This window comes from Chlamydotis macqueenii, chromosome 3 (genome assembly GCF_036417535.1).
Source record: "Chlamydotis macqueenii isolate bChlMac1 chromosome 3, bChlMac1.mat, whole genome shotgun sequence".
Lineage (NCBI taxonomy): Eukaryota > Metazoa > Chordata > Aves > Otidiformes > Otididae > Chlamydotis > Chlamydotis macqueenii.
In genome coordinates, this window is record NC_141558.1 from 127,498,033 (window position 1) to 127,609,175 (window position 111,143).

General features: G+C 52.7%; 5 protein-coding genes and 3 pseudogenes across 5 annotated transcripts; 6 read left to right on the forward strand and 2 right to left on the reverse strand.

Moving 5' to 3' along the window:
* The window catches only part of LOC147601523 (fibrinogen-like protein 1-like protein pseudogene), a 2,567-nt pseudogene extending 1,879 nt beyond the window's left edge, over positions 1-688 (reverse strand).
* Positions 689-15,977: 15,289 nt separating this feature from the next.
* On the forward strand, positions 15,978-22,968 carry LOC147601524 (coiled-coil domain-containing protein 183-like). Its single transcript, XM_086744691.1, has 16 exons — positions 15,978-15,998; positions 17,336-17,469; positions 18,021-18,319; positions 18,421-18,542; positions 18,702-18,779; positions 19,539-19,709; positions 19,840-19,944; positions 20,144-20,266; positions 20,646-20,774; positions 20,918-20,978; positions 21,068-21,168; positions 21,448-21,608; positions 21,948-22,107; positions 22,252-22,377; positions 22,626-22,722; positions 22,859-22,968. Exons 1-16 carry the CDS (start codon positions 15,978-15,980, stop codon positions 22,966-22,968), a joined length of 1,998 nt encoding a protein of 665 aa, XP_086600817.1.
* Positions 22,969-31,121: 8,153 nt separating this feature from the next.
* LOC147601525 (ubiquitin carboxyl-terminal hydrolase 42-like) lies at positions 31,122-33,100 on the forward strand. Its single transcript, XM_086743225.1, has 6 exons — positions 31,122-31,263; positions 31,710-31,820; positions 31,896-31,998; positions 32,147-32,214; positions 32,376-32,446; positions 33,014-33,100. The coding sequence occupies exons 1-6, from the start codon at positions 31,122-31,124 to the stop codon at positions 33,098-33,100; spliced, it is 582 nt and encodes a 193-aa protein (XP_086599351.1).
* Positions 33,101-49,782: 16,682 nt separating this feature from the next.
* Positions 49,783-51,631, forward strand: LOC147601526 (fibrinogen-like protein 1-like protein pseudogene; annotated as a pseudogene).
* Positions 51,632-54,990: 3,359 nt separating this feature from the next.
* On the reverse strand, positions 54,991-57,567 carry LOC147601527 (fibrinogen-like protein 1-like protein). The gene is made up of 2 exons (XM_086745041.1): positions 57,370-57,567; positions 54,991-56,418 (listed from the first exon to the last, which is right to left on the reverse strand). The coding sequence occupies exons 1-2, from the start codon at positions 57,470-57,472 to the stop codon at positions 55,790-55,792; spliced, it is 732 nt and encodes a 243-aa protein (XP_086601167.1). The 5' UTR covers positions 57,473-57,567; the 3' UTR covers positions 54,991-55,789.
* Positions 57,568-72,853: 15,286 nt separating this feature from the next.
* On the forward strand, positions 72,854-79,844 carry LOC147601528 (coiled-coil domain-containing protein 183-like). Its single transcript, XM_086744692.1, has 16 exons — positions 72,854-72,874; positions 74,212-74,345; positions 74,897-75,195; positions 75,297-75,418; positions 75,578-75,655; positions 76,415-76,579; positions 76,716-76,820; positions 77,020-77,142; positions 77,522-77,650; positions 77,794-77,854; positions 77,944-78,044; positions 78,324-78,484; positions 78,824-78,983; positions 79,128-79,253; positions 79,502-79,598; positions 79,735-79,844. The coding sequence occupies exons 1-16, from the start codon at positions 72,854-72,856 to the stop codon at positions 79,842-79,844; spliced, it is 1,992 nt and encodes a 663-aa protein (XP_086600818.1).
* Positions 79,845-87,998: 8,154 nt separating this feature from the next.
* On the forward strand, positions 87,999-89,977 carry LOC147601529 (ubiquitin carboxyl-terminal hydrolase 42-like). Its single transcript, XM_086743222.1, has 6 exons — positions 87,999-88,140; positions 88,587-88,697; positions 88,773-88,875; positions 89,024-89,091; positions 89,253-89,323; positions 89,891-89,977. Exons 1-6 carry the CDS (start codon positions 87,999-88,001, stop codon positions 89,975-89,977), a joined length of 582 nt encoding a protein of 193 aa, XP_086599348.1.
* A 17,851-nt stretch (positions 89,978-107,828) lies between these two features.
* Positions 107,829-108,495, forward strand: LOC147601530 (fibrinogen-like protein 1-like protein pseudogene; annotated as a pseudogene).
* The last annotated feature ends 2,648 nt before the right edge of the window (positions 108,496-111,143 follow it).

Below are 111,143 nucleotides of genomic sequence, written 5' to 3' on the forward strand. Positions count from 1 at the left end.
GCATGCACAAGTGCAGCACTGCAATCTGCATGAGGTACACCTCCTCACATCCACCATCCTCAGTCCTGGAGCGGGGCCAGGGCTAGGGACAGCGTAGGGCCCTTCCCCACCCGGAGTTGGCTGCACATGAGTGCGCAGCACTGGGTCCCCCCTGTGCTGGCAGGTGTGGTCTCCCCATGCCTTCAGCTTGCTTGCTGCAGGACCTCCCACTGCGGTAAGGTCATCCTGACAGGTGGGCAGAGCTCCTCTCCACAGCTGAGCAAAGACTGGGGTTGATGTTGCCTCTCCCCAGCGTGCCTGCCTGTATACACTATGGAGGTGGTTTTTGGATCTGAGGCATGATGACACACCCTCTCCCAAGTGTCGCTTTACCAAGCCTCCACTGGCCCAGAGCATGGGCTGGGGCTGCTCACTAGCCAGGGCTGACCCAGACCGAGGAACTGAAGGGGGTTGGTGAGAGTACTGCGATGCCCATGGGATGCTACATACTGGTTTTCTTCAGAGCACTTGCCGAAGTGTTGGAGGGAGATTTCTTGAAGATGTTTAGGGTTTGTACACGCATGGAGTGGCCTGGGGCAGCCAAGACCAGCATGCAAGCAAGGAGTAGGAGGCACTGGGCTGCTAGAAAGGGAAAAGATGGAGAAAAGATGAAATGTGACCCTCCCTCCCGAGAGACGGGAAATCCCATGGCTCCAGCATTGCACAGTGTAACACGACCATGTGAGATGCAGGAGTGCACCAAGCATGCTGAGCAGCATCAGACTGGTCCATGGAAGCTGGAAAGCTTGCCAAAAGGCTTCAACTCTTTTGCCCTAGGGATAGAGAACCTTGCCTTTTCCCCTTGATTAGCTCCTGAAAAGTCACGCATGAGATAATTTTGGGTGGAGTGCCACTACCCTCCACAGTGCGCAAAGACCAGTGCACAGAGCCTCTCCCTACGGCTGGGCTGCCCCACCTGTGCTCCTCCCGTTGCTAGCAAGGAGCGCCCGCTTCCCAGCCCCGTACTCACCCACGGTGTTCAGAGAGGGATGCCCTCAGGAGCACAGAGCTGTGGAGTGGCAGGTCTCACAGAGGCATTTGTAGAGTTCCCTGCTGTGGGCGGGGTGAGTGGATCCTAACCCCCCGCTCCCGGCTTTCTTCCTTCTGGAGGAGGAAACTGGGCTGGCTTTCCTCTGTGCCCTTAGAAAACACCAGCTGAGATGAAGGTGCCTGTGGCTCTAGATGCATAGTTTTCTGAGCTGCAAAGAAAATAACTCCTGTGCCAGCAAAATTTCTTTGAATGGTCTCTTCTGTGAGTGCTTAGCTGCTTGGATTGAATTTCCCCTGGAAACAGCATATTTGGGACCTTTGAAGAGTGCAGCTCAGTAAATAAACACTTGAATGCCAGTCACCAGCCAGTGTGGAAAGCAAACACTGGGGATGTCCCCGCCTCACACCATTACAGCAGGGTGCTGCCAGGTCAACTGCTTCTTGTCTAATGTGCTTGTGAGAAGCCCAGCCTAGCTCTTGGTGGGGAAGTTAGAGCAGTCTTGAGACTCCCAGAGAGACTGACTGTTGTGGGACAATATTTGGAGTGGCTAGTTTTTTCTAGACTGCATGACAGCAGGCAGGTGGTCCCCATCTGGGGGAAGCAGAAGAGGTCTCTGTTCCACATTCCCGATCTGCAAGGATGCAGCTGAATGGGTCTGCTGACAGTGGCTAAAAGGTTTCTGTAGGCCAGTTGAGATAGCTGTGGTCTCTGGGACACTGGGTTTGGGAGACTGGCCATGCAGGATGGATGGCTGCAGAGTAGAGCAAGTGTCTGCCCAGGAACGGAACTAAACTGGGTAGATGTTGGATACCTGGAGTACCAGGGGCACTTAGTGAACAATCCAGACCAAATGGAATTGTTATGTTTGTGAGCAGCAGGCCTCAAGGACATCACTGAAGCCGCTTGTGAGAAAGTACTGAAGCTGCCTGTAAGAAAGTACTGAAGCCACCTGTGAGAAAATAATGAGGCCGCCTGTGAGAAAGTAATGAAGCTTCCTGTGAGAAAGTAAACGAAGCAACCTTGAGAAGAAGGAAAACAGCTGGCATACGTGACTGGGGGCTGAACGTGAAGCAGGGTGCAGGTGGAGAGGGCCGTGCGCGTGAACATAGAGACTTAACGAATCATATTTTAGCTAGGAGCGCGTGCATGATATAGTTAACCAATTAGTAGAGAGCTTGCGCATGATACGGAATTAGAAGGGCTATATTAACCGGGATGTATCAACAATAAATTGGCATTTGCTTGATCATATTGGTCGTCAGCAGTGTCCGTTACTTCCGCGTCAACAGGTGGCGCCCGAACAGGGACCCTCAGATCGGCGTTGGTCATCCCGACGGAACCGAAATAGGAAAAGAAGAGGGGGCGGAAGCCGGTCGAAGGCGAGTGCTGCCCCGGCACTCGGGAAGTCGCTATAGCGCAAAAAGGTACAAAAGGTACGGAGGGAATCTCGTCTTGGCCAGGCGAGCGGCCGGGGAGGAGATGGGGTCCACACTGACCAAAGAGGAGTCAGCAGTGGTTAAGCTCCTCCAACATATGCTCTCTATGAGAGGACTGAGTTATGACTCGGCCGTCCTAGAAGCTTTGCTGCAGTGGGCAAAGAAAAGGGAATTAATCTCCACAGTTGATGATGCTTTTGAACTCCCGACATGGGAGAAGATAGGAAAAGAGCTGTGGGATGAAAAAAGTAAAGGATCAAAGGAGGCGAGCAAACTCTCCACCGTGTGGAGGCTAATTAACGAAACATTGATAAGCATGAAAGCCGAACGTTCAGTTGCCACATCTGCTTTTGTGGCCTTAACTCCAGCCGGCAGGTCCACCTCCGCTACTAGCATGCCGTTCTCGGGTTTAACGAGCCCTGCCGCCGCCCCGGCTCGTGCTGAGGGTGGGGGGGTTCGAGTCCCAGCAAGGACTGCAGGAGCTGCAGCCACAGCCCCTATAACTATAGATATACAAGCACCAGAAGGAAAAACTGCCGAAAGCCTTTCACCATCAGATGTACCACCACCAGGCACCCCGCCACACTGCGCCAGTGCAGGCTCAGAGTCACGAGCCTTTTCGCCGGCGCCAGCAGCTCCGGTTTATCCCCCGTTACCACCTTCTTCCCTGCCACCACGGCATGAGGAAGAGGGGGATGAACATTCATCCGGCTTGAAGGATGCACAGCTGCAAGAGACACTAAAAAGGCTAGAAGCCCTAGAGGTTCGCCTAGAAGCGTCGCTGGGAAACTTGTCAACTCCTTCGCCTGTGCCACATCGAGACCTGTCAGCATCCAACCTATTCGTTCCGAACGGAGCATCGGGTGAGATCAGTCTTTTTGCACCTTTGCAAGGGACGCCGGCGGGAGGGGCCGGGGTTTTGAATCCGATAGTGCAGTGGAAAGAGGTGATTCGAGGTGCTTTGATAGAAGGAGAGCCTTTGCCCATGGCATTTCCAGTTGTGACCAATAATACTGGGAGAAGTGTGTGGCAAGCATTAGACTGGAAAATATTGAAGGAAGCTAAAAGTGCAGTTACTCAGTATGGGCTAAAATCATCATATACTCAATCTGTGTTGCAGCATATTTTTTTTTTGTCACAGTTTTTAACTCCTTATGATATTAGAATGATTGTCCAGATGCTTTTGCTACTGTCACAGCAGCTGCAGTTCTTTCAGTACTGGCAGGCTGCTTGTGATAGGGCACCTGCAACGCCTCGACAACAGGGTGATCCATTATTCGGGGTGCAAACTCAAATGCTGATGGGAGTGGGACCCTACACACGATCTGATTGGCAAGCGCAATTTGCTACCGAAGTGTTACAACTGGGCCAAGATTTGGCTTATAGAGCGCTTGCTAGGGTGTATGATGAAAAGTCCGGACCTGCCGTTACGTCAGTAAGGCAAGGTCCCACAGAACCATATGGGAAATGTATTGATCGGTTGCACACCGCAATTATGGCTCACCCTGATCTGGATGATGACATGAAAGCAAAGTTCTTAGATATGCTTGCCTTTAATAATGCTAACAAAAAAAAAAAAAAAAAAAAAAAAAAAAAAAAAGCCTAAGAGAGCCCTTAAGAGCCCTTAGTGTGCTGCCAAAAGGATCTAGTACAGGGCAACTGCTGGAAGCTGTCGAGCGAATGTTAGAACAAGAAAAGGCTCCGGTCATGGTTGCTGCTGTAGGTGCAGCCGTTAAACCGTTGATATCAATAAAGCAGTGCGTGATTAACTGTCTGTAACCCCCATTCCCTCTTCCCGCCCCCCATCCCTGTCCCGCTCAGGGGTCAGGGGAGGGAGGTGGAGATGGTGTTGGGCCTGGGAGGAGGGAGGGGTGGGGGGAGGTTGTCTTGTTCCTTTTTTCATTGTCCTGCTTTGGTTTTAGTGATGGTCTGTTTTTTGCCTGTAGCGGTGGCTTTAAGGATCCCTCCCTATTCTTGTCTTAAACCTCGGGTTTTAGTTTTCTTTCCTCCTATATGCCCGGGGCCACAGCCGCCGCCAGGCGCCCCCACCCCCCCGCCCCTGACGTGGTTAACAGATACTCCTGTCTGAGTCGAGCTTTGTATAAGTGGAAGGACCGTTCCCTCTTATAACATGGGGGAAGGGATACGCTCATGTCTTTACAGGAGCAGTAAACAAGTGGATCCCTGTCTGTCTCATCTGCGGGTATTTCAGAACATGTTTGATTGACCTGCCAGATACCGGTCGGACAGCAACTCTGTGTAAAACAGCAGCAACCACGAGTGCTGAGTGCTAAAACTACAAAAGATGGAACTTTTTGGGATCAGTAAAGATGGACTTCTGTCTATTTTTTAACTATTCAAGAACTAATGTTTCTAGAGGGGTAATGACTGTAAATGCTTTAAGATCTACACATTGCAACGACACAGCATGACGTAATCATGCGAGCACATATCAAAATCTAGACAGCATAAAAGACCTAAACGAAGCATACATAGCATTGAATCTGATTGCCAAGACAATACAGAGTTTTGGAAACTAAGTAAAATTATTGCTGCTTCAGTCTTTACACCTGGTGTGGCAAGTGCCTAGGCATTAACTATGCTAAATAAATTGGACTGTTGGCTTGCTAAGCAAATAAATACAACTGCATCGGCACTATTAACGCTGTTAACTGATGTAGATTCTATATACTATGCTACTTTATAAAACAGAATCGCTGTTAGCCTGCAGAGCACATATTTGACAGGCCTTGTTGTATGCACTGGCCATGCATGCAGCAACACCTAGTCAGTACTCTTTCACTGAATCTGCTGAGGGGATAAACAGAGGTGGCTCGGAGCGGAGGGGAGAGGACAGACCCAGAGCACACTTTATTTACAACAGGGGACGCCCTGAAGGTGCTGCGCCTGTCTCCCTTCTCTGCTCTGACCCGGCTGATAAACAGCCTCTTGCTCAGCGGTGTCTTTCGCATAGTTGGGTTAGTAACAGAATAGATCAGCAATAGATTTTTTTATTATTATTAGCACAAAATCATGACTGTCAGGATTTTGATGGGCTTTGCTGCATGAATCTGTCTGATCATTCGGAATCTATTCACAAAAGTATTCAAAACTTGCAAAAAGGAGTACAAAAACAGCAACAAAGTGATGGTTTTGATATTCAGAAATCTTTTGGTGACTTGATATAAGCTTGTTACTAATAGTTGTGGGATGCTTATTCATTCCTTTTATATATGTATTTTGATCTATATTCTGTGTCTTAAAATGTGTGCAGACTTTAACAGATAAAGCGTTGAAACAAGCCTCTTCTCATAAAAAAAGAAGGGGGAGATGTGGTATTTCGCTGAGCCAGTATGGTATCAGTGAAAGCACACCGACCTTGAGGGAGGAATGCAATCATGCTCTCAGGAAGAAAGCCATGGAATGAGAAGGGAAGCTTTAAGATACAAAACATTGTTAGCAGAATTTATGGCTTGTTTCAACAGAGGCCTGCAGAAAACTAGTCATTGCTCTTATAGATAAGTTACTGGAGTTGTTATATCTATAATAGTAGAAGAATGTTATAGTAGAAAATTACTAGAAGGTAGTGAAACTTAGCTTTGCTTCATAATCATGAATATGTATAACGTGTGATCAGTAATTTTATTAACTAAGCTTGTGTGTGGCATAATTGGGTGGTTGCTGTCCTTGGTTAAAATCGGAATTGTGATACTAGGCATCATACTAGGCATAATCATTAACATACCATGCTTGCAAAAAAATGATTAACAACTCAATACAGACAATCTGGCTAATAAAAAAAAAAAAAAAAAAAAAAAAAGGGGAGATTCAGTAGAGGCCTACATGAACCTAGTTGATATTGTAGTAAAATAAGGTCAGGAGTACCAAAAAGGGCCATAGGAGGACCATGTTATTTTGGAAAATTGATAGTGTTTGCTCCACCTATGAGAACATTACGGTATCATACGCGAGCAAGAAGATCGCTAAAAGTATTGACTCCCCATTGTGACGGCAATTTAACCCTGTTGGGTACAGCTGAGCGGATAGCATTATCTTTATTTGTTCCTTGGGCAGCAACTGCAAAAACTTTAGCTAACTTAAATAAATTAGCTTGTTGGGCACAAAAGCAAATGAATTTAACCTCTAGCATGTTATCAGGATTATTAGAAGACATGGATAGCATGCGTCATGATATTTTTGCAGAATCTAGCAGCCATTGATTTTTTGTTATTAGCGCATGGACATGAAGATTTTGAAGGTATGTGTTGCATGAATGTTTCTGATCACTCTAAGTCGATACGCTATCAGTTGGCAGAGTTATGATGCAACATGCATGCAATACAAGTGGAAAGCAGGTTAACAGACTGGTTGAAATCCTTGGGGGTCACAGGCTGGCTAAAAGATTTGATAGTTTATGGGTTGGTATTATTGACGGGTTTGCTGTTGACACTGATGATTTTGGGGTATATTTAAAAATGCTTTGTGAAAGCTATGGAACGTATGATGAAAGTGGGTCTGGATTGTTCAAAACAAAAAGGGGGATTTGTTGGATACCTGGAGTACCAGGGGCACTTAGTGAACAATCCAGACCGAATGGAATTGTTATGTTTGTGAGCAGCAGGCCTCAAGGACATCACTGAAGCCGCTTGTGAGAAAGTACTGAAGCTGCCTGTAAGAAAGTACTGAAGCCACCTGTGAGAAAATAATGAGGCCGCCTGTGAGAAAGTAATGAAGCTTCCTGTGAGAAAGTAAACGAAGCAACCTTGAGAAGAAGGAAAACAGCTGGCATACGTGACTGGGGGCTGAATGTGAAGCAGGGTGCAGGTGGAGAGGGCCGTGCGCGTGAACATAGAGACTTAACGAATCATATTTTAGCTAGGAGCGCGTGCATGATATAGTTAACCAATTAGTAGAGAGCTTGCGCATGATACGGAATTAGAAGGGCTATATTAACCGGGATGTATCAACAATAAATTGGCATTTGCTTGATCATATTGGTCGTCAGCAGTGTCCGTTACTTCCGCGTCAACAGGTAGATGCTAGGCAGCAACGGGGATCTGAGCATGTAGGGAGGGGAGTGGAGAGGTCTGAGCATGCACACAGGCGAAAACAGAAAGCTTGACCCTGTGTTCATAGGGAAGGAATGGGGGAGATATGAATGTGCACGGCGGGAAAGTGGAGGGGAACTGAGGGTGCCCAGAGGGACTGGAAGGGATCTGACGTTGGGAATCTTAGGAATGGAGTACCCACAGAAGGGACAAGTGGGACCTGAGTGTTGATGGAGGGCAACACTGGGAATCTGAGGGCACTTGTGGAAAAGAGAGATGTGAGTGTGCAGAGAGGGGAGAAGTCAGCACTAAGCAGGCACTGAAAGGAACAGAGGAAATCCGAGTATTCAAGAAGGGGAACAGAGGACATCTGGGTGCACACAGAGGGAAATGGAGGACACTTGAGTGTACAAGGAGGGGAATGGAGAAGCTATGAAACAGCTGGATAGGAATGGAGAGCATCTGAGAATGCTTGGAAGTGGACAGAATGAGTCTGAGGGGATCTAGAAGCACCCAGAAGGGAACAGAGGGAATCTGAAAGCATGGTTTGGATGTAAGGCACTCAGAAAGGATAGCGGGGACTGGGGGGTGCACAGAGGGGAGTGGAGGAGACCAGAGCATGCATGGGTGGGAACTGTGGGGTTCCAAGGCACAGGTAGGGAAGCAGAAAGGATCTACAAGCACTCAAAAGGGAATGGAAGGTAATCGAGGGTCCACAGAGGGGAACAGAGGAAGCATGAGCATAGAGAAGAATGGAGGGGACCACAGTACCATGTGGGAGAACAGAGTTGCATGGAGGGGATCTGGATGCATGTAGAATTGAATGAATGGTTTTGGTGTACCCTCTGATGCTCCCCAGGGTCTTTTATTTGCCCTCTGGTGCAATGCAGAGGCTTCCATTTGGTCTCTTGTCCCCTAAGAATCATTCCATTTACCTTTTGGTGCACCCAAAAGAAGGTGTATGTTCGGAGGGCTCTGATTTCCCTCCTGTACACCTCAGACTCCTCTGTTTGCATTCTGGTGCTGCCTAGAGCCCCCCATTTTCTTTGCAGTGCATCACAGTGTTCTACATTTGCTTTCCTTTTCATGCCAGAGCCCTCTGTATGCCCTCAGGTGCTCCCCAAGCCCTCACCTGCACTCTGTTTCCCTTTGCAAATCCTTGTCACCCCAGAGGCCCTGGGTGATGCTGAGTAGAAAGTCAGGATAAGACTCCAGTCTGGAGATAGTGACAGTCCATTCCTTGCTGGGGCCACAGACCAAGCCTGCCTGCAGAGATAGGGAAGGTCTGAGGTCAAGCCCAGTTCTGTCCCATCGGGGCAGAACTGGAGGAATGAGGCTTGGCACAGACATAGCTGCTGCACAGCTGCCATGTAGCCAAGAGTAAAGATGCAGCTTAAAAGCAACTCTCGAGGAGGAGTGGGCCGTCTCTTCTAGCTTTTTTCACAACAGTCCTTTTCAGTGAAGGAGCTAACTTTGGACATGGCCGGCTAAACTCCTTAACTCAGCAAACTATGCTCTGAGAAGGTGGAAACGACTCAAGGGCGCTGGCATTGGCCCACTCTCACAAGCAGTAACAGGGGAATCTCTGCAACAACCCAGGCAAAGTCCTGTGGTACGGGAAGCAATGCCTGATGGTTCCTAGGGCCAGCTCCTGCCTCAGGATCTAGGTCTTCCCTTCCAATAGGGAAGCACAAGGATCCCCAGTGCCAGGTAAAGACAGGTTTTACTTCCATAACTAGGGACAAAGGACAGTCTCTGGATGCCCAGGTATCGTGGTTACTCTAAGGTCTCTTGGGCTATGGCCCCACCATGCATTCTTCTCCCATCTGTAACAGTGACAGTGTCTGGGGTGGGTTGGGTAAGGGCCTGGGTGCTCTGGGCAAATGCAGAGGCCACAAACCTACAGGAGGCCCTTGATTCAACTATAGGATTGTTTTGGAGGGTGTGCTGATCCAGGAGGATGAGGGTAGGGTGTACTGACCTTAATAAATGTGGTCTGACCAGGCCCTCTTTGCTGCCATTGAGGTAAGATGTTTTCCGGCACTGGGGAAACAAGTGGTTTGCTGAGGCAGGTGGCAATGTGATGGCCTCTCTTGCCATCTCATTGGGATGTGATGGCAAGATGTGAAAGGACCTCTGGAGATCTCCTGGTCCAACACCCCCCTCAAGAAATATCAGTGACAGCAGGCCACCCAGGAAAGTGTCTGCTTGGGTTTTGAATATCCCCAAGGATGGAGACTCTAGCCCTGGGCAACCTATGCCAGTGTTTGGTCAGCCTCACAGTGAAAAAGTATTTTCTTGTGTTCAGATGGAACTGCCTATACATCAGTTTGTGGTCATTGCATCTTGTCCTGGCACTGGGCACCAACTGGAAAGAGCCCAGCTCGCACTTCTTTGTTCTGTCCCTTCAGGTATTTATACACACTGATAAGATCCCTCTCTGAGCCTTCTTTTCTCTAAGCTGAACAGTTCCAGCTCTCTCAGCCTTTCCACAAAGGAGAACTGCTCCAGTCCCTTCATCATCTTTGTGGCCCTTTGATGGACTCTGTCTAGCATATCCATGTCTCTCTTACACTGGTGAACCCAGAACTGGACTCCAGGTAAGGTCTCACCAGTGCTGAGCAGAGGGGAAGGCCTCCTTCAACCTGCTAGCAACACTACTCCTAGTGCAGTCCAGGGTGCTGCTGGCATTCTTTAGCATGACCGTACATTGCTGGCTGATGGTCAGTTTCTTGTCCACCAGGATCTCCATGTCCTTCTTCACAGACCTGCTTTGCAGCTGGATGGCCCCAGGGTTGACTCCAGGAGTATACCACTGGTGACTGGTGTCCAGCTGGACTTTATGCCACTGATCAGCACTCTCTGGGCCTGTCCATTCAGCTGTTTTTCAGTCCACCTCCCTGTTCACTTCTCTAATCCATATTTTGCCAGTTTGTCTGTTAGGAGGTTTTGGGAGACAGTGTCAAAAAGCTTACTAAAATCGAGGTGAACAATATCCACTGCTGTCCCCTTATCCATCATGCGAGTGTCATTGTAGAAGGCTAGCAGGTTACTTAAATACAACTTTCCCTTTGTAAATCTATGCTGACTAGTTCAGATCATCTTCTTGTCTTTCATGTGCTTGGAAATGGTTTCCAGGACTAGCTGCTTCATCACCTTCTGAGGATCAAGGTGAGGCAGACTAGCCTGTGGTTCCCTGGGTCCTCCTTCTTGCTCTTGAGTAACATTTACTTTCCTCCAGTCTTCAGACACTTCTCCCAGTGGCCAGGATCAATCAAAGATTATTGAAAGCGGCCTTCCAGTGACACTGGTCAACTCCCTCAGCATTTGCAGGTATATCCTGCCCATGGACTTCTGTATGTCCAGTTTGCTTAAGTATTCCCTAACCTGATCCTCTTCCAGCAAGAGTATGTGTTACTTGCTTCAGCCTTTCCCCTGATCTCTTGGGCTTGGGATTCCTGAAGACTGGTCTCCCCAGAAAAGCAGAAGTGAAGCCTTTTCCATGTCCTGTGTCACCAGGGCCTCTGAATGGAGATTCAGCAGCAGATTCACAGGAATTCCCATTTTCCATAGTATTCCTTTTGTTTATTTACTTGTAGAAATCTTTCTTGCTGCCCCTCACCTCTCTTGCCAGATGCCACTCCAGGCCAGCCTTGGCTTTCCCAGCCCCATCCCTGAATTGCTGGACAGCATCTCCTTATTCCAGCAGCCATCATACTCTGCTTCCATCTGGTGAACGCTTCCTTTATATGTGTAAGTTTACTCAGGAACTCCTTGCTCATCCACACAAGCTTTCTGCAACTTTTGCTTGATCTCTTGCTTGTTTGCAGAAAATATAAGAAAAGCATAATATAAACATATATAATAAAATCATGTCCCCTATCTCCATCTACTTTTTTGCTTTTGGGGTGAGAAGTGTGCTGGTGGTCCCCACTTCCATAGATTCCTCTGCTGGGGGTGGCAAGGTAGATGGTGCAGAGCATGGCAGATCACCTCTCAGGATGCTGGTACACACTCTGATGCACTGCCAGCCTCCTCTCCAAAGTGACAGCCAGGCCTAAGAGCTGCCGCAGTCTCTGGGGAGGGTCCACTCTAGCCATCTCATCACTGAGATTCTCAGTCAGCCCCAACCTGCAGCGGGCCAGAAGGGCTCATTCCCCTTTGGACAGTCTCAGGAACTGGATTTTGTGCTTGGCAGCTGATGGCTTCTGTGCTAGAGCTCCAGCCAGGCTGGTTGAGCTGCTGCTGTACAGCTGGGCCCTGCGCCAAACAGCTCGGAGCATACAATAATGAGTCAGGGTCCTGGAGGACAAGGTCACTGTGCTCTGTGTAGCAAATGACCATGTAGCAAGCCCTCCGCTGTGAGACTGCAGCAAACCAGCTCCCTCTCTGCCCTTGGCTGCTCCATGCTGTGCTGAGCCCCTCCAGCACTTGCCAGGGCCTGCCATGGAGAGGAGAAAAGAGCCCGAGAGGTCTGAGAGGAAGGGAGAGCCTATGCCCAGTGGTGGCATCTTTCTGTCACCCTCCTTTGCCAGCTGTGTATGCTCCTGTTATCAGCATTCAGGGTGGGAACAGCTTCATCCCCTTCCCTTTACTTCACACAGCCATCCACCTGAGGGAAACCTGTAACTGATTGCTTGGGACTGAATGCAACAGTGGGATATGGGACATCTTCGACTAGATCAGGTTGCTCAGAGCCTCATCCAACCTGGCCTTGAACAAGCTGTGTGGTGCTGTTGACACGCTGGAGGGGAGGGATTCCATCCAGAGGGACCCTGACAGGCTGCAGAGGTGGGCCCGTGCCAACCTCATGAAGTTCAACCAGGCCAAGTGCAAGGTCCTGCACCCGGGTCGTGGCAATCCCAGGCACAAATAGAGGCTGGGCAGAGAATGGATCGAGAGCAGCCCTGAGGAGAGGGACTTGGGAGTGATGGTGGACAAGAAGTCTAACATGAGCCGGCAATGTGTGCTTGCAGCCCAGAAGGCCAACCGCATCGTGGGCTGCATCAAAAGAAGCGTGGGCAGCAGGTTGAGGGAGGGGATTCTGGTGCTCTGCTCTGCTCTGGTGAGACCCCCCCCCCCTGCAGTGCTGCGTCCAGCTCTGGAGCCCCCAGCATCAGGAGGACGTGGAGCTGTTGGAGAGGGTCCAGAGGAGGCCACAAAGATGATCAGAGGGTTGGAGCAGCTCTGCTGTGAGGCCAGGCTGAGAAAGTTGGGGCTGTTCAGCCTGGAGAAGAGGAGGCTCTGGGGAGACCTTAGAGCAGCCTTCCAGTGCCTAAAGTCCTGGACAGGACAAGGGGTAATGGTTTCAAAATAGAGGGAGGTAGATTTAGATTGGATATTAGGAAATTTTTTTTTACAATGAAGGTTATAGAACACTGGAACAGGCTTCCCAGAGAGGTGGTGGAAGCCCCATCCCTGGAAACGTTCAAGGCCAGGCTGGATGAGGCTCTGAGCAACCTGATCTGGTTGGAGATGTCCCTGCTCCTTGCAGGGGGGTTGGACTAGATGACCTTTGAAGGTCCCTTCCAACCCTAACCATTCTATGATTCTATGATTCTATGATATAGGCGTACTCTGCATATACTGCGTTTGTTTTTCTGGTAGTTGTTTCTTTCTAACGTAAGTCTAGGTACATATTAAGGCCACACAGAGCACTGGAGACACTGTGATTTTTTTTTTCTTCAAGTAATCATATACCATTCTTCCTTTACTCTTTGGCCATTTTGTTACAGGCATAATGTCTAGAAAATCTCTAGCAATAGTTTATCCAAGTTACTGAATTGAAGTCAGCTGGGTTATAAAGTGGTATCAAAGTAAATATGTGATAAAATGCTTTTAGGCAAACAATCAGAGGAGAAAGTAACTTGGCATTTGGAGTGGCTATGACATCAGAAGGTATCTTTGATACATCAGTATCAAGAGAAAGCTTTCCTACAGGTAGCAGTCTGACCTTCCCTTAGTGCTAGCTGTTGAAATGCAGGGTGAGGAGCATCAAAACTATGTTTTGGACTGCTTATGTGCTGCGTGGTACCCAGTTATTCTGGACGCAACCCCATAGACTTCTATATGCAAGCCCAAGACCCCAGCTCTCTATCTCCAGCCTAATCCAGATTTTATCACTCTCTGGTTCTGTTTTCAGACTGTTCCCATTTGCACATGTCACCTCCAGCGCAAGAAAAGCAATTGCAGAAATGTTGGTCCTCAGGGATGGATCCAGGTGTCAAGCTCCCATAGTCTGAATCCAGGCATCGGGAATCCCCTGGGGGACCCTATTGTCCATATCTGTGGGGTGTCCGGAGGTCACTGAGATCTGGGATGCTCTGACATTGCCAGGTGGCCCTGGGAGGCAGAAGGAGGAATGAGAAAGAGGAGGAGAGAGGAGGAGACCCTTATATCCCCATCTTAGGAGGGGTGATCATGGGGCATCTAGGGGGACCAAGGGACAATTGATGGCTCCTGGGGGCAACTGATGGGTCTAAAGGTGAAAGTATGTGACCCTGGGGGAAAGTGGGGGCATCTGGGTCAATTGACTGTAACTGGGACCCTGAAAGGCACAGTGAGAGGTCTGGGGAAAAATGGGGAAAAGTGGCAGGGTCTTAGGGGAAATTAGGGAATCTGGGGGAAGCAAGGCAGCCTGGAGTTGTCCTGGATGCAAGGGAGGGGTCCTGGAATGGGCCAGAGGACAATGGGAGTCACAGGGGGAAATAGGAGGCCCTGTGAGTTTAGGAGTCCCGGCAGCCTACAGCTGCCCCTGGACACCTGGGTCCCGTCACATTTGTAGGGAATCTCAAGAGACTGAGGGTCCAGAGGGAGTTCTGGGAGCCCCTGGTCTGCAGGGGGCTCCAGAAGCATGGGGATTTTGAGGGTAAGGTTTACCATGTCAGGAAGACTCACACCAGCAGCAGGACGAGCGCCATGGAGCCAAGTGCCAACACCAGCCTCAGCCATGCTGTGTGGTGTGGGGCCATCCTGCTGTGGGGCAAGCACAGCGCAGCGCTGAACCGAGCCTGGAGTGCCAGCTCTGCTGCCACTCTGACACTGTGGGGACTCAGGCACCTTGGGGCGCTGTGCCCCAGGGACCGGATGTCCCTGCAGCACCTGCTCCAGCCACAGACCTCACTGCCCGCAGAGAAGCCAGGCATTGGGAGCTCCTCCTCCACTCCATCTGTCCACCATGGACACAGGTGTCCTGGCACCCCGCTTACACCCCCATGCACCCCTCTCCCATGGACCCAGGTGTCTGTGGTCCCACTCCACCCCACACTGCTCACTGACCCCAAGGCACTCAGGTGTCTGGGCCCACCGTTGAGGTAGAAGTACTTAAGAACCATGCGCTCAGAAGGGACCCCTCGGGGACAGGCAAGGATTTCCGAAGTAGGGTCCTGAAGGGTCAGACCAAGAGCTCCATCTGCAATCCCATGCAGCTCCTCAAACATTGACAGATCTTGTGTGTGCATCTGAGGCACAGAGGAACACATCAGTGCAGCCTGGTCCTCCGGGTACACGAAACAGCAGACGTGTGCATGCAAAGGCACCCGTGTCCTGCACATGCTCGTCATGTCCCCTCCATGCTTCTTGTCCCCTTTGCTCATGCAGGTGTTGGATACCTGGAGTACCAGGGGCACTTAGTGAACAATCCAGACCGAATGGAATTGTTATGTTTGTGAGCAGCAGGCCTCAAGGACATCACTGAAGCCGCTTGTGAGAAAGTAATGAAGCCGCCTGTAAGAAAGTACTGAAGCCACCTGTGAGAAAATAATGAGGCCGCCTGTGAGAAAGTAATGAAGCTTCCTGTGAGAAAGTAAACGAAGCAACCTTGAGAAGAAGGAAAACAGCTGGCATACGTGACTGGGGGCTGAATGTGAAGCAGGGTGCAGGTGGAGAGAGCCGTGCGTGTGAACATGGAGACTTAACGAATCATATTTTAGCTAGGAGCGCGTGCATGATATAGTTAACCAATTAGTAGAGAGCTTGCGTATGATACGGAATTAGAAGGGCTATATTAACCGGGATGTATCAACAATAAATTGGCATTTGCTTGATCATATTGGTCGTCAGCAGTGTCCGTTACTTCCGCGTCAACACGCAGGTGCATGCCCCTCATGTCCCACACATGCTCCTCATGCCCCATGTGTGTGCACACAGAGATGCACAAGCAGAGCATACAGAAAAGTCACTTCCTTCACAGACGCGTACACACAAGTGGACATGGATCTGCAAACACACAAGCGACCTGCCTCTTGCTTGTGTGCACCCTTCACATGCATGAGCATTTGCATGCATCCTGTGCATGTTTATACACATGCTACTTATAGCACACACACCTACTGTAGAAGCAATACCTGCATCTCTTGACAGTCCTCATGCCAAGTGCACAACTGTGTGCGTGCAGGCGGTGGGACCCATGCCCAATCCTCTCATGAATATCTACATACACTTTTGCACATGCATGTGCAACTCATGTCCTTAGCAAACATCCAGGTAATGGGCAGGTGGTGGGGGGTGTCGCAAAGGGTGCGTCGCAGTGCAGCGTAAGGGCTGGGGGGGTGCTGAGCCCAGCTTGGATGCCCATACCTGGGCAGTCCAAGAAAAACTGGCAGTCCATGGGATAGCGGGTCACACGCTGGAAGATGCAGGCACTGGCTGGTACCCAGGGAGGAAGAGACTTGGTGGTCCCAGGGGGATGTTAGATGTAGTAGGGGACAGGGTGTGGCAAGATAGAGGGATAGGCACTCACCACAGGGAGGGACGCACGTTGGAGCTGGTGGGGAGGCAGCAGCTTTAGACTGGGGATCATTGTGGATCCACATCCCTGTGATAAGCCGTAAGGGCTCAGCCTTTGTTCAGCCCAGAAGGGTTCCCTGGGGGCCCAGGCCCTAGGGTGGGCCAGGTTGGGGGTGCCCTAGGGTGTAGATGTCCAGAGTGGGGGGGCCTGTGACAGTCCCTTGAGTGGAGGTCCTGGGTGTTCCCCAGGGTGGGAGTTCTGAATGGGTGATAGCACTGGCCCTGTACCTTTCTACAGCTGGCTCACCTTCACCCAAATTAGAATCAGAGAACCCTAGAATAGTTTGGGTTGGAAGGGACCTTTAAAGGTCATCTCGTGCAACGCCCCCCGCCCCTGCAAGGAGCAGGGACACCTGCAACCAGATCAGGTTTAGGGTGTCTCTGCACACGCCTCGGCCCAGTCGTGCTGACGGGGTCGTCACCTTTGGGGAGGGATGTGTGCATCACCCCTTCCTCCGTCCCACTGCAGCCGCTCACCGCTCCTGCACCTGTTTGGATATTATTGAATACCAGACTAAAGTCCGAGAAGATTTACACGAAGCCCTAGTGTTTGAAGGGAAAAGACTTTTTATAGATGGCTCCTCTAAATATTTTAATGGAAAACACTGTAGTTAGCCGTTAGGGCTTCCCTTTATCGGGAAGAACCTGTTTGTGGATCTTGCTGAAAGTATAGCGGGAGAATTGGAGGTTACCAACTGTTGGGTTTGTGGGGGTCTTCTAATGAGTGAAGAATGGCCATGGAAAGGAATCAGTTCAGGTCCCCTCCAAATTCAAAGGTTTTCACGACACACTAGTCCAGACACACGCAGGGTCTAAGGGAGTGACTGTGAATTACTTGAACCTTCAAGCGCCTGTCATTCAGAACAACCAGCCATGCCTGTGTTTCTATATGCATTCATTCACAAAAGCAACCAACTAGTTTCAATATTTTCTTAACTGGTTGTTTCCTGGGCTGCATCCCCAGCAGCGTGGCCAGCAGGTCGAGGGAGGGGATTCTGCCCCTCTACTCTGCTCTGGTGAGACCCCCCCTGCAGTACTGCATCCAGCTCTGCAGCCCCCAGCATCGGAAGGACGTGGACCAGTTGGAGCGGTGTGAAGCGACAGGGGATGAACTGACCATCACCCCCATTCCCTGTTCTCCCCTGTGCCGCTCGGGGGGAGGAAGGAGGTAAAGTTAAGCCCGGGAAGAGGGAGGGGTGGGGAGGAAGTTTGTTCTCTGTCTCATTCTCCTGCTTTGGTTTTAATATTTTTCCCCGCGTTGAGTCTGTTTTGCCCATAACTGTGACTTTAAGGATCTCTCCCTGACCTTATCTCAAACCTCAAGCCTTTTCTCTTATATTATCTCTCCCTATTCCCTCGGAGGGTGGGGGGAGTGAGAGAGAGACTGCGTAGCTTGGTCCCGAACAGGGCTCAACTATGACGCTAAGGAAGTCCAGTTTCCAAAGCTACATATCTAGGTAGCAATAGACTCCTCTTGGCATTTGAAATAAGCTGGCAGATGGGAGGTGAGCGCTGGTAGTGTGTTTGGGGGTGTGTGTACACATATTGTCCCTGAAATTGCCCTCGCCCTGGTGGGGCTTGGAGGGCTCGCTCGTCTGGGCAGGTGCGACTGCCGTAGCCACGGTGACGGGAAACAGAACTGGGGTCCACGCTGCCCACTCTGCCTTTGTTACCTCAGAGAGCTCAGTGGCTGCTTCTGAATGAACCTGTTGCCTGCAGAAGCAGAGAGGAAGGGCTGTGGGTGTCAATGGCCAAGTGGGAGGCGACGGCTGAGCAGAAGGTGTGCGGCGTGAGGCAGTTGGAGGTGCCACAGCAACGGTTCCACGGCCACCGGGAGCTCAGCTCCGTCCGTGGTGACAGCCCGATGGCGACGTCTCCACGGGGCAGTGGAGCCGCAATGGCTGCCGCGCAGGTAGCCAGGTCGGAGGGCGAAGAGAGGAGTGCCGGTGCCGGGCAGGGCCGGAAAGCAAAGCCCAGCCAGCGTGTCCAGGAGCTGCGCGCCATCTTGGCCTTGCAAGGTGCTGCCCCTTCGGTTTGGCGGGCGTAGCCCAGGGTGAGTGGGGGCTCTTGGTGCGCCCATCGTCCTGCATGGTACCAACACCACCTTAATGTCCTGCAGAGCAAGGGAGGAAGTTTCTCACGCAGTCACGTGAGGAAAAGCTCAGTCAGAACAGAGAGCTGCTCCCCGGCCTGCGTGAGGTTTTGGAGGAGGACGCCCATGCCCTGGGCATTGCCCAGAAGGTACCGACAGGTCCCGTGTGCTGTGTCCCTGCCTGGTGCTGGTCCTGCAGAGCCAGCTCCTGCGCCGGTCCTCTCCGGGAGCAGACTTTGCAGGGCAGCAAGAGGACGTGACCATCCCCAGGCTGGCGGTGATATTCTCTGCCCCTCTCCTGCCCACAGCGCAACAAGCTCACCATCTCCGAGGCTTGCGGAGCGCAGAAGCACTTGGACGTTGCTTTGGCCAGGAAGACAGTGGAGGTAACAGCAGGGTCCGGTGGGCGTGGGCTGCTCGCAGAGGGTCGGGGCTCCGGGAGCGCTGGGAAGAACAGGGTGCACAGCGGAGGGACGTGGTCCTGGCACAAGGACAGCCCCACAGGGCTAGTGTGGTGCGACACAGGGTGTTCACGTCTGTTGCCATAGGTCCCTTTTCACCGTGGGAGCTATCCACACGTGTCCTCCTTTAGCCCCCTCAGCGGATGCTTTGCTCCAGCAGAGCTCCTCGCCTTCCCACTCTGTGTGTCCCCAGGGCTGCTCGAATTCCTGCGGGCTCCAGCTGCACCCCTGGGAGAGAGATGCCGTCTCTGCCCTCGGCTGCCTGTCCCAAGGGTATCACCTGGTCATAAGGCCATGGAAATAGAGGCGCCGGCCCCGCGGAGCTGCCTTTGCCCAGGGGCCTCTTGCAGGGACAGAGTGGCGCCACCGCTCTCTGCCAGCTTCTGCATCTAGGGCACTGGTTGATTTTCTTGACGCCCAGCCCCCGGTCTGCGTTACACGGAGTCCCTAAGCCCGACCCGCCGCTGCCGTCAGCAGATGCCCACCTCTCCCTTATCCCAGTCAGCCCCCCAGAGCAAACCGCTCCCAGATCCCGTCCTGCCAAGGGAGTGACAATGTCCCGGACCAACATCCCAGCGTCCCCGGCTCTACCTTGGGAGGAGTTTTCCAGGCAGGACCCTCTTCTCCCTCGGGTGTCCAGTGAGCCCTGTCTCCAGCCTGGCGGACTCTCGTGCGCCCATCCAGGTGGGCCAGGAGAAGGTCCGGGCCGAAATCTATGACCGAGCAAACGTGTGCAACATGCTGCTGTACCAGATGAGGCAGCGCAGCCAAGTGCTGGACGAGCTGCAGCAGAGGTGGCAGCGGCAGCTGCAGGCTGCCGCCAAGGATGAGAAGCGGCACCAGGCGCAGGGGCAGGTAGCCAGGACCCCTTCCCAGGGTGGCAGCACCCGGCGGGGGGCTCGAACCCAACCCCTCCGTTCCCCGGGTGGGCACTGGGCTCAGCACATGGAGTCATCCCGTGTCCCCCCACCCGTCTCTGCCCCAGGCAATTTGCCAGCTGGAGAACAACATTGAGAAAATGTTCACCGCAGTTCACACGGGACAGACGGTGACCGCCCTGTACTTGGCAGTGCGGGATGTCCTGAGAAAGGTGAGCTCCCCTTCCCTGGGCCATCGGCCCTCCCACTCCCCCTTGCAAAGGCAATGAGGTGCCCCAGGGGCTGCGCTGGTGGGATGTCCTCCTGGCTTGGTGAGGTCCTCCTGCACCCCTCCATCCCCTGTCACAGCGCCAGGGACCCCCAGGGCTCCGTGAGGTGACATGCTGTGGCTCCCTGTGTCCCCTGTCCCAGGAGCTGGCCCACCTGCCTCCGCAGCTGGACCTCCTGTGCGGGATGGCTGAGCTGTGCCACGGGGAGTTGGAAGACATGGAGCTCATAGCCTTGGATGCTCTCAAAGCTGCTGATGTAACCAAGGTGAGATGGGGCAGGGCATCTTGGGGCCCTCTCCCACCCTCCAGAACCCACAGACAGCAGCACGCGCCCGGGCTGGTGAGTCTTCCTGCAATAAAGAGCAAAAGAGACTGAGCTGGGCGTGCCCGCAGCAGCCAGGTGCCTCCATAGCTCCTCCCATGTCTTGCTCTTGGGCCGGGCCGCCCTGGGGTCAACCAGCCTGAAGCACCAGGCGTGGTGAAGGCAGCATGCTCCATCCTTCAGCCCTCCCCGCCCTCCTTCCACCCCAGTTTCCTACCCAGCCCATTTACACGGGGGGTCATTTTGGACGCTGGCCATCCCAGAAGCTTGGCAGGTCCATGCCAGCTTGGCAGCCACTTCTCCCTTCCCTGATGTGCTCCAGGAGGACATGGCCGAGATGAAAACCCGGTTTCTCGCAGAGAGAGACCACAGGTATCGCTCCCTGGCCACCCTGAAGGAGCACACCAAGAGGCTCTGGCTGAAGGAAGCAATGAAAAGGCACCAGAGAGCGGTGAGCTGGGGGCAGCCGGTGCAGGCAGGGCTGCGGGCAGATGGCAGGCATCAGTGCCAAGCCCCCCGTGGGTGTGGGGGCTGCAGGGCCAGCTCCCCCAGGGTGCTAGCAGCTCGGGGGGGTGACAATGAACATCCTTGCAGCACGGCACTGACGAGTTCACCGTGGACAACTCAACCCTGAACCCAGATGACCCACTGGTGGGTGAGTGCCTGGTGGGGTGCGGGGGGTGGGGGAGCGGGACGAGGGCGCAGCTGCCGGCATCCTTCTGTGCCGCTTTCCTCCCACCACAGGTGCCACACTGGAGGCCACCAAGTCCCGGCTGGGGCACGAGGCCTGGGTGACCGAGAAGATGGAGAAGGCCAAGGCTGCGGCGCAGTGCTCCTGCCTCTGGGTAACGTAAAAACCTGTCTCTGCTAGAGAACCCAGCGCTGCTCGAGCCCCGGGGAGCCAAGACCTCTCTGCTCTCCTTGTTTCATTGCAGGGTTATCTGCTCTGCTCTGTCCCTGGAGCCCCCCAAAGCCCCTCTTGTGCAGGCAGAGATGGAGCTGCCTTTCTCCACGCCACGAGGCTGAAGTTGTCCATGGAGCAGAAACCGCTCCGAGGCCATAGCTCAGATCCTGCACCCTGCAGGAGCACCCTGGGCTGAGTCCTCATGCTTTCCCCTGGCTAGGACATCCCCATCAGGCTCCTGGAACAGCAGAAGTCCTCGGTGGACATGGAGGCCTACCTGAAGGAGTGCAAGGAGAAGAAGCAGGCGCTGGAGCAGACGCTGAAAGAGCTGGAGCTCAAGCAGGCGGAGCTGAAGTTTGGCCAGCCCCCCGGCACAACCAGGTACTGCTGGCCTCGGCCCAGTCGTGCTGACGGGGTCGTCGCCTTTGGGGAGGGACGTGTGCATCACTCATTCCTCCGTCCCACTGCAGCCGCTCACCGCTCCTACACCGGGAGGTTTTCTGAGCAGGGTGCTCCCCCAACTCTGGTCCTGGCAGAGCAGCCAAAGCTGCTGCTGCGGCAGCAGGACCCTTGCTCCTTGCCTGGCGTGGGAAGTTGGGTTGCCAGCAGCATCTCTGCTCTGCAGTTGGAGCGGGGACAACCTGAGCAGCTTTTGCAGCAGGTTTAGGGTGTCTCTGCACACCTGTGCAGTTGTATGGATGTGAATGTGGTTGGCTCCAGGATACTGGAGGAGGAGCTGAGGATGAAGCTGCAGCGGGAAGAGGCCCGGCTGGAGCGAATGCGAGCCCAGATGCTGAGGAATCGGGAGCTCCTGCTGGAGTTTGAAAACGGCATTGACAACCTCTTTGTCCATCTGCATGGCATCACCATGCCCGGCCAGGTACCCACGTGGCCCTGGGGTGAGCACGACCCCGGCCGGTGCTCGGTGGTGCAACAGCACAGCGCAGTGACACTTGGGGCAGCCACCCTCACCCCAAGTGGTTCATTTTCCCCACCAAGGTTGTTGTTCTCTCTCTGACTCCAGGATGATTCTGTCAAGGCCAGGAGGGTGGAGGAGAAGCTCCAGCACTGTGAGCAGAAGCTGCAGTACCTGGTGCAGCGAGTGGCCGACCTGCCCACACACAGGCAAAGCCCTGACGAGGAGAACGAGGTGCGCCGGGACTCAGTCCTTGCTGTGGTCTTTGGGGACCCACACGGGGTTCTCCCGCATGGCCCATCCCAAGCCGTCCTCCCAGCTGGGAGGATGGAGGTGGCCCCAGGGAAGAGCCATGGAGCAGCTCAGCCCCAGGTGGCCCTGGGCACTGTGGGGCATCCCCCGCAGAGGGGCATGGAGGTGGGGTGCCCCTTGGGTTGTAACTCACCTCCCCGTCAGCAATTACCCCAGGATGTCTTTCACAGACTTTTGTGAAGGTCAGAAACATTCTGGAGCAAGCAACCGCAAACGATGCACAGAACCTGAAGGTTTGCTTGAAGGACATAGGCAGTAGCGTCCAAGGTAGGAGAGCACAGCGGGGACACGTCCCCCAGCGACTGTCGCAGCCCCTGCACGCTGGGATTTCTGAGTGTCTTTGCCTGTCTATCTCCCACTGTCCCAGCAGACCCCAACCGCTCCTCTCCGCTCTCTCCTCCAGACCCCTTTGATTTCGGTGACAAGGACCATGACCTTGTCCTCACGCGGGAAGACATCAAGAAGCAGGGGCTGCACGTGATCGAAAGCAAGAAGAAAAGCAGGAAGAAGTAGCGGTTGCGTCATGAGAGCCTTGGATGCCCGAGACCACCAGTTATACCCTTTTCCTGGCACGTTTAATAGAGCAGATCTTTTTCATTCCTCCCAAGCCTGCGGTAAAACTGGCACAGGGGGCCTAGGTCAGTTCTGTCTCCCGGGACGCATGGGGGTCAGAGCCTGAGGGGTGCTGAGCTGGGTTTGGAGGCAGCCCCATCCTCCTGTCCGTTGCCCAGCTGCTCTCCCCGCAGAGGTGGGGATGGGCTGGGGTGGGGACTGCTTTGCCGGCCAGAGCAAAGCTGAGGGCGAGCTGGCTTTCTCCCCCTTCGTCCTGTGGGGCCAGCACCTTCCTGCGACGTCTGCCCCCCAGGCAGCTCTGGGACACCCATGGGCTGGCGTGTGTTTGAGGCAGCTATGGGGCAACATGGGGCAGTGGCCAAGACCTGGACGGGTATCGGACCCGAGGGTGGGTGTTGTGGTGTCCGTGCATGGGAGGGGAAGGGCAGAGCCTGCCTTGGAACGGAGAGGGAAATCTGAGATGAAGCCCTTAGACTGGGGCTGCCTGACCTGTCATAGCGTCACTGAATCCTAGAATAGTTTGGGTTGGAAGGGACCTTTAAAGGTCATCTCGTGCAACACCTTCAACCAGATCAGGTTGCTCAGAGCGCTGTCCAGCCTGGCCTTGAATGTTTCCAGGGATGGGGGGGATCCACCACCTCTCTGGGCAACCTGGGCCAGCGTTTCACCACCCTCGTTGTAAAAAACGTCTTCCTTATATCCAGTCTAAATCAAACTTCCTTCTAGCTTAAAACCATTACCCCTTGTCCTGTCACAACAGGCCCTGGTAAAAAGTTTCTGCCCATCTTTCTTAGAAGCCCCCTTTAGGCACTGGAAGGCCACCAGAAGGTCTCTGCCGAGCCTCCTCTTCTCCAGGCTGAACAGCCCCAGCTCTCTCAGCCTGGCCTCACAGGAGAGGTGCTCCAGCCCTCTGATCATCTCTGTGGCTCCTCTGGACTCGTGCCAACAGGTCCGTGTTCTTGTGATGCTGGGGGCTCCAACATCAGTGGGAGGCGGTTGGCAAAACGCAGCCAGCGTGTCCAGGAGCTGCGCGCCATCTTGGCCTTGCAAGGTGCTGCCCCTTCGGTTTGGCGGGCGTAGCCCGGGGCGAGTGGGGGCTCTTGGTGCGCCCATCGTCCTGCATGGTACCAACACCACCTTAACGTCCTGCAGAGCAAGGGAGGAGGTTTCTCATGCAGTCACGTGAGGAAAAGCTCAGTCGGAGCAGAGGGCTGCTCCCCGGCCTGCGTGAGGTTTTGGAGGAGGATGCCCATGCCCTTGGCATTGCTCAGAAGGTACCAACAGGTCCCGCGTGCTGTTAGAGGCAGCGGGGCCGAGGGCCCGGCTCTCGCACGTGGGGAGGCGGGAGGGTGAGACCAAAAAGCCCACCAGTCAGGCTTAGGGGCCTGCAGGAAAGGATGCAAGAGTCAAGTCATTGGCCCCACCAATCACGCCTGTCGGGAGAGCAGCACACGGATGACTGCTGTGGTCTTTGGGGACCCACACGGGGTTCTCCTGCATGGCCCATCCTGGCCAAGATTCCCCTGCAGCCGGTGGTGATGAGCATGGTGGAGCAGGTTGTCCCCCTGCAGCCCATGGAGTTCCACGGAGGAGCAGAGATCCACCTGGAGCCCGTGGAGGACCCCACACCGGGGTGGGGTCCGTCAGCAACTGGCTGAGTGTGTGGAGTGTGTGGAGCTCCGCCTGGCGATGGAGGAGGAGCTGACAGAGAGCTTATGGGTCAAGATTAGATGATGGGGATGGACAGGGGACATTACGGTGGGGGTCTGTTACAGGCCGCCTGGCCAGGAGGACAGAGCATATAAAGTGCTCTATAGGCAGATAGGAGCAGCCTCACGGTCACAGGCCCTGGTCCTCATGGGGGACTTCAACCACCCTGACATCTGTTGGAGAGACAACACGGCAGGGCACAGGCAGTCCAGGAGGTTCCTGGAATGCGTGGATGACAACTTCCTCCTGCAGGCGATAGAGGAGCCGACAAGGAGGTGTGCCATGCTCGACCTTGCGCTCACCAACAGGGAGGGTGCTCACCAACAGGGAGGGTGCTCACCAACAGGGAGGGGCTGGTGGGGGATGTTAAAGTAAAGGACAGCCTTGGCTGCAGCCACCATGACATGGTGGAGTTCAAGATCCACGGGGCAGCAAGGAAAATACACGGCAAGCTCTCTGCCCTAGACTTCAGGAAGGCGGACTTCGGCCTCTTCAGGGACCTGATGGGCCAAGTGCCATGGGAGGTGGCCCTGGAGGGAAGAGGGGCCCAGGAAAGTTGGTCTATATTCAAGGAGCACCTCCTCCAAGCTCAGCAGAGGTGCATCCCGATGAAAAACAAGTCGGGCAAAAAGGCCAGGAGGCCGGTGTGGATGAGCAAGGAGCTCCTGGACCAACTGAAAGTAAAAAAGGAAGCCTATAGAGGGTGGAAGCGGGGACAGGTAGCCTGGGAGGACTACAAAGAGGCTGTGCGAGTGGCCAGGGATAAGGTAAGGAAGGCCAATGCCCTGGCAGAACTGAATCTGGCCAGGGGTATAAAATGCAACAAGAAGAGCTTTTATAGGTACATAGGGGACAAAAGAAAGTCCAGGGAAAATGTAGGCCCCCTCCAGAAGGGAACTGGTGTCCTGGTTACCCAGGACATGGAGAAGGCTGAGGTTCTCAATGACTTTTTTGCCTCAGTCTTCACCAACAAGAGTTCCTGTCCCACCGCCCAAGCTGTAGAAGGTGCAAGCAGGGACTGCGAGGATGAAGAACCGCCCATTGTACTCGAAGAGCAGGTTCGGGATCATCTGAGGAACCTAAAGGTGCACAAGTCCATGGGACCTGATGAGATCCATCCGCGGGTCCTGAGGGAACTGGCGGATGAAGTTGCCAAGCCACTGGCTATCATATTTGAGAAGTCGTGACGGTCTGGTGAGGTCCCCGATGACTGGAAGAGAGGGAACATAACCCCAATTTTTAAAAAGGGGAATAAGGAAGACCCAGGTAACTACGGGCCAGTCAGCCTCACCTCTGTGCCTGGCAAGGTCATGGAGCAGATTCTCCTGGAAACCATGCTAAGGCACATGGAGAGCCAGGAGGTGGTTGGTGACAGCCAACATGGCTTCACCAAGGGCAGATCGTGCCTGACCAATTTGGTGGCCTTCTATGACGGGGTGACGGCATCGGTGGACAAGGGACGAGCAACTGACATCATCTACCTGGACTCGTGCAAAGCTTTTGACACTGTCCTACACAACATCCTTCTCTCTCAACTAGAGAGACATGGGTCTGATGGACGGACCACTCGGTGGGTAAGGAGTTGGCTGGATGGCCACACTCAGAGAGTGGTGGTCAACGGCTCAATGTCCATGTGGAGACCGGTCACGAGTGGCGTCCCTCAGGGGTCCATGCTGGGCCCGGCCCTGTTCAACATCTTTGTTGGCGACATGGACAGTGGGATAGAGTGCACCCTCAACAAGTTCGCCGACGACACCAAGTTGTGTGGTGCTGTCGACACGCTGGAAGGGAGGGATGCCACCCAGAGGGACCTTGACAGGCTGGAGAGGTGGGCCCGTGCCAACCTCATGAAGTTCAACCAGGCCAAGTGCAAGGTCCTGCACCTGGGTCACGGCAATCCCAGGCACAAATACAGGCTGGGCGGGGAATGGATGGAGAGCAGCCCTGAGGAGACGGACTTGGGAGTGCTGGTGGATGAGAAGCTTAACATGAGCAGGCAATGCGCCCTTGCGGCCCAAAAGGCCAACAGCATCATGGGCTGCATCAAGAGGAGCGTGGCCAGCAGGTCGAGGGAGGTGATTCTCCCCCTCTACTCTGCCCTGGTGAGACCCCACCTGGAGTACTGTGTCCAGTTCTGGAGCCCCCAACACAAGAAGGACATGGACCAGTTGGGGAAGGTCCAGAGGAAGGCCACGAAGATGATAAAAGGGCTGGAGCACCTCTCTTATGAGGACAGGCTGAGAGAGTTGGGGCTGTTCAGCCTGCAGAAGAGGAGGCTCCGGGGAGACCTGATCGCGGTCTTCCAGTACCTCAAGGGGGCCTACAAGAAAGATGGGGAAAGGCTGTTTAGTAGGGCCTGTTGCGATAGGACGAGTGGTAATGGTTTTAAAATAGAGGGGGGTAGATTTAGATTAGAAATTAGGAAAAAATTTTTTACGATGCGAGTTATAGAACACTGGAACGGGTTGCCCAGAAAGGTGGTGGAGGCCCCATCCCTGGAAACGTTCAAGGCCAGGCTGGATGAGGCTCTGAGCAACCTGATCTAGTCAGGGATGTCCCTGCTCCTTTGCAGGGGGGTTGGACTAGATGACCTTTGAAGGTCCCTTCCAACCCTAACCATTCTATGATTCTATGATTCTATGACCGCAACCCCCATTCCCTCTTCCCCCCTGCGCTGCCCGGGGGGGGAAGGTGGTAGAGATAATGTTAGGCTTGGGAAGAGGGAGGAGTGGGGGAAGGTTATCTTGTTCTCTGTCTCATTATCCTGCTGTTTGTAGTAATAAATTAAGTTTTCCCCAAGTTGAGTCTCTTTGCCTGTAATGTTAACTTTAAGGATTTCTCCCTGTCCTTATCTCAAACCTCGAGCCGTTTTTCTTACATTATCTCCCTCTAGTCTCTTGGAGTGTGGGGGCAGTGAGAGAGACACTGAGCAGTCTGGTCCGGATCAGGCCTGAACTATGACACAAGCCTACACTTAACTAAGATTAATTCTTTGTTGATTTTAATGCTAAAAATTACACTGGCTTATAGATAAGAAGCATTCTAATGAAGAGGGAGTCCCTAAATGTTTAAAACACATGAGCGGTACAAAAAAGTATAGGTAACCAATCAATTATTTTATTGTGGTTATTACTTTGTAGAAAATGCCCCTTGTACTTCTAAGAGGCGTGCTGGCTGTGTTAGATACCTAGCACTCGCCACTGCCACTACAGATTGAAAAGAAATGAGTATCTCAACTCAGTATGTTGATTGGCTCTTGCATAGCGGGTAAAAGAACTTCTGCTTTGGGGAAAACTGATGGCATGAGGCACATCAGTTGTAAGAGAGAAGTCAAATCCACAATAAATTGTAAAAAGAGTGGGTTAATGAAGTGTAATGTTAAATGATACAGTCGTTTAACAAGATTCAATGGCAAGGTACACTGCATTATTTACTGCATATAGGACAAGGTCAGACAAAATTGTCAGGGAGATCTTGCCGTTTAGCGGTGCGTTTCAGAAAGGGCCCCTTACTTTCGAAACTCCTAGTCCCAGACTTTATCAACTGTTAATGTCTAAAAGACTACATATGCACAATGTAGTCTTTATCATCTTAGCAAACCTTTCAATGTTAGGCATCCTGTTAATCCTGTTGTGGCAAGAAATCGCTCAACTCCGAGGAGTAACCTTGAGAGGCATCCCTACTGTTGGCGTGCAGCTCACTCCGCTAGAAAAGAGCTCAATGATTCCTCGGATGCCCCTGATTGATAAAGTATGATTGACTTGCAGCTATAGTTGCATGTCAGCAAGATATCTGGGCCACTTTTCCACAGAGACCTTGGATACCATGTTCCCATCCGTCCCGGTCTCCAGCTTCAGCAGCATGCAGCCATCACAATCCCCACTGGTGTTTATGGCTTAAGTGGGCTGGGGAGCACACAGCCCTAAATTGTCATTCACAGAATGCCAGGTGTATTCCCCGAATCCTGTGTCCCCAGCCTCAGGGTCCTCAGTCATTATTATTGGGGTGGTGTTTTGGTTTTTTTTTGGCAGCCACAGGACTCCCTCCCTCTTTTCCAGGCAAAAGATGCCCTTACAGATGATGATGGTCTTGAAAGGCCTCTTCTTGTGGCTCCCAGTGGCTCTTGGTGAGTTTGCAGGAACAAATACCTGAGAGCAACACCCTAGCTGTCAGCTGTCATCTGGCCAGCTTTACTTGTTGGTTGATACGGCTGGAACTGTGGTGGTCCAAGTGCTTCCTGAGCATGTGCTTGACTGTAACTGGCTTTTGGACTACCAGGAAGATGGACAGTCCCCCAGGTCACGTTGCTGCTCTGGCTACTGGACCAAATGGCTTGCTTAGTGTGCAAGTCTCCAAGAAAAGGGCACGTGCATTTCTGAGCCTGAACTGGGGATTGCTGTACAGGGGGACTGGTGGAGAGGTACATCTCCTGACCTATGCAGCTCAGTGCTCACGGAAGCAGTGAGGGAAAATGGTGGGGCACCGAGTAAACCTCAAGATCATGGCTGTGCCGTCCCCTCAAGCCTGAGGTGATGCCTACCGATGACAAGATGACTCTGGGTGAGATGAACTGCAGGACCCTTACTGCCAGTGTGGATAGAGTGAGCAAAGGGACAGATAGAGGTGGGTAACTCTGGTGTTCCAGCCACCTCCTGCAAGGGAGTCTTGCTGACAGTGCTTGAATAAATTCTGTTGCTTCGCTTTTTAAACACTTAGAACAAACATCTAAATGCCTAATAAATTGTATGCTGCAACTGTAAGATACAGTTTAAGCAGTAAATTATAAAACTTTAACTTTTATAAGTTTTGATTTATTATTTAAAAAAGAGAGACCTAAGACATGCCCCATGTGATTTTACTTTAAGAAACAAAAAAAAATCCCCAGCACTACAATGGAAAGGCTACCAAAAAGACAGGCAAATTTGCTAATGCCTTTGACTGTATCGAAGCATGCAGAGGAACACACTTTTATGGTATCTCAACTCTTAAAAACGGAGAACCCAAAAACATGCACTACGACCAACCGTAGAAGATTTGCATGGGCTGCCATCAACTTTTTGGAGACTGTGCTGACTACGTGAGGTGCCCGGGCTGTGGTAGCTGCGTGGCCACTGTATGTCCCCATGCGCCTCCGTATGGCCCCGTGTCACAAAGAGGCAGTGATGCGGAACCCGCCTGGTGCTTGTGAGCTTGCCTGGCCACGCCTTGGTATCCCGGAAAGCAGGCCAGCAAAAGCTAGTTGGACTGAGCTGGCCTTCGGGATAGCTCGGCTCCTTCCTTTGCTACTTGTGTGGCTAGTCTTTTCCAACCGCTTATCGTTTACTGTCCGCTTCTCCTCAACTTCCATCCTCTTCCAAAGGCGATTATCATTTGACTTTCAGGACAGATAGGGGAGAAAAGCATAGGTTGGTCTAGACCTTCCAAGGTGCAGGCTGAGCTAGTACACCCTTATAGGCTGGCCAGATAAGCATATGGGGAGAGTTCCAGTTTGCTAATTGTTATTTCTTTACCGTATCCAAGGATAGTGAAGTGGGGGAGGGGACAGTGTAGTCTGAGGCATTGGGCTGATGACAAGAGGCCCATCCTGAGTGAAGCGGTAGGCAGGGAGAGAGAAAAGGAGCACAGCAAAGGCAGCTGTTAAAGTAATGGCCGAAAGCCGGCCCCTCCTGCGTACAAGGTGGGAAAGTGTGGGCTGGAGAACCAGAGGGCTCTGCTGCTAACCCTGGCAACAGGCAAGCAGCAGGTCCTCGTCAGAGAAGGTGACACGCAGTACAGTCTTTCAAAAGGGCCTTCATCACTGCTGTCAACTGGATTCCCATGACAGGGACAGTAGGGCTGTCAGCCTGTAGCTCTGCTGCAGTTCCAAGTACCACTGAAACACTTTTGATGGTGGTTGCTGTTCTGTGGGTTGCTGTTTTAAATCATTTTCCTGAGGTGCAATCATTTCTTTGCAACCAGGTGACGGGACTGGCGCTGATCTTCTCTTTCTGCAGCATGTCCTTTGTCCTCCAGAGCTTTCCCCTCTGTTCCTGAGAGGAGCGATGGCTGCAATGGGAAACGACTCCTGTGAGTAACAGCCTCACCCGCAGGCTTGGACTTTGTGAGTCCCCAAAGGCAACAGACGTAGCTGGTGCCCGATCCCTGAATGCTGATGTGCTGACCAGCCTAGCGTGAATTCTGGGGCATTTCCTGAGAGCAACCATGCTTCTGGGTTGGAGGTTCTAGCTGGTTGTCCTGCGTGCTCCTGTACAGAACTCGACTTTGACCATATGCTTTCGTGCAACAATATCGTCTCATCTCTTTTCAAATGTCATTTCCCTGCAGTTGTTGTGGAGGGAATGGCTCCTCCACAAAGAATCCTCTTTCCTCCGGAGAAGATTTGCATGGGCTGGCAGCAAAGACAGAGAGCTGGAGCAGGACTCAAGAACCTGGGCAATACATGCTTCCTGAACTCCGTCCTGCAGTGCCTGACGTACACACCCCCTCTGGCCAACTACCTGCTCTCTCGGGAGCACAGCCGGTTGTGTGAGTGCTTTTATGAACATCTCCTTGTAAATCTGTTGGGCACTTCCCAAGGAGTCCCACAATCTGGAAGCTGATGGAGGAGAAAAGCAGCCCCTTCTCTGGCCATCGCCCAACTTGGTGTTCTTTGGACACTCAAGCCTAGAAGCCACTTGTCGTATCTAGGTGTGTTCATCTTCAGAGAGCCACCTCTTCCTAGCCCTGGGTCTTGGTCCCTATCCCTGCAAGTTATACTCTCCTTGCTTATTGCACAGAAAACTTCTGTCAGTTTAGCATCCCTCTGCAGAACGTTTTCTACGCACGAAAATGTCCCGGGCTTGTTGGGACATTGGCACCCTGGGAGGAGAGGGGCGGAGACTCTTCTTGTAACTTCATGATCTCCGTTAGGTTTCCCATCGCTATGGACATTTTGCTAACCTGAGAAGCTTACTTCCGCCCTCCCTGTTCAGGTCACCAGCAAGGCTTCTGCGTGATGTGCAGAATGGAACAGCACGTTACCAACGTCTTGCATTCCTCAGACAGTGCCATCAGGCCTTTGGCACTCGTCAGTGTTCTCACAAGTAAGTAATTTCAGGTGCTTTGACATGTTTTCTTCCCTTCTTGTAGGACAGAACTACTAACTTCTTCTTTCTTAGGAATAGGAGAACACTTCAGGTTTGGAGTGCAGGAAGACGCCCACGAGTTCTTACACTGTACTGTCAATGCCATGCAGAGAGATTGTCTGACTGGAAGCAGCAAGTAAGCAGAAGCAAGTTACCTTTTCAGTGTTCATGAGCCCTTTGGACTCCTTGATGTCCTCCCATCAAGGAAAAGCTTACACCCAGTGCTTTCAGACAAAGCAAAACTCTTGGAGGAGATAACTGTCTGCCTTTCCATTTGTTCCCAGCTTGGACATCTCTTCTCAATCAACTACCATCATTCATCAAATATTTGGGGGCTTTCTGAGATCCAGAGGTACTTTCCCACAGCTATTGCTCTCCTTGCAATTGTCTGTGCCCTTCTGTCTGCCTGTGACAAACAGCTGATCATGTGACTGGCATAGCAGGTATGAAGAGTGCCTACCAACACGGTCAGTCGACCTCCTCTATCGCTGAGCGTTTTGTTTTGCCTTCCAGTCGCGTGCTTGAGCTGCAAAGCGGTTTCCAACTCGTACGAGGCCTTCCTGGATATGCCTTTGGCTATAGAAGTAAGAGGGTTTGTAACTGTGATTCAAGACGTTCCAAGGCCCCTGTAGCTTTCCAGAATCAAGGCAGTTGTCTTAAAAAACGTATACTGCAAACACAAGAGAGCTTGCTGGTGGGGGGGAAGCGGAATGGACGGTGTCCTTCTGGTGCGGCCATGGCAGTGGTCTCCCTGGAGGTGCTGGCTTTAAGCTGGACAAGCACGCATTGTCCTCGCTGCACCCTTGACACACTCTCATCCTTGTTCCCTTTGCCCTCCCTCAACACCCAGTCTGACTCCCAGGCTGATGGGTTGTGTTGTCTTCATTATTGATGACCCTGCACACCATCGGTAGCCGAACCGTGCGGTGCCTCAGAGAGGTAGCTCTTGATAGCCCTGGGAATCCCTGGGAATGGAGGAAAATGTGCATCACCATATCCTCCTTCTGCCACCTGCTGGACGCTGCTTGTGGGTTGACAGTGGGTCTCCTCAGCATCAGCTACCTGGCTCTCCTTGTCTGCTCCTAGTAAGTGTTTGGGCGAGGGCGCAAACACCTACCGCAGCTCAAGGCTCTCCTTTCTCACTCCTCCAGGCAGCCTCGTCTCTCATCGCAGCTCTGGAGGACTTTGTGAAACCCGAGCAGCTGGATGGTGAAAACTGCTTTAAATGTAGCCAGTAAGATGATTACTAACGACATAGTAATACTAGAGCCTACGAGAAGGTGCTCCATGTCATCGAGCATAAGTTATCTTTTCACATTGGTTAGATGCACGAGAATGAGACACGGACGGTTTTTAGTATGGCCTTATGGTACTGAATAGCCTTAAAATCACGTAAGGATGTGTGAGAAGATGTGAGAGCTTGTCTGGCCTTCTGGGGCGGAGAAAGGGTGCATTTCAGCAGCTGGCTCTGTGCTTGGTTTCAAGGTGTGACAAGATGGTTGCCGCCTCCAGGAGGTTTACAATCCATCGCGTGCCCAAGATTCTCACGGTGTGTCTGAAGAGGTTTGAAGCTTTCACCGGCAGGAAGATCAACAAGGTGTGTACGCAATTGGAGTGCAACCTTCTTTTCCTGGAGCAGGAGATCTCTCAAAGCAGCAGGCTCTTTCAGAAGCTCTCGTGTTCATGAGCCCCAAAGATGCATTTATACCCCTCTGGCCCCTGGTCTTGGAAGGCTATTTCATCTGGTATTTCAGGATCATTTGTGAGCCCTCTTTGTCCCTCCATAGTTTGTGGAGTATCCCGAGTACTTGGATCTTCGGCCGTACACATCTCAGACAGCTGGAGAACCACTCCTCTACTCCTTGTATGCTGTCCTGGTGCATAGCGGTGGCAGCTGCCATGTAGGACACTATTTCTGCTACACAAAGGTAAAGAGCGACTTCCTTCCTAGCAAGGGAAAAATGTGTCCTGGGGAAGACAAACTCTCATGCTAGTGTTACCGGCAGCCCAGGTTTTGGGGGAGAAGGTCTCCTTACCAGCTGGATTGGATTTGTTTTGACGTACTCTTGGTTCTATAGTTTTTCTGCCTGGGGTTTTGTGGGGAAGCCACCTGCAGATACCAATGCCTTCTTTGCAGGCCAGCAATGGGCTGTGGTACAAGATGGACGATGAGAATGTGGTTCTTCACAACATCAACACAGTTCTCAGGCAGCAAGCCTATTTACTGTTCTACGTCAGGTAATGACAAGCGTCAAACTGTGCTCACAATACGTTTCCTTTTCGTGGTGTTGCTCTTCTTCTTCACCTCATCTTCCTGAGTGTTTCTGTCATAGGAGACAAAGACTACCTGCATTGCTCAGTGCCGAGGTCTTGCTCTGACAGGGGCGGACCTGGTGGGAAGACCTCAATCAAATTTTTATTTGTAGTCTTGCTTATGTCTTCTCTTTGTCATAGAAACCACCCCAAGAAAATGACTGAACCCCGGAGGAGACTGTAAGAAAGGCCCTAAATGCAGATAAATTGTTTCCCTGCAGGTGCTCTGATTTGAAAATTGAAGAAAGGGCTTCTCCCTCACCGGCCCCATCACATGCCCGTTCCTTCCTCAGCCAATGGGCAGCCGGCAGCAAGCAGGCGGGACCTGTGGGACCCCAGGCTCTGCCTGGTAGGACTAAGGTACGTCTGAGGGAGGTGGGTCTGGGCACCAGATGGACACTGAGTTTCTTTCTGGGTCCTTGGCATTGCTCTCGTTGCCCTCCAACACTGCAACTTTCTTCCCAGTTGCAACGCTGCTCCCTCTCAAAGCATCCCGCCTAGATCCATCCCGTTTGTGCGCCTTTGGCCCTTCTGCCTTTGCAGCCCTCCAGGAGAGCTTTTGGGAGGCCCTTAGCTGTCCCCTCACACCCACTGTTCTGGTCCTCTCAGGAGGAAAAAGCAGGATATTTTCACTGCTCTCTTTGCAGGACATGGCGGTGGGCATGGAGGACTCTCCAGAGGACAGCAGCTCCTCCACAACAGCCAGCACCAGCCAGCTAAGCTGGGCAGCTGCACAGGAGGCATCTGCAGGCTGGCCATGCCCCCACCTGGCCACACAGGCTCAACATGGCCTCCTGGTCCATTGCCAGCCATGGGACCGTGTGCTGCACGCTGTGCAAGAAGACGGCAAGAAAGAGGAGCATGCTTTGAGCCCTTCTTCTTGCTGCCAGAGGAACAGGGCCAGGGAGAGGGCCTGGAGCAGATCACCGCAATGGGGCAGGGATCTCTACAGCAGGTTGCTGGTCAGCATGGACTACGAGCATTCAGCAGGGAGGAGGAGAAATAGTCCTCCTAGCCATCTCCGTGCTCGCAGGCATGACACAGCTCCAGGACTGTCCAACGGCAGCTTCCGGTTGGCCCCCATGGACGGTGTTGCTTGGGAGCAAACCCTGCCAATGCAGAGTCAGTGGGGCACATCCCTGCAGTGGGGCTATGATCTCCACAGCCGGTGTGTGGAGTGCAGAGACTACAACCCGTTAGTGAGCAGGAGGAAGAGGAAGTGGAGAACAAGTCCTCCACACTGTGCCCAGGCCCCAGGGGATGATATAGCACCAGGACCCTCCAAAGCCAGCTCGAAGTGGGCTCCTGCACCCAGGGCTGCCAAGGAGAGCACTCAGCTAAAGCAGAGAAGGTGGAGCAGATCCCTGCAGCGGGGCTATGATCTCCGCAGCCGGTTCGTGGAGCACACGGACTACCAGCCGTCAGCCAGGAGGAGGAGGAGCTGCACAACAAGTCCTCCCCATTGTCCCTGAACCTCAAGGGAGGATGCAGCTCCAGAGCCCTTCAACGCCAGCTCCAAGTCGGGTCCTGACCCCAGGGCTGCTCAGGAGCAAACTCAGCTGAGGCAAGAGAGAGTACAGCAGATCCCCGCGGCAGGGCTGTGATCTCCACAGCCACTTTGTGGACACTACGGACTATCCATGTTCCACTTTTGGGATCAACTTGCAAAAATAACACCCGTTTGGTACCAACAGGTAGAAAAGCAAAAGCCAGAATTAAAACCACTTGTTGGCATTGCGTATGTAATTTCTGAGGTGTTTTCTTCCCTGTAGCTTTTGTGGCAGTTGCTGGAAATACCCAGTGTGGGAGATTTATGTCTTGGGATCTGGAAAGCAGTGTGCTTGCCTGTGCCCATCTTGCAGTCTCTTCATTCTAAATATGGAATTCAAGTCAACCTCAGGGAAATGGGCTGGATGAGCCGACAGGGAGGGGGACTTGACACCGGATAAACGTCCAGGCCCAGAGGGTGCTGCTCAGCGGCACCAAGCGTAGCGTGAGGCCAGTAACTGGTGGTGTCAGCCAGGGATCGGTACTGGGTCTCATCAGCGTGCAGAAATTCTGCTCTGAGCCATGGAGGATGCAAGGCTGGCGATTCTGTGAAAGGGATGCCTAGAAGAGGATCCAGCCACCAATGCTGCCCCCCCTCAGGCGGCCATCGACAGCTCCAGCAGGAAGCTGCAGCCCGTGGAGAGGAGCCCAGGCCGCAGGAGGCTCCTGGAGGAGCTGCGGTCCGTTGTGTGAAGCATTTCAGTGGTGGTCCGAGTAGGGCCACTCTGGGCAATTACAAGCTGCACACAGCTGTGGGAACGCGACCTTGGAGAGGGGAGCTAGGAGGGTTGTTATCTCAGAGAGGGGAGCTAGGAAGGTAGTTCTTGAGCAGGATGTTGTATCCGGGAACAGCTGTTCGCCTTTCTACTACGTCGTTTTGTTTGGTTTTTTTTCCTCACCTCCCTTGAGGTGGTGTCAACAAAGTTCTGGCTTGTTTCTCAAGCCAAGTGGCAACCAAGGCAGGAGACTGTTGGCCCCTGCCCGGCCTGTGGCTCAGCTGCACCCAGCAGCCAGGAACGGTGGGGAAAGGGTCTGTGCTGCTCGTACCAGGGGTGCCCTGAACCGGTGCTACACTGGGGGTAACTGTTTTGGGCTGCTGATCAGAGCCTCCTCAGCTGCCTCTGGCCCAGCTCACCTTGCCTTCTCCTCAGCCTGCTTGGGCCTCTGCCCCTCGGGCCCCAGGCCGGCTGTAACTGACAGGCCACCCTCTGGCTCTGCTGATTGGCTCTGCTGTGGCCAATGGCACAGCTGTTGCCAGGCTGCCAGTGAGAGCCCGGGCCTCCCCTCACCAGCAGGAAGATCAGGGGATTCACAAAGTCCAAGCATGCGGGTGAGGCTGTTACTCACAGGAGTCATTTCCCATTGCAGCCATCGCTCCAGTTACGTCATGGTAAAAGTCGGCGTCGCTGTTGCGCCTCCCCGGTGGGCACAGAAGGGCCTCCCGGAGCTCCCCGGAGGTGGGGACGCATCTGTCTGTATTATAGGGTGAGCGGTGACTCGTCCGGAGGGCAGTGTCAACCAAGGGCTGTTAGACGGTGTGCGAGACCGAGGTGGCTGAGGCAGTGAAGGGGCGAAGCACGGTGGCTGTAGTAGCCGGCACTCTAGCGCTGGAAGGCTGGGGCAGTGGCAGACGGCCGAGGAGGCGTGCGGAGCGTGTCCACAGCTCCCCCAGCCCCCAAGAGCCTGATGATGTGGAGCGGGCGAGGCGGCGGCACTGCTGCCTGCTGGTTCTCCGTTTTCCCCCGTGTAAACCCCACGTGGGCGGCCAGCGGGGTGCAGGGTCTCCCGGCTTGCCGGGGTCTGGAGGGCTCGGTGAAGGGACTGCATAGCATGGGCCAAGGTGGTGGCACCTCGTCCCCAGTTTCCCTGGGGCATGTGTTTCCCCACGGGGCAGGGCGAAGACCGGTGGCCAGCAGCGCTTGATCGGCACTCGAACGCTGAAAAGTCCGGGGGGGCAAGGCCTGCTGTGGCTTCCCCCGGGCTCCCCGGCAAGGTCCCCTTCACGGGGACGGGCGGTGGTGGCGGCACCTCGCCCGCTTTTTTTTTTTTTTCCCTGTCACTCTGGCCTTAAGCTGGAAGCCCGCGAAGCAGGGCAGATCGAGACCAAACGCAGATGGCCCCGGCGGCATGTGGAGCCCGCCTGCAGCTTCCCCTCTAAGAGCCCAATGACGGTGCGGGCGAGGCGGCGTCACCTCGCTGTCTTTTTTGCTGGTGTGAGACAAGCCCGGGCAGCCCGTGGCATCTGGCCTGCCCCGGCTTTGCCAGTTGGCCCTGAGGGCTCGGCAATGGGACTGCGTAGCGCCGGCGGTGGGTGTCAGCTGGAAACCGGTCCTTTTGTTTTTCCGCTCATTTTCTGGCCTTAAGCTGCCCGCCGGACCCCGTGGCCAGCAGCCGCGGGCAGACGGGACGGCCGGGGAACATGGAGCCTGCCGCAGCTTCCCCCGGCCCAGGAGAAGCCTGGCGGCGGCACGGGCAAGAGGGGGGACGGTGCCTTGCCTTCCTTTTCCTCCGGCCCTAAGCTGGAGCCCGCCAAGCGGGAAAGAGGCACGGTGGTGGCCAGCAGTTAAATGCAGATGGACCCGGGGTGTCGAGCCTTCAGTGGCTTTCCCCATCTCCCCAATACCGGGCAATGGCACAGGTTTGAGACTCTGTGCCACCTGGTTTTCTGTGTGGTACTTTTTTTTCTTTTTTTCCCACCCCACACTTCTCACTTCTCATAATGCCAGGAAACAGATGATACAAAAAATTTGGAAGCAGTTATGACTTGTAAAAAATAAGCTATTCCATCTTCTCCAATGAACGGTGTTTGACCTTATTAAATACTGAAAAGCAAGAAAAAGATTATAGGTGGTGGTCTCTATTTATTACTCCCTCTTCTTTAGATAGAGAAGTAGCTGGAAACACTAAAGGAAATAAAGCTGGGGCTAGTAAATCCCTAAATCTTACAAATAAAAGAAGTTAAACAGAACAGGTAACACTACATTAGGACAAAAAGTACATCCTGCAGAATGATAGCATGCCACCTGCAGCAGCTAATCAAATCTAACTCTTCATGTTGTTTTTATTTTTCATCTCAAAGGCTGTCATTCTTCCCTGGGGTCTCAGCCTTCCAGGCCCGCCTTACACTCGGTGGCTCCTCCTTTTCTGCTGGCGTTGCAGCATCACGAACCGGGTGAGGATTCGTTACTGGAGTGGGGGAGGCCGTTTCCGTAACTGCAGAAAACGGAATGCCTGCTGTGTGTAAAGGGGCCGGTAGATTAGCCCGACTACAACAGTAAAAAAGTTGCGGTGCTGCTCTCCCAGCTCTTGCCGGGAGGGCAGAGATAAGGCGCGGCGCGGGGGAAAGGGGCGGCCCGCTGGGGCTGCTCGAGCAGAGGAGGCCGCTTTCCGGTACTGCGAGACCGCCCGGTTCCGAAGGGACGATAACGCCCAGGGAACCCAGCTGGCAGCCCCTCGGGGCTGCGGCTGTCCCGGGCCTGGCCCCCGGGCCCTGCTTGGGGTGTCCCCCGGAACCGCCGTCCGAGCGCAGCCCGGCCCCGCCGCTTCCGCTGCCGCCCGTCCGTGGCGGAAAGGGCCGTGTGCGGCGGAGCGCTTCCGGGGCGGCGGGGCCGGCGGGAGAAGCGGCGGCAGCATGACGACGCTCCGCGCCTTCACCTGCGACGACCTCTTCCGCTTCAACATGTGAGCGCCGCCCGCCCGCCTCTCCTCTCCTCTCCCCGCTCCCGCCCGGCCCCGGGGAACGCGCTGGCGGCTCCCCCTTCCCGCCGCCGCCCCCTCCCCTCTCCACCCCTCTCCCGGGGGAGCTCGGGGCGGCCCTCGGCCGGCGGGCGGGTCCCGGGCCCGTGGTGAGCGTCGCTCTCCGCCCCCCCGCAGCAACCTGGACCCGCTGACGGAGACCGTATCCTTCCCGCTGCCGCCGGGGAGGGGGCGCGGGGCCGCGGCGACAGCTTGCTCCTTAACCGAGCGCCGCAGTACGGGACACCCTTCTACCTGCAGTACCTGGCCCACTGGCCCGAGTATTTCATCGTCGCCGAGGCGCCCGGCGGGGAGCTGATGGGTTACAGTGAGTGCGGTGCGGTGCGGCGCCGGGCTGGCCGGCGCGGCCGTCCCGCGGCGTTGCGTGTTTGGGGGGGGATAGCGCGGGAGCTTTTCGTGCTCTTCGCGTTTTCCAAATAGCTGGCGGGGAAGAGGAGCCTTGTGTAGCATCTTCCCGCTTCATACGTGTCTGAGGGTGTCCACAGGCCTCGCAGCAGCAGTTTCTGGTTTGACGTGCCCAGCGCAGCAGGGACTGCGGTAACCTCCGCCCAGGGTCGTGCAGGTGAACGCGTGTGCGCCTTTCTGCCATCCTGGAACTGGGCCCCTGCACCCCGCGCTGGGCTCGCGCGCTGTCAGCCATCAGGGAGTACAGATGCTGGGCTGGGGTTTTGCATGGGCCTGCGAGGGAGAGCTCTGGGTCTGGATGTCAGTTGCTTCTTTGCCGTGGAATACTTGTGTTTCTCAGAAATTATTCCAAATAGAGCTGGTGGTCTGTTTATTCCTTCCAGCATTTGCTGTGCAGAAGGTTTCTCTGTACCCACCACATCAGTTGCTTATTAGCAGTGACTGGGATGTTTATGGGAGTCCCGTGTGGAAGTATGGAATACTCGAGTGAACTAACACTGGTTTGGCTCTGTGTAGAAAGGAGAGGAACTGTAAAGAAGCCCCCCAGAACAATGTCCCTCTTTTTTTATTTTCTTTTTTTTTTCCCCCTCCCTTAAACATACTGTGTTTGCAAGCCTTAGCTTTCTGCTGCCAGCTTGGCAAAATGTCCCAAGCTCTGTTCTCTCTTGGTCACCAAAAGTCTCCAGTAGTTGTCGGGATGGTGAATTAGCTTTGGGCCTCTAGCCCTCCGTTCCTCCGTTACTTTAGTCAGGTCTTGAATTCAGCTCAGGGAAAGACTCATGAGACTTGCTCAAAACTCGGATTTGGAAGTCATTCCTCAAACAATGAATTTGCAAAAAAAGTTTTGTTTTGTTTTGTTTGTTTTTTTTTTACACTGGTCAAGAGACCACTGTAATACTTGAGCAAAATGACATTTTTAATGGTTGCTGAATCGGAGCAATAACATAGAGATCCCTCTCTGAGCCTTTACCACTGTCATTGCAATGTTTGTTTCTACGCTGTTTGGTTCTTTTGTAAAGATGTACAGCTGTGGGTGGTGCATCATTCCAGAGGCGCTACCGCGCTGATGCTCTGTATGTTCACAGTCATGGGTAAAGCGGAAGGCTCTGTGGCTAGGGAAGAATGGCACAGACACGTTACTGCTCTCTCTGTTGCACCAGAATTTCGACGGCTGGGTTTGGCTGCTAAATTGATGGAACTACTGGAAGAAATTTCAGAAAAGTGAGTACTATGCTTATCTTTACATTTGTCTTTTAAAGTGATCTTTCTACAGATGCATGTCTGTGGCATAGATATTTGATTTGCATGAAACAGACCCAGAATTTTGCGTTGAGTAGTGTTCTGATTTGCTGAAATTCCCCATAGCTGGAGAACAAGAATTATGAATGTTGCTTGGTGGTTTAAAATCTCAGGGTTTCTCTGAAAGCTGCCTTGCTAGGATGAGTCGGAAGTAGCCTGAATTCCAATAGAGATACTATATAAAAGATCCTTTTCTTGGCAGGAAAAGAGCTTCACTAAGCATCAGCACTGTTTCCCACAGGGTCTCCAACATAGGTGTTCAGTAATCGTGGGCTTTGTGCAATTCCCTCAGGCACAAGCTTGGAGCAATTTTGTACGGCAGAGAGAATCTGAGCTTAGTTTTCATCTCGTGTGTGGTTACGTGTACCCGCACAAACTTTAATTTAGCGTCAAATGAACCCACAGGGAAATGTCCCCACCTCATGCTAATAGGGCAACAGCACTGTAGTTGGTAAAATCAGAAAATAGTATGATTTTCTGAAAAATCTGCCTTGTGAGGAGAAGGACTGTCTCCTGTTAGGCAACTGAATTTTGTGGCTGATTCCACTGCCCCACCTATGCACTTTGAAGGAGGTGCTCCTTAAGCCGATGCAATCTAAAATGTGGATTTTATAGAATCATAGAATGGTTAGGGTTGGAAGGGACCTTCAAAGGTCATCTAGTCCAACCCCCCTGCAAGGAGCAGGGACATCCCCAACCAGATCAGGTTGCTCAGAGCCTCATCCAGCCTGGCCTTGAACGCTTCCAGAGATGGGGCCTCCACCACCTTTCTGGGCAACCCGTTCCAGTGTTCTATAACTCGCATCGTAAAAAATTTTTTCCTAATTTCTAATCTAAATCTACCCCCCTCTATTTTAAAACCATTACCCCTTGTCCTATCGCAACAGGCCCTACTAAACAGCCTTTCCCCATCTTTCTTGTAGGCCCCCTTGAGGTACTGGAAGACCGCGATCAGGTCTCCCCGGAGCCTCCTCTTCTCCAGGCTGAACAGCCCCAACTCTCTCAGCCTGTCCTCATAAGAGAGGTGCTCCAGCTCTTTTATCATCTTCGTGGCCCTCCTTCCGACCTTCTCCAACTGGTCCATGTCCTTCTTATGTTGGGGGCTCCAGAACTGGACACAGTACTCCAGGTAGGGTCTCACCAGGGCAGAGTAGAGGGGGAGAATCACCTCCCTAGACCTGCTGGCCACACTTCTCTTGATGCAGCCCAGGATGCGGTTGGCCTTCTGGGCCGCAAGGGCGCATTGCCTGCTCATGTTAAGCTTCTCATCCACCAGCACTCCCAAGTCCTTCTCCTCAGGGCTGCTCTCAATCCATTCCCCACCCAGCCTGTATTTGTGCCTGGGATTGCCGTGACCCAGGTGCAGGACCTTGCACTTGGCCTGGTTGAACTTCATGAGGTTGGCACGGGCCCACCTCTGCAGCCTGTCAAGGTCCCTCTGGGTGGCATCCCTCCCTTCCAGCGTGTCGACAGCACCACACAACTTGGTGTCGTCGGCAAACTTGCTGAGGGTGCACTCTATCCCACTGTCCATGTCGCTGACAAAGATGTTGAACAGGGCCGGGCCCAGCACAGACCCCTGAGGGACGCCAGTCGTGACCGGTCTCCACATGGACATTGAGCCGTTGACCACCACTCTCTGAGTGTGGCCATCCAGCCAACTCCTTACCCACCGAGTGGTCCGTCCATCAGACCCATGTCTCTCTAGTTTAGAGAGAAGGATGTCGTGCGGGACAGTGTCATAAGCTTTGCACAAGTCCAGGTAGATGATGTCAGTTGCTCGTCCCTTGTCCACCGATGCCGTCACCCCGTCATAGAAGGCCACCAAATTGGTCAGGCACGATCTGCCCTTGGTGAAGCCATGTTGGCTGTCACCAACCACCTCCTGGCTCTCCATGTGCCTTAGCATGGTTTCCAGGAGAATCTGCTCCATGACCTTGCCAGGCACAGAGGTGAGGCTGACTGGCCTGTAGTTACCTGGGTCTTCCTTATTCCCCTTTTTAAAAATTGGGGTTATGTTCCCTCTCTTCCAGTCATCGGGGACCTCACCAGACCGCCACGACTTCTCAAATATGATGGCCAGTGGCTTGGCAACTTCATCCGCCAGTTCCCTCAGGACCCGCGGATGGATCTCATCAGGACCCATGGACTTGTGCACCTTTAGGTTCCTCAGATGATCCCGAACCTGCTCTTCGAGTACAATGGGCGGTTCTTCATCCTCGCAGTCCCTGCTTGCACCTTCTACAGCTTGGGCGGTGGGACAGGAACTCTTGTTGGTGAAGACTGAGGCAAAAAAGACATTGAGAACCTCAGCCTTCTCCATGTCCTGGGTAACCAGGACACCAGTTCCCTTCTGGAGGGGGCCTACATTTACCCTGGACTTTCTTTTGTCCCCTACGTACCTATAAAAGCTCTTCCTGTTACATTTTATACCCCTGGCCAGATTCAGTTCTGCCAGGGCATTGGCCTTCCTTACCTTATCCCTGGCCACTCGCGCAGCCTCTTTGTAGTCCTCCCAGGCTACCTGTCCCCGCTTCCACCCTCTATAGGCTTCCTTTTTTACTTTCAGTTGGTCCAGGAGCTCCTTGCTCATCCACACCGGCCTCCTGGCCTTTTTGCCCGACTTGTTTTTCATCGGGATGCACCTCTGCTGAGCTTGGAGGAGGTGCTCCTTGAATATGGACCAACTTTCCTGGGCCCCTCTTCCCTCCAGGGCCGCCTCCCATGGCACTTGGCCCATCAGGTCCCTGAAGAGGCCGAAGTCCGCCTTCCTGAAGTCTAGGGCAGAGAGCTTGCCGTGTATTTTCCTTGCTGCCCCGTGGATCTTGAACTCCACCATGTCATGGTGGCTGCAGCCAAGGCTGTCCTTTACTTTAACATCCCCCACCAGCCCCTCCCTGTTGGTGAGTACAAGTTCGAGCATGGCACCCCTCCTTGTCGGCTCCTCTATCGCCTGCAGGAGGAAGTTGTCATCCACGCATTCCAGGAACCTCCTGGACTGCCTGTGCCCTGCCGTGTTGTCTCTCCAACAGATGTCAGGGTGGTTGAAGTCCCCCATGAGGACCAGGGCCTGTGACCGTGAGGCTGCTCCTATCTGCCTATAGAGCACTTCGTCCGCTCTATCCTCCTGGCCAGGCGGCCTGGAACAGACCCCTACCGTGACGTCCCCTGTCCGTCCCCATCCTCTAATCTTGACCCATAAGCTCTCTGTCAGCTCCTCCTCCATCCCCAGGCGGAGCTCCACACACTCCAGCCGGTTGCTGACGTAGAGAGCGACACCCCCTCCTCGTCTCCCCTTCCTGTCCTTTCTAAAAAGCCTATACCCCTCCATGTTGACGCTCCAGTCGTATGTGTCATCCCACCACGTCTCCGTGATGCCAATGAGGTCGTAGCCCTGCTCGTGTGCAAGCATCTCCAGCTCTTCCTGTTTATTCCCCATGCTGCGTGCATTGGTATAGAGACACTTCAGCTGGGCCCCCGACAAAGCCGACTTGCTGGCTGGAGTGACAGGGGTGCTATTGGATCACAGTTTAGGTTTATTTGCACTTTTCTGTGATCCTTCCTCAGCTTCTGGACCCTCGGTGCTGGCACTGGCGCCATGCTGACAGCAGTGGGCTGGACTGTGCTCCCTCTTCCCCAGCAACACCAGTTTAAAGCCCTCCGGATGAGCCTGGCAATATATATATGTGTATATATATATGTACATATAAAAAAATTCTTATGCTAAAATTGAGATTTTTTTTTTTAAATAATTTCTTACAGATATGAGGCTTATGTGGGTGTTTAGCTTGTCCTGTTCTTCCTGTTCGTAATTCTGAACCTACTGGCTAGTGTAGAAGAATGGTCGTGTGACAAAAATAAAATGGGATTTGTGCCTATACAGGATTTGTTCCTCGGTAAAGGAGTGCGCCTGTTGTTATTGCAGCGTGAAAGATGTTTGATTAGCGCACCACGTGATCAGACCTGTCTTGGTCTGATCACGAGTTAGGGGCTATTATTCAGAAATACGTTAATGTACTATTCCTTACTGTGCTTTCTTGTTTTTCATTTTTTTCAAAGAAAGGGTGGATTTTTCGTGGATCTTTTTGTGAGAGTATCAAATCAGGTTGCAGTAAAAATGTATAAGCAACTAGGCTACAGCGTGTACCGTACGGTATTAGAGTACTACCCTGCTAGCAGTGGAGAGCCAGGTGAAGATGCTTATGGTAAGTACTTGTTCTGCCTCAAGCTGAATGGAAAGAGTCTCATGTCAAGGTTTCCTGGGCTTGCTTGTATGATTTTTTTTTTCTTTTTCCTTTTTTTTTTTTATGTGAAGCAAGTTCAGATAGTTGTTGATGAAGGGGATTTTGCATACTCCTTTAGATAGCTTTTCATACTGAAGATTACATCAGTTGCAAAACTTAACCTCGCAATTTACACATTTTGTAGCATCTGTGGCAAAATAAACTACAAAACAAGAATAAGTTAGTAAGTACAAAGACACTTATCCTGTAGGTAAGATGAAAATTAAAATGCAGTTTTTAATCTAATTTTTCTTTCTGAGGGGCCCACACCCAGTGGCTGGGCTTTTTGCTGATGTTACTTGGGGAAGGAATTACAGTGCTTTCCTCGTTTCTTCCCATAGCAGCGACTTGAAAGTTTGTTTTACTCAAATGTCTGACTACAAATTTAAAAGTGTCAGTGGTCAACAGTGGCAGAGAATTGGTTGGCCTTTTCAGCTTAAAAGCGAAGGAACATGGAAATTTAAGTATATTAACGTTAATTCTGTCAATAAAACTGAAGTACCAGCTGCTTCCTCTTTCTAGATCTTTCCTTAAAGTATTCTCCCCTCAGAGTTACACGACCATGCTGTGTATCTTTTCTGTTCTTGCACTGTTCATTTGATACGCAGGGGCTGCGGACAGACATCTACTGTTGCTGCAGACACCTTAAGTCACATTTTTGTCCCTTTAGCCTAGCATTTCCTTTCCATTTGGTTGAGTTTCATGCAGTGTTATATTCCAATTGATAATGTAGCCACTGAACATTAAGGTCATCAGACTATCAGAGTGCGTCCAGAGGAAGGCGACCAAGATTGTAAAAGATCTCGAGGGCAAGACTTACAGGGAGCAGCTGAGGTCACTTGCTTTGTTCAACTTGGAGAAGAGAAGGCTGAGGGGTGACCTCACTGCAGCCTACAACTCCCTCAAGGCGGGCAGCGGGGAGGGAAGGGCTGATCTCCATCTCTCTGGTGACCAGCGATAGGACACCAGGAAATGGAATAAAGCTGCATCGGGGGAAATTCACATTGGACATTAGGAAAAGACTGAGAGAGTGGTCAGTCACTGGAACGGGGTTCCCAGGGAAGTGGTCACGACACCACGCCCGTTAGAGTTGAAGGAGTGTCTGGACAATGTTCTTAGTCATATGGTTTAGTTTTAGGTAGTCCTGCAAGGAGCAGGCAGTTGGACTCGATGTTCTTTATGGGTCCCTTCCAACCTGAGATATTCTATGAAATCTTCTTGATTAAAAATGGTCTTATTGTAAGAGAAAATATGGCTTTGCACAATGACTGTCTTATTACAATAGCTTTTTTTTTTTTTTCTTTTGCCACAGATATGAGAAAAGCTCTTTCCAGAGATACGGAGAAGAAATCGATTATACCTCTGCCTCATCCCGTGAGACCAGAAGACATTGAGTAGCTGTAAGCTGTGATTCTCAGGCAACTCACTAAGAGCATCAGGTTCCTTCTCCCCCTAGCCCCCAAGAACTTATGGATAAGAAATCTTTGGGTTGATGTTTTTCACCATGGAATACCAGAAAGCAATACCGAGAAGCGTACTAATGCCACTTCTGTTGGTAATGTCTGCATACTGCTGCACTTTGCCCATTCTTTTTCCTCTCAAATATTGGACCGTGAGAGACTATTAAAATGGGATTACCTCGTGTATGATGTTTTCTTGTTTTTCCTTCAAACCAAAAATACCTGAGGTCAGTAATAATAAAAACTCTTTCTCTTGTTCATGACCAATGAAAGTAGCGTACAATACCCAAGAAGCACAGCAGGAAGAGGACCATGTAATAATACTTGCATAAAAGATAAACCTCTTATACACAATGTAGAAATGTCTTTCCCCCTTTCACGGCACAGGCGCAGTACTAAACGTGGTTCACTGTCGATTTGAAAAAGCCACACAACCAAGGTAGTCACGGCTTTCTGTCCACCCTGGACCAGGTTCAAGATCAATTCTGTGTTCTGGGTACCCATACACACCTTAACATGCTGCGTCCGCTGGAGTAATCTGCGGTAAAGGTTTCTTGTTTTCTCATACTCCTTTTGCTCAATTTCAAAGTCAATGTAGGATTTCCAAAGAACCTGCAAAAGAGAAGTCTCTCATTATGTTCACAGCATCTTCAAACAGCCCTATAACACTGAGATCACTGACATAATGCTTTTTTTTGTTTTCCCCTTGTTTTAATGGAGGAGCATGGATAAATGTGGAATTTGTAGCAATGAAATTCAGACATAAAAGTGTTGACTGTACAGATAGGATTAAGACTAAGTAATATCAAATCTTGTGCACATAATCCATTTAGCTTAGTCCTGTAAGCGTGTTTTATCGTGGGTTTTATAGTCCTGTGTACCCTGTCAAGAAAGACGGTAGCTTAGATGAGACACAGGCTAAGCCACTCTGGTAAGCAGTTCTGTTCAAGATGATAGACTGTTTACATTTTAATTAGCCACACTGTGTAATAAGTACTGTCGTTTTTTTTCCCAATTTTCTTCCATTCTTATATCCTGCTTTCCATCCCTTTTCCCTCTCACTTTCTGTCCAGTGTCCTGTCTCTCATCTTCTCTTACTCTGTCTGCTCCCCATCTGTATCCCATTCCCCATCACTATTCTGCTCTCTCCTTTCTCTCTTTTCTATCTTTTAAAAAAGTTTCCTGTGCCTTTATTTTCTTTTTTTTCACTTCCCCCATTCCTCTGTCTTGTGCCATGTCCCATTTCTGGGTCCATGGAAGTGACATTAGGAGTGACAGGTTGTCTGAAGCATGTCCCTCTGCCCATTTCTGTTTTCTGCATTCTCCGTCTCTTTGTCCCAATCTGCATCTCTCTCTGTTATCACGCAGTCCCTCTCCCCTGTTCTCTGTCCTACTTTTTCTCTCCATATGCCACATTCCCTGTCCCCATCTTTATTCTTCCTTCTTCCTCTCCTTTTTCTGTCCTTTTGTACTGCTCCCTAACCTTATTTCTTCCTTAATCTCAATGTCCTTTTCCCTGTACCTTTCTGTCTCTGCTTCTTAGTCCTCCTCCCTCGTCTTATTTCTATCTTTATAACCCTCTGTCCTGCTCGCCATCCCTCTCTCCCTCCATTCTTCTCTGCTGCTCCTTGCCCGTGTCTTTCTCTCCCCTCCCCAGTCATTATTTATCTCCCTCTGTCCTTGTCTCCCTCTTTGTCTCTGTCCCTCTCTACTGCTCTGTCCTGCTTGCTGCCCCTCTTTCTCTCATTCTGTCCCAGTGTCCTGCTCCCTGATCCTCTTTCCCACTGTTGCTGTATCCTTTTGTCTGTCCTCTCCTCACCCCTCACTCTGTTTCTCTCGTGCTCTCTCTTCCTTTTAAATTCTCTCTCTGTCCTGCTGCCCGTGCCATTGTTTCTTACAGCATCCCTCTGTCCTGCTCCTTGCCACTGTTGTTTTTCAGTTCCTCTCCTGTTGTGCTGCCCATCCCTGGTTTTAGTTCATCTCCATCTTGCTTCCTATTCTTATTTTTTTTCTGTCCTGCTCCCACTCGCTCTTTCTGCCTCTCCTCCTCTGTCCTTGCTGCTTCTTTGTCTGTCTCTGTCCTGCTGCCTTTTTTTTCTCACTGTGCATCTGTCCTTCTTCTTGTCTGTGTCTTTCTCTTGCCATCCCGTTCCTTGCCTCATGCATTCTCACAATGCCCCCCTGTCCAGCTGGCTGCCACTTTTCTCCTTTCTTCTGATGTCCTGTGCCCTGCTCCTCATTTTTGGCAGCCTCCACCTCTGCCTAGCAGCCCAGCCCAACAGGAGCCAGTCAACCGACCATGCGAGACGAACATAGCTCTGGAAACGGCTGCCGAGGCATTCCAGGGGCTGGGGGAGCGTTGGCTGCACCTCACTTCTGGGGCTGAATAAACACTCGCCGTGTCCTTTGACTTTCCGGCTGCGTTTCTGCTCCCTGTGCCCGGGGCCAGGGGCTGTGAAGAGCCCATGGGAGGAGGTGATGCAGTGTGGGGGTCAGGCGATGGCCCCCAGTTCCTGCCGGGCTCCAGCTGTGGGCTGGGGCTGGAGGAGCCCCAGGTGCGGGCAGTGAGGGTGATGGAGGCGGCCCCTCCCTGTAAAGGGGTGGGTGCTGCTGGAGGGGCTGGTGCTGCCCTGCCCCGGGTGGCCGTGGAGGGGCCAGTGCGAGCCATGGGAGGACTTACTGGCTGTGGACAGGAGCTGCTGCAGCGGGAAGCTGGAGAGGCTGGTGAAAGGTAAGGAAGAAAAAAACAAATGCCGTCTGACTGGTATCTGCCTCCTGCTGCAGCCCAGAGGGAGCCTCCCTCTCCAGGTGAGGAAGAATTCCTCTTCGTAGCCGGCGGCAGGCCAGACTGGCAACATGCACCGCAGGGTCTGTATGCAACCGAAAGCGCAGGACAGGCACGTGTGTGCGCGTGAGGCTGTGTGTCCTCAAAGCCTCCTACTGTAAGAGTGTAAGACGCCAGTCTGTTCTCTTAAGTGGATGACAGTGAAGTGACCAGAGGTACAGAGGAGGAAGGGAGGGTGGGGTGAGAGAGAGAGAGAGAAAAACTCATCCAAACCGTCAAATTCTCGCAGCAGATCTGAGAGCAGGAGAAGCAATGGGTCCTGGACCAGCAGCGTTGTTTCATCCCTCTTCTGCATCCTCATCCCTCCCTGCCTCTCCCTCTCTTTCTCTCACTGCTGTAGGTTTTTTTTTACTTCCCTATACCTCTCCCTCTCTCCTGCTACCTCTTTGCTTTATTTTTCTCTCTGCTGCCCATTTTTTTTCCATTTATCGGTCTGTCTTCCTATCACAATTTTCAAAATTTCTCCTCATCTGCCTTTTAGCCTTTCACAGTTCCCACCCCCCATCTCTCTATGTCCAGGTCCATGTCCCTGATTTTTCAGTTCCTCTCTCTCTGCCCTGTATCCTACATACACCTTTTCTTTCTTACATTAGATTAAGTTATTCCAGGTCCCTGTCCCTTTGTTTTAATTTCTTCCCTTTCTGTGCCATAGCCCACTTTTGTCTGTATCATTCTCTCTCTGTCTGGCTCCCTTGGTCCCTCCCCTTAGCTCTTTGAGGTTTTTTGGTATTTCTCCGCCCCCCCCCCCCCCAACAACCCCTGCCCTCCTGTCTCATGCCCTCACTCCCCCCTCCACCCCTGTTCTGCCTCCCTATATTCCACCCTGACCCCCATAACCCCCTCTGCCTGCAGACCCTGGGGTGATGCCTGCCCCCCACCACCTGACACCTCCCACCTGCTTCCCTGCACCTCACTCCCATCTCAGTTGTTTTAATTGATAATTTGCAATTGTTTTCAGTTTTATCACTTGTCTTTCTGGGGGTTTATTGTTCTCTATTTGTTATTTTTTTACTCTTTTCCTCACAAGTGGTGGTGGTGGTTTGTTTCCTTTTAATTATTAAACTGTTTTCATCTCAACCCATGAGTTTCCTCACTTCCACCCTTCTCATTCTCTCCCCCTCCCACAAGGGCAGGGGCAGAAGACCAGCCCCAGCGGGGTGTATGTCATCCAGCCAGCAAGGTCACCCCCCCGCGTGGTGTGGTGCGACATGGACACCGAAGGCAAGGGCTGGACTGTTGTCCAGAGGAACTCTCATGACACTGAGATCACGTGGAAGCAATCCTGGACTACATACAAGTATGGCTTCGGGAATGTGCAGGGCGATCACTGGCTGGGCACCGAGTATCTGCACCTGCTGACGCAGCAGGGCACCTACAAAATCCGCTTCATCGTGCGGAACAAGGCCAACGTCACCCATTACGCCGAGTACGACATCTTCAGGGTGGAGAGCGAGGATAGCGGGTACCCGCTGAGGCTGGGCAGGTTTTCTGGTGATGGGGATGACTATCTGACCAGCTATCACCCCAAGAAGGGGGGCATACATGACAACATGAAGTTCAGCACGACCGACAGGGACCAGGACCAGTACAGCGGGAACTGCGCCAACAGCTACGGGGGCTGGTGGTATGACCGGTGCCAGAATGTCCTGCTCAATGCCAAAAAACACATCGTTTGGCCAGGATTCTGTGATAATGGCGACTGCACGTCCTCCCTCATCCTGGTCAAACCCACAGATGTGTGCTGACCGTGCCACAGTGCCCAGCCTCCTGGCAGTTTGTGGGAGTGCTGCCGTCCCCAGCTCAGTGCCCTGTTCCCGTGCCTGCCAACAGCCCTGTGCCAGCCCTGCTGCATGTCCTGCACTGCCTGCGGCTCCCGCACCGTCACCAGCTGAACGACAGCAGCTCTGGGGCTCAGGAGCGATCGCCCAGAGCCCCCAGAACGCGGGTGACTTCACTCAGTGCTGCGGTGGTGCCTGGCACTGGGACACAGGCACTGGTTTGGGGTGGGCGCTCCCGCTCCTGTCCTGGGGAGGGGAGACAGTGCAAGTTCCTTCCCTGTGCGATTGGTGTGTCCCTGCTTTGCTCAGGCCCTGCTCCCTCCCCGGGCCCCATACGCCCCACAGCTCTGCTACCCATGGTGGGAGAAATCATCTGCAATAAACCCTGGAGCCAAACTTTGCTGCCTCATGTCTACCAGCCGTCGTGACACTGCACACACGCGCGGGAGCAGTTGAGGTTGAGGTGGTGGATCTAGGGGAAAGTAGGTGTATGATGCAGATCCTCTCCTAGGCAAGGAGACACGCCTGCTTAAAGGATGCCCCATCTCCCTGGCATGTGCAGAGCTCACCTCTCACAGGGCTGACATGGTGGCTTCTGGTTTCAAGATGGTTTGCTCAGCCAGCTGATTCTGCTCCCTGGCTGAGCTGGTGCAGAGCTGGCATAGAATCATAGAATCATAGAATGGTTAGGGTTGGAAGGGACCTTCAAAGGTCATCTAGTCCAACCCCCCTGCAAGGAACAGGGACATCCACAACTAGATCAGGTTGCTCCAACCTGGCCTTGAACTTTTCCAGGGATGGAGCTTCCACCACCTCTCTGGGAAACCTGTTCCAGTGTTCTATAACCCTCATTGTAAAAAATTTTTTCCTAATATCTAATCTAAATCTACCCCCCTCTGTTTTAAAACCATTTCTCCTTGTCCTATCGCAACAGGCCCTACTAAACAGCCTTTCCCTGTCTTTCTTGTAGGCCCCCTTGAGGTGCTGGAAGACCGCTATCAGGTCTCCCCGGAGCCTCCTCTTCTCCAGGCTGAACAGCCCCAACTCTCTCAGCCTGTCCTCATAAGAGAGGTGCTCCAGCCCTTTTATCATCTTTGTGGCCCTCCTCTGGACCTTCTCCAACTGGTCCACGTCCTTCTTGTGTTGGGGGCTCCAGAACTGGACACAGTACTCCAGGTAGGGTCTCACCAGGGCAGAGTAGAGGGGGAGAATCACCTCCCTAGACCTGCTGGCCATGCTTCTCTTGATGCAGCCCAGGATGCGGTTGGCCTTCTGGGCCACAAGAGCACATTGACTGCTCATGTTGAGCTTCTCGTCCACCAGCACTCCCAAGTCCTTCTCCTCAGGGCTGCTCTCAATCCATTCTCTGCTCAGCCTGTATTTGTGCCTGGGATTGCCATGACCCAGGTGCAGGACCTTGCACTTGGCCTGGTTGAACTTCATGAGGTTGGCACGGGCCCACCTCTGCAGCCTGTCAGGGTCCCTCTGGATGGCATCCCTCCCTTCCAGTGTGGAAGCATAGCATGCAGCGGTTCTGTGCTGCTTTTACTTTTTTTTTTTTTTTCCTGAAATATTTCAATGTTCCACAGCACTAGCCTGTACCGTGAGCTTTTCTCCCTTCAGTACGGTTGTTTGTTACAGCTGAGCACAGCTGTTGTACTTAATTCTGTCTGTGGTTTAATTCTTAGGTCTCTGGATGCAACATTGCTTCCAATGGCTTGTTTCAGCCACTGGGCACTGAACTGCGGCTGGAAGATTACGATTAGCCAACAGGGCCAGCAAAGCCCAGCGTTTTGCAAAATCCTTGCCCATAGTTTGCCCCTGTCCATTACTGGGTGGTTGGGGAAAGGGAAGAAACCACGGATTGAGGTGTGGAGAGGGTGGTGGGCTCCATGAGGGTGTGAGAGATGTGGGTCAGTCAGTCCCATAGTACTCTGCTGCACAGGGGGAATGTGGCTATGGATCTCCTTTGCAATGGAGGCAAGTTTCAACTTAGGATTCAAAAGAAGCCACGGTTCCTCTCCTCTTTTTTTTTTTTTGTAAGAAAACATGAGCTTGAGGAAGGCTTGTGGCTGTGAATCCTGAACAACTTGGGACTCTCAGGCCAAGATCTACAGCTGAGGTCCCAGGGCACCCTGCAGAGCTATAGCAGGGTTGCGCCGGCAGCCCTAACTGCCCTGGAGGCCTCTGTGGGCCTGCAGCCCTGATGCATGGGGAGATGAATGTATGAGGGTGCTGCTTGTTAAGAAAGGCTTCCCAGTTTGAGCTATGCAGCACATACAGATATCACCACACTGGAGCAAGCCTCTACAGACCCAAGCTGATCCAGGCCTCTTAAAATTCTGGGATCCCGGCCATGTCAGGCTGCCTCAGCTTTTAAACCTGCCCCAGATGTCCCTGTCATGCAGTGCTGTGTGGCTTTGCAGTGCTGTTGTCCCTTTCTTCCCTGTCCACTCTACCAGTTACCTTCCACGGCCTGGGCCAGCATTCACAAGGTTAACACGGCAGGGTGGTTGGCTCCAGGTCATGGCTGATAGGGCTGAACTGGGCTGATGCCTGCCTCCTACCCTCAGTGCTTGCTCTTGGCCATGTGGTACTGCATTCCCTTTTTGAAAGATGCTCACCTTGAAACACAACTATCTTCTTTAAGTGAAAGTTTTGTCTTTAATTCCTCATTTAAGCCTAATGAAAAATTTTCCCTTTGAAAGTCTTTTCTTACTGCACAGGAGCCTCAGGTCTGCTCCTGGCAAGAAACTGGCAGCAGTTACAAGAAGTTCCCAAGCAAATGAAGGATATTTAGGCATGTCTGTGAAGATTCTGAAAACAATTTTATTCTGCAGGATTGTTGTAGGTTAGCCCTGCTCTGGACCAAGCTACGCAGTCTCTCTCTCACTCCCCCCACCCTCCGAGAGACCGGGGGAGATGATATAAGAAAAAAGGCTTGAGGTTTGAGATAAGGTCAGGGAGAGATCCTTAAAGTTACCGTTATGGGCAAAACAGACTCGACTTGGGGAAAAATAGTCATTTATTTCTCAAACCAAAGCAGGAGAATGAGACAGAGAACAAGATAACCTCCCCCCACCCCCCCTCCCCGGGCTTAACATTATCTCTGCCACCTCCCCCCCCCCCGAATGGCACAGAGGGGGAAGAGGGAATGGGGGTTGCGGTCAGTCCATCACACGTTGTTTCACGCCGCTGCTTCATGGTCGGGGGAAGAACTCCTCACATTCCTCCCCTGCTCCTTCGTGGGGTCTCTCCCATGGGCCACAGTCCTCCGTGAAACTGCTCCGGCGTGGGTCATCTCTTCCACAGGGTGCAGTCTCTCCAGAACGGCTGCCCCAGTGGGGCCTCCATGGGCCACAGCCTCCTTCAGGCACCTGCCTGCTCCGGCATGGGGTCCTCCCCGGGCTGCAGGGGGACCTCTGCTCCTCCATGGGCCTCCCCGGGCTGCAGGGGCACAGCCGGCTCCACCATGTTCATCACCACAGGCTGCAGGGGAATTCTGGCCAGGAGCTGCATTACTGCTCCCCCTCCTTCTGCACTGACCTTAGCGTCTGCAGCCGTTCCTCTCACAAGAAATTCTTCTCAACAGGCTGGCAGACGCCTCTCAGAATCTCATTCACATCCCATCTTCTCTACTCTTTTTTTTCTGTTTTCCCCTTCTTAAATCTGTTATCGCAGAGGCGTTATCAGGGAACATTCTGCTACCAATCGGCTTGGCCTTGGCCAGCAGCGGGTCTGCCCTGGGCCCCGCTGAGTCCACTGGATAAAGGGGAAACAACTTCTAGAAGCTTCTTACAGAAGCTGCCACCGTAGCTCCCCTCACTGATTAAAACCAGGACATTCCACCCCTCACCTCTGTGAATTTGTGCATGTCTGTGCAGATTCTGAAAACAATTTTATTCTGCAGGCTAAAAGCAAAGCAAGAAGAGAATAAGACCTTGCTGGATCAGGAGGGTTTTAGGTTTCTGTGCAGTTTTCTCTCCAGATGGAAAATGTTTGGAAACTGCTGTGTTTGTATAAAGACTTGTTCTACTAATGATCCCTAAAAACCCACCACAGGTGAAAGGCTAGAGACAAAGCAGGGAGCTTTGCTACTTTTCAGGAGAAGAGGAAAAGAAAACAGGTCTTCATATACAGGAACAACTCGATTCACCCCCAGTCCCCCAGCCAGCAAAATGGGTCCCAGCAGGACACTGGTCTGGCCGTGTGCCTGGTGCAGACAGGAGAGGAAAGAGTACTAATGGTAGGGAGCTGGTTTGATGAGGATGGCAGAAGCTTTGCAGTTCCCGTTGCACAGGCTGCCCCACTTTATGGCCCCCTTGACGTTCAGCTGTACGGAATAACATGCCGAGTACCACCACTCGCCCCCAGAGCGGGAAGCGCAGTTCCCTCTATAAGTGTCCTGATCCCAATCTTTTGTGGAGAACTTCATGTTGTTGTGAATGTTCCTGGGATTGTCTGAGTCCATGGCATCCTCCGCTGTCCCCGAGTACGTTCCCAGCCTCAGCCGGTACCCGTGGGACTCATCTTCCACACTGAAGAGGTTGTAGTCTGCAAACTTTGTATTGTTTGCGGCATCCCAGATGACAAACCTGACCTGGTAGACTTTCTGCCTGGAGATCTGATGGATGTACTCAGTGCCCAGCCAGAAATCAGTGTGCACGTTCCCAAAGCCATACTTGTAGGTGCTCCAGGACTCAGCCCAGGTGATCTCCGTGCTCTGCCGGTTCCTCTGGATGACCGTCCAGCCCCCGTCTGTTGTGTTCATCTCGCAGTACACCACGATGGGGTGCAGGCCTGTGGGCTGGATGACGTAGACGCCACTGGGGCTGGCAGCAAGGACCTCACTGCAGTCCTTGGGCAAACCTGCAGTGGGAGAGAAGGTGATATAACAAAAGTCTGTGCAACAGGACAAGACCATGTTTCACCCTGTGGCAGGGAAGAGGGACATCTGGCCAGAGTACCTGGGGGATAATCAGCTGTCCCAGCCCAGAGAGGTGAGTGTGCTTGGCTGGAGGTGAGAGTAGGTTGGCCTCAGCCCTCTGTTCCATTTCCATATGGGACACCTAACAGGAGGCAGCCTCAGTGAAAGGCACCAGACCCACTGGGCTCTGCTGGTATCAGACCAGGAGACTAAGGACACTAGTGGGCTGTTCTGGGTCTCCTGAAAAGGGATTGTGTCGCTAAAACCGGGTCACGCTGAGGAGGAAGGTGAAGAGGACCTTGCCTCTGCCTGTGACTGAGGGAATGGGTGAAAAATGACCCCTTCAAGCACACAGATACCCTTACCAGTCTGCACAGTGCGTGCGCACACACACACACGCACATGCATGCACAAGTGCAGCACTGCAATCTGCATGAGGTACACCTCCTCACATCCACCATCCTCAGTCCTGGAGCGGGGCCAGGGCTAGGGACAGCGTAGGGCCCTTCCCCACCCGGAGTTGGCTGCACATGAGTGCGCAGCACTGGGTCCCCCCTGTGCTGGCAGGTGTGGTCTCCCCATGCCTTCAGCTTGCTTGCTGCAGGACCTCCCACTGCGGTAAGGTCATCCTGACAGGTGGGCAGAGCTCCTCTCCACAGCTGAGCAAAGACTGGGGTTGATGTTGCCTCTCCCCAGCGTGCCTGCCTGTATACACTATGGAGGTGGTTTTTGGATCTGAGGCATGATGACACACCCTCTCCCAAGTGTCGCTTTACCAAGCCTCCACTGGCCCAGAGCATGGGCTGGGGCTGCTCACTAGCCAGGGCTGACCCAGACCGAGGAACTGAAGGGGGTTGGTGAGAGTACTGCGATGCCCATGGGATGCTACATACTGGTTTTCTTCAGAGCACTTGCCGAAGTGTTGGAGGGAGATTTCTTGAAGATGTTTAGGGTTTGTACACGCATGGAGTGGCCTGGGGCAGCCAAGACCAGCATGCAAGCAAGGAGTAGGAGGCACTGGGCTGCTAGAAAGGGAAAAGATGGAGAAAAGATGAAATGTGACCCTCCCTCCCGAGAGACGGGAAATCCCATGGCTCCAGCATTGCACAGTGTAACACGACCATGTGAGATGCAGGAGTGCACCAAGCATGCTGAGCAGCATCAGACTGGTCCATGGAAGCTGGAAAGCTTGCCAAAAGGCTTCAACTCTTTTGCCCTAGGGATAGAGAACCTTGCCTTTTCCCCTTGATTAGCTCCTGAAAAGTCACGCATGAGATAATTTTGGGTGGAGTGCCACTACCCTCCACAGTGCGCAAAGACCAGTGCACAGAGCCTCTCCCTACGGCTGGGCTGCCCCACCTGTGCTCCTCCCGTTGCTAGCAAGGAGCGCCCGCTTCCCAGCCCCGTACTCACCCACGGTGTTCAGAGAGGGATGCCCTCAGGAGCACAGAGCTGTGGAGTGGCAGGTCTCACAGAGGCATTTGTAGAGTTCCCTGCTGTGGGCGGGGTGAGTGGATCCTAACCCCCCGCTCCCGGCTTTCTTCCTTCTGGAGGAGGAAACTGGGCTGGCTTTCCTCTGTGCCCTTAGAAAACACCAGCTGAGATGAAGGTGCCTGTGGCTCTAGATGCATAGTTTTCTGAGCTGCAAAGAAAATAACTCCTGTGCCAGCAAAATTTCTTTGAATGGTCTCTTCTGTGAGTGCTTAGCTGCTTGGATTGAATTTCCCCTGGAAACAGCATATTTGGGACCTTTGAAGAGTGCAGCTCAGTAAATAAACACTTGAATGCCAGTCACCAGCCAGTGTGGAAAGCAAACACTGGGGATGTCCCCGCCTCACACCATTACAGCAGGGTGCTGCCAGGTCAACTGCTTCTTGTCTAATGTGCTTGTGAGAAGCCCAGCCTAGCTCTTGGTGGGGAAGTTAGAGCAGTCTTGAGACTCCCAGAGAGACTGACTGTTGTGGGACAATATTTGGAGTGGCTAGTTTTTTCTAGACTGCATGACAGCAGGCAGGTGGTCCCCATCTGGGGGAAGCAGAAGAGGTCTCTGTTCCACATTCCCGATCTGCAAGGATGCAGCTGAATGGGTCTGCTGACAGTGGCTAAAAGGTTTCTGTAGGCCAGTTGAGATAGCTGTGGTCTCTGGGACACTGGGTTTGGGAGACTGGCCATGCAGGATGGATGGCTGCAGAGTAGAGCAAGTGTCTGCCCAGGAACGGAACTAAACTGGGTAGATGTTGGATACCTGGAGTACCAGGGGCACTTAGTGAACAATCCAGACCAAATGGAATTGTTATGTTTGTGAGCAGCAGGCCTCAAGGACATCACTGAAGCCGCTTGTGAGAAAGTACTGAAGCTGCCTGTAAGAAAGTACTGAAGCCACCTGTGAGAAAATAATGAGGCCGCCTGTGAGAAAGTAATGAAGCTTCCTGTGAGAAAGTAAACGAAGCAACCTTGAGAAGAAGGAAAACAGCTGGCATACGTGACTGGGGGCTGAACGTGAAGCAGGGTGCAGGTGGAGAGGGCCGTGCGCGTGAACATAGAGACTTAACGAATCATATTTTAGCTAGGAGCGCGTGCATGATATAGTTAACCAATTAGTAGAGAGCTTGCGCATGATACGGAATTAGAAGGGCTATATTAACCGGGATGTATCAACAATAAATTGGCATTTGCTTGATCATATTGGTCGTCAGCAGTGTCCGTTACTTCCGCGTCAACAGGTGGCGCCCGAACAGGGACCCTCAGATCGGCGTTGGTCATCCCGACGGAACCGAAATAGGAAAAGAAGAGGGGGCGGAAGCCGGTCGAAGGCGAGTGCTGCCCCGGCACTCGGGAAGTCGCTATAGCGCAAAAAGGTACAAAAGGTACGGAGGGAATCTCGTCTTGGCCAGGCGAGCGGCCGGGGAGGAGATGGGGTCCACACTGACCAAAGAGGAGTCAGCAGTGGTTAAGCTCCTCCAACATATGCTCTCTATGAGAGGACTGAGTTATGACTCAGCCGTCCTAGAAGCTTTGCTGCAGTGGGCAAAGAAAAGGGAATTAATCTCCACAGTTGATGATGCTTTTGAACTCCCGACATGGGAGAAGATAGGAAAAGAGCTGTGGGATGAAAAAAGTAAAGGATCAAAGGAGGCGAGCAAACTCTCCACCGTGTGGAGGCTAATTAACGAAACATTGATAAGCATGAAAGCCGAACGTTCAGTTGCCACATCTGCTTTTGTGGCCTTAACTCCAGCCGGCAGGTCCACCTCCGCTACTAGCATGCCGTTCTCGGGTTTAACGAGCCCTGCCGCCGCCCCGGCTCGTGCTGAGGGTGGGGGGGTTCGAGTCCCAGCAAGGACTGCAGGAGCTGCAGCCACAGCCCCTATAACTATAGATATACAAGCACCAGAAGGAAAAACTGCCGAAAGCCTTTCACCATCAGATGTACCACCACCAGGCACCCCGCCACACTGCGCCAGTGCAGGCTCAGAGTCACGAGCCTTTTCGCCGGCGCCAGCAGCTCCGGTTTATCCCCCGTTACCACCTTCTTCCCTGCCACCACGGCATGAGGAAGAGGGGGATGAACATTCATCCGGCTTGAAGGATGCACAGCTGCAAGAGACACTAAAAAGGCTAGAAGCCCTAGAGGTTCGCCTAGAAGCGTCGCTGGGAAACTTGTCAACTCCTTCGCCTGTGCCACATCGAGACCTGTCAGCATCCAACCTATTCGTTCCGAACGGAGCATCGGGTGAGATCAGTCTTTTTGCACCTTTGCAAGGGACGCCGGCGGGAGGGGCCGGGGTTTTGAATCCGATAGTGCAGTGGAAAGAGGTGATTCGAGGTGCTTTGATAGAAGGAGAGCCTTTGCCCATGGCATTTCCAGTTGTGACCAATAATACTGGGAGAAGTGTGTGGCAAGCATTAGACTGGAAAATATTGAAGGAAGCTAAAAGTGCAGTTACTCAGTATGGGCTAAAATCATCATATACTCAATCTGTGTTGCAGCATATTTTTTTTTGTCACAGTTTTTAACTCCTTATGATATTAGAATGATTGTCCAGATGCTTTTGCTACTGTCACAGCAGCTGCAGTTCTTTCAGTACTGGCAGGCTGCTTGTGATAGGGCACCTGCAACGCCTCGACAACAGGGTGATCCATTATTCGGGGTGCAAACTCAAATGCTGATGGGAGTGGGACCCTACACACGATCTGATTGGCAAGCGCAATTTGCTACCGAAGTGTTACAACTGGGCCAAGATTTGGCTTATAGAGCGCTTGCTAGGGTGTATGATGAAAAGTCCGGACCTGCCGTTACGTCAGTAAGGCAAGGTCCCACAGAACCATATGGGAAATGTATTGATCGGTTGCACACCGCAATTATGGCTCACCCTGATCTGGATGATGACATGAAAGCAAAGTTCTTAGATATGCTTGCCTTTAATAATGCTAACAAAAAAAAAAAAAAAAAAAAAAAAAAAAAAAGCCTAAGAGAGCCCTTAAGAGCCCTTAGTGTGCTGCCAAAAGGATCTAGTACAGGGCAACTGCTGGAAGCTGTCGAGCGAATGTTAGAACAAGAAAAGGCTCCGGTCATGGTTGCTGCTGTAGGTGCAGCCGTTAAACCGTTGATATCAATAAAGCAGTGCGTGATTAACTGTCTGTAACCCCCATTCCCTCTTCCCGCCCCCCATCCCTGTCCCGCTCAGGGGTCAGGGGAGGGAGGTGGAGATGGTGTTGGGCCTGGGAGGAGGGAGGGGTGGGGGGAGGTTGTCTTGTTCCTTTTTTCATTGTCCTGCTTTGGTTTTAGTGATGGTCTGTTTTTTGCCTGTAGCGGTGGCTTTAAGGATCCCTCCCTATTCTTGTCTTAAACCTCGGGTTTTAGTTTTCTTTCCTCCTATATGCCCGGGGCCACAGCCGCCGCCAGGCGCCCCCACCCCCCCGCCCCTGACGTGGTTAACAGATACTCCTGTCTGAGTCGAGCTTTGTATAAGTGGAAGGACCGTTCCCTCTTATAACATGGGGGAAGGGATACGCTCATGTCTTTACAGGAGCAGTAAACAAGTGGATCCCTGTCTGTCTCATCTGCGGGTATTTCAGAACATGTTTGATTGACCTGCCAGATACCGGTCGGACAGCAACTCTGTGTAAAACAGCAGCAACCACGAGTGCTGAGTGCTAAAACTACAAAAGATGGAACTTTTTGGGATCAGTAAAGATGGACTTCTGTCTATTTTTTAACTATTCAAGAACTAATGTTTCTAGAGGGGTAATGACTGTAAATGCTTTAAGATCTACACATTGCAACGACACAGCATGACGTAATCATGCGAGCACATATCAAAATCTAGACAGCATAAAAGACCTAAACGAAGCATACATAGCATTGAATCTGATTGCCAAGACAATACAGAGTTTTGGAAACTAAGTAAAATTATTGCTGCTTCAGTCTTTACACCTGGTGTGGCAAGTGCCTAGGCATTAACTATGCTAAATAAATTGGACTGTTGGCTTGCTAAGCAAATAAATACAACTGCATCGGCACTATTAACGCTGTTAACTGATGTAGATTCTATATACTATGCTACTTTATAAAACAGAATCGCTGTTAGCCTGCAGAGCACATATTTGACAGGCCTTGTTGTATGCACTGGCCATGCATGCAGCAACACCTAGTCAGTACTCTTTCACTGAATCTGCTGAGGGGATAAACAGAGGTGGCTCGGAGCGGAGGGGAGAGGACAGACCCAGAGCACACTTTATTTACAACAGGGGACGCCCTGAAGGTGCTGCGCCTGTCTCCCTTCTCTGCTCTGACCCGGCTGATAAACAGCCTCTTGCTCAGCGGTGTCTTTCGCATAGTTGGGTTAGTAACAGAATAGATCAGCAATAGATTTTTTTATTATTATTAGCACAAAATCATGACTGTCAGGATTTTGATGGGCTTTGCTGCATGAATCTGTCTGATCATTCGGAATCTATTCACAAAAGTATTCAAAACTTGCAAAAAGGAGTACAAAAACAGCAACAAAGTGATGGTTTTGATATTCAGAAATCTTTTGGTGACTTGATATAAGCTTGTTACTAATAGTTGTGGGATGCTTATTCATTCCTTTTATATATGTATTTTGATCTATATTCTGTGTCTTAAAATGTGTGCAGACTTTAACAGATAAAGCGTTGAAACAAGCCTCTTCTCATAAAAAAAGAAGGGGGAGATGTGGTATTTTGCTGAGCCAGTATGGTATCAGTGAAAGCACACCGACCTTGAGGGAGGAATGCAATCATGCTCTCAGGAAGAAAGCCATGGAATGAGAAGGGAAGCTTTAAGATACAAAACATTGTTAGCAGAATTTATGGCTTGTTTCAACAGAGGCCTGCAGAAAACTAGTCATTGCTCTTATAGATAAGTTACTGGAGTTGTTATATCTATAATAGTAGAAGAATGTTATAGTAGAAAATTACTAGAAGGTAGTGAAACTTAGCTTTGCTTCATAATCATGAATATGTATAACGTGTGATCAGTAATTTTATTAACTAAGCTTGTGTGTGGCATAATTGGGTGGTTGCTGTCCTTGGTTAAAATCGGAATTGTGATACTAGGCATCATACTAGGCATAATCATTAACATACCATGCTTGCAAAAAATGATTAACAACTCAATACAGACAATCTGGCTAATAAAAAAAAAAAAAAAAAAAAAAAAAGGGGAGATTCAGTAGAGGCCTACATGAACCTAGTTGATATTGTAGTAAAATAAGGTCAGGAGTACCAAAAAGGGCCATAGGAGGACCATGTTATTTTGGAAAATTGATAGTGTTTGCTCCACCTATGAGAACATTACGGTATCATACGCGAGCAAGAAGATCGCTAAAAGTATTGACTCCCCATTGTGACGGCAATTTAACCCTGTTGGGTACAGCTGAGCGGATAGCATTATCTTTATTTGTTCCTTGGGCAGCAACTGCAAAAACTTTAGCTAACTTAAATAAATTAGCTTGTTGGGCACAAAAGCAAATGAATTTAACCTCTAGCATGTTATCAGGATTATTAGAAGACATGGATAGCATGCGTCATGATATTTTTGCAGAATCTAGCAGCCATTGATTTTTTGTTATTAGCGCATGGACATGAAGATTTTGAAGGTATGTGTTGCATGAATGTTTCTGATCACTCTAAGTCGATACGCTATCAGTTGGCAGAGTTATGATGCAACATGCATGCAATACAAGTGGAAAGCAGGTTAACAGACTGGTTGAAATCCTTGGGGGTCACAGGCTGGCTAAAAGATTTGATAGTTTATGGGTTGGTATTATTGACGGGTTTGCCGTTGACACTGATGATTTTGGGGTATATTTAAAAATGCTTTGTGAAAGCTATGGAACGTATGATGAAAGTGGGTCTGGATTGTTCAAAACAAAAAGGGGGATTTGTTGGATACCTGGAGTACCAGGGGCACTTAGTGAACAATCCAGACCGAATGGAATTGTTATGTTTGTGAGCAGCAGGCCTCAAGGACATCACTGAAGCCGCTTGTGAGAAAGTACTGAAGCTGCCTGTAAGAAAGTACTGAAGCCACCTGTGAGAAAATAATGAGGCCGCCTGTGAGAAAGTAATGAAGCTTCCTGTGAGAAAGTAAACGAAGCAACCTTGAGAAGAAGGAAAACAGCTGGCATACGTGACTGGGGGCTGAATGTGAAGCAGGGTGCAGGTGGAGAGGGCCGTGCGCGTGAACATAGAGACTTAACGAATCATATTTTAGCTAGGAGCGCGTGCATGATATAGTTAACCAATTAGTAGAGAGCTTGCGCATGATACGGAATTAGAAGGGCTATATTAACCGGGATGTATCAACAATAAATTGGCATTTGCTTGATCATATTGGTCGTCAGCAGTGTCCGTTACTTCCGCGTCAACAGGTAGATGCTAGGCAGCAACGGGGATCTGAGCATGTAGGGAGGGGAGTGGAGAGGTCTGAGCATGCACACAGGCGAAAACAGAAAGCTTGACCCTGTGTTCATAGGGAAGGAATGGGGGAGATATGAATGTGCACGGCGGGAAAGTGGAGGGGAACTGAGGGTGCCCAGAGGGACTGGAAGGGATCTGACGTTGGGAATCTTAGGAATGGAGTACCCACAGAAGGGACAAGTGGGACCTGAGTGTTGATGGAGGGCAACACTGGGAATCTGAGGGCACTTGTGGAAAAGAGAGATGTGAGTGTGCAGAGAGGGGAGAAGTCAGCACTAAGCAGGCACTGAAAGAAACAGAGGAAATCCGAGTATTCAAGAAGGGGAACAGAGGACATCTGGGTGCACACAGAGGGAAATGGAGGACACTTGAGTGTACAAGGAGGGGAATGGAGAAGCTATGAAACAGCTGGATAGGAATGGAGAGCATCTGAGAATGCTTGGAAGTGGACAGAATGAGTCTGAGGGGATCTAGAAGCACCCAGAAGGGAACAGAGGGAATCTGAAAGCATGGTTTGGATGTAAGGCACTCAGAAAGGATAGCGGGGACTGGGGGGTGCACAGAGGGGAGTGGAGGAGACCAGAGCATGCATGGGTGGGAACTGTGGGGTTCCAAGGCACAGGTAGGGAAGCAGAAAGGATCTACAAGCACTCAAAAGGGAATGGAAGGTAATCGAGGGTCCACAGAGGGGAACAGAGGAAGCATGAGCATAGAGAAGAATGGAGGGGACCACAGTACCATGTGGGAGAACAGAGTTGCATGGAGGGGATCTGGATGCATGTAGAATTGAATGAATGGTTTTGGTGTACCCTCTGATGCTCCCCAGGGTCTTTTATTTGCCCTCTGGTGCAATGCAGAGGCTTCCATTTGGTCTCTTGTCCCCTAAGAATCATTCCATTTACCTTTTGGTGCACCCAAAAGAAGGTGTATGTTCGGAGGGCTCTGATTTCCCTCCTGTACACCTCAGACTCCTCTGTTTGCATTCTGGTGCTGCCTAGAGCCCCCCATTTTCTTTGCAGTGCATCACAGTGTTCTACATTTGCTTTCCTTTTCATGCCAGAGCCCTCTGTATGCCCTCAGGTGCTCCCCAAGCCCTCACCTGCACTCTGTTTCCCTTTGCAAATCCTTGTCACCCCAGAGGCCCTGGGTGATGCTGAGTAGAAAGTCAGGATAAGACTCCAGTCTGGAGATAGTGACAGTCCATTCCTTGCTGGGGCCACAGACCAAGCCTGCCTGCAGAGATAGGGAAGGTCTGAGGTCAAGCCCAGTTCTGTCCCATCGGGGCAGAACTGGAGGAATGAGGCTTGGCACAGACATAGCTGCTGCACAGCTGCCATGTAGCCAAGAGTAAAGATGCAGCTTAAAAGCAACTCTCGAGGAGGAGTGGGCCGTCTCTTCTAGCTTTTTTCACAACAGTCCTTTTCAGTGAAGGAGCTAACTTTGGACATGGCCGGCTAAACTCCTTAACTCAGCAAACTATGCTCTGAGAAGGTGGAAACGACTCAAGGGCGCTGGCATTGGCCCACTCTCACAAGCAGTAACAGGGGAATCTCTGCAACAACCCAGGCAAAGTCCTGTGGTACGGGAAGCAATGCCTGATGGTTCCTAGGGCCAGCTCCTGCCTCAGGATCTAGGTCTTCCCTTCCAATAGGGAAGCACAAGGATCCCCAGTGCCAGGTAAAGACAGGTTTTACTTCCATAACTAGGGACAAAGGACAGTCTCTGGATGCCCAGGTATCGTGGTTACTCTAAGGTCTCTTGGGCTATGGCCCCACCATGCATTCTTCTCCCATCTGTAACAGTGACAGTGTCTGGGGTGGGTTGGGTAAGGGCCTGGGTGCTCTGGGCAAATGCAGAGGCCACAAACCTACAGGAGGCCCTTGATTCAACTATAGGATTGTTTTGGAGGGTGTGCTGATCCAGGAGGATGAGGGTAGGGTGTACTGACCTTAATAAATGTGGTCTGACCAGGCCCTCTTTGCTGCCATTGAGGTAAGATGTTTTCCGGCACTGGGGAAACAAGTGGTTTGCTGAGGCAGGTGGCAATGTGATGGCCTCTCTTGCCATCTCATTGGGATGTGATGGCAAGATGTGAAAGGACCTCTGGAGATCTCCTGGTCCAACACCCCCCTCAAGAAATATCAGTGACAGCAGGCCACCCAGGAAAGTGTCTGCTTGGGTTTTGAATATCCCCAAGGATGGAGACTCTAGCCCTGGGCAACCTATGCCAGTGTTTGGTCAGCCTCACAGTGAAAAAGTATTTTCTTGTGTTCAGATGGAACTGCCTATACATCAGTTTGTGGTCATTGCATCTTGTCCTGGCACTGGGCACCAACTGGAAAGAGCCCAGCTCGCACTTCTTTGTTCTGTCCCTTCAGGTATTTATACACACTGATAAGATCCCTCTCTGAGCCTTCTTTTCTCTAAGCTGAACAGTTCCAGCTCTCTCAGCCTTTCCACAAAGGAGAACTGCTCCAGTCCCTTCATCATCTTTGTGGCCCTTTGATGGACTCTGTCTAGCATATCCATGTCTCTCTTACACTGGTGAACCCAGAACTGGACTCCAGGTAAGGTCTCACCAGTGCTGAGCAGAGGGGAAGGCCTCCTTCAACCTGCTAGCAACACTACTCCTAGTGCAGTCCAGGGTGCTGCTGGCATTCTTTAGCATGACCGTACATTGCTGGCTGATGGTCAGTTTCTTGTCCACCAGGATCTCCATGTCCTTCTTCACAGACCTGCTTTGCAGCTGGATGGCCCCAGGGTTGACTCCAGGAGTATACCACTGGTGACTGGTGTCCAGCTGGACTTTATGCCACTGATCAGCACTCTCTGGGCCTGTCCATTCAGCTGTTTTTCAGTCCACCTCCCTGTTCACTTCTCTAATCCATATTTTGCCAGTTTGTCTGTTAGGAGGTTTTGGGAGACAGTGTCAAAAAGCTTACTAAAATCGAGGTGAACAATATCCACTGCTGTCCCCTTATCCATCATGCGAGTGTCATTGTAGAAGGCTAGCAGGTTACTTAAATACAACTTTCCCTTTGTAAATCTATGCTGACTAGTTCAGATCATCTTCTTGTCTTTCATGTGCTTGGAAATGGTTTCCAGGACTAGCTGCTTCATCACCTTCTGAGGATCAAGGTGAGGCAGACTAGCCTGTGGTTCCCTGGGTCCTCCTTCTTGCTCTTGAGTAACATTTACTTTCCTCCAGTCTTCAGACACTTCTCCCAGTGGCCAGGATCAATCAAAGATTATTGAAAGCGGCCTTCCAGTGACACTGGTCAACTCCCTCAGCATTTGCAGGTATATCCTGCCCATGGACTTCTGTATGTCCAGTTTGCTTAAGTATTCCCTAACCTGATCCTCTTCCAGCAAGAGTATGTGTTACTTGCTTCAGCCTTTCCCCTGATCTCTTGGGCTTGGGATTCCTGAAGACTGGTCTCCCCAGAAAAGCAGAAGTGAAGCCTTTTCCATGTCCTGTGTCACCAGGGCCTCTGAATGGAGATTCAGCAGCAGATTCACAGGAATTCCCATTTTCCATAGTATTCCTTTTGTTTATTTACTTGTAGAAATCTTTCTTGCTGCCCCTCACCTCTCTTGCCAGATGCCACTCCAGGCCAGCCTTGGCTTTCCCAGCCCCATCCCTGAATTGCTGGACAGCATCTCCTTATTCCAGCAGCCATCATACTCTGCTTCCATCTGGTGAACGCTTCCTTTATATGTGTAAGTTTACTCAGGAACTCCTTGCTCATCCACACAAGCTTTCTGCAACTTTTGCTTGATCTCTTGCTTGTTTGCAGAAAATATAAGAAAAGCATAATATAAACATATATAATAAAATCATGTCCCCTATCTCCATCTACTTTTTTGCTTTTGGGGTGAGAAGTGTGCTGGTGGTCCCCACTTCCATAGATTCCTCTGCTGGGGGTGGCAAGGTAGATGGTGCAGAGCATGGCAGATCACCTCTCAGGATGCTGGTACACACTCTGATGCACTGCCAGCCTCCTCTCCAAAGTGACAGCCAGGCCTAAGAGCTGCCGCAGTCTCTGGGGAGGGTCCACTCTAGCCATCTCATCACTGAGATTCTCAGTCAGCCCCAACCTGCAGCGGGCCAGAAGGGCTCATTCCCCTTTGGACAGTCTCAGGAACTGGATTTTGTGCTTGGCAGCTGATGGCTTCTGTGCTAGAGCTCCAGCCAGGCTGGTTGAGCTGCTGCTGTACAGCTGGGCCCTGCGCCAAACAGCTCGGAGCATACAATAATGAGTCAGGGTCCTGGAGGACAAGGTCACTGTGCTCTGTGTAGCAAATGACCATGTAGCAAGCCCTCCGCTGTGAGACTGCAGCAAACCAGCTCCCTCTCTGCCCTTGGCTGCTCCATGCTGTGCTGAGCCCCTCCAGCACTTGCCAGGGCCTGCCATGGAGAGGAGAAAAGAGCCCGAGAGGTCTGAGAGGAAGGGAGAGCCTATGCCCAGTGGTGGCATCTTTCTGTCACCCTCCTTTGCCAGCTGTGTATGCTCCTGTTATCAGCATTCAGGGTGGGAACAGCTTCATCCCCTTCCCTTTACTTCACACAGCCATCCACCTGAGGGAAACCTGTAACTGATTGCTTGGGACTGAATGCAACAGTGGGATATGGGACATCTTCGACTAGATCAGGTTGCTCAGAGCCTCATCCAACCTGGCCTTGAACAAGCTGTGTGGTGCTGTTGACACGCTGGAGGGGAGGGATTCCATCCAGAGGGACCCTGACAGGCTGCAGAGGTGGGCCCGTGCCAACCTCATGAAGTTCAACCAGGCCAAGTGCAAGGTCCTGCACCCGGGTCGTGGCAATCCCAGGCACAAATAGAGGCTGGGCAGAGAATGGATCGAGAGCAGCCCTGAGGAGAGGGACTTGGGAGTGATGGTGGACAAGAAGTCTAACATGAGCCGGCAATGTGTGCTTGCAGCCCAGAAGGCCAACCGCATCGTGGGCTGCATCAAAAGAAGCGTGAGCAGCAGGTTGAGGGAGGGGATTCTGGTGCTCTGCTCTGCTCTGGTGAGACCCCCCCCCCCTGCAGTGCTGCGTCCAGCTCTGGAGCCCCCAGCATCAGGAGGACGTGGAGCTGTTGGAGAGGGTCCAGAGGAGGCCACAAAGATGATCAGAGGGTTGGAGCAGCTCTGCTGTGAGGCCAGGCTGAGAAAGTTGGGGCTGTTCAGCCTGGAGAAGAGGAGGCTCTGGGGAGACCTTAGAGCAGCCTTCCAGTGCCTAAAGTCCTGGACAGGACAAGGGGTAATGGTTTCAAAATAGAGGGAGGTAGATTTAGATTGGATATTAGGAAATTTTTTTTTACAATGAAGGTTATAGAACACTGGAACAGGCTTCCCAGAGAGGTGGTGGAAGCCCCATCCCTGGAAACGTTCAAGGCCAGGCTGGATGAGGCTCTGAGCAACCTGATCTGGTTGGAGATGTCCCTGCTCCTTGCAGGGGGGTTGGACTAGATGACCTTTGAAGGTCCCTTCCAACCCTAACCATTCTATGATTCTATGATTCTATGATATAGGCGTACTCTGCATATACTGCGTTTGTTTTTCTGGTAGTTGTTTCTTTCTAACGTAAGTCTAGGTACATATTAAGGCCACACAGAGCACTGGAGACACTGTGATTTTTTTTTTCTTCAAGTAATCATATACCATTCTTCCTTTACTCTTTGGCCATTTTGTTACAGGCATAATGTCTAGAAAATCTCTAGCAATAGTTTATCCAAGTTACTGAATTGAAGTCAGCTGGGTTATAAAGTGGTATCAAAGTAAATATGTGATAAAATGCTTTTAGGCAAACAATCAGAGGAGAAAGTAACTTGGCATTTGGAGTGGCTATGACATCAGAAGGTATCTTTGATACATCAGTATCAAGAGAAAGCTTTCCTACAGGTAGCAGTCTGACCTTCCCTTAGTGCTAGCTGTTGAAATGCAGGGTGAGGAGCATCAAAACTATGTTTTGGACTGCTTATGTGCTGCGTGGTACCCAGTTATTCTGGACGCAACCCCATAGACTTCTATATGCAAGCCCAAGACCCCAGCTCTCTATCTCCAGCCTAATCCAGATTTTATCACTCTCTGGTTCTGTTTTCAGACTGTTCCCATTTGCACATGTCACCTCCAGCGCAAGAAAAGCAATTGCAGAAATGTTGGTCCTCAGGGATGGATCCAGGTGTCAAGCTCCCATAGTCTGAATCCAGGCATCGGGAATCCCCTGGGGGACCCTGTTGTCCATATCTGTGGGGTGTCCGGAGGTCACTGAGATCTGGGATGCTCTGACATTGCCAGGTGGCCCTGGGAGGCAGAAGGAGGAATGAGAAAGAGGAGGAGAGAGGAGGAGACCCTTATATCCCCATCTTAGGAGGGGTGATCATGGGGCATCTAGGGGGACCAAGGGACAATTGATGGCTCCTGGGGGCAACTGATGGGTCTAAAGGTGAAAGTATGTGACCCTGGGGGAAAGTGGGGGCATCTGGGTCAATTGACTGTAACTGGGACCCTGAAAGGCACAGTGAGAGGTCTGGGGAAAAATGGGGAAAAGTGGCAGGGTCTTAGGGGAAATTAGGGAATCTGGGGGAAGCAAGGCAGCCTGGAGTTGTCCTGGATGCAAGGGAGGGGTCCTGGAATGGGCCAGAGGACAATGGGAGTCACAGGGGGAAATAGGAGGCCCTGTGAGTTTAGGAGTCCCGGCAGCCTACAGCTGCCCCTGGACACCTGGGTCCTGTCACATTTGTAGGGAATCTCAAGAGACTGAGGGTCCAGAGGGAGTTCTGGGAGCCCCTGGTCTGCAGGGGGCTCCAGAAGCATGGGGATTTTGAGGGTAAGGTTTACCATGTCAGGAAGACTCACACCAGCAGCAGGACGAGCGCCATGGAGCCAAGTGCCAACACCAGCCTCAGCCATGCTGTGTGGTGTGGGGCCATCCTGCTGTGGGGCAAGCACAGCGCAGCGCTGAACCGAGCCTGGAGTGCCAGCTCTGCTGCCACTCTGACACTGTGGGGACTCAGGCACCTTGGGGCGCTGTGCCCCAGGGACCGGATGTCCCTGCAGCACCTGCTCCAGCCACAGACCTCACTGCCCCCAGAGAAGCCAGGCATTGGGAGCTCCTCCTCCACTCCATCTGTCCACCATGGACACAGGTGTCCTGGCACCCCGCTTACACCCCCATGCACCCCTCTCCCATGGACCCAGGTGTCTGTGGTCCCACTCCACCCCACACTGCTCACTGACCCCAAGGCACTCAGGTGTCTGGGCCCACCGTTGAGGTAGAAGTACTTAAGAACCATGCGCTCAGAAGGGACCCCTCGGGGACAGGCAAGGATTTCCGAAGTAGGGTCCTGAAGGGTCAGACCAAGAGCTCCATCTGCAATCCCATGCAGCTCCTCAAACATTGACAGATCTTGTGTGTGCATCTGAGGCACAGAGGAACACATCAGTGCAGCCTGGTCCTCCGGGTACACGAAACAGCAGACGTGTGCATGCAAAGGCACCCGTGTCCTGCACATGCTCGTCATGTCCCCTCCATGCTTCTTGTCCCCTTTGCTCATGCAGGTGTTGGATACCTGGAGTACCAGGGGCACTTAGTGAACAATCCAGACCGAATGGAATTGTTATGTTTGTGAGCAGCAGGCCTCAAGGACATCACTGAAGCCGCTTGTGAGAAAGTAATGAAGCCGCCTGTAAGAAAGTACTGAAGCCACCTGTGAGAAAATAATGAGGCCGCCTGTGAGAAAGTAATGAAGCTTCCTGTGAGAAAGTAAACGAAGCAACCTTGAGAAGAAGGAAAACAGCTGGCATACGTGACTGGGGGCTGAATGTGAAGCAGGGTGCAGGTGGAGAGAGCCGTGCGTGTGAACATGGAGACTTAACGAATCATATTTTAGCTAGGAGCGCGTGCATGATATAGTTAACCAATTAGTAGAGAGCTTGCGTATGATACGGAATTAGAAGGGCTATATTAACCGGGATGTATCAACAATAAATTGGCATTTGCTTGATCATATTGGTCGTCAGCAGTGTCCGTTACTTCCGCGTCAACACGCAGGTGCATGCCCCTCATGTCCCACACATGCTCCTCATGCCCCATGTGTGTGCACACAGAGATGCACAAGCAGAGCATACAGAAAAGTCACTTCCTTCACAGACGCGTACACACAAGTGGACATGGATCTGCAAACACACAAGCGACCTGCCTCTTGCTTGTGTGCACCCTTCACATGCATGAGCATTTGCATGCATCCTGTGCATGCTTATACACATGCTACTTATAGCACACACACCTACTGTAGAAGCAATACCTGCATCTCTTGACAGTCCTCATGCCAAGTGCACAACTGTGTGCGTGCAGGCGGTGGGACCCATGCCCAATCCTCTCATGAATATCTACATACACTTTTGCACATGCATGTGCAACTCATGTCCTTAGCAAACATCCAGGTAATGGGCAGGTGGTGGGGGGTGTCGCAAAGGGTGCGTCGCAGTGCAGCGTAAGGGCTGGGGGGGTGCTGAGCCCAGCTTGGATGCCCATACCTGGGCAGTCCAAGAAAAACTGGCAGTCCATGGGATAGCGGGTCACACGCTGGAAGATGCAGGCACTGGCTGGTACCCAGGGAGGAAGAGACTTGGTGGTCCCAGGGGGATGTTAGATGTAGTAGGGGACAGGGTGTGGCAAGATAGAGGGATAGGCACTCACCACAGGGAGGGACGCACGTTGGAGCTGGTGGGGAGGCAGCAGCTTTAGACTGGGGATCATTGTGGATCCACATCCCTGTGATAAGCCGTAAGGGCTCAGCCTTTGTTCAGCCCAGAAGGGTTCCCTGGGGGCCCAGGCCCTAGGGTGGGCCAGGTTGGGGGTGCCCTAGGGTGTAGATGTCCAGAGTGGGGGGGCCTGTGACAGTCCCTTGAGTGGAGGTCCTGGGTGTTCCCCAGGGTGGGAGTTCTGAATGGGTGATAGCACTGGCCCTGTACCTTTCTACAGCTGGCTCACCTTCACCCAAATTAGAATCAGAGAACCCTAGAATAGTTTGGGTTGGAAGGGACCTTTAAAGGTCATCTCGTGCAACGCCCCCCGCCCCTGCAAGGAGCAGGGACACCTGCAACCAGATCAGGTTTAGGGTGTCTCTGCACACGCCTCGGCCCAGTCGTGCTGACGGGGTCGTCACCTTTGGGGAGGGATGTGTGCATCACCCCTTCCTCCGTCCCACTGCAGCCGCTCACCGCTCCTGCACCTGTTTGGATATTATTGAATACCAGACTAAAGTCCGAGAAGATTTACACGAAGCCCTAGTGTTTGAAGGGAAAAGACTTTTTATAGATGGCTCCTCTAAATATTTTAATGGAAAACACTGTAGTTAGCCGTTAGGGCTTCCCTTTATCGGGAAGAACCTGTTTGTGGATCTTGCTGAAAGTATAGCGGGAGAATTGGAGGTTACCAACTGTTGGGTTTGTGGGGGTCTTCTAATGAGTGAAGAATGGCCATGGAAAGGAATCAGTTCAGGTCCCCTCCAAATTCAAAGGTTTTCACGACACACTAGTCCAGACACACGCAGGGTCTAAGGGAGTGACTGTGAATTACTTGAACCTTCAAGCGCCTGTCATTCAGAACAACCAGCCATGCCTGTGTTTCTATATGCATTCATTCACAAAAGCAACCAACTAGTTTCAATATTTTCTTAACTGGTTGTTTCCTGGGCTGCATCCCCAGCAGCGTGGCCAGCAGGTCGAGGGAGGGGATTCTGCCCCTCTACTCTGCTCTGGTGAGACCCCCCCTGCAGTACTGCATCCAGCTCTGCAGCCCCCAGCATCGGAAGGACGTGGACCAGTTGGAGCGGTGTGAAGCGACAGGGGATGAACTGACCATCACCCCCATTCCCTGTTCTCCCCTGTGCCGCTCGGGGGGAGGAAGGAGGTAAAGTTAAGCCCGGGAAGAGGGAGGGGTGGGGAGGAAGTTTGTTCTCTGTCTCATTCTCCTGCTTTGGTTTTAATATTTTTCCCCGCGTTGAGTCTGTTTTGCCCATAACTGTGACTTTAAGGATCTCTCCCTGACCTTATCTCAAACCTCAAGCCTTTTCTCTTATATTATCTCTCCCTATTCCCTCGGAGGGTGGGGGGAGTGAGAGAGAGACTGCGTAGCTTGGTCCCGAACAGGGCTCAACTATGACGCTAAGGAAGTCCAGTTTCCAAAGCTACATATCTAGGTAGCAATAGACTCCTCTTGGCATTTGAAATAAGCTGGCAGATGGGAGGTGAGCGCTGGTAGTGTGTTTGGGGGTGTGTGTACACATATTGTCCCTGAAATTGCCCTCGCCCTGGTGGGGCTTGGAGGGCTCGCTCGTCTGGGCAGGTGCGACTGCCGTAGCCACGGTGACGGGAAACAGAACTGGGGTCCACGCTGCCCACTCTGCCTTTGTTACCTCAGAGAGCTCAGTGGCTGCTTCTGAATGAACCTGTTGCCTGCAGAAGCAGAGAGGAAGGGCTGTGGGTGTCAATGGCCAAGTGGGAGGCGACGGCTGAGCAGAAGGTGTGCGGCGTGAGGCAGTTGGAGGTGCCACAGCAACGGTTCCACGGCCACCGGGAGCTCAGCTCCGTCCGTGGTGACAGCCCGATGGCGACGTCTCCACGGGGCAGTGGAGCCGCAATGGCTGCCGCGCAGGTAGCCAGGTCGGAGGGCGAAGAGAGGAGTGCCGGTGCCGGGCAGGGCCGGAAAGCAAAGCCCAGCCAGCGTGTCCAGGAGCTGCGCGCCATCTTGGCCTTGCAAGGTGCTGCCCCTTCGGTTTGGCGGGCGTAGCCCAGGGTGAGTGGGGGCTCTTGGTGCGCCCATCGTCCTGCATGGTACCAACACCACCTTAATGTCCTGCAGAGCAAGGGAGGAAGTTTCTCACGCAGTCACGTGAGGAAAAGCTCAGTCAGAACAGAGAGCTGCTCCCCGGCCTGCGTGAGGTTTTGGAGGAGGACGCCCATGCCCTGGGCATTGCCCAGAAGGTACCGACAGGTCCCGTGTGCTGTGTCCCTGCCTGGTGCTGGTCCTGCAGAGCCAGCTCCTGCGCCGGTCCTCTCCGGGAGCAGACTTTGCAGGGCAGCAAGAGGACGTGACCATCCCCAGGCTGGCGGTGATATTCTCTGCCCCTCTCCTGCCCACAGCGCAACAAGCTCACCATCTCCGAGGCTTGCGGAGCGCAGAAGCACTTGGACGTTGCTTTGGCCAGGAAGACAGTGGAGGTAACAGCAGGGTCCGGTGGGCGTGGGCTGCTCGCAGAGGGTCGGGGCTCCGGGAGCGCTGGGAAGAACAGGGTGCACAGCGGAGGGACGTGGTCCTGGCACAAGGACAGCCCCACAGGGCTAGTGTGGTGCGACACAGGGTGTTCACGTCTGTTGCCATAGGTCCCTTTTCACCGTGGGAGCTATCCACACGTGTCCTCCTTTAGCCCCCTCAGCGGATGCTTTGCTCCAGCAGAGCTCCTCGCCTTCCCACTCTGTGTGTCCCCAGGGCTGCTCGAATTCCTGCGGGCTCCAGCTGCACCCCTGGGAGAGAGATGCCGTCTCTGCCCTCGGCTGCCTGTCCCAAGGGTATCACCTGGTCATAAGGCCATGGAAATAGAGGCGCCGGCCCCGCGGAGCTGCCTTTGCCCAGGGGCCTCTTGCAGGGACAGAGTGGCGCCACCGCTCTCTGCCAGCTTCTGCATCTAGGGCACTGGTTGATTTTCTTGACGCCCAGCCCCCGGTCTGCGTTACATGGAGTCCCTAAGCCCGACCCGCCGCTGCCGTCAGCAGATGCCCACCTCTCCCTTATCCCAGTCAGCCCCCCAGAGCAAACCGCTCCCAGATCCCGTCCTGCCAAGGGAGTGACAATGTCCCGGACCAACATCCCAGCGTCCCCGGCTCTACCTTGGGAGGAGTTTTCCAGGCAGGACCCTCTTCTCCCTCGGGTGTCCAGTGAGCCCTGTCTCCAGCCTGGCGGACTCTCGTGCGCCCATCCAGGTGGGCCAGGAGAAGGTCCGGGCCGAAATCTATGACCGAGCAAACGTGTGCAACATGCTGCTGTACCAGATGAGGCAGCGCAGCCAAGTGCTGGACGAGCTGCAGCAGAGGTGGCAGCGGCAGCTGCAGGCTGCCGCCAAGGATGAGAAGCGGCACCAGGCGCAGGTGCAGGTAGCCAGGACCCCTTCCCAGGGTGGCAGCACCCGGCGGGGGGCTCGAACCCAACCCCTCCGTTCCCCGGGTGGGCACTGGGCTCAGCACATGGAGTCATCCCGTGTCCCCCCACCCGTCTCTGCCCCAGGCAATTTGCCAGCTGGAGAACAACATTGAGAAAATGTTCACCGCAGTTCACACGGGACAGACGGTGACCGCCCTGTACTTGGCAGTGCGGGATGTCCTGAGAAAGGTGAGCTCCCCTTCCCTGGGCCATCGGCCCTCCCACTCCCCCTTGCAAAGGCAATGAGGTGCCCCAGGGGCTGCGCTGGTGGGATGTCCTCATGGCTTGGTGAGGTCCTCCTGCACCCCTCCATCCCCTGTCACAGCGCCAGGGACCCCCAGGGCTCCGTGAGGTGACATGCTGTGGCTCCCTGTGTCCCCTGTCCCAGGAGCTGGCCCACCTGCCTCCGCAGCTGGACCTCCTGTGCGGGATGGCTGAGCTGTGCCACGGGGAGTTGGAAGACATGGAGCTCATAGCCTTGGATGCTCTCAAAGCTGCTGATGTAACCAAGGTGAGATGGGGCAGGGCATCTTGGGGCCCTCTCCCACCCTCCAGAACCCACAGACAGCAGCACGCGCCCGGGCTGGTGAGTCTTCCTGCAATAAAGAGCAAAAGAGACTGAGCTGGGCGTGCCCGCAGCAGCCAGGTGCCTCCATAGCTCCTCCCATGTCTTGCTCTTGGGCCGGGCCGCCCTGGGGTCAGCCAGCCTGAAGCACCAGGCGTGGTGAAGGCAGCATGCTCCATCCTTCAGCCCTCCCCGCCCTCCTTCCACCCCAGTTTCCTACCCAGCCCATTTACACGGGGGGTCATTTTGGACGCTGGCCATCCCAGAAGCTTGGCAGGTCCATGCCAGCTTGGCAGCCACTTCTCCCTTCCCTGATGTGCTCCAGGAGGACATGGCCGAGATGAAAACCCGGTTTCTCGCAGAGAGAGACCACAGGTATCGCTCCCTGGCCACCCTGAAGGAGCACACCAAGAGGCTCTGGCTGAAGGAAGCAATGAAAAGGCACCAGAGAGCGGTGAGCTGGGGGCAGCCGGTGCAGGCAGGGCTGCGGGCAGATGGCAGGCATCAGTGCCAAGCCCCCCGTGGGTGTGGGGGCTGCAGGGCCAGCTCCCCCAGGGTGCTAGCAGCTCGGGGGGGTGACAATGAACATCCTTGCAGCACGGCACTGACGAGTTCACCGTGGACAACTCAACCCTGAACCCAGATGACCCACTGGTGGGTGAGTGCCTGGTGGGGTGCGGGGGGTGGGGGAGCGGGACGAGGGCGCAGCTGCCGGCATCCTTCTGTGCCGCTTTCCTCCCACCACAGGTGCCACACTGGAGGCCACCAAGTCCCGGCTGGGGCACGAGGCCTGGGTGACCGAGAAGATGGAGAAGGCCAAGGCTGCGGCGCAGTGCTCCTGCCTCTGGGTAACGTAAAAACCTGTCTCTGCTAGAGAACCCAGCGCTGCTCGAGCCCCGGGGAGCCAAGACCTCTCTGCTCTCCTTGTTTCATTGCAGGGTTATCTGCTCTGCTCTGTCCCTGGAGCCCCCCAAAGCCCCTCTTGTGCAGGCAGAGATGGAGCTGCCTTTCTCCACGCCACGAGGCTGAAGTTGTCCATGGAGCAGAAACCGCTCCGAGGCCATAGCTCAGATCCTGCACCCTGCAGGAGCACCCTGGGCTGAGTCCTCATGCTTTCCCCTGGCTAGGACATCCCCATCAGGCTCCTGGAACAGCAGAAGTCCTCGGTGGACATGGAGGCCTACCTGAAGGAGTGCAAGGAGAAGAAGCAGGCGCTGGAGCAGACGCTGAAAGAGCTGGAGCTCAAGCAGGCGGAGCTGAAGTTTGGCCAGCCCCCCGGCACAACCAGGTACTGCTGGCCTCGGCCCAGTCGTGCTGACGGGGTCGTCGCCTTTGGGGAGGGACGTGTGCATCACTCATTCCTCCGTCCCACTGCAGCCGCTCACCGCTCCTACACCGGGAGGTTTTCTGAGCAGGGTGCTCCCCCAGCTCTGGTCCTGGCAGAGCAGCCAAAGCTGCTGCTGCGGCAGCAGGACCCTTGCTCCTTGCCTGGCGTGGGAAGTTGGGTTGCCAGCAGCATCTCTGCTCTGCAGTTGGAGCGGGGACAACCTGAGCAGCTTTTGCAGCAGGTTTAGGGTGTCTCTGCACACCTGTGCAGTTGTATGGATGTGAATGTGGTTGGCTCCAGGATACTGGAGGAGGAGCTGAGGATGAAGCTGCAGCGGGAAGAGGCCCGGCTGGAGCGAATGCGAGCCCAGATGCTGAGGAATCGGGAGCTCCTGCTGGAGTTTGAAAACGGCATTGACAACCTCTTTGTCCGTCTGCATGGCATCACCATGCCCGGCCAGGTACCCACGTGGCCCTGGGGTGAGCACGACCCCGGCCGGTGCTCGGTGGTGCAACAGCACAGCGCGGTGACACTTGGGGCAGCCACCCTCACCCCAAGTGGTTCATTTTCCCCACCAAGGTTGTTGTTCTCTCTCTGACTCCAGGATGATTCTGTCAAGGCCAGGAGGGTGGAGGAGAAGCTCCAGCACTGTGAGCAGAAGCTGCAGTACCTGGTGCAGCGAGTGGCCGACCTGCCCACACACAGGCAAAGCCCTGACGAGGAGAACGAGGTGCGCCGGGACTCAGTCCTTGCTGTGGTCTTTGGGGACCCACACGGGGTTCTCCCGCATGGCCCATCCCAAGCCGTCCTCCCAGCTGGGAGGATGGAGGTGGCCCCAGGGAAGAGCCATGGAGCAGCTCAGCCCCAGGTGGCCCTGGGCACTGTGGGGCATCCCCCGCAGAGGGGCATGGAGGTGGGGTGCCCCTTGGGTTGTAACTCACCTCCCCGTCAGCAATTACCCCAGGATGTCTTTCACAGACTTTTGTGAAGGTCAGAAACATTCTGGAGCAAGCAACCGCAAACGATGCACAGAACCTGAAGGTTTGCTTGAAGGACATAGGCAGTAGCGTCCAAGGTAGGAGAGCACAGCGGGGACACGTCCCCCAGCGACTGTCGCAGCCCCTGCACGCTGGGATTTCTGAGTGTCTTTGCCTGTCTATCTCCCACTGTCCCAGCAGACCCCAACCGCTCCTCTCCGCTCTCTCCTCCAGACCCCTTTGATTTCGGTGACAAGGACCATGACCTTGTCCTCACGCGGGAAGACATCAAGAAGCAGGGGCTGCACGTGATCGAAAGCAAGAAGAAAAGCAGGAAGAAGTAGCGGTTGCGTCATGAGAGCCTTGGATGCCCGAGACCACCAGTTATACCCTTTTCCTGGCACGTTTAATAGAGCAGATCTTTTTCATTCCTCCCAAGCCTGCGGTAAAACTGGCACAGGGGGCCTAGGTCAGTTCTGTCTCCCGGGACGCATGGGGGTCAGAGCCTGAGGGGTGCTGAGCTGGGTTTGGAGGCAGCCCCATCCTCCTGTCCGTTGCCCAGCTGCTCTCCCCGCAGAGGTGGGGATGGGCTGGGGTGGGGACTGCTTTGCCGGCCAGAGCAAAGCTGAGGGCGAGCTGGCTTTCTCCCCCTTCGTCCTGTGGGGCCAGCACCTTCCTGCGACGTCTGCCCCCCAGGCAGCTCTGGGACACCCATGGGCTGGCGTGTGTTTGAGGCAGCTATGGGGCAACATGGGGCAGTGGCCAAGACCTGGACGGGTATCGGACCCGAGGGTGGGTGTTGTGGTGTCCGTGCATGGGAGGGGAAGGGCAGAGCCTGCCTTGGAACGGAGAGGGAAATCTGAGATGAAGCCCTTAGACTGGGGCTGCCTGACCTGTCATAGCGTCACTGAATCCTAGAATAGTTTGGGTTGGAAGGGACCTTTAAAGGTCATCTCGTGCAACACCTTCAACCAGATCAGGTTGCTCAGAGCGCTGTCCAGCCTGGCCTTGAATGTTTCCAGGGATGGGGGGGATCCACCACCTCTCTGGGCAACCTGGGCCAGCGTTTCACCACCCTCGTTGTAAAAAACGTCTTCCTTATATCCAGTCTAAATCAAACTTCCTTCTAGCTTAAAACCATTACCCCTTGTCCTGTCACAACAGGCCCTGGTAAAAAGTTTCTGCCCATCTTTCTTAGAAGCCCCCTTTAGGCACTGGAAGGCCACCAGAAGGTCTCTGCCGAGCCTCCTCTTCTCCAGGCTGAACAGCCCCAGCTCTCTCAGCCTGGCCTCACAGGAGAGGTGCTCCAGCCCTCTGATCATCTCTGTGGCTCCTCTGGACTCGTGCCAACAGGTCCGTGTTCTTGTGATGCTGGGGGCTCCAACATCAGTGGGAGGCGGTTGGCAAAACGCAGCCAGCGTGTCCAGGAGCTGCGCGCCATCTTGGCCTTGCAAGGTGCTGCCCCTTCGGTTTGGCGGGCGTAGCCCGGGGCGAGTGGGGGCTCTTGGTGCGCCCATCGTCCTGCATGGTACCAACACCACCTTAACGTCCTGCAGAGCAAGGGAGGAGGTTTCTCATGCAGTCACGTGAGGAAAAGCTCAGTCGGAGCAGAGGGCTGCTCCCCGGCCTGCGTGAGGTTTTGGAGGAGGATGCCCATGCCCTTGGCATTGCTCAGAAGGTACCAACAGGTCCCGCGTGCTGTTAGAGGCAGCGGGGCCGAGGGCCCGGCTCTCGCACGTGGGGAGGCGGGAGGGTGAGACCAAAAACCCCACCAGTCAGGCTTAGGGGCCTGCAGGAAAGGATGCAAGAGTCAAGTCATTGGCCCCACCAATCACGCCTGTCGGGAGAGCAGCACACGGATGACTGCTGTGGTCTTTGGGGACCCACACGGGGTTCTCCTGCATGGCCCATCCTGGCCAAGATTCCCCTGCAGCCGGTGGTGATGAGCATGGTGGAGCAGGTTGTCCCCCTGCAGCCCATGGAGTTCCACGGAGGAGCAGAGATCCACCTGGAGCCCGTGGAGGACCCCACACCGGGGTGGGGTCCGTCAGCAACTGGCTGAGTGTGTGGAGTGTGTGGAGCTCCGCCTGGCGATGGAGGAGGAGCTGACAGAGAGCTTATGGGTCAAGATTAGATGATGGGGATGGACAGGGGACATTACGGTGGGGGTCTGTTACAGGCCGCCTGGCCAGGAGGACAGAGCATATAAAGTGCTCTATAGGCAGATAGGAGCAGCCTCACGGTCACAGGCCCTGGTCCTCATGGGGGACTTCAACCACCCTGACATCTGTTGGAGAGACAACACGGCAGGGCACAGGCAGTCCAGGAGGTTCCTGGAATGCGTGGATGACAACTTCCTCCTGCAGGCGATAGAGGAGCCGACAAGGAGGTGTGCCATGCTCGACCTTGCGCTCACCAACAGGGAGGGTGCTCACCAACAGGGAGGGTGCTCACCAACAGGGAGGGGCTGGTGGGGGATGTTAAAGTAAAGGACAGCCTTGGCTGCAGCCACCATGACATGGTGGAGTTCAAGATCCACGGGGCAGCAAGGAAAATACACGGCAAGCTCTCTGCCCTAGACTTCAGGAAGGCGGACTTCGGCCTCTTCAGGGACCTGATGGGCCAAGTGCCATGGGAGGTGGCCCTGGAGGGAAGAGGGGCCCAGGAAAGTTGGTCTATATTCAAGGAGCACCTCCTCCAAGCTCAGCAGAGGTGCATCCCGATGAAAAACAAGTCGGGCAAAAAGGCCAGGAGGCCGGCCGTGGATGAGCAAGGAGCTCCTGGACCAACTGAAAGTAAAGAAGGAAGCCTATAGAGGGTGGAAGCGGGGACAGGTAGCCTGGGAGGACTACAAAGAGGCTGTGCGAGTGGCCAGGGATAAGGTAAGGAAGGCCAATGCCCTGGCAGAACTGAATCTGGCCAGGGGTATAAAATGCAACAAGAAGAGCTTTTATAGGTACATAGGGGACAAAAGAAAGTCCAGGGAAAATGTAGGCCCCCTCCAGAAGGGAACTGGTGTCCTGGTTACCCAGGACATGGAGAAGGCTGAGGTTCTCAATGACTTTTTTGCCTCAGTCTTCACCAACAAGAGTTCCTGTCCCACCGCCCAAGCTGTAGAAGGTGCAAGCAGGGACTGCGAGGATGAAGAACCGCCCATTGTACTCGAAGAGCAGGTTCGGGATCATCTGAGGAACCTAAAGGTGCACAAGTCCATGGGACCTGATGAGATCCATCCGCGGGTCCTGAGGGAACTGGCGGATGAAGTTGCCAAGCCACTGGCTATCATATTTGAGAAGTCGTGACGGTCTGGTGAGGTCCCCGATGACTGGAAGAGAGGGAACATAACCCCAATTTTTAAAAAGGGGAATAAGGAAGACCCAGGTAACTACGGGCCAGTCAGCCTCACCTCTGTGCCTGGCAAGGTCATGGAGCAGATTCTCCTGGAAACCATGCTAAGGCACATGGAGAGCCAGGAGGTGGTTGGTGACAGCCAACATGGCTTCACCAAGGGCAGATCGTGCCTGACCAATTTGGTGGCCTTCTATGACGGGGTGACGGCATCGGTGGACAAGGGACGAGCAACTGACATCATCTACCTGGACTCGTGCACAGCTTTTGACACTGTCCTACACAACATCCTTCTCTCTCAACTAGAGAGACATGGGTCTGATGGACGGACCACTCGGTGGGTAAGGAGTTGGCTGGATGGCCACACTCAGAGAGTGGTGGTCAACGGCTCAATGTCCATGTGGAGACCGGTCACGAGTGGCGTCCCTCAGGGGTCCATGCTGGGCCCGGCCCTGTTCAACATCTTTGTTGGCGACATGGACAGTGGGATAGAGTGCACCCTCAACAAGTTCGCCGACGACACCAAGTTGTGTGGTGCTGTCGACACGCTGGAAGGGAGGGATGCCACCCAGAGGGACCTTGACAGGCTGGAGAGGTGGGCCCGTGCCAACCTCATGAAGTTCAACCAGGCCAAGTGCAAGGTCCTGCACCTGGGTCACGGCAATCCCAGGCACAAATACAGGCTGGGCGGGGAATGGATGGAGAGCAGCCCTGAGGAGACGGACTTGGGAGTGCTGGTGGATGAGAAGCTTAACATGAGCAGGCAATGCGCCCTTGCGGCCCAAAAGGCCAACAGCATCATGGGCTGCATCAAGAGGAGCGTGGCCAGCAGGTCGAGGGAGGTGATTCTCCCCCTCTACTCTGCCCTGGTGAGACCCCACCTGGAGTACTGTGTCCAGTTCTGGAGCCCCCAACACAAGAAGGACATGGACCAGTTGGGGAAGGTCCAGAGGAAGGCCACGAAGATGATAAAAGGGCTGGAGCACCTCTCTTATGAGGACAGGCTGAGAGAGTTGGGGCTGTTCAGCCTGCAGAAGAGGAGGCTCCGGGGAGACCTGATCGCGGTCTTCCAGTACCTCAAGGGGGCCTACAAGAAAGATGGGGAAAGGCTGTATAGTAGGGCCTGTTGCGATAGGACGAGTGGTAATGGTTTTAAAATAGAGGGGGGTAGATTTAGATTAGAAATTAGGAAAAATTTTTTTACGATGCGAGTTATAGAACACTGGAACGGGTTGCCCAGAAAGGTGGTGGAGGCCCCATCCCTGGAAACGTTCAAGGCCAGGCTGGATGAGGCTCTGAGCAACCTGATCTAGTCAGGGATGTCCCTGCTCCTTTGCAGGGGGGTTGGACTAGATGACCTTTGAAGGTCCCTTCCAACCCTAACCATTCTATGATTCTATGATTCTATGACCGCAACCCCCATTCCCTCTTCCCCCCTGCGCTGCCCGGGGGGGGAAGGTGGTAGAGATAATGTTAGGCTTGGGAAGAGGGAGGAGTGGGGGAAGGTTATCTTGTTCTCTGTCTCATTATCCTGCTGTTTGTAGTAATAAATTAAGTTTTCCCCAAGTTGAGTCTCTTTGCCTGTAATGTTAACTTTAAGGATTTCTCCCTGTCCTTATCTCAAACCTCGAGCCGTTTTTCTTACATTATCTCCCTCTAGTCTCTTGGAGTGTGGGGGCAGTGAGAGAGACACTGAGCAGTCTGGTCCGGATCAGGCCTGAACTATGACACAAGCCTACACTTAACTAAGATTAATTCTTTGTTGATTTTAATGCTAAAAATTACACTGGCTTATAGATAAGAAGCATTCTAATGAAGAGGGAGTCCCTAAATGTTTAAAACACATGAGCGGTACAAAAAAGTATAGGTAACCAATCAATTATTTTATTGTGGTTATTACTTTGTAGAAAATGCCCCTTGTACTTCTAAGAGGCGTGCTGGCTGTGTTAGATACCTAGCACTCGCCACTGCCACTACAGATTGAAAAGAAATGAGTATCTCAACTCAGTATGTTGATTGGCTCTTGCATAGCGGGTAAAAGAACTTCTGCTTTGGGGAAAACTGATGGCATGAGGCACATCAGTTGTAAGAGAGAAGTCAAATCCACAATAAATTGTAAAAAGAGTGGGTTAATGAAGTGTAATGTTAAATGATACAGTCGTTTAACAAGATTCAATGGCAAGGTACACTGCATTATTTACTGCATACAGGACAAGGTCAGACAAAATTGTCAGGGAGATCTTGCCGTTTAGCGGTGCGTTTCAGAAAGGGCCCCTTACTTTCGAAACTCCTAGTCCCAGACTTTATCAACTGTTAATGTCTAAAAGACTACATATGCACAATGTAGTCTTTATCATCTTAGCAAACCTTTCAATGTTAGGCATCCTGTTAATCCTGTTGTGGCAAGAAATCGCTCAACTCCGAGGAGTAACCTTGAGAGGCATCCCTACTGTTGGCGTGCAGCTCACTCCGCTAGAAAAGAGCTCAATGATTCCTCGGATGCCCCTGATTGATAAAGTATGATTGACTTGCAGCTATAGTTGCATGTCAGCAAGATATCTGGGCCACTTTTCCACAGAGACCTTGGATACCATGTTCCCATCCGTCCCGGTCTCCAGCTTCAGCAGCATGCAGCCATCACAATCCCCACTGGTGTTTATGGCTTAAGTGGGCTGGGGAGCACACAGCCCTAAATTGTCATTCACAGAATGCCAGGTGTATTCCCCGAATCCTGTGTCCCCAGCCTCAGGGTCCTCAGTCATTATTATTGGGGTGGTGTTTTGGTTTTTTTTTGGCAGCCACAGGACTCCCTCCCTCTTTTCCAGGCAAAAGATGCCCTTACAGATGATGATGGTCTTGAAAGGCCTCTTCTTGTGGCTCCCAGTGGCTCTTGGTGAGTTTGCAGGAACAAATACCTGAGAGCAACACCCTAGCTGTCAGCTGTCATCTGGCCAGCTTTACTTGTTGGTTGATACGGCTGGAACTGTGGTGGTCCAAGTGCTTCCTGAGCATGTGCTTGACTGTAACTGGCTTTTGGACTACCAGGAAGATGGACAGTCCCCCAGGTCACGTTGCTGCTCTGGCTACTGGACCAAATGGCTTGCTTAGTGTGCAAGTCTCCAAGAAAAGGGCACGTGCATTTCTGAGCCTGAACTGGGGATTGCCGTACAGGGGGACTGGTGGAGAGGTACATCTCCTGACCTATGCAGCTCAGTGCTCACGGAAGCAGTGAGGGAAAATGGTGGGGCACCGAGTAAACCTCAAGATCATGGCTGTGCCGTCCCCTCAAGCCTGAGGTGATGCCTACCGATGACAAGATGACTCTGGGTGAGATGAACTGCAGGACCCTTACTGCCAGTGTGGATAGAGTGAGCAAAGGGACAGATAGAGGTGGGTAACTCTGGTGTTCCAGCCACCTCCTGCAAGGGAGTCTTGCTGACAGTGCTTGAATAAATTCTGTTGCTTCGCTTTTTAAACACTTAGAACAAACATCTAAATGCCTAATAAATTGTATGCTGCAACTGTAAGATACAGTTTAAGCAGTAAATTATAAAACTTTAACTTTTATAAGTTTTGATTTATTATTTAAAAAAGAGAGACCTAAGACATGCCCCATGTGATTTTACTTTAAGAAACAAAAAAAAATCCCCAGCACTACAATGGAAAGGCTACCAAAAAGACAGGCAAATTTGCTAATGCCTTTGACTGTATCGAAGCATGCAGAGGAACACACTTTTATGGTATCTCAACTCTTAAAAACGGAGAACCCAAAAACATGCACTACGACCAACCGTAGAAGATTTGCATGGGCTGCCATCAACTTTTTGGAGACTGTGCTGACTACGTGAGGTGCCCGGGCTGTGGTAGCTGCGTGGCCACTGTATGTCCCCATGCGCCTCCGTATGGCCCCGTGTCACAAAGAGGCAGTGATGCGGAACCCGCCTGGTGCTTGTGAGCTTGCCTGGCCACGCCTTGGTATCCCGGAAAGCAGGCCAGCAAAAGCTAGTTGGACTGAGCTGGCCTTCGGGATAGCTCGGCTCCTTCCTTTGCTACTTGTGTGGCTAGTCTTTTCCAACCGCTTATCGTTTACTGTCCGCTTCTCCTCAACTTCCATCCTCTTCCAAAGGCGATTATCATTTGACTTTCAGGACAGATAGGGGAGAAAAGCATAGGTTGGTCTAGACCTTCCAAGGTGCAGGCTGAGCTAGTACACCCTTATAGGCTGGCCAGATAAGCATATGGGGAGAGTTCCAGTTTGCTAATTGTTATTTCTTTACCGTATCCAAGGATAGTGAAGTGGGGGAGGGGACAGTGTAGTCTGAGGCATTGGGCTGATGACAAGAGGCCCATCCTGAGTGAAGCGGTAGGCAGGGAGAGAGAAAAGGAGCACAGCAAAGGCAGCTGTTAAAGTAATGGCCGAAAGCCGGCCCCTCCTGCGTACAAGGTGGGAAAGTGTGGGCTGGAGAACCAGAGGGCTCTGCTGCTAACCCTGGCAACAGGCAAGCAGCAGGTCCTCGTCAGAGAAGGTGACACGCAGTACAGTCTTTCAAAAGGGCCTTCATCACTGCTGTCAACTGGATTCCCATGACAGGGACAGTAGGGCTGTCAGCCTGTAGCTCTGCTGCAGTTCCAAGTACCACTGAAACACTTTTGATGGTGGTTGCTGTTCTGTGGGTTGCTGTTTTAAATCATTTTCCTGAGGTGCAATCATTTCTTTGCAACCAGGTGACGGGACTGGCGCTGATCTTCTCTTTCTGCAGCATGTCCTTTGTCCTCCAGAGCTTTCCCCTCTGTTCCTGAGAGGAGCGATGGCTGCAATGGGAAACGACTCCTGTGAGTAACAGCCTCACCCGCAGGCTTGGACTTTGTGAGTCCCCAAAGGCAACAGACGTAGCTGGTGCCCGATCCCTGAATGCTGATGTGCTGACCAGCCTAGCGTGAATTCTGGGGCATTTCCTGAGAGCAACCATGCTTCTGGGTTGGAGGTTCTAGCTGGTTGTCCTGCGTGCTCCTGTACAGAACTCGACTTTGACCATATGCTTTCGTGCAACAATATCGTCTCATCTCTTTTCAAATGTCATTTCCCTGCAGTTGTTGTGGAGGGAATGGCTCCTCCACAAAGAATCCTCTTTCCTCCGGAGAAGATTTGCATGGGCTGGCAGCAAAGACAGAGAGCTGGAGCAGGACTCAAGAACCTGGGCAATACATGCTTCCTGAACTCCGTCCTGCAGTGCCTGACGTACACACCCCCTCTGGCCAACTACCTGCTCTCTCGGGAGCACAGCCGGTTGTGTGAGTGCTTTTATGAACATCTCCTTGTAAATCTGTTGGGCACTTCCCAAGGAGTCCCACAATCTGGAAGCTGATGGAGGAGAAAAGCAGCCCCTTCTCTGGCCATCGCCCAACTTGGTGTTCTTTGGACACTCAAGCCTAGAAGCCACTTGTCGTATCTAGGTGTGTTCATCTTCAGAGAGCCACCTCTTCCTAGCCCTGGGTCTTGGTCCCTATCCCTGCAAGTTATACTCTCCTTGCTTATTGCACAGAAAACTTCTGTCAGTTTAGCATCCCTCTGCAGAACGTTTTCTACGCACGAAAATGTCCCGGGCTTGTTGGGACATTGGCACCCTGGGAGGAGAGGGGCGGAGACTCTTCTTGTAACTTCATGATCTCCGTTAGGTTTCCCATCGCTATGGACATTTTGCTAACCTGAGAAGCTTACTTCCGCCCTCCCTGTTCAGGTCACCAGCAAGGCTTCTGCGTGATGTGCAGAATGGAACAGCACGTTACCAACGTCTTGCATTCCTCAGACAGTGCCATCAGGCCTTTGGCACTCGTCAGTGTTCTCACAAGTAAGTAATTTCAGGTGCTTTGACATGTTTTCTTCCCTTCTTGTAGGACAGAACTACTAACTTCTTCTTTCTTAGGAATAGGAGAACACTTCAGGTTTGGAGTGCAGGAAGACGCCCACGAGTTCTTACACTGTACTGTCAATGCCATGCAGAGAGATTGTCTGACTGGAAGCAGCAAGTAAGCAGAAGCAAGTTACCTTTTCAGTGTTCATGAGCCCTTTGGACTCCTTGATGTCCTCCCATCAAGGAAAAGCTTACACCCAGTGCTTTCAGACAAAGCAAAACTCTTGGAGGAGATAACTGTCTGCCTTTCCATTTGTTCCCAGCTTGGACATCTCTTCTCAATCAACTACCATCATTCATCAAATATTTGGGGGCTTTCTGAGATCCAGAGGTACTTTCCCACAGCTATTGCTCTCCTTGCAATTGTCTGTGCCCTTCTGTCTGCCTGTGACAAACAGCTGATCATGTGACTGGCATAGCAGGTATGAAGAGTGCCTACCAACACGGTCAGTCGACCTCCTCTATCGCTGAGCGTTTTGTTTTGCCTTCCAGTCGCGTGCTTGAGCTGCAAAGCGGTTTCCAACTCGTACGAGGCCTTCCTGGATATGCCTTTGGCTATAGAAGTAAGAGGGTTTGTAACTGTGATTCAAGACGTTCCAAGGCCCCTGTAGCTTTCCAGAATCAAGGCAGTTGTCTTAAAAAACGTATACTGCAAACACAAGAGAGCTTGCTGGTGGGGGGGAAGCGGAATGGACGGTGTCCTTCTGGTGCGGCCATGGCAGTGGTCTCCCTGGAGGTGCTGGCTTTAAGCTGGACAAGCACGCATTGTCCTCGCTGCACCCTTGACACACTCTCATCCTTGTTCCCTTTGCCCTCCCTCAACACCCAGTCTGACTCCCAGGCTGATGGGTTGTGTTGTCTTCATTATTGATGACCCTGCACACCATCGGTAGCCGAACCGTGCGGTGCCTCAGAGAGGTAGCTCTTGATAGCCCTGGGAATCCCTGGGAATGGAGGAAAATGTGCATCACCATATCCTCCTTCTGCCACCTGCTGGACGCTGCTTGTGGGTTGACAGTGGGTCTCCTCAGCATCAGCTACCTGGCTCTCCTTGTCTGCTCCTAGTAAGTGTTTGGGCGAGGGCGCAAACACCTACCGCAGCTCAAGGCTCTCCTTTCTCACTCCTCCAGGCAGCCTCGTCTCTCATCGCAGCTCTGGAGGACTTTGTGAAACCCGAGCAGCTGGATGGTGAAAACTGCTTTAAATGTAGCCAGTAAGATGATTACTAACGACATAGTAATACTAGAGCCTACGAGAAGGTGCTCCATGTCATCGAGCATAAGTTATCTTTTCACATTGGTTAGATGCACGAGAATGAGACACGGACGGTTTTTAGTATGGCCTTATGGTACTGAATAGCCTTAAAATCACGTAAGGATGTGTGAGAAGATGTGAGAGCTTGTCTGGCCTTCTGGGGCGGAGAAAGGGTGCATTTCAGCAGCTGGCTCTGTGCTTGGTTTCAAGGTGTGACAAGATGGTTGCCGCCTCCAGGAGGTTTACAATCCATCGCGTGCCCAAGATTCTCACGGTGTGTCTGAAGAGGTTTGAAGCTTTCACCGGCAGGAAGATCAGCAAGGTGTGTACGCAATTGGAGTGCAACCTTCTTTTCCTGGAGCAGGAGATCTCTCAAAGCAGCAGGCTCTTTCAGAAGCTCTCGTGTTCATGAGCCCCAAAGATGCATTTATACCCCTCTGGCCCCTGGTCTTGGAAGGCTATTTCATCTGGTATTTCAGGATCATTTGTGAGCCCTCTTTGTCCCTCCATAGTTTGTGGAGTATCCCGAGTACTTGGATCTTCGGCCGTACACATCTCAGACAGCTGGAGAACCACTCCTCTACTCCTTGTATGCTGTCCTGGTGCATAGCGGTGGCAGCTGCCATGTAGGACACTATTTCTGCTACACAAAGGTAAAGAGCGACTTCCTTCCTAGCAAGGGAAAAATGTGTCCTGGGGAAGACAAACTCTCATGCTAGTGTTACCGGCAGCCCAGGTTTTGGGGGAGAAGGTCTCCTTACCAGCTGGATTGGATTTGTTTTGACGTACTCTTGGTTCTATAGTTTTTCTGCCTGGGGTTTTGTGGGGAAGCCACCTGCAGATACCAATGCCTTCTTTGCAGGCCAGCAATGGGCTGTGGTACAAGATGGACGATGAGAATGTGGTTCTTCACAACATCAACACAGTTCTCAGGCAGCAAGCCTATTTACTGTTCTACGTCAGGTAATGACAAGCGTCAAACTGTGCTCACAATACGTTTCCTTTTCGTGGTGTTGCTCTTCTTCTTCACCTCATCTTCCTGAGTGTTTCTGTCATAGGAGACAAAGACTACCTGCATTGCTCAGTGCCGAGGTCTTGCTCTGACAGGGGCGGACCTGGTGGGAAGACCTCAATCAAATTTTTATTTGTAGTCTTGCTTATGTCTTCTCTTTGTCATAGAAACCACCCCAAGAAAATGACTGAACCCCGGAGGAGACTGTAAGAAAGGCCCTAAATGCAGATAAATTGTTTCCCTGCAGGTGCTCTGATTTGAAAATTGAAGAAAGGGCTTCTCCCTCACCGGCCCCATCACATGCCCGTTCCTTCCTCAGCCAATGGGCAGCCGGCAGCAAGCAGGCGGGACCTGTGGGACCCCAGGCTCTGCCTGGTAGGACTAAGGTACGTCTGAGGGAGGTGGGTCTGGGCACCAGATGGACACTGAGTTTCTTTCTGGGTCCTTGGCATTGCTCTCGTTGCCCTCCAACACTGCAACTTTCTTCCCAGTTGCAACGCTGCTCCCTCTCAAAGCATCCCGCCTAGATCCATCCCGTTTGTGCGCCTTTGGCCCTTCTGCCTTTGCAGCCCTCCAGGAGAGCTTTTGGGAGGCCCTTAGCTGTCCCCTCACACCCACTGTTCTGGTCCTCTCAGGAGGAAAAAGCAGGATGTTTTCACTGCTCTCTTTGCAGGACATGGCGGTGGGCATGGAGGACTCTCCAGAGGACAGCAGCTCCTCCACAACAGCCAGCACCAGCCAGCTAAGCTGGGCAGCTGCACAGGAGGCATCTGCAGGCTGGCCATGCCCCCACCTGGCCACACAGGCTCAACATGGCCTCCTGGTCCATTGCCAGCCATGGGACCGTGTGCTGCACGCTGTGCAAGAAGACGGCAAGAAAGAGGAGCATGCTTTGAGCCCTTCTTCTTGCTGCCAGAGGAACAGGGCCAGGGAGAGGGCCTGGAGCAGATCACCGCAATGGGGCAGGGATCTCTACAGCAGGTTGCTGGTCAGCATGGACTACGAGCATTCAGCCGGGAGGAGGAGAAATAGTCCTCCTAGCCATCTCCGTGCTCGCAGGCATGACACAGCTCCAGGACTGTCCAACGGCAGCTTCCGGTTGGCCCCCATGGACGGTGTTGCTTGGGAGCAAACCCTGCCAATGCAGAGTCAGTGGGGCACATCCCTGCAGTGGGGCTATGATCTCCACAGCCGGTGTGTGGAGTGCAGAGACTACAACCCGTTAGTGAGCAGGAGGAAGAGGAAGTGGAGAACAAGTCCTCCACACTGTGCCCAGGCCCCAGGGGATGATATAGCACCAGGACCCTCCAAAGCCAGCTCGAAGTGGGCTCCTGCACCCAGGGCTGCCAAGGAGAGCACTCAGCTGAAGCAGAGAAGGTGGAGCAGATCCCTGCAGCGGGGCTATGATCTCCGCAGCCGGTTCGTGGAGCACACGGACTACCAGCCGTCAGCCAGGAGGAGGAGGAGCTGCACAACAAGTCCTCCCCATTGTCCCTGAACCTCAAGGGAGGATGCAGCTCCAGAGCCCTTCAACGCCAGCTCCAAGTCGGGTCCTGACCCCAGGGCTGCTCAGGAGCAAACTCAGCTGAGGCAAGAGAGAGTACAGCAGATCCCCGCGGCAGGGCTGTGATCTCCACAGCCACTTTGTGGACACTACGGACTATCCATGTTCCACTTTTGGGATCAACTTGCAAAAATAACACCCGTTTGGTACCAACAGGTAGAAAAGCAAAAGCCAGAATTAAAACCACTTGTTGGCATTGCGTATGTAATTTCTGAGGTGTTTTCTTCCCTGTAGCTTTTGTGGCAGTTGCTGGAAATACCCAGTGTGGGAGATTTATGTCTTGGGATCTGGAAAGCAGTGTGCTTGCCTGTGCCCATCTTGCAGTCTCTTCATTCTAAATATGGAATTCAAGTCAACCTCAGGGAAATGGGCTGGATGAGCCGACAGGGAGGGGGACTTGACACCGGATAAACGTCCAGGCCCAGAGGGTGCTGCTCAGCGGCACCAAGCGTAGCGTGAGGCCAGTAACTGGTGGTGTCAGCCAGGGATCGGTACTGGGTCTCATCAGCGTGCAGAAATTCTGCTCTGAGCCATGGAGGATGCAAGGCTGGCGATTCTGTGAAAGGGATGCCTAGAAGAGGATCCAGCCACCAATGCTGCCCCCCCTCAGGCGGCCATCGACAGCTCCAGCAGGAAGCTGCAGCCCGTGGAGAGGAGCCCAGGCCGCAGGAGGCTCCTGGAGGAGCTGCGGTCCGTTGTGTGAAGCATTTCAGTGGTGGTCCGAGTAGGGCCACTCTGGGCAATTACAAGCTGCACACAGCTGTGGGAACGCGACCTTGGAGAGGGGAGCTAGGAGGGTTGTTATCTCAGAGAGGGGAGCTAGGAAGGTAGTTCTTGAGCAGGATGTTGTATCCGGGAACAGCTGTTCGCCTTTCTACTACGTCGTTTTGTTTGGTTTTTTTTCCTCACCTCCCTTGAGGTGGTGTCAACAAAGTTCTGGCTTGTTTCTCAAGCCAAGTGGCAACCAAGGCAGGAGACTGTTGGCCCCTGCCCGGCCTGTGGCTCAGCTGCACCCAGCAGCCAGGAACGGTGGGGAAAGGGTCTGTGCTGCTCGTACCAGGGGTGCCCTGAACCGGTGCTACACTGGGGGTAACTGTTTTGGGCTGCTGATCAGAGCCTCCTCAGCTGCCTCTGGCCCAGCTCACCTTGCCTTCTCCTCAGCCTGCTTGGGCCTCTGCCCCTCGGGCCCCAGGCCGGCTGTAACTGACAGGCCACCCTCTGGCTCTGCTGATTGGCTCTGCTGTGGCCAATGGCACAGCTGTTGCCAGGCTGCCAGTGAGAGCCCGGGCCTCCCCTCACCAGCAGGAAGATCAGGGGATTCACAAAGTCCAAGCATGCGGGTGAGGCTGTTACTCACAGGAGTCATTTCCCATTGCAGCCATCGCTCCAGTTACGTCATGGTAAAAGTCGGCGTCGCTGTTGCGCCTCCCCGGTGGGCACAGAAGGGCCTCCCGGAGCTCCCCGGAGGTGGGGACGCATCTGTCTGTATTATAGGGTGAGCGGTGACTCGTCCGGAGGGCAGTGTCAACCAAGGGCTGTTAGACGGTGTGCGAGACCGAGGTGGCTGAGGCAGTGAAGGGGCGAAGCACGGTGGCTGTAGTAGCCGGCACTCTAGCGCTGGAAGGCTGGGGCAGCGGCAGACGGCCGAGGAGGCGTGCGGAGCGTGTCCACAGCTCCCCCAGCCCCCAAGAGCCTGATGATGTGGAGCGGGCGAGGCGGCGGCACTGCTGCCTGCTGGTTCTCCGTTTTCCCCCGTGTAAACCCCACGTGGGCGGCCAGCGGGGTGCAGGGTCTCCCGGCTTGCCGGGGTCTGGAGGGCTCGGTGAAGGGACTGCATAGCATGGGCCAAGGTGGTGGCACCTCGTCCCCAGTTTCCCTGGGGCATGTGTTTCCCCACGGGGCAGGGCGAAGACCGGTGGCCAGCAGCGCTTGATCGGCACTCGAACGCTGAAAAGTCCGGGGGGGCAAGGCCTGCTGTGGCTTCCCCCGGGCTCCCCGGCAAGGTCCCCTTCACGGGGACGGGCGGTGGTGGCGGCACCTCGCCCGCTTTTTTTTTTTTTTCCCTGTCACTCTGGCCTTAAGCTGGAAGCCCGCGAAGCAGGGCAGATCGAGACCAAACGCAGATGGCCCCGGCGGCATGTGGAGCCCGCCTGCAGCTTCCCCTCTAAGAGCCCAATGACGGTGCGGGCGAGGCGGCGTCACCTCGCTGTCTTTTTTGCTGGCGTGAGACAAGCCCGGGCAGCCCGTGGCATCTGGCCTGCCCCGGCTTTGCCAGTTGGCCCTGAGGGCTCGGCAATGGGACTGCGTAGCGCCGGCGGTGGGTGTCAGCTGGAAACCGGTCCTTTTGTTTTTCCGCTCATTTTCTGGCCTTAAGCTGCCCGCCGGACCCCGTGGCCAGCAGCCGCGGGCAGACGGGACGGCCGGGGAACATGGAGCCTGCCGCAGCTTCCCCCGGCCCAGGAGAAGCCTGGCGGCGGCACGGGCAAGAGGGGGGACGGTGCCTTGCCTTCCTTTTCCTCCGGCCCTAAGCTGGAGCCCGCCAAGCGGGAAAGAGGCACGGTGGTGGCCAGCAGTTAAATGCAGATGGACCCGGGGTGTCGAGCCTTCAGTGGCTTTCCCCATCTCCCCAATACCGGGCAATGGCACAGGTTTGAGACTCTGTGCCACCTGGTTTTCTGTGTGGTACTTTTTTTTCTTTTTTTCCCACCCCACACTTCTCACTTCTCATAATGCCAGGAAACAGATGATACAAAAAATTTGGAAGCAGTTATGACTTGTAAAAAATAAGCTATTCCATCTTCTCCAATGAACGGTGTTTGACCTTATTAAATACTGAAAAGCAAGAAAAAGATTATAGGTGGTGGTCTCTATTTATTACTCCCTCTTCTTTAGATAGAGAAGTAGCTGGAAACACTAAAGGAAATAAAGCTGGGGCTAGTAAATCCCTAAATCTTACAAATAAAAGAAGTTAAACAGAACAGGTAACACTACATTAGGACAAAAAGTACATCCTGCAGAATGATAGCATGCCACCTGCAGCAGCTAATCAAATCTAACTCTTCATGTTGTTTTTATTTTTCATCTCAAAGGCTGTCATTCTTCCCTGGGGTCTCAGCCTTCCAGGCCCGCCTTACACTCGGTGGCTCCTCCTTTTCTGCTGGCGTTGCAGCATCACGAACCGGGTGAGGATTCGTTACTGGAGTGGGGGAGGCCGTTTCCGTAACTGCAGAAAACGGAATGCCTGCTGTGTGTAAAGGGGCCGGTAGATTAGCCCGACTACAACAGTAAAAAAGTTGCGGTGCTGCTCTCCCAGCTCTTGCCGGGAGGGCAGAGATAAGGCGCGGCGCGGGGGAAAGGGGCGGCCCGCTGGGGCTGCTCGAGCAGAGGAGGCCGCTTTCCGGTACTGCGAGACCGCCCGGTTCCGAAGGGACGATAACGCCCAGGGAACCCAGCTGGCAGCCCCTCGGGGCTGCGGCTGTCCCGGGCCTGGCCCCCGGGCCCTGCTTGGGGTGTCCCCCGGAACCGCCGTCCGAGCGCAGCCCGGCCCCGCCGCTTCCGCTGCCGCCCGTCCGTGGCGGAAAGGGCCGTGTGCGGCGGAGCGCTTCCGGGGCGGCGGGGCCGGCGGGAGAAGCGGCGGCAGCATGACGACGCTCCGCGCCTTCACCTGCGACGACCTCTTCCGCTTCAACATGTGAGCGCCGCCCGCCCGCCTCTCCTCTCCTCTCCCCGCTCCCGCCCGGCCCCGGGGAACGCGCTGGCGGCTCCCCCTTCCCGCCGCCGCCCCCTCCCCTCTCCACCCCTCTCCCGGGGGAGCTCGGGGCGGCCCTCGGCCGGCGGGCGGGTCCCGGGCCCGTGGTGAGCGTCGCTCTCCGCCCCCCCGCAGCAACCTGGACCCGCTGACGGAGACCGTATCCTTCCCGCTGCCGCCGGGGAGGGGGCGCGGGGCCGCGGCGACAGCTTGCTCCTTAACCGAGCGCCGCAGTACGGGACACCCTTCTACCTGCAGTACCTGGCCCACTGGCCCGAGTATTTCATCGTCGCCGAGGCGCCCGGCGGGGAGCTGATGGGTTACAGTGAGTGCGGTGCGGTGCGGCGCCGGGCTGGCCGGCGCGGCCGTCCCGCGGCGTTGCGTGTTTGGGGGGGGATAGCGCGGGAGCTTTTCGTGCTCTTCGCGTTTTCCAAATAGCTGGCGGGGAAGAGGAGCCTTGTGTAGCATCTTCCCGCTTCATACGTGTCTGAGGGTGTCCACAGGCCTCGCAGCAGCAGTTTCTGGTTTGACGTGCCCAGCGCAGCAGGGACTGCGGTAACCTCCGCCCAGGGTCGTGCAGGTGAACGCGTGTGCGCCTTTCTGCCATCCTGGAACTGGGCCCCTGCACCCCGCGCTGGGCTCGCGCGCTGTCAGCCATCAGGGAGTACAGATGCTGGGCTGGGGTTTTGCATGGGCCTGCGAGGGAGAGCTCTGGGTCTGGATGTCAGTTGCTTCTTTGCCGTGGAATACTTGTGTTTCTCAGAAATTATTCCAAATAGAGCTGGTGGTCTGTTTATTCCTTCCAGCATTTGCTGTGCAGAAGGTTTCTCTGTACCCACCACATCAGTTGCTTATTAGCAGTGACTGGGATGTTTATGGGAGTCCCGTGTGGAAGTATGGAATACTCGAGTGAACTAACACTGGTTTGGCTCTGTGTAGAAAGGAGAGGAACTGTAAAGAAGCCCCCCAGAACAATGTCCCTCTTTTTTTATTTTCTTTTTTTTTTCCCCCTCCCTTAAACATACTGTGTTTGCAAGCCTTAGCTTTCTGCTGCCAGCTTGGCAAAATGTCCCAAGCTCTGTTCTCTCTTGGTCACCAAAAGTCTCCAGTAGTTGTCGGGATGGTGAATTAGCTTTGGGCCTCTAGCCCTCCGTTCCTCCGTTACTTTAGTCAGGTCTTGAATTCAGCTCAGGGAAAGACTCATGAGACTTGCTCAAAACTCGGATTTGGAAGTCATTCCTCAAACAATGAATTTGCAAAAAAAGTTTTGTTTTGTTTTGTTTGTTTTTTTTTTACACTGGTCAAGAGACCACTGTAATACTTGAGCAAAATGACATTTTTAATGGTTGCTGAATCGGAGCAATAACATAGAGATCCCTCTCTGAGCCTTTACCACTGTCATTGCAATGTTTGTTTCTACGCTGTTTGGTTCTTTTGTAAAGATGTACAGCTGTGGGTGGTGCATCATTCCAGAGGCGCTACCGCGCTGATGCTCTGTATGTTCACAGTCATGGGTAAAGCGGAAGGCTCTGTGGCTAGGGAAGAATGGCACAGACACGTTACTGCTCTCTCTGTTGCACCAGAATTTCGACGGCTGGGTTTGGCTGCTAAATTGATGGAACTACTGGAAGAAATTTCAGAAAAGTGAGTACTATGCTTATCTTTACATTTGTCTTTTAAAGTGATCTTTCTACAGATGCATGTCTGTGGCATAGATATTTGATTTGCATGAAACAGACCCAGAATTTTGCGTTGAGTAGTGTTCTGATTTGCTGAAATTCCCCATAGCTGGAGAACAAGAATTATGAATGTTGCTTGGTGGTTTAAAATCTCAGGGTTTCTCTGAAAGCTGCCTTGCTAGGATGAGTCGGAAGTAGCCTGAATTCCAATAGAGATACTATATAAAAGATCCTTTTCTTGGCAGGAAAAGAGCTTCACTAAGCATCAGCACTGTTTCCCACAGGGTCTCCAACATAGGTGTTCAGTAATCGTGGGCTTTGTGCAATTCCCTCAGGCACAAGCTTGGAGCAATTTTGTACGGCAGAGAGAATCTGAGCTTAGTTTTCATCTCGTGTGTGGTTACGTGTACCCGCACAAACTTTAATTTAGCGTCAAATGAACCCACAGGGAAATGTCCCCACCTCATGCTAATAGGGCAACAGCACTGTAGTTGGTAAAATCAGAAAATAGTATGATTTTCTGAAAAATCTGCCTTGTGAGGAGAAGGACTGTCTCCTGTTAGGCAACTGAATTTTGTGGCTGATTCCACTGCCCCACCTATGCACTTTGAAGGAGGTGCTCCTTAAGCCGATGCAATCTAAAATGTGGATTTTATAGAATCATAGAATGGTTAGGGTTGGAAGGGACCTTCAGAGGTCATCTAGTCCAACCCCCCTGCAAGGAGCAGGGACATCCCCAACCAGATCAGGTTGCTCAGAGCCTCATCCAGCCTGGCCTTGAACGCTCCACCACCTTTCTGGGCAACCTGTTCCAGTGTTCTATAACTCGCATTGTAAAAAATTTTTTCCTAATTTCTAATCTAAATCTACCCCCCTCTATTTTAAAACCATTACCCCTTGTCCTATCGCAACAGGCCCTACTAAACAGCCTTTCCCCATCTTTCTTGTAGGCCCCCTTGAGGTACTGGAAGACCGCGATCAGGTCTCCCCGGAGCCTCCTCTTCTGCAGGCTGAACAGCCCCAACTCTCTCAGCCTGTCCTCATAAGAGAGGTGCTCCAGCTCTTTTATCATCTTCGTGGCCCTCCTTCCGACCTTCTCCAACTGGTCCATGTCCTTCTTATGTTGGGGGCTCCAGAACTGGACACAGTACTCCAGGTAGGGTCTCACCAGGGCAGAGTAGAGGGGGAGAATCACCTCCCTAGACCTGCTGGCCACACTTCTCTTGATGCAGCCCAGGATGCGGTTGGCCTTCTGGGCCGCAAGGGCGCATTGCCTGCTCATGTTAAGCTTCTCATCCACCAGCACTCCCAAGTCCTTCTCCTCAGGGCTGCTCTCAATCCATTCCCCACCCAGCCTGTATTTGTGCCTGGGATTGCCGTGACCCAGGTGCAGGACCTTGCACTTGGCCTGGTTGAACTTCATGAGGTTGGCACGGGCCCACCTCTCCAGCCTGTCAAGGTCCCTCTGGGTGGCATCCCTCCCTTCCAGCGTGTCGACAGCACCACACAACTTGGTGTTGTCGGCAAACTTGCTGAGGGTGCACTCTATCCCACTGTCCATGTCGCTGACAAAGATGTTGAACAGGGCCGGGCCCAGCACAGACCCCTGAGGGACGCCAGTCGTGACCGGTCTCCACATGGACATTGAGCCGTTGACCACCACTCTCTGAGTGTGGCCATCCAGCCAACTCCTTACCCACCGAGTGGTCCGTCCATCAGACCCATGTCTCTCTAGTTTAGAGAGAAGGATGTCGTGCGGGACAGTGTCATAAGCTTTGCACAAGTCCAGGTAGATGATGTCAGTTGCTCGTCCCTTGTCCACCGATGCCGTCACCCCGTCATAGAAGGCCACCAAATTGGTCAGGCACGATCTGCCCTTGGTGAAGCCATGTTGGCTGTCACCAACCACCTCCTGGCTCTCCATGTGCCTTAGCATGGTTTCCAGGAGAATCTGCTCCATGACCTTGCCAGGCACAGAGGTGAGGCTGACTGGCCTGTAGTTACCTGGGTCTTCCTTATTCCCCTTTTTAAAAATTGGGGTTATGTTCCCTCTCTTCCAGTCATCGGGGACCTCACCAGACCGCCACGACTTCTCAAATATGATAGCCAGTGGCTTGGCAACTTCATCCGCCAGTTCCCTCAGGACCCGCGGATGGATCTCATCAGGACCCATGGACTTGTGCACCTTTAGGTTCCTCAGATGATCCCGAACCTGCTCTTCGAGTACAATGGGCGGTTCTTCATCCTCGCAGTCCCTGCTTGCACCTTCTACAGCTTGGGCGGTGGGACAGGAACTCTTGTTGGTGAAGACTGAGGCAAAAAAGACATTGAGAACCTCAGCCTTCTCCATGTCCTGGGTAACCAGGACACCAGTTCCCTTCTGGAGGGGGCCTACATTTACCCTGGACTTTCTTTTGTCCCCTACGTACCTATAAAAGCTCTTCCTGTTACATTTTATACCCCTGGCCAGATTCAGTTCTGCCAGGGCATTGGCCTTCCTTACCTTATCCCTGGCCACTCGCGCAGCCTCTTTGTAGTCCTCCCAGGCTACCTGTCCCCGCTTCCACCCTCTATAGGCTTCCTTTTTTACTTTCAGTTGGTCCAGGAGCTCCTTGCTCATCCACACCGGCCTCCTGGCCTTTTTGCCCGACTTGTTTTTCATCGGGATGCACCTCTGCTGAGCTTGGAGGAGGTGCTCCTTGAATATGGACCAATTTTCCTGGGCCCCTCTTCCCTCCAGGGCCGCCTCCCATGGCACTTGGCCCATCAGGTCCCTGAAGAGGCCGAAGTCCGCCTTCCTGAAGTCTAGGGCAGAGAGCTTGCCGTGTATTTTCCTTGCTGCCCCGTGGATCTTGAACTCCACCATGTCATGGTGGCTGCAGCCAAGGCTGTCCTTTACTTTAACATCCCCCACCAGCCCCTCCCTGTTGGTGAGTACAAGTTCGAGCATGGCACCCCTCCTTGTCGGCTCCTCTATCGCCTGCAGGAGGAAGTTGTCATCCACGCATTCCAGGAACCTCCTGGACTGCCTGTGCCCTGCCGTGTTGTCTCTCCAACAGATGTCAGGGTGGTTGAAGTCCCCCATGAGGACCAGGGCCTGTGACCGTGAGGCTGCTCCTATCTGCCTATAGAGCACTTCGTCCGCTCTATCCTCCTGGCCAGGCGGCCTGGAACAGACCCCTACCGTGACGTCCCCTGTCCGTCCCCATCCTCTAATCTTGACCCATAAGCTCTCTGTCAGCTCCTCCTCCATCCCCAGGCGGAGCTCCACACACTCCAGCCGGTTGCTGACGTAGAGAGCGACACCCCCTCCTCGTCTCCCCTTCCTGTCCTTTCTAAAAAGCCTATACCCCTCCATGTTGACGCTCCAGTCGTATGTGTCATCCCACCACGTCTCCGTGATGCCAATGAGGTCGTAGCCCTGCTCGTGTGCAAGCATCTCCAGCTCTTCCTGTTTATTCCCCATGCTGCGTGCATTGGTATAGAGACACTTCAGCTGGGCCCCCGACAAAGCCGACTTGCTGGCTGGAGTGACAGGGGTGCTATTGGATCACAGTTTAGGTTTATTTGCACTTTTCTGTGATCCTTCCTCAGCTTCTGGACCCTCGGTGCTGGCACTGGCGCCATGCTGACAGCAGTGGGCTGGACTGTGCTCCCTCTTCCCCAGCAACACCAGTTTAAAGCCCTCCGGATGAGCCTGGCAATATATATATGTGTATATATATATGTACATATAAAAAAATTCTTATGCTAAAATTGAGATTTTTTTTTTTAAATAATTTCTTACAGATATGAGGCTTATGTGGGTGTTTAGCTTGTCCTGTTCTTCCTGTTCGTAATTCTGAACCTACTGGCTAGTGTAGAAGAATGGTCGTGTGACAAAAATAAAATGGGATTTGTGCCTATACAGGATTTGTTCCTCGGTAAAGGAGTGCGCCTGTTGTTATTGCAGCGTGAAAGATGTTTGATTAGCGCACCACGTGATCAGACCTGTCTTGGTCTGATCACGAGTTAGGGGCTATTATTCAGAAATACGTTAATGTACTATTCCTTACTGTGCTTTCTTGTTTTTCATTTTTTTCAAAGAAAGGGTGGATTTTTCGTGGATCTTTTTGTGAGAGTATCAAATCAGGTTGCAGTAAAAATGTATAAGCAACTAGGCTACAGCATGTACCGTACGGTATTAGAGTACTACCCTGCTAGCAGTGGAGAGCCAGATGAAGATGCTTATGGTAAGTACTTGTTCTGCCTCAAGCTGAATGGAAAGAGTCTCATGTCAAGGTTTCCTGGGCTTGCTTGTATGATTTTTTTTTTCTTTTTCCTTTTTTTTTTTTATGTGAAGCAAGTTCAGATAGTTGTTGATGAAGGGGATTTTGCATACTCCTTTAGATAGCTTTTCATACTGAAGATTACATCAGTTGCAAAACTTAACCTCGCAATTTACACATTTTGTAGCATCTGTGGCAAAATAAACTACAAAACAAGAATAAGTTAGTAAGTACAAAGACACTTATCCTGTAGGTAAGATGAAAATTAAAATGCAGTTTTTAATCTAATTTTTCTTTCTGAGGGGCCCACACCCAGTGGCTGGGCTTTTTGCTGATGTTACTTGGGGAAGGAATTACAGTGCTTTCCTCGTTTCTTCCCATAGCAGCGACTTGAAAGTTTGTTTTACTCAAATGTCTGACTACAAATTTAAAAGTGTCAGTGGTCAACAGTGGCAGAGAATTGGTTGGCCTTTTCAGCTTAAAAGCGAAGGAACATGGAAATTTAAGTATATTAACGTTAATTCTGTCAATAAAACTGAAGTACCAGCTGCTTCCTCTTTCTAGATCTTTCCTTAAAGTATTCTCCCCTCAGAGTTACACGACCATGCTGTGTATCTTTTCTGTTCTTGCACTGTTCATTTGATACGCAGGGGCTGCGGACAGACATCTACTGTTGCTGCAGACACCTTAAGTCACATTTTTGTCCCTTTAGCCTAGCATTTCCTTTCCATTTGGTTGAGTTTCATGCAGTGTTATATTCCAATTGATAATGTAGCCACTGAACATTAAGGTCATCAGACTATCAGAGTGCGTCCAGAGGAAGGCGACCAAGATTGTAAAAGATCTCGAGGGCAAGACTTACAGGGAGCAGCTGAGGTCACTTGCTTTGTTCAACTTGGAGAAGAGAAGGCTGAGGGGTGACCTCACTGCAGCCTACAACTCCCTCAAGGCGGGCAGCGGGGAGGGAAGGGCTGATCTCCATCTCTCTGGTGACCAGCGATAGGACACCAGGAAATGGAATAAAGCTGCATCGGGGGAAATTCACATTGGACATTAGGAAAAGACTGAGAGAGTGGTCAGTCACTGGAACGGGGTTCCCAGGGAAGTGGTCACGACACCACGCCCGTTAGAGTTGAAGGAGTGTCTGGACAATGTTCTTAGTCATATGGTTTAGTTTTAGGTAGTCCTGCAAGGAGCAGGCAGTTGGACTCGATGTTCTTTATGGGTCCCTTCCAACCTGAGATATTCTATGAAATCTTCTTGATTAAAAATGGTCTTATTGTAAGAGAAAATATGGCTTTGCACAATGACTGTCTTATTACAATAGCTTTTTTTTTTTTTTCTTTTGCCACAGATATGAGAAAAGCTCTTTCCAGAGATACGGAGAAGAAATCGATTATACCTCTGCCTCATCCCGTGAGACCAGAAGACATTGAGTAGCTGTAAGCTGTGATTCTCAGGCAACTCACTAAGAGCATCAGGTTCCTTCTCCCCCTAGCCCCCAAGAACTTATGGATAAGAAATCTTTGGGTTGATGTTTTTCACCATGGAATACCAGAAAGCAATACCGAGAAGCGTACTAATGCCACTTCTGTTGGTAATGTCTGCATACTGCTGCACTTTGCCCATTCTTTTTCCTCTCAAATATTGGACCGTGAGAGACTATTAAAATGGGATTACCTCGTGTATGATGTTTTCTTGTTTTTCCTTCAAACCAAAAATACCTGAGGTCAGTAATAATAAAAACTCTTTCTCTTGTTCATGACCAATGAAAGTAGCGTACAATACCCAAGAAGCACAGCAGGAAGAGGTCCATGTAATAATACTTGCATAAAAGATAAACCTCTTATACACAATGTAGAAATGTCTTTCCCCCTTTCACGGCACAGGCGCAGTACTAAACGTGGTTCACTGTCGATTTGAAAAAGCCACACAACCAAGGCAGTCACGGCTTTCTGTCCACCCTGGACCAGGTTCAAGATCAATTCTGTGTTCTGGGTACCCATACACACCTTAACATGCTGCGTCCGCTGGAGTAATCTGCGGTAAAGGTTTCTTGTTTTCTCATACTCCTTTTGCTCAATTTCAAAGTCAATGTAGGATTTCCAAAGAACCTGCAAAAGAGAAGTCTCTCATTATGTTCACAGCATCTTCAAACAGCCCTATAACACTGAGATCACTGACATAATGCTTTTTTTTGTTTTCCCCTTGTTTTAATGGAGGAGCATGGATAAATGTGGAATTTGTAGCAATGAAATTCAGACATAAAAGTGTTGACTGTACAGATAGGATTAAGACTAAGTAATATCAAATCTTGTGCACATAATCCATTTAGCTTAGTCCTGTAAGCGTGTTTTATCGTGGGTTTTATAGTCCTGTGTACCCTGTCAAGAAAGACGGTAGCTTAGATGAGACACAGGCTAAGCCACTCTGGTAAGCAGTTCTGTTCAAGATGATAGACTGTTTACATTTTAATTAGCCACACTGTGTAATAAGTACTGTCGTTTTTTTTCCCAATTTTCTTCCATTCTTATATCCTGCTTTCCATCCCTTTTCCCTCTCACTTTCTGTCCAGTGTCCTGTCTCTCATCTTCTCTTACTCTGTCTGCTCCCCATCTGTATCCCATTCCCCATCACTATTCTGCTCTCTCCTTTCTCTCTTTTCTATCTTTTAAAAAAGTTTCCTGTGCCTTTATTTTCTTTTTTTTCACTTCCCCCATTCCTCTGTCTTGTGCCATGTCCCATTTCTGGGTCCATGGAAGTGACATTAGGAGTGACAGGTTGTCTGAAGCATGTCCCTCTGCCCATTTCTGTTTTCTGCATTCTCCGTCTCTTTGTCCCAATCTGCATCTCTCTCTGTTATCACGCAGTCCCTCTCCCCTGTTCTCTGTCCTACTTTTTCTCTCCATATGCCACATTCCCTGTCCCCATCTTTATTCTTCCTTCTTCCTCTCCTTTTTCTGTCCTTTTGTACTGCTCCCTAACCTTATTTCTTCCTTAATCTCAATGTCCTTTTCCCTGTACCTTTCTGTCTCTGCTTCTTAGTCCTCCTCCCTCGTCTTATTTCTATCTTTATAACCCTCTGTCCTGCTCGCCATCCCTCTCTCCCTCCATTCTTCTCTGCTGCTCCTTGCCCGTGTCTTTCTCTCCCCTCCCCAGTCATTATTTATCTCCCTCTGTCCTTGTCTCCCTCTTTGTCTCTCTGTCCCTCTCTACTGCTCTGTCCTGCTTGCTGCCCCTCTTTCTCTCATTCTGTCCCAGTGTCCTGCTCCCTGATCCTCTTTCCCACTGTTGCTGTATCCTTTTGTCTGTCCTCTCCTCACCCCTCACTCTGTTTCTCTCGTGCTCTCTCTTCCTTTTAAATTCTCTCTCTGTCCTGCTGCCCGTGCCATTGTTTCTTACAGCATCCCTCTGTCCTGCTCCTTGCCACTGTTGTTTTTCAGTTCCTCTCCTGTTGTGCTGCCCATCCCTGGTTTTAGTTCATCTCCATCTTGCTTCCTATTCTTATTTTTTTTCTGTCCTGCTCCCACTCGCTCTTTCTGCCTCTCCTCCTCTGTCCTTGCTGCTTCTTTATCTGTCTCTGTCCTGCTGCCTTTTTTTTCTCACTGTGCATCTGTCCTTCTTCTTGTCTGTGTCTTTCTCTTGCCATCCCGTTCCTTGCCTCATGCATTCTCACAATGCCCCCCTGTCCAGCTGGCTGCCACTTTTCTCCTTTCTTCTGATGTCCTGTGCCCTGCTCCTCATTTTTGGCAGCCTCCACCTCTGCCTAGCAGCCCAGCCCAACAGGAGCCAGTCAACCGACCATGCGAGACGAACATAGCTCTGGAAACGGCTGCCGAGGCATTCCAGGGGCTGGGGGAGCGTTGGCTGCACCTCACTTCTGGGGCTGAATAAACACTCGCCGTGTCCTTTGACTTTCCGGCTGCGTTTCTGCTCCCTGTGCCCGGGGCCAGGGGCTGTGAAGAGCCCATGGGAGGAGGTGATGCAGTGTGGGGGTCAGGCGATGGCCCCCAGTTCCTGCCGGGCTCCAGCTGTGGGCTGGGGCTGGAGGAGCCCCAGGTGCGGGCAGTGAGGGTGATGGAGGCGGCCCCTCCCTGTAAAGGGGTGGGTGCTGCTGGAGGGGCTGGTGCTGCCCTGCCCCGGGTGGCCGTGGAGGGGCCAGTGCGAGCCATGGGAGGACTTACTGGCTGTGGACAGGAGCTGCTGCAGCGGGAAGCTGGAGAGGCTGGTGAAAGGTAAGGAAGAAAAAAACAAATGCCGTCTGACTGGTATCTGCCTCCTGCTGCAGCCCAGAGGGAGCCTCCCTCTCCAGGTGAGGAAGAATTCCTCTTCGTAGCCGGCGGCAGGCCAGACTGGCAACATGCACCGCAGGGTCTGTATGCAACCGAAAGCGCAGGACAGGCACGTGTGTGCGCGTGAGGCTGTGTGTCCTCAAAGCCTCCTACTGTAAGAGTGTAAGACGCCAGTCTGTTCTCTTAAGTGGATGACAGTGAAGTGACCAGAGGTACAGAGGAGGAAGGGAGGGTGGGGTGAGAGAGAGAGAGAGAAAAACTCATCCAAACCGTCAAATTCTCGCAGCAGATCTGAGAGCAGGAGAAGCAATGGGTCCTGGACCAGCAGCGTTGTTTCATCCCTCTTCTGCATCCTCATCCCTCCCTGCCTCTCCCTCTCTTTCTCTCACTGCTGTAGGTTTTTTTTACTTCCCTATACCTCTCCCTCTCTCCTGCTACCTCTTTGCTTTATTTTTCTCTCTGCTGCCCATTTTTTTTCCATTTATCGGTCTGTCTTCCTATCACAATTTTCAAAATTTCTCCTCATCTGCCTTTTAGCCTTTCACAGTTCCCACCCCCCATCTCTCTATGTCCAGGTCCATGTCCCTGATTTTTCAGTTCCTCTCTCTCTGCCCTGTATCCTACATACACCTTTTCTTTCTTACATTAGATTAAGTTATTCCAGGTCCCTGTCCCTTTGTTTTAATTTCTTCCCTTTCTGTGCCATAGCCCACTTTTGTCTGTATCATTCTCTCTCTGTCTGGCTCCCTTGGTCCCTCCCCTTAGCTCTTTGAGGTTTTTTGGTATTTCTCCGCCCCCCCCCCCCCCCAACAACCCCTGCCCTCCTGTCTCATGCCCTCACTCCCCCCTCCACCCCTGTTCTGCCTCCCTATATTCCACCCTGACCCCCATAACCCCCTCTGCCTGCAGACCCTGGGGTGATGCCTGCCCCCCACCACCTGACACCTCCCACCTGCTTCCCTGCACCTCACTCCCATCTCAGTTGTTTTAATTGATAATTTGCAATTGTTTTCAGTTTTATCACTTGTCTTTCTGGGGGTTTATTGTTCTCTATTTGTTATCTTTTTACTCTTTTCCTCACAAGTGGTGGTGGTGGTTTGTTTCCTTTTAATTATTAAACTGTTTTCATCTCAACCCATGAGTTTCCTCACTTCCACCCTTCTCATTCTCTCCCCCTCCCACAAGGGCAGGGGCAGAAGACCAGCCCCAGCGGGGTGTATGTCATCCAGCCAGCAAGGTCACCCCCCCCGCGTGGTGTGGTGCGACATGGACACCGAAGGCAAGGGCTGGACTGTTGTCCAGAGGAACTCTCATGACACTGAGATCACGTGGAAGCAATCCTGGACTACATACAAGTATGGCTTCGGGAATGTGCAGGGCGATCACTGGCTGGGCACCGAGTATCTGCACCTGCTGACGCAGCAGGGCACCTACAAAATCCGCTTCATCGTGCGGAACAAGGCCAACGTCACCCATTACGCCGAGTACGACATCTTCAGGGTGGAGAGCGAGGATAGCGGGTACCCGCTGAGGCTGGGCAGGTTTTCTGGTGATGGGGATGACTATCTGACCAGCTATCACCCCAAGAAGGGGGGCATACATGACAACATGAAGTTCAGCACGACCGACAGGGACCAGGACCAGTACAGCGGGAACTGCGCCAACAGCTACGGGGGCTGGTGGTATGACCGGTGCCAGAATGTCCTGCTCAATGCCAAAAAACACATCGTTTGGCCAGGATTCTGTGATAATGGCGACTGCACGTCCTCCCTCATCCTGGTCAAACCCACAGATGTGTGCTGACCGTGCCACAGTGCCCAGCCTCCTGGCAGTTTGTGGGAGTGCTGCCGTCCCCAGCTCAGTGCCCTGTTCCCGTGCCTGCCAACAGCCCTGTGCCAGCCCTGCTGCATGTCCTGCACTGCCTGCGGCTCCCGCACCGTCACCAGCTGAACGACAGCAGCTCTGGGGCTCAGGAGCGATCGCCCAGAGCCCCCAGAACGCGGGTGACTTCACTCAGTGCTGCGGTGGTGCCTGGCACTGGGACACAGGCACTGGTTTGGGGTGGGCGCTCCCGCTCCTGTCCTGGGGAGGGGAGACAGTGCAAGTTCCTTCCCTGTGCGATTGGTGTGTCCCTGCTTTGCTCAGGCCCTGCTCCCTCCCCGGGCCCCATACGCCCCACAGCTCTGCTACCCATGGTGGGAGAAATCATCTGCAATAAACCCTGGAGCCAAACTTTGCTGCCTCATGTCTACCAGCCGTCGTGACACTGCACACACGCGCGGGAGCAGTTGAGGTTGAGGTGGTGGATCTAGGGGAAAGTAGGTGTATGATGCAGATCCTCTCCTAGGCAAGGAGACACGCCTGCTTAAAGGATGCCCCATCTCCCTGGCATGTGCAGAGCTCACCTCTCACAGGGCTGACATGGTGGCTTCTGGTTTCAAGATGGTTTGCTCAGCCAGCTGATTCTGCTCCCTGGCTGAGCTGGTGCAGAGCTGGCATAGAATCATAGAATCATAGAATGGTTAGGGTTGGAAGGGACCTTCAAAGGTCATCTAGTCCAACCCCCCTGCAAGGAACAGGGACATCCACAACTAGATCAGGTTGCTCCAACCTGGCCTTGAACTTTTCCAGGGATGGAGCCTCCACCACCTCTCTGGGAAACCTGTTCCAGTGTTCTATAACCCTCATTGTAAAAAATTTTTTCCTAATATCTAATCTAAATCTACCCCCCTCTGTTTTAAAACCATTTCTCCTTGTCCTATCGCAACAGGCCCTACTAAACAGCCTTTCCCTGTCTTTCTTGTAGGCCCCCTTGAGGTGCTGGAAGACCGCTATCAGGTCTCCCCGGAGCCTCCTCTTCTCCAGGCTGAACAGCCCCAACTCTCTCAGCCTGTCCTCATAAGAGAGGTGCTCCAGCCCTTTTATCATCTTTGTGGCCCTCCTCTGGACCTTCTCCAACTGGTCCACGTCCTTCTTGTGTTGGGGGCTCCAGAACTGGACACAGTACTCCAGGTAGGGTCTCACCAGGGCAGAGTAGAGGGGGAGAATCACCTCCCTAGACCTGCTGGCCATGCTTCTCTTGATGCAGCCCAGGATGCGGTTGGCCTTCTGGGCCACAAGAGCACATTGACTGCTCATGTTGAGCTTCTCGTCCACCAGCACTCCCAAGTCCTTCTCCTCAGGGCTGCTCTCAATCCATTCTCTGCTCAGCCTGTATTTGTGCCTGGGATTGCCATGACCCAGGTGCAGGACCTTGCACTTGGCCTGGTTGAACTTCATGAGGTTGGCACGGGCCCACCTCTGCAGCCTGTCAAGGTCCCTCTGGATGGCATCCCTCCCTTCCAGTGTGGAAGCATAGCATGCAGCGGTTCTGTGCTGCTTTTACTTTTTTTTTTTTTCCTGAAATATTTCAATGTTCCACAGCACTAGCCTGTACCGTGAGCTTTTCTCCCTTCAGTACGGTTGTTTGTTACAGCTGAGCACAGCTGTTGTACTTAATTCTGTCTGTGGTTTAATTCTTAGGTCTCTGGATGCAATATTGCTTCCAATGGCTTGTTTCAGCCACTGGGCACTGAACTGCGGCTGGAAGATTACGATTAGCCAACAGGGCCAGCAAAGCCCAGCGTTTTGCAAAATCCTTGCCCATAGTTTGCCCCTGTCCATTACTGGGTGGTTGGGGAAAGGGAAGAAACCACGGATTGAGGTGTGGAGAGGGTGGTGGGCTCCATGAGGGTGTGAGAGATGTGGGTCAGTCAGTCCCATAGTACTCTGCTGCACAGGGGGAATGTGGCTATGGATCTCCTTTGCAATGGAGGCAAGTTTCAACTTAGGATTCAAAAGAAGCCACGGTTCCTCTCCTCTTTTTTTTTTTTTTGTAAGAAAACATGAGCTTGAGGAAGGCTTGTGGCTGTGAATCCTGAACAACTTGGGACTCTCAGGCCAAGATCTACAGCTGAGGTCCCAGGGCACCCTGCAGAGCTATAGCAGGGTTGCGCCGGCAGCCCTAACTGCCCTGGAGGCCTCTGTGGGCCTGCAGCCCTGATGCATGGGGAGATGAATGTATGAGGGTGCTGCTTGTTAAGAAAGGCTTCCCAGTTTGAGCTATGCAGCACATACAGATATCACCACACTGGAGCAAGCCTCTACAGACCCAAGCTGATCCAGGCCTCTTAAAATTCTGGGATCCCGGCCATGTCAGGCTGCCTCAGCTTTTAAACCTGCCCCAGATGTCCCTGTCATGCAGTGCTGTGTGGCTTTGCAGTGCTGTTGTCCCTTTCTTCCCTGTCCACTCTACCAGTTACCTTCCACGGCCTGGGCCAGCATTCACAAGGTTAACACGGCAGGGTGGTTGGCTCCAGGTCATGGCTGATAGGGCTGAACTGGGCTGATGCCTGCCTCCTACCCTCAGTGCTTGCTCTTGGCCATGTGGTACTGCATTCCCTTTTTGAAAGATGCTCACCTTGAAACACAACTATCTTCTTTAAGTGAAAGTTTTGTCTTTAATTCCTCATTTAAGCCTAATGAAAAATTTTCCCTTTGAAAGTCTTTTCTTACTGCACAGGAGCC

Bases quoted from the DNA above. Each gene is read 5' to 3' on its own strand.
- LOC147601524 (XM_086744691.1), top strand. From the start codon at position 15,978: ATGTCCTTAGCAAACATCCAG. The intron at 20,775-20,917 runs GTGAGCTGGGGG...ACATCCTTGCAG, and splicing joins TGAAAAGGCACCAGAGAGCG to CACGGCACTGACGAGTTCAC. The intron at 21,169-21,447 runs GTAACGTAAAAA...TCCCCTGGCTAG, and splicing joins CGCAGTGCTCCTGCCTCTGG to GACATCCCCATCAGGCTCCT.
- LOC147601525 (XM_086743225.1), top strand. From the start codon at position 31,122: ATGGGCTGGCAGCAAAGACAGAGAGCTGGAGCAGGACTCAAGAACCTG. The intron at 31,999-32,146 runs GTAAGCAGAAGC...ATTTGTTCCCAG, and splicing joins TGTCTGACTGGAAGCAGCAA to CTTGGACATCTCTTCTCAAT. The intron at 32,215-32,375 runs GTACTTTCCCAC...TTTGCCTTCCAG, and splicing joins GGGCTTTCTGAGATCCAGAG to TCGCGTGCTTGAGCTGCAAA.
- LOC147601527 (XM_086745041.1), bottom strand. From the start codon at position 57,472: ATGCTGGTCTTGGCTGCCCCAGGCCACTCCATGCGTGTACAAACCCTA. The intron at 56,419-57,369 runs GTATGTAGCATC...CTCCCACTGCAG, and splicing joins AAGTGCTCTGAAGAAAACCA to GTTTGCCCAAGGACTGCAGT.
- LOC147601528 (XM_086744692.1), top strand. From the start codon at position 72,854: ATGTCCTTAGCAAACATCCAG. The intron at 76,821-77,019 runs GTGAGCTCCCCT...CCCCTGTCCCAG, and splicing joins TGCGGGATGTCCTGAGAAAG to GAGCTGGCCCACCTGCCTCC. The intron at 78,984-79,127 runs GTACCCACGTGG...CTCTGACTCCAG, and splicing joins GCATCACCATGCCCGGCCAG to GATGATTCTGTCAAGGCCAG.
- LOC147601529 (XM_086743222.1), top strand. From the start codon at position 87,999: ATGGGCTGGCAGCAAAGACAGAGAGCTGGAGCAGGACTCAAGAACCTG. The intron at 88,876-89,023 runs GTAAGCAGAAGC...ATTTGTTCCCAG, and splicing joins TGTCTGACTGGAAGCAGCAA to CTTGGACATCTCTTCTCAAT. The intron at 89,324-89,890 runs GTAAGAGGGTTT...TCACTCCTCCAG, and splicing joins ATATGCCTTTGGCTATAGAA to GCAGCCTCGTCTCTCATCGC.